Genomic DNA, 138,337 nt, shown 5'->3' with positions numbered 1-138,337 from the left:
TTTTTCCCAAGGCATTCCTGCCCCCATAGTAGCATATATAGTGATTACTTGAATTCAATCCACCCATTTGCATCCCCTTAAGCTCACAGACACCCAACAAGTCCGTTGAATCTTTCCCTCTCCTGTTGAACCACAGTTTACCTTGGCCCATATCCATTCCAGATCCCTGTGCAATTTTTGATCTTTGCGCATCAAACCTTTTTTTCATCACCAGACACATCCACAGCTGAGCTTCCTTTTGGCTTTGGCCCAGTTGCCAGTGGAGCCACTTGTAGTTTTCCTCTGTTCTTCCCCTGTACCATGTTGGACACCTTCTGATCTGAGGGGCTTGTTTTCTGGTGTCATTTCTTTTGTCATTTCAATACCGCCCATAGGGTTTTCTTGGCAAAGATACTGGAGTGGTTTGTCATTTCCTCCTCCAATGGATCCTCTTGTCAGAACCCTCCATCGCGACCTGTCCATTTTGGGTAACCCTGTGATGGGTTACCCAGGGCACAACTCGTCGGTTTATTAAGCTACCGAGTCCCTCCACCACAACAAGGCAGTGCTCTAGGAGAAGTAACTGTCTCTTACTTTCTGTGTTTGAAAATCTATTCATAAGCTGGGGGAGAAAGGAAATCATCCCTGCCCCTATACTAAGGTAACATGAAAAGACTAGATTGAATGACCTCTAAGATCTAAATCTAGGATCCTGTGAAACAGAGAAGTCATTCAATAATCTGGATGAAAAGTTAGACTGACATCTCACTGAATAGGAAGGGAAAGAGGGCTTGCTGGAGGCAACCAGTTGTGAAAGATTTGGATGATCATTTAACAATACTGGTCACAGGTGAGATTGGGATTTTTTTTAAATGATCCAGCAAGAAGATAAGAGCCTGAAGAGTATCTCCTAAAAAAAAAACAAGCAAAACCAACAAGGGTGGTTTTGATGGGAAAACAGGAGGAAGATCCATAAATTAGGCAAAGGGATGATCTGCGTGCCCTCAGGAAGATGGAGGGTGGGAAAGTGTGGCAAAAAACTGGAGGAAGAGAAGGAGGAGCATACACTTGGAGCCGAGAAAAAGATTTGAGGCTCTTCCTGAAGAGCAGGGTATCATTATTATTATTATTATTATTATTATTATTATTATTATTATTATTATTGATATTGAGCTTGGATAATGCATTGCAAATTTGTTTCACTTAAGCCTGTGAGGAAGGTAGAGCAGACATTGTTATCTCTATTTCACAGATAATGGAACTGAGCCTCAGACAATCAAAATCTAAATTAAAATTTGAACTCAGCTCTTCTTGACCCAGTGTGCAACAAGGCTCTACTACCTTCGAGAAACTATTTCTCGAGAGTCACTGGTCTTTAGGTGTTGTCAGATAAGGGAGAAGCCAGGAACTATAAGCTAAAGATGAAATGAACACTGTTGAGTGAATAAACCAAGGCAGCTCCTTGTTAATGAGAGAAATGCTAGAGAGGTTCTCACAGGGTGAAGAGTAAGGGCTCAAACCAGAACACTTCAAGACTTATCAGACCAGCTCGCTGTGCCCACAGCTGTTGATTTATGTGGGGCCATGATGACACCAGAATTCAAGAAATCATTGCTAAAGAATATCCCTGAAGTCTTGGGCAAGACGGTGAAGACCTTAGAGCACACATTGCTGGGTGTGATCCCCACTGCTTCTGGTGGAAGTGAAAGGCTTCGGCAGAAAGGCGGGGGCAAGCGCAGCGAGGATACAGGAAGCATCTAGTGTTGGAAGCAGGGTTTGGGTTTCTGAATCATGGCTTAAAATGTAGGAATCGTGGACTCCTGGACAGAGATGGAGGGCATCGAGTGGGGGCTAGTGAGGATGTCTTTGCTTCAAATCTTGCAGAGCTGACCAGAGATTTTAAACTGAAAAGGATGGGAGAGAGAGAGAGAAAAAAAAAAACTGGCCACATGGACTCCCCAGGGTAGGATGCATATAGACTAATGGTGGCAAGGAAAAGGAACAGACAAAATCTAACAAAATAGAGGAAAAATTCATGGCCTCAGATGTCTATACACAAATATCACGAAACATAGTTAACAAGCAGAGAGAGCAAAGAATGCTCAACTTGACCTCCGCTGCGAGACAAGCTGGGTGAGATCCATGACGAGAATATGACTGGGAGAGTGTACCTTATTCATGTGGAAAACCACAGTGGGGGGACAGGAAGAGCCACATTCTATAATAAAGAGATATTCGGCAAAGGTACCACAATGGAGAGCAGTTGGGTGGTGATCAGCAGAGGTTGAAACAAATCAGCGTTGTCCCTGGATAAACTGCAGACCACCTGGACAGAAAGTAGCAATAGATGATGAGTAGCTTCAACTATGTCTAAGGAAGCGCTCTCTCTCTCTCTCTCTCTCTCTCTCTCTCTCTCTCTCTCTCTCTCTCTCTCCTCTCTAAGAGGTAATTGAAAGGAGCTGTAGGATGATGTAGTGCTAGCATTCAAATAGAGGAAGAAGAAACCTTGTTCTGAATTGAGTACACATCTAAAGTTAGTGAGAATTTCAACTGTGTTCAACACAGCAATGATGCTGAGAGCAAAATTAGAGAAATAATTTCCCCAGGATTTTGTACAAACACAAATTATTTTACTTCATTGTTGGAAAAGGAAGTTAGCTTTAAGCCCTCTAGCACATTGCTCCACATATACAGTTCACAATAAGGAAGCAGGAGGAAACATGACCCACCAAATATCCAAGGCTGCTATGACATGTACAGACTTGAAAAAAGTCAGATCTTTTTGACATGGTTTATTAAAACTGCTAGCTTTATTGATGTGGATGATGAAAGATGGAACTACTTTCTAGTATTGAGAAGTACAATAAGAATGGAACTATGTTCTTTGCGACTGTCAGCTACATGGCAAACTATAATTACTATATCTACCCAGATAAAACCCAGCCATGTATAAGCCAGATGTTGATATTGCCTCTATTTTAAGACGAAAACCATGGTGCCCAACTTTTTAAAAAATTAATTAATTAATTTTTTATTCACATTGTTTTCTGAAACATGTGGACATAGAAAAAATCAAAACAAAAGGGGGAAACCATGGGAGAGAAAAAAATAGAAAAAAGAAGTGAACGTAGCATATGTTGATTTATATTCAATCTCCATAATTCTTTTTCTGGATACAAATGGCATTTTCTATCCAAATGATTGCTTTGGATCATTGACCCACTGAGAAGAACCAAGTCTTTCTTAGTTGATCATCACACAATCTTGCTGTTACTGTGTACAATGTATTCCTCGTTCTGCTTGTTTCTCTCAGCATCAGTTCATGTAAATCTTTCCAGACCTTTCTACAATCAGCTTGTTCATCATTGAACAATAATATTCCATTACCTTCACGTACACAGTTTATTCAGCCATTCCCCAACTGAGGGGTGCCCAACTTTTTATTTATTTTTTTTTAATTTAATAGCTTTTTATTTACAGGTTATATGTATGGGTAACTTTACAGCATTAACAATTGCCAAACCTCTTGTTCCAATTTTTCACCTCTTACCCCCCACCCCCTCCCCCAGATGGCAGGATGACCAGTAGATGTTAACTATATTAAAATATAAATTAGATACACAATAAGTATACATGACCAAACTATTGTTTTGCTGTACAAAAAGAATCAGACTCTGAAATATTGTACAATTAGCTTGTGAAGGAAATCAAAAATGCAGGTGGGCAAGAATATAGGGATTGGGAATTCAATGTAATGGTTTTTAGTCATCTCCCAGAGTCCTTTCTCTGGGTGCCCAACTTTTTAAAACAATTCATAGATACTACATTTCTTCTCTGAGAGTTCTTGATATTATAGCTGAAGATCAATCCAAAAACTATATGAAATCGAGAGACCTTGTACCTGTGAAGCTTTGCCAAGATCTGCCTTGCTTTTCACCAGACAAGTTATTACAAGGATTCAGTCAAGATATGGAGACTGAAGCATGGTAGAAATACAAAGTAAATAAGCAACATGTTTAGATGAGTTTTTGAAATACTCTGATTACTTGTGACTGAACATGGGTGATACTGAACAATCCAGAGGCTATAGATGGAATATAAAGAGAAGATTAATTAGCCCATATAAGAAAAAGCAGAGACCTCATCAAGATGAAATATCTCAGGCCTGAAAAACTGAGAAACCAGATAAGCTCTGCATGCAACCTGAACGGCTAGAGGAAAGCTTCCAGTAACTTGTTTCAGATTATAGGAGGATACAAGGATCAAGATTTCTGTACAAAATATCTGAAGGTTTCTATACATTGTGCTGTGTAATGTTGTAATAGCTTCTTAATTGAGAAATCTTATGTGATGCTTGTATTTATATTAAAAACTATATTTTTCCCTTAAAAAAAACTGGAAAGGGTAGAGGGAATAGTTATTCGATGAATCTCCTGTTTATCTGAAATAGACAATAGAGATCTAAAAACTCTCTCTCTCTCACACACACACACACACACACACACACAAGGATGGGGGCAGTGGGGTGAGGTGGGAGGGAATAATAGCTGTTTTTATTTGTGCTTCTTTTGTAAGAGGACCAAGAGAACAGTAGTCCAGGGTATTAGCAGGGAAGAAATGGTTACAGGGAAAATCACCTAAAGGAGAGTGAAGGATGCTGAATTTGCAATCTCCATGCAAGACAAGCAAAATTGTGCCTTACCTAATGCAGATCACAAGAGGTAAGAATAGATATCTCTAGAATTTGACCCATTCCTGTCCAAAGGAGACCATGATTTTCCACCTTGCAGGGAACTAGGAGTTGGGCAACTTCTCCTTCTCTCACTTATCTCCAAGCTCCAAGAAAATTCTTATTTGAGTAGGAGCTTGGATCCTGTGACCCCTGAGTTACCTCCCAACTCTCGGCAAATGCATTTCTAGGATGTCAAGATAGGCATTTCCAAAGAGGTATCATCCCTGAATTCTGGATTTCAATTTGTTTCGAGGAAATGGGAAAGGACAAAAGCCAAGTGGTCAATTCCATTCTCTTCCTTCATTCTCTTCTTGAGAACAGGAACTGTCTTTTACCTTTCTTTGTTTGAGTGTAGCTCAACCAAGCTAGGATACCTACAAAAGTATCCTTAACTGGACGTTCTGAGTCTTCTGCCATTTCTCTGGCTCCCAGTGTTCTATAGTGTTTATTGGCACATAGCAGGTGTTTAATAAATGTTCATTGACTGATTGTCTCCCTATGTACATAGTAATTCAGTTCAACAACCATTTATTGTGTCTACTAAGTTCCAGACACTATGTGTGGGTTTATGGAGAATAAAGCAAACAGATCCTGTTTTCAGGGAATTTATATTTGAATGAGGGAAACGATATGTGCATATAGAAACAAATATGAAACAAATAAAATCCATACAAAATGATTGTACGGAAAGTAGGAGACAAACAACTGGAAGAACCAGGAAATAGGCCCCTATAAGGGATATAAGGCTTGGCCCAATTCCTGAAGGAAGGTAGAGAGTCTAATCAATTAAGTCAAACAGTGAGTGTGGGTGTGTATATATGGGATGATATATGTATGAATACACATCACGGTAGCCAAGCTAGACGCAGAGCCAAAAAGTGCACCTGGAGATAACTACAACAGCTCTAGACTCAGCTCTTTATTATTTTTAATTAAATCAAGTTTTTCTTTTCCCCAGGAGTATCACCTTAAGTTCAAACACTTTAAAACAGAGAATTTAGTAATTCACTATTAATGGCTACATGCTTTATTAACACAATCTGATAATATGAAACATGCATAAAAAACAGGAAACAGAAGAACCATGCTTAACAGTTGCAGATTTGGGAATATTACAACTGGGCTTAAATTTTCCCATCTTCCTCAATTCTCTCTCTCCCAGGAAGTCGGGGAAGTAGAAGAAAAAGGGACTGAAATCTAAGTCATGAATGGAAATTTTCCTAGCAATGACTTCTGGAAAAGATGAGAAGGAAAAAAGCTATAAACTGAATTTAGTTTGTTTTCAAGAGCTACGGCTACAACCATTGTGGATGCTGCTTGTTTAGCCTAACCCAGTTTGAACAGGATCCTGGGCACAGGAACTTTATTCCTCCTCCAGGAATCTCACCAGGCCAGCACCTTGGGCTGGCTCCCTTTTCTCTTGCTCATACCTACTTTTATTCTGCTTCTTATCACATGACAGGGCAAGTATAGAATCCTCCTTTATCTTTTGCTACCACCACATACACCTTCCCATTTCCATGCCTGGGAGGAGGAAATTCCCTCAAGTCACAGGAATTAGAGACATGGGGACCCTGGAATACACTGCAGTCCACCAAGTCTCTATGATCCCTGATTCTCCAAAGTCTATAATCCTGGGAAGATCTACCTGGGTCTCATTAAGCCTTGGATACCTAAGCATTTATTAAGCACTTACCAATGCCAGGCACTGTGTCAGGAGCTGGTGGTATAAATAGGCCCTTACATCCTGTTGGGGGTAGGGGGGATAGAGCATACATATATTGAATCATTCATTTCAAAGAAGAGAACAAGGAGAGAATGAATTCCTGGCACAGGGGACAGGCAGTGCAAAGGTCAGTTGACAGTAACACAGAGTGGGGAGAGAGCAATGTATAATCAGCCTGAAAAGGTAAATTGGAATTTAATCATTTAAGGGCTTTACAAGCTAAAGAGATAAGTATATTTTATCCTCTAGGCAACAGGGAGACACAGCGGTCTCCAGAATAGAAGAGGGGGATGGTCAGAGCTTTGCCTTAAGAAAATCACTGTAGCAAATGTGTGCAGGACGGTTGGGAGAAGGAAGAGATGTGAATTTAGGCAACTAAAAAGAGAGGAAGCCTAGGCAGATGCAGGAGCTGGCTACCCACCTAATAAATTAGAATTATCAAGATCCCAGCAGGCAGTGGTGCTGCTTTAGGGATCCATGCCCCTCTTTCCATGAGGTTTGTCACTTCCTTGATGACATGGGGACGTGTATCCCACCCTCCCCCCTTGAATATCCAAGTGGTCAACCAATTCCTGCAGGGAGGGCCTGTGCTAGCTCAGGCCCTACAAAGAGGCTGCCCTAATTAGAAGCAATTCACTAGGGCACCCCGTGAGGAAAAATCCATTTCTGTTTAAGGCATTCCAGGCCAAGTCAAACCAAGCCAGAGAGTTCCAGTAACAGAGCATCCCAGACACAAAGGAAGAGCTAAAGCCCCCAAGGCTATTGGAGTCATCTGGCCATGAGGTTAAAAGTGACAGCCATGCTCCTCTCTACTAGGGGATGAATGTTAAGTCTTGCTTGCATGGGAGCTGGCTTACTGAGACCACATCCAAGGATGGATGAAGTCCTGGAAGGCAGACCCCTAAGCCAATCACTCAGCAAGCATTTGTTAATCACCCACTATGTGTCAGGTATGGTGCTAAGTGCTGGAGATAGAAAAGCAAGAGACATTCTGCTTTCAAACAGTCCCCAGCCTAATGGGAAAGACAGCATGCAAATAATAGTATATATTTACAATATATAGTATATATATAATATAGTATGTATTTATAACCTATAGTAACGAGAGATATGCAATGTAAATGAAAGGTAATCACCCAGGGAAGGTGCTCACTATGGGTTGGGAGTAGGGAAGGGGTTCAAGAAGGGCCTGTTAAAGATGAGATTTAAGATGAATCTGAAAGCCAGGAGGTGAAGGTGAGGAGGCTCAGCATTTGAGCCCTAAAGAACACCGCAAAACCCCTAACTCTGAGATGGACTGCCATGTGTAAGAAACAATAAGGAGATCTATATCATAGGGTTGTAGAGTAAAGGGAAGGGAGTGAAGGATAAGAAACCTAGAAAGATAGGAAAAAGCCACACCGTGAAGGACTCTAAAAGTCAAATGGTGAATTGTGGTTTTGATCCTAGAATTGATATGGAATCCCTGGAATATATAGGTGATTTGTGCCTTGAGAAGGTCACTTTGGCAAATGAGTGGAGAATGGACTGGAGAGGGGAAAGACTGGAAGCAGGCAGACCCTGCACTAATTGAATAGTTCAGGCATTAGGTGATGGGGGTCTGCATCCAGGATGGGAACCAAGGAAACATTCAGGAGACTACCAAAGGAGAAATCAACAAGAGATGTTGAAGAGGTAAAACAGATAATAGATACTGGAGAAATGAAATCAACAATAAATATTGCAGAGGTGAAATCAACAAGATATGATGCAGAGTTGGAATCCACCAGAGATGTTGCAGAGGTGAAATAGACAAGCGATGATGCAGAGGTAAAAATAGACATGTTGTAGAGATGAAATTGACAGGCCTTGAACACAGTTTGGATATAGGGTTTGGGAGATGTGAGAAATACACAAGAGATGATGCGGGGGTGGAATCTACCACAGATGTTGCAGAGGTGAAATAGACATGTTGCAGAGGTGAAATTGATAGACCTTGGCCACAGTTTAGATGTGGGGGCTGAGAGATAGTGAGGAATAGACAAGAGATGATGCAGAGGTGGAATCCACCCGAGAGATGTTGCAGAGGTGAAATAGACATGTTGCAGAGGTGAAATTGATAGACCTTGGCCACAGTTTAAATGAAGAGGCTGATAGTGAGAAATAGACAAGAGATGATGCAGAGGTGAAATAGACATGTTGCAGAGGTGAAATTGATGAACCTTGGCCACGTTTGGGTATAGGGACTGAGAGATAGTGGGAAGTTGAGGATGATGCCTGTTTAAAGCCAGAAAGATTTGAAGGATATTAGCGCCCTCTATAATAATGGGAAAGATAAGAGTTGGGGAGGGGAGTTTAGGGAGAAACATAACGAGTGTATTTGGGAAACATGGAGAGCCCACAAAATGTCCAGTTTAAAATGTCTCATGGGCAATTGCGCATGCAGGCTGAAGGACATGAGAAGTTAGAGCTAGTTAAATAGATCTGAGGATCATTTGCATAGAATATAATTAAACCCATGGAGGCTGATATGATCACCAAATGAAATAGTATAAAGGAAAAAGATGGCCCAGGGAAGAATTTCATGAGATGTCCATGGTTAACAGTGTGAACTGAGTAAAGATCCAGCAAAGGAGATTCAAAAAGAGTAATTGGGAACAGAATAAGAGACAACAGTATCACAAAAACTTAAAGAGGAGAAAGTATCCAGCAATCAATGGTGTCAAAAGCTGCAGATGAAGAAAAAGCCCTTAAAATTTGGCTATTAAAAGATCTCTGACTTAGACATGTTAATTATATTCACCCAGGTAGCTGGAAGTTCTCTGATGCCTATAGACATATCTTTCAACACAATAATAATTGCAGAAGTTGTCCTTAAAGCAAAGTGAAAATCAACCCTCTGTTGCCTAAACAAAAGAAAATGATAATTAAATTGACATCAGACTCACAAGTCAATCTATAAACATCACCTCTCGGAATCCTCACAATAACCTGTGAGCTCCAGGCATCCCACCCCACCTCTGGGTGCCAACACTCACATTAATTTCTTCATTAACAAGGTGGGTAGAGATTAAAATTGTCCAACCGACAATAAAAGACTAAGGCAAAGCTCCAAGTCAGTGACACTTTATTAAAGGGTTCATGATCTCCTCTAATGAAGTGGATCTCAGATCTCCCTCGTAAGCTAAGATGTCCAGGACCTTGCTTTTAATACCCAAATATGAAAAAGAGGCCTGTAAAATACAGAATCTGATTGGGTGAAGCATGAGGCATCTCCATGGACTAAGCGGTCACAAGATGGTCATCTGCTCATTTTGGACGTGAGAGAATGGTCTGGAGGCACAAAAATAAGTTGGGGAACTTTCCAAAGCATCAAGGCATCGCACCCGTGCTGGGTTTGGACATGGAACCTGATGGCTGGAGATGTCTGTGTCAGCATTCTCAGGGTGCACGAGTGAGTCTCGTAACTTAGTAAACAAGTCATGAACATTACATTCAAGGTTGAGGCTCACTATAAGAACCTATCTATCCCTATAGGATTTATGTAGAATATCAAGCCAATGGGAATAAAGAAGGCATCTAAATGAATTATTTTTCACAGCGGGCCGGATCGTGTGCTTATGGAGTCTCTTTCAGCTTTAGTTTTCTGAGACTGATTGAATCCTAATGTATAAAAGTACCAAAGTTAAGCCCCAAGCTGTACCCTTTCTCCATGGATATTTTACATTTTGGGTCAGTGTCACAGGACAGAAGAAATGGGCCACAGGTAATCTTAAGGACAAGAACAAGAGCAGTGGGTGGCATTTATATAGCACTTCCATGCTTACAAAGTGATTTACAAATATTATCTCACTTTATCTTCACAAAACCTTTGGAAATAGATGCTATAGTTATGCCCGTTTTATGGATGAAAAAACTAAGTCATCCTTATAGTGTTTGTGGCTAGATTTGAACTTAGACCTTCTTGACTCTGAGTCTAGAGCTTTATCACTGTGATATCATGTAGCTGACTGCAATAATTGTGATTTTTTAAATACATTGTTTGATGTTGTAATTATAAATGACAGGACTCAATATGGAGTCCCTTGGGCTAAGGACTGAAGATATGTAAGTTGTAATGACAGAGAGCCTGTACTATCTAGCCATTCTGACTCATGAAGTGTCTGATTTCTGCCTATCTATATTACTATATAATTATTGTACTTATTTTTGATTTATTAATTCACTTTTATTTTTATTAATTTCATATATATTTATTATAATAATATTGCCTATTATATCTAATAATAATGAAATAAATTTATTTACTTATAAATTATTATATTAAAATATAATATAACATTACTATATAATGTGAAAGTTTCTTTTTTTTTTTCACCTGCTTACTACACTGCATGGTGAGAAAACATACTCATACTGGCTCCCAAGAACCAATATTCTGGAAATCCTCATATCCAGTTCTTTGCTGTAATCCGATAACTGTGAGACCAAATGAAGCCCTGGCTGGGACATGTCAGGAGGGCTGGGGATAGGCAGTTCTCACTGTGTAGAGGGCTGGAACTCTGAAAAGGCGTATTTGAATCTAAGACAGCAGAGCACTTGAAGCTAATTACCTACTCAAGGTGTGATAATGGTTCTATAAACATATGGTGATGGGATGGCTCTCCTCCTGACTGGAGCTAGCTGAATGTGTTGTGATGAGGTAATTATAGGCAAGGATTGGAGAGCTGAGGGAAAGAGTCAGAGCCTCTCTACTGCAGGATATGGAGAGAGGACTTCAGGCTCCAGCCTCCACAGTCCCTAGACAAGCTGCGGGGCAGCTTGTCTGCCTCCTTCACTTCTCCTCCTAAAGACCAAGGACTTTGATCTTGACTCTGACTGACCTGAGGCCCTCCAGGGAGCCAGCCTGGATATTATATTGCTCAGGCTATGTAGTCTTATTATATTGTCCAATAAAAGACAAATAAAGAAAGCCTATGTCCATCATTGTCACTGTCATGGAGAATGAGGAGAACAGCCCTCCAGGGGAGCACAGATTTCAGAGATGGGCACACTCATGTTGATGGAACCTAGCATAAGCTCTCCGGTAACCCAACACAGCACTCACCCGCCCAGTGTTTGGGGAATTGATTTGTGAGCATTGTTATCCTCATTATAATTCTTCCCCTGAGATGCTGAGCACATCTGGAGGAGTGCATTGGGCCCACTGATAAACCAAGCTAGTGTAATTCATCTCTGCATAATGATCTTTTGACTCCCCACTAGTTATAAAGTGAAAGATTTGGATTGGGGGACCTCCAAGGTTCCTTATAAGTCTAAATCCATGAGCCTGGGAGTTGTTCCAAGCTTTCTCTTCTCTCCTCCAGGTCCAAGATCCATGCTTTCAAAACCTTTCTCCTCACCTTAAATGTATCTTCCTTTAAAAAAAAATTTCTGGTTATACATGTACATTAACTTTTATAAATACTTAATTTATGAATCAAGTTTGGAGAAAAAAATCAGAGCAAAAAGGAAAATCAGAAAAGAAAAGAAAAATAACAGAAGGAAAAAAATGAACATAGCATGTGTTGATTTACATTCCGTCCCCATCATTATATCATCCTTAAAAACAAAAAAAGAAGAAAGAAGGGAAGGAAGGAAGGGAAAGAAGAAAGAAAGAAAGAAAGAAAGAAAGAAAGAAAGAAAGAAAGAAAAGAAAGAAAGAAAGAAAGAAAGGAAGGAAGGAAGGAAGAAAAAGAAAGAGGGAGGGAGGGAAGGAAGGAAGCAAAGATTGAAGGAAAAAAGAAAGAAGAGAAGGAAGAAAGAGGAGGAATGAGGGAGAGAAGGAGGGAGGGAGGAAGATAGGAAGGAGGGATAGGGGAGGGAGGGAGGGAAGGAAGAAAGAAAAGAAAAGAATGAAGGAAAAAAGAAAGAAGAGAAGGAAGAAAGGGGAGAAAGGGGAGGAGGAATGAAGGAAAGAAAGAAGGGAGGAAGGAAGAAAAAAAGAAGGAGGGGAGGGAGGGAGGGAAGGAGGAAGAAAAGAAAGAAAGAAACCCTACAAAACTAGTTATGTACAATTCAAATGTCCAGCTGAGTTACACCACAACCTCCCCAACTAAATCACAAACTCCATTTCCCATCCCCATGCCTTTGCATTGGCTGACCACCATGCTGGCCATGCTCTTCCTCCTAGACTCTGCCTCCTAGAATCCCAGGCTTCCTTCTCAGCTCAGCTTTCCCCTTCAAGTCTTTTCTGAGCCCCCAGGTACCAGCTCCACTCCATACCCATTATCTCCCCACACCAAAATTTGAGGAAATGGTCCGGATGGCAGCTTTTGAGTCCCACACAAATTGGATTTAGGGGAGGCGGAATTGCCCGAAGCTGTTGGCCAGGGGCCGACAGTGGCCATGAGTGACCATGGCCCAGGATACATGGATGGCCTTGGCGCCTCTCAGCGCCCCTCGGCACCTGCTTTAGCTGCCTTAGTGGCAATTGTGTGTCCGTTCCACGGGGAGAGACTTCACACGCTTGGGACAGACGCCCCTGACTCACTGATGGGCCTGAGAGCCTTTGGTTACCCTCAGGCTGCTTCAGCCCTTCTGCCAAGATGGTTTTATTGGCATGTGGTCACTTGGAGCCACAGGTGAGATCCGGGTGGCAGCCGGACATCAAAGGGCCCCTCACACCAGAGGAACTCGTCTCCTTGAGCACTTGCCTTGGCAGTGCCCATGGCAGGGTGTCCACGTAGGTGGTGAGGATCGCATGCTTTGCCAGCCTTAGCTCGGTGTTTGGGAGGCTCCTCGGGGAAGTGCGGAGGGGAGAGCTCCTAGACTGATCACCAAGCTGGAGGGCCACAGAGCCGTCGAGCTGACCATGGTTGTGCGTCTGTGAAACACGGACACGCCAGGAGCCGGGATCACTTCCTTTGAGTTGACTTAGGAAGAGACTGGAGATGCCCTGGAGGATAAGTCACCAGACACTGAGGCCCTCAGTGCCCAGCCTTCCGACTCCACGGCAGGGAGCCTGGCCAGCCACAGTGCTCGAATGCCAGCTCTGTGCTTGCCAAAAAGACTATTTTATGGGAATTCTCCCGGGCAAGCGCTCACAGGTGGCCAGAAGCAGCAGCACAAGGACACTCTCAAGGTCTCCCTAAAGAAATGGAACCGATTGTGAGACATGGGAAACAGGAGCACAGCATGGCGGGCCCACAAGGGGCTGGGCTCCAGGACTGAAGAAGCCCAAAAGGAACCTGTGACACACAAATTTAAAGACAAATAGAGTCTGAACAATTATAAAAAAAATAAGCCGGGGGAGGTGGGAAAGAGTGAGCTGAGATTACAACCCAAGACACAGGGAGGGAAGTGGTACCTTTGAAACAAGGAAGTCTAAAGGTGGGTGGGGTAGGAGGAGAGGGAAATAAGGAGTTTGGTGAGTTTAAGAAGTCTGCAGCATCCAGTTTGCAGCAGGAGATCGGTGATGGGGGGTCTCTGGAGGATTTCATACCCATCCACCGCCTTCCCCGGAGATCTCCTCAGGATCCCCACCTGGGAGAGTGGTGTCCGGGTGTGGGTGGGACCCCACTGTACCCTCCTCTCTGTTTAAAAACCCTGATCCCCTACAAACAGGCAGAAGAGCATTATGGGCAACTGTCCAGGTTTCCAGTCTCGTCTCTGAGGAGTTATAAGCATTGATCTTTTACTTCTTTCCCAACGTTTCAAAACATTGCGTGTGACACAGTCTTGTCTAATCACATACAAATACAAATACATACACATACATACAAATACAAATCCCAATTTGTCCCAATGGAAAGTTAGGGAGATTCAATAAAGAACATGTCATAATTCAGCAAGGATTGACGTATTCTCGGTACACAAATACCCGTCTTTGCACTCAAATGGCCTTCCTTAACCTAACATCCAAATTTTAAAAGAAAGAAAACTGGCTGCTACGCTAGGAAAGAACCGGATCCCTTCAGGATGAAACACTTCCTGAAGAGATTGGGACCCTGGGCCTCTGTCCCTCCCTCATTATAGCTCAGGAACCAGATTGACTGGACCTCGTGCCTGCAATTAGGCTCTGATTCCTGAGGAAGCTGATTCTCTACCTTCTTCCTCCTTCACTAGACCTTGTACCCGTCTCCTGTACCCTCACTCACAGAGCAGGTTCAATCATTAATTCCAAAGGAAAAAGATAAAGAAGCTTTTTTATCTCCGAAAGCTGAGTCTCTATCATAATTCCAGAGTCTGCAAGACTCCCTACAAGAGATTAGGGACCAAGGGTTGTCTGGAAGTCACTCCATCGACCAAATGTCCCAGACAAAGACACTTCCATGATTCTCTCCCATAAAGCCATCCAACTGGAGTAGTCTATACTCCAAAATGTCCTAAGGGGTTCAGGCAGATTTCCTCCAGTTCCTTATTCCAAATGGCAACCCCAAATTCCTCAATGAATCCTTGGAAGGACATTCTAATTGGAATTTCACACTTCGCCTAGAACAGACTTTTCCCTACAGAAAATAGCAAGTAAGGTCAAATGAACCTTAAAATAAGCAAGACCCAAGAAAAATATTCCATGAACTATAGATTAATCACTTAAAGCTTCCAGACACATAAAAATTCTTTACCCTATGAACTGATAAGACATAAGGATATTCAACAAAGCGAGCATTCTGGGTCCTTTTAAATGCAACAAGATGAAGAGGATATGGGAAAACTGGGACACTAATGCATTGTTGGTGGAGTTGACAATTGATCCAGACAAATTGATTCAGACATTCTGGAGAGCCATTTGGAACTGTGCCCAAAGGGCTCTCAAACTGGGCACCCTTTGATCCAGCAGTGTCTTTACTGGGTCTGTGTCCCAAAGAGATCATAAAAAAGGGGAAAGGGGCCCACCTGTGCAAAAATGTTTGTCGCAGCCCTTTTGTGGTAGCAAAGAACTGGAAATTGAGTAAATGCCCATTAGTTGGGGAGTGGCTGAATGAGTTATGGTATATGAATGTAATGGAATATTATTATTCTATGGAATTATTATTATATTATTAATTATTATTGTTGTTATTTATTATATATTTAAATGCCAATTAATTAATTATTAAAATTATATTAATGATATTGTTATTATATTATTATTATTCTATAAGAAATGATGAGCAGGATGAGAGAGTCCTGGAGAGACTTACAGGAACTGATGTTAAGTGAAACGAGCAGAACCAGGAGAACACTGTACATGACAACAACAACCCTGTAACAATGATCTGCTAGATAGATTCGGCTCTTCTCCTCAATACAGTGATCCAAGACAATTCCAATAAACTTGGGATGGAAAACGCCAATCACCTCTAGAAAGAGCTCTACGGAAACTGAATGTGAGTCAAAGCCTAGTGTTTTTTCACTTTGTTGTTTACTTTTTCTTTCTCATGTTTTTTTTTTTCCTTTTGGTCTGATTACTCTTGCACAACATGACAAGTATGGAACTGTGTTTAAAGAAATTACACATGCTGTGTAATCTAGATCTAGATCAGATTGCTGGCTGTCTTAGGGAGGGAGGAGGTAAGGAAGGGAGAGAGAAAAAATTTGGAATATAAAATCTTACAAAGATGAATGAAATTATCTTTACCTGTATTTGGAAAAATAAAATAAAAATGAATGCAACAAAAAAATGTGAGCATTGAAAAATTAAAATTGAAGTGACTCCTAACCACTTCCTCATTAAAATGTCTGCTGGGGGAGATCCAAATGATGTACTATCAGACAAATTAGAAGGAAGACATACACAGGGTTATAAGATCCTGTCAACTCTTACTCAAGGTCTTTCCTCATGGAGGTTCCTGACTCAACTTATTGGTTACTGCTAGCCTAAGTGATAAATTGATCAAGCTCAGAACTTTGTCTTTCAGTTTACCATAATTCTCAAAAGCAACATCTCTCAACCACCAGCTGTAACCAGTCAGCCCACAAGAGTTTAATGAAGATACAAAGAAATGTAAAGAACTCCTTTTCTCAAAGAACTCTCATTCTAACAGGGAGAAAACATTCAGATCATTGTGTACAAACAAAATATAAAGAGGATAAATGGGTGTAATCTCCTGAGGGGAAGGATAAAGATTAAGGAGCAATGGGAAAGGTGCCAAACTTCTCACAGCAGCCTCAATATAATCTTGCATTCTCTTTTCTTTCCCCTTTTGATCTGATTTTTCTTGTGCAGCATTATAATTGCGGAAATATATATAGAAGAATGGCACGTGTTTAAGATATATTGGATTACTTGCCAGGGAGTAGGGGAAAGGATGGGAGAAAAACTGGAAAACAAGGTTTTGTAAAGGTGAATGTAGAAAACCATCTATGCATGTTTTGAAAATAAAAAGCTGTATATCCCAAAGAGATACTAAAGAAGGGAAAGGGACCTGTATGTGCCAAAATGTTTGTAGCAACCCTGTTTGTAGTGGCCAATAACTGGAAAATGAAGGGATACCCATCCATTGGAGAATGGGTGAATAAACTGTAGTATATGAATGTCATGGAATATTATTGTTCTGTAAGAAATGACCAGCAGAAGGAATACAGAGAGGCTTGGAAAGACTTACATGAAATGATGCTGAGTGAGATGAGCAGAACCAGATCATCATACACTTCAAAAACAATACTGTATGAGGATGGATTCTGATGGAAGTGGCTCTCTTTGGCAATTAGAGGATCCATATCAGTTCCAATTGGTCAATGATGGACCAAATCAGCTACACCCAGAGAAGGAACACTGGGAAATGAATGTGGACTACTTGCATTTTTGTTTTTCTTCCCAGGTTATTTTTACCTTCTGAATCTAATTCTTCCCGTGCAACAAGAGAACTGTTCAGTTCTGCACACATACATTGTATCTAGGATATACTATAACATATTTAACATGTATAGGACTGCTTGCCATCTAGGGGAGGAGGTGGAGAGAAGAAGGGGAAAAGTCGAAACAGAAGTGAGTGCAAGGGATAATGTTGTAAAAATTTACCCAGGCATGGGTTCTGTCAATAAAAAGTTGTAATTTAAAAAAAGAAAATAAAAAGCTGTATAAAAATAAAATAAGGAAAACAAAAATAATAATACAGCAAGTCATAATTATTAAACATGTACCAAATGCAAAAGTTTGAAAAAATCATTTCAGATGGAATCATCTTATTGAATTGTAAGTAAAAACAATATTTTAAAAACTGTACAGTTATAAGCTAAGACTAAGGGAGAAAAATTGGTTTTTTACCCATTTCTCAGTGCTTCTGCAAGATTCCTGAAAATTTAAAGGGCTCAAGTTTATCTCAGATGAGGCCCCACATGCAGCAAACATACTCTGACTCACTGTCCTAGTTACATCTTCCCTTCAGGATTCTGGGGTACTCTCAGAGGTTTGGAGCTGGGTGGTGCAGAATCCTGGATCTGGACTCAGGAAGGCTCCTCTTCCTGAGTTAAATCTGACCTCAAACATTTACTAGCTGTGTGTGACCCTGGCCAAGTCACTTCACCCTGTCTGCCTCAGTTTCCTCACCTATAAAATGAGCTGGAGAGGAAAATGACAGACTCCTCAGGGAAGAATCAGACTGAACAACAACTGTTAATGAGCCATGGGCTCAAGCTCCCACTGGCTGTGCCTTCCTGCTTCCTTCCCTCCACCTTAGTGAGGAGTGACTAGATCTCTGTTACATTTTGGCTCTTCACATCAATTAACTTTTCCAAAGAACCATTTACTTCTAAGCTAAAATGAGAGCAAATGTGCAAACACCCTCCCTGACTCAGCACCTCAGGGACATCCTCTTACCTCAGTTCCTACATAACACTGGTCCCTGGGGTCTAATTAACTTTTTGGGATACCCATGTTGACTCATTGAGTTTACGTCAACTAAATACTCCAAATTATTTCCGTCTAAGCCTCTTATTCTTGCTCTGATTCTTCACTTTTTCAGTTTGTTTGTTTGTTTTTTAAACTAAAATTTAGGACTTTACATCGATTGCAGAGTTCCAAAATAACGAGCTCTCCCTTTTCGCCAGATTGAATGTTTGCAAATGTGGATTGAGACCATCACCGATAGGCTGGGCAGGAACCAAAAAATCAAAGAACAAAATGCGTCATTAAATCATTCTAGGTTCCCCAGAATTTAAGGCACTGTGCTTAGAGAGGTGTTTTACATGCAGTAGGCACTTAATAAATGTCTGTTACGTTGAAGCCAATGAAATCTCCCAGAGCTCCTCATACCAGTAGAGAAAGGAGCATTTCCTGCATATTCAAGCCCCCCAAAAGAAAGGTGGCTTCCCATTCTGGCCACTCTTCCTGAGTTTTTGCCTCCACCTCTTGTAATTTTGCTTGGATGGACCTAGAGGTCCCCTTTCCACAGCCTTGCCATCCCATCTGTGATGCGCGTGGTAAGCTGCTGCCATCTGCTGGAATGGTCCACTCATGCTCCAGCTTTTTATTTTTCCTCAAGAAGGCGGAAGGAGGATATTGTTCCTCTCTAGAGGGTCAATCTGCCTGGGAGAGATAGTCAAAGCAGACAAAAGAGAGCTAACAAGACCATTTCTTTGTTTTATTTTATTGATATCTTTCTTATGGCATTTTAATTTCCAAATCTACCTAACCCCACGCCACATCCACCTCTGCCTAATGTCATCCAGAAAATAAAATAAAATAAGTCATCTCTGAAACAGTGTCCCCTTCCCCAGCCCTCACTCTCAGTTGAGTTTGGGAGAGCAAATTTCTTTCAACTCCCATCATGCCTCTGAGAGCTAAGACCTTGGCCAAGCAAATTACCTAAAAGCTTCTGGAAGTCTCAAGGAGGTAAGTATCAATACTAAAGGGAAGCAGATCCCCTGGATCTGACCAGTTGGTCATTTCCCCCTGTTTTCTTGAAGGTGGGGGAAAGGTCCTTGTTTCACTTGCCCATTTATTTCTGCTAAAAGTAATCTAATTAGCATTGGTCTAGTCAACAGGGAAAAACTAATGCTGAAATAAAAAATGACAGAAACTGCATCTTAGAACAAAAACAGATCCTGTGGGGTCAGGGAGATTGGAGCCTCCACGTTTTCCCATTAAGGACCCCTTATTTCTGGGTTCTCATGTAAAATAGGTTCAGCCCTGCAGAAGTTGAGACTTTTTCACACTCCTGGTTCTTTATGCTCTCACCCCAAAGCCCAGAGGAAAATGACTTAAAGTTTAAGTTTTGTTCAGTTGTTTTCAGTCAGGTCTTTCTCTTTGTGACCCCATTTGGGGTTTTCTTGACTAAGATACTGCAGCAGTTGAACATTTCCTTTTCCAGCTCATATTAAAGCTGTGGAAACTGAGGCAAACAGGGTAAAGTGACTTGGTCAGGGGTACACAGCTAATAGGTATCTGAGGCTAAATTTGAACTCAGGATGATGAATCTTCCCCACTCCAGGTTCAGCATCTTGTGCATTATGGTGCCCCCTGGTGTCCCTAAACATAAGTTTGACTGCTGTCTAAGGTACCTCCAAAGGGCATCAGAAAAAGTACTAATTGTACAAAATGAAAAGGATATAGAACAGCTATTTATAGAAAGAAAGAAAGAAAGAAAGAAAGAAAGAAAGAAAGAAAGAAAGAAAGAAAGAAAGAAAGAAAGAAAGAAAGAAAGAAAGAAAGAAAGAAAGAAAGAAAAAGGAAGGAAGGAAGGAAGGAAGAAAAAGAAAAGAAAGAAAGAAAAAAGAAAGAGGGAGGGAGGAAAGAAAGAAAGAAAAAAGAAGGAGGGAGGGAGGAAAGAAAGAAAAAGAAAGGAAGAAAGGAGAGAGGGAGGGAGGGAGGGAGGAAGGGAAGAAGGAAGGAAGGAAGGGAAGAAAGAAAAAAGAAAAGAAAAGCTTAAAATTCAAAGAACTCTTATGTGCACATTGATAGAATTCAAATATGAAACAATAATTCCTGTTGTATTCTCGTTGGAGATTGAAACTAAAACACGACTTTTTTACAAGAATGGCTATTTCACCTTGACTTCAGCTCTGCCCTGGTGGGATAGCTCCCCCGAGGCCCTTGTATTCTGGCAGCCTGGCATAGGGCCTGGACTTCTCTTGATGCCCTAAGAAGCCCTGTAGTCCCTTCAGGGAGCACTTTACTAAGCTCCTGACCTCCCAGGCGTGAGATTACTTCCCAGGTCGGAAACCCCCATCCATTTGGGTTGCTTAGCCAGCTGTGCTCATGAAGGAAACAAAGTAGAAAGAACAACCAAAGTTTAAGTACCCGAGATCATACTTGCCTAAGTAGCCCATGTACCCATTGTTCCCTCAGTCCCCTTGTAGGGAGATCCAGAGAAAGCTCCTTATCATGTTCCAAAGAGAAGAAAGAAAAGAGTAAGAGAATCACTTCCTTTTAAAGCCAAGTAAATGAGTGAGTGATCTGTGACCAATGCTCTGACACAGGCACTTCCTGCTACTGTTGTGGAACCGTGGTACCCATAGGAAGACCACCTCATGAACTCAGCTCCACACATGCCCATTGGGTGGCTCCTGCTAAATTAGAACTCATGACAGAAGAGGAGAAAGACTAACAAGCGCCCTAGATTTTTTTTTCCTGAGACAATTGGGGTTAAGTGACTTGCCCAGGATCACCCAGCCAGGAAGTGTTAAGTGTCTGAGACCAGATTTGAACTCAGGTCCTTCTGACTTTAGGGCTGGTGCTCCATCGACTGTACCTCCTAGCTGCCCCCATACTTCAAGAAATTATAAAGGAAAACTGCCCCAGTATTCTAGAACCAGAGAGTTCTAATCTTTATAAAAGGGGAGGGGTTGGGAGAATTTAGATTCTCCCTATGCCATAGAGCTTCATGCTGAATCCTAGCAAAATTCTCTAATGTAAAAAAAAAAAAAAAAAAAAAAAAAAAAAAAAAATAGGGGATGGTTTGTCCAAAATTAGAAATGGAGCTAATTAGCTCAGCTTCACCAAGACTTGGCCATCCCATCCTCTTCGGTTGATAGTCTGCTTGAACATTTTGCCAAGGATAAACTACAAGCTTACCAGCTTGTAGCCTTTGGAAAACTAAGCCATAACGCCATCACCCTATGGCACCTCTCCCAATCCTTCATAACTCATCAAAGAGTCCAATTTCACACCTTTCAGTTCCCTGATACATAGTTCATGGGAGCCATTTAGAGAAGCTCTGTGTCCTCTATCTCCCCAACCATCCTGGACTTTAATTGAAAATTTTCTCTCTTAAAAAAAGAAATTTAAATGATCAAAACCACAATCATTTCAATATACAAAGAATACAAAAGAGGATTATATATGAAATTGTCAAAGTCGGGTTTTTAAGTTAATTAAAAAATCTTTCAAGAAAGAAACATTTCTTTACTTTGAAATTTAAAATAATCAAAACCACAATCATTTCAATATACAAAGAACATAAAAGAGGATTATATATGAAATTGTCAAAGTCGGGTTTTTAAGTTAATTAAAAAATCTCTCTTTTAAAAAAGAAACATTTTATTTTGAAATGTAAAATGCTCAAAACCACAATGATTTCAATATACAAAGAACACAAAAGAGGATTATATATGAAATTGTCAATGTCGAGTTTTTAAGTGCATCTTAAATTGAACAAGATTGTAACAAAATTGCCCCATGTTTGCACCCTTCCTAACTTTGTTTTCTTCTGTGTGTTTTAAGTGGTCTTATTCATGTTTTTTTTTTAAGTGAACTCGGTCATCTTCCCTGATTTCCCCCAATAGAAGGCAGCCCTCACTTGCAATCAGTAAGTAGAGCGAAAGCAAACCAAGCTGGGTCAGGGCTGACAAGGCCCGCCACCCGTCCCTCTCGTCCAGCCGAGTTCTGGAGCTTGGGGCGGGGCTGGATTCCGGTTCAGACCTCTGACACGAGGCGCCACCCCCGCTCGGGTTCCAGCGTGGTCATCATGGCCCTGCTCCCCCACAAGTACTGCCTTTCCCATTGGACGGGGACCTCTTCTATTTGTAGCCCCCCGGCTTTGGCACATAGTGAGTGCTTAATAAATGCTTCTTTTCCTTCCTTCATTCCGTTGACTGGCGTTATTAAGGGAACTTACTATTTTCCTTCAAACCCTGTGAAAGTCGCAATGAGGAATTGAAACTAGACTTTGTCCGATTGGCCCCGGATCAGCAGGAGGGCTGGGGGAGGGGGCATTTCCAGCTGCGGTATATTTGCCTTGGCCAGCAGTCCAGCCCGGAGAACACCCCTCAGCTCAGCCTCAGAGCGGACCACACCATCCTCCTCTTATCTATTTACATAATGTTTTCTCTCAGAGACTGCAAGCTCCCTGAGGGCAGGTTGGGGAGGGTTTTACGTTGGGTTCCCCATCCCTTGGCTGCTGAAGTGCCTGGGCTTCCTGAGGAGGTAGACCTGGGGTTCAGAGGCCGGATGGCCCCCGCGGTGGGGAGGAGGGGGCGCCGCAGAAATAGCTGGGCCCCTCCCGGCTCGGAAGGGCTGCTCACGGTGGCTCGTGGACCCCTCCCACTGAGAGTTGAGCAGGTCGGAGGGGCGTCCGACGTTCCTCTGGGAGTCCGCCCATTTCAGAGATGAACCAACTAAGACCTGGGAGAGGGCTTACTTTTGGTGTGCCAAGGACTAAAGCGGTGAAATCCGGCTGGAACCGTGCAACCTGGGGCGGCTCTGGGTGCCTGAGGTGGGGAGGGGGAGGGACACAAAGGGCGCAGGACGGAGGGAGCCCAGGCCGCCGCCCTACTCCTGCCCCGGCCCATCCTCCCCATCCAGGGCCTGCTCATAAGGGCAGCGCCTCCGGGCGGGGCCCGGTGCCCCCGCTCCCGCGGGCTCCCCGTCGCCGTCCTCGTCGGCCGAGCCCTCCTGGCTCCCCGCGGAGTCCTGCTCGTTCTCCGAGCCCGTCTCGTCCGAGTTGTCGTCTTCCAGGTACCGGTAGCCACACACCTTGTGCTGCGGCCGGGGGATGCGGGGCAGGCGGTAGACCACGCGCTGCTTAAGCTTGGCTTCCATCCACAGATAGGAGAACACGGCCACCATGATGGTCAGCAGCAGGATGGCCAGCTTGGCCTGGGGGAGAAGCAGGGGCTGCTGGGACCGGCAGAGCCCACATGCCCTGACCCAGCCTGACAGGGGCTGCCCTTGCCCCCCACGTGCCCCTGTCCCCACCTGGCCCCTTCCCCCCCACATGCCTCTGACCCCAGTGGGACAAGTGCTGCCCTTCCCCCACCGGGTGCTGCTGACCCAGCTCTGTTGGGGTGACCCTTCCCCTCCAGATACATACACTGGACGTGCCCCTGACCCCCACCCTGTTGGACTCAGTGTCTCCTCTCCCCACCACGCGCATATGTACCAACGAGCACCAGTCCTGCTAGGAAGGCCCTGGCTCTGGCCCTTAAGCCATCCCCTCCCAGGAGCCAGGCCCGCTGATTCCTCCGCACAGGCACCTGGGGGCCTTCCCAGCCCAGGCCTCCCTTTCCCTTCCTCCACAGCCCTCACCACGGGTGCGGCTGCCCTAGAAGGCTCTTCTGCAAATGCCTTTGCCTTCCTGGGGCCCATGCCCGGGGGCGACGGCACCTGGAGAAGCCTGGGAGGACGCCCAGGGCGACAGGATGCCCAGAGAATCAAGGGCAGGTGCCCAGGGGTGACAGGATGCCCAGAGAATCAAGGGCAGGTGCCCAGGGGAAACAGGATACCCAGGAATTCCCGGCAGACGCCCAGGGGCGACAGTCAGGAGAATCCCGGCTCCTTTTGCTAAACTCGTTTTCTCTGTTTAATGTTAGCAGGAATGGGGGAGAGAGGATATGCTCTCTTTGGAAATGACCGTGGGGGAGAAAGGAGGTTTCTGTAAACCGCACAAAGACGAGCTGCCTGAACGGCAAAACGAGTTGTTGTTCTATTGGTCCTTCCCAGGGGTCCTCTCTGACCCCCCACTCGGCACACACACACCACCTGTCTTACCTTCATGGGCAGGTTGAAGCCTAGGTAGACCGCAAAGATGGCGAGGGCCTGACACCAGTGATAGATGGTGAAGATGAAATCCTGACGCTCTTTATCTTCGTACAGAATCCCAAGGAGGGCTGTGGGGGACAGAGGGCACGGCCTATTTCTCTGCCCAGGATCCCCGGCTTGGGCCTGCCTCTCGGGTCCCCCATACCTCCCCCCTCTTCAAACCCCAGCTCTTGAGCTCTATGTCACACCCCTGTGCAGTCCCTCGTTGGCCTGGTCACCCACAATCCATCTGCAGGGCCCCTCTCTGCCCCAAGCCCCACCCCATCTGTAAGTCTGGCCCCATAATTCTGTTCCTCTTATCTCCAAACAGTCGGGGCCCCAGGGGGCATAATAAGTAAAGCCCTCCACCTGGAGGCAAGTAGAGGACAGACCCGGCTCCAGTCCGTCTTAGCCATGTAACCTGAGGGACCTGCTGGATCTCTCTGAGCCTCAGTTTCCCCATCTGTAAGCTAGGGGAGCTCCCGGTAGCCACTGCCTCTCAGAGAGGCTTTCACACCTTATGGAGCTCTACAAGGGGAGCTATTCTCAGGAGGGGCGGCTAGCTGCCTCAGCAGACAGAACACCCAGCCCGAAGTTAGGAAGACCCAGCTTCCCAAATCCAAATCTATCCTCGGAGCCTTACTAGCTGTGTGACCTCGGGCAAGTCCCTTACCTGCCTCAGTTTCCTCATCTGTAAAATGAGAAGGCAATGACAAAGACAAGGGTCTTTGCCAAGAAGCCCCCAAAGGGGGACACGACTAAAATGGCCCGACGGGGAGACCGGATGACGATGTGCCCCTCCACCTCCCACCACGGGTACTCACTACTTAGTGAAATCTTGTTGAGGGCGCTGCCCACGCCCCAGAGCACGGCCACCATGTAGAAGACCCAGCTGTGGCTGACCACCTGCGGGTGGGGGGCCCAGAAGAAGAAAACCAAGATGAGCAGCAGGTGCACGGCCGCCCCGGCCACCAGGGGCACCTGGCGGGGCAGCCACAGCTGGAGGAGCCCCAGGCTCGAGAAGACGGCGGCTCCAAAGCCATAGGCCATGAGGATGTAGGCCAGGTATTCCAGCCCCAAGGAGCACACGCCGTAGCCCTGCGGAGAGAGAAGGATGGAGGCCTCTGAGCCACTGGACCCCGGGGAGCCCCCCCCCCTGCAGTGAGTTACAAGGAGCCCCCCCCCCAGGAGCCAAGGCCGAGCCCTCAGACTCCTTCTGCGCCTGCCTCGTGCCTGCAGACTGCTGGGAGCTGTTAGGGATCGGGGCCCACAGAACCCAAGGACACCCTGAGCCCACGGGGAGAGAGGTCCCAGAGCCGGGGAGCCCACAGCGTACCAGAGTGAAGCCGGTGCAGACGAAGAGCACCTCAAAACCGCTGTAGACGAAGAAGGGGAAAAGGTGGCGCAGCCTGTAGTCACGCATGTGCTTGAAGGGGAGCTGGAAGATGTTCCCCCAGCCCACGCTGCGAAGGTCGATCTCCTCCGTGGGCCGGTAGGCAGAGCCACACAGGGCCAGGACCTAGGGGTGCAAGCACAGCTCCTGGGTCCCTCGCTCTGGGAAACCCCCCAAGGGTGGAATAACCCAGAGACACACAGAGAAAAACAGCCACGCATAGAGGAAAAGAAACAGAGACACAGAAAAACAGACACACACACAGAGACAGAGAGAAACAGACATGAATAGTGAGAGAGAAACATGGAGAGAGACAGAGAAACAGAGACAGAGAAAGAGACACACAGAGAGAGAAAAAAAACAGACACACACAGAGACACAGACACAAAAAGAGAGATAGGCAGAGGTAGAGAGAAACAGTAACAGAGAGACAGAAAGTGAAGGAAATAGAGAAACAGAGACACAGAGAAAGAAATAGACAGGCAGAGACAGAAAGAGAAAAAAAGAAATGAAGAGATCCACAAAACAAAGAGAGAAACAGATAGACACACAGAAACAGGGACACACAAAAAGAGAGGCAGAGAGGCAGAGACAGAAACAGTGACACATAAAGAAATAAAAAGAGAGAAACAGATGCAGAGAGAGACAGAGACAAAGAGAAACAGACAGAAAGTGAAGGAAATAGAGACAAAGAGAAACAGAGACTCACACAGAGAAAGAGAGACAGAGACAGAAAGAGAAATAGAGAGAAATGAAAGAGTGAGAACAGAATAAGAACACAAGAGAAGAAATCCGTGCTCTCAATGCAGAATTTAACAACAACAACAAAAATAATATAATAGCAAAAATTGAATGTTCCATGGAGGAATTCTACAAAGTAAAAGTTTTGTGAAAGAAAATAATATATTTGAAACACAAAATTAAGAGAAGAAAGAAAGGAGAATTAAGAAAAGAAAACTTGGCAAAAGAGAAGTAAAAGTAAAAGAATATATGGATTCTCTACAACAAGAATGTGCAAAGTTAACTTAAGGACCAGGAGTCTTCCTTAAAGGCAAGATAACCTAAGGATCTGGATACCATCCTGCAGGAAACAGCTCAAGAAAACTGTCCAGAACTTCTCTACATAGGATATAAAATACAGATCAAGAGAATCTATAAATCAGTGCCAGGAAAAAAAAATGCACTTCAAATGTCATTGCAAGGAATGGTGAAATGGGACTTTTTAATAACAAGCAATAAAGTCCATAAATAGTTAAGAAAAAGACAAAAAAAACCCCAACAACTCAGGATTATTCCACAGTCATGAAAAAGCACAGAAGAGAATGAAACAGCATATTCCAAAAATCAAAGACACTCAAGCTACAGCTCAGATAACAGTTTATCTTGTAAACCCAAGTCCAATCAATCAAGGGGGGAAAAATGGGACATTATTAAACCCAGATCTTCCTGACACCCCATCGCTAGTCTCTGTAATGTTTATTCTATATACCATACTGCCTTCCGATTAAGGAGTATACACTACAAACTTAGAACTAGAATAGACCTTAGAGGTTTTCTCTAAGCTTGTAGTGGAAACAGGCTCCAAATGGCAGAGTGGATAGCATACCCAACTGGCTCGGGAAGTCCTGGTCTCTAATCTCATCTCAGACACTTAGCGTCTACGTGAGCATCAGAAAGTGACTTTAACTATTTTTATTCCATATGTAAAATGGTGATCATAACAGCGGCTGCCGGGTTCGAGCTGGATCATGTGCTTAAGACATTACAAAATTATCAATGAGCTATAACACAACTAGATGTGAAAGAAATCAAAGAGGAAGAGGACCAGATCTAAAAATTATTCATGGTCAAAAACTGGCCACTGAGAGACTGTGTTCTGTTGGCGAGTGGTTGAACAAATTATGTCTCTGAATGGATGCAATCTTTTTGTGGCCTAAGAAATGATGAAATGGCTCATTTCGGAAGGAACTGGGAGGAGGTCTATGAAAGGATGCAGCAGGAAGAGAGCTTTGCTTTATGTGAAAGAAAGAATGACTCTGAAGGGCTCTGGATCTCTATTCAAGACCATGATAACTCGGGATTCTGGAGGACTGAAAATGAAATGTGTCATCAAATTGGCGCCCGCCAACTGAGCCCGTCCCACATGGTGCGAGAAATTTCAGTGTCTACTTTGGGCGCAGGAGTTGGCCAGCTTGTGCTATCCACAAGGATACCTTTTCTGGAAGATATCCCATAGTTCTCCCTGCCTTCCCTTCCTGCCCCAAATCTTGTCAGATTGCCCTTTTCTGCTCCGGCTTTCCCGGGGAGGGCCCAGGCCGAGGGAGTCCCTACCAGCAACATGGCCAGGAAGGCCACCGACATGAGCACGCTCTCGACCACGATGAGGTTCTGGCTGTGGGGCAGTCTCTGCAGCACGGTCTTGTTGAAGCCGATGAGGATCCCGGAGCTGTTGGTGCCTGGGGGACACGAGAGGCCACAAAGTCACAGTGGGACGGGACAGGACATCCAAAGCCACCCCAGCCAGAGCTGTCCGGTCCGGGCCTGCCGCTGACGCTTGGACCAGAGACCGGGATCAAGGCTGCAGGCTCTGTCTCCTGGAGCACCGCTCCTGGAGCACCACTGAGCTTTAATTCCCGTCCAAGGCCAGAAGCTGAGCTTCTCAGCCCAAGCCCAGTCCCTGCTGGGCCCAAAGGCCTGACCCCGGGGCTCTGTGAGCCATCTTACAAACCCGGGATGTTGTTTTTAAGGAGAACTGGGCAGGAAGGTGTGGATGATCCAAAGCAACCTTCCTGTCCCGAGATCACAAACCAAAGTACACATCCAGCTGGGGCTGCACAGGCTTCCCCTCCCAGATAAAGGGCTGCTGAGACACCTGGAGCCCCAGCTTTGATTGCACTGGGGCACCCGCCTTTCACAGACCAGGACCAACAGGGGCTTTGGGGAGGGTCCAGAATCTCTCTAAAGAGAGCAACATTCCCTCTTCTCCAAACCCAAGCTGCCCTTCCAGGCCTCCTTTGCCAGGAACTCTTCCCTGACCACCTCAGTCCACCTTGACAGGTTCCTTCGGAGCCCAATTATCAACAGAAGAGACCTCAAAGTCCATTAAATCTTCCTTTTACAGATGGGAAAAGTGAGGCCCCTGTATCGCATAACTAGCAAGCCAGGGATTTGAACTCGGGTACCGTGACCCTCAGTCAATCAGCTTTCCCACCATGCTTTCTTCTTGACCTTTGAGGACACCTCTGGCAAAACTGGCCCTGTTTGCCAGTCAGTGCCTTTTGTTCGATCATCTCCTACCCTTGGAGGTCTCCCAAAGACATCCTAGACCCTCTTCTCTTCTCCCTGGGTGTCCCCTGTCCTGCCTGGGGAGCTCATCAGCGGCCATCTCCCTGCCAGAGCTATACATCCAGCCCAAACTCTCTCCTGAGTTCCATCCCACATCACCAGCTGTCTGCCGGACCCCAGCCACAAGACTTCATCTCCACGAGTGTGCCGAGAATCCAAAGCGATCCCGATAGAATTTGGGCAGAAAAAGAACCATGGAGACTGAATGTAAATCAGCACATGCTCTGTTCCTGTATTTTTCCTGTGGGTTTTTCTTTTTTTTTTATTTCTTTTCCCATTTGTTCTGATTTTTCTCTCCCAACATTATTCATAAAGCAATGTGTGTTTTAAATAAATAAAATTGAAAAGGAAAAAAAAAAGGAATGTGCCAACCAGACCTGTCTACTTTACTGTTCTCAGAAGGCCTTTCATCTTTCCTTTCTGAAATTACTAGTCTCCTTTAAGGGGCAGCTCGGGGACCACCTCTCACACGAGACTTTTTCGGGTTCTCCCAGCCCTCTGCGTTATGCCCCTAAATGTGCACACGCTACATATTTGGCCAATGTGTCAACTTGTTTTAGCTGACTAGATTTATGTGTTATAAAGAACAGCTTCTTGGGGGGAAGGGGTCAATTACTAGGAAGTGATAGATTAAAAAAAAAAACAAAAAAAAAACAACCTAGCAAGAAAAGAGCATCAATACCACTTTGAACAATACAGCATGAAACAAAAAAACAAGCTCCGAAGGGGCCATGACCGTTTGGGGCAATTTTGTTACTAGTGTGTTAAAATTGACATTCATTTCAAAAAGAAATGAGTTGTCTCACATACAATCCACTTTTCATCTTCGCCCACTGGGATACTTGTGGGAGCTGATAATCACATCCAGGATTTCCCCCCCTGATTGCTACAATCTGTCCACGTGCGTTCTGTCCAGGGGAGGGGAGGCACTTTGGGGGCAGGGATCTGTGGTCCCTCATCTTCATAGCTGACGCTCCCATAGTACCTACTGTGTGCTGAGCTCTTTTCAAACATGATCTTATTGAATCCTCACAACAACTGTAAGAGAGGGGCTGTTATTATCCCCATTTTACAGCCGAGGAACTCGACTTTGGCTGCAGACAGCACATGCTTCACAGATTCTTGTCGAATGGAATCGGGGCTGGGCCCCCTCCCTCCCGGCCAGGTCTCAGACTCACCACAGTTACGCACGTGATAGAGGGTGTGATTCCGATCATACAAGTACTTGTTGAGGAAGAAGACCATGGGCCCCTGGGCACAGACAAAACTGAGCTGCAGGAAGAGAGAGGAGGGGCTGGAGGGGGCGGCCGCGGGATCCCCAGCCCTGTCCCCCATCCTTGTGGGACATTTCTAGGTCATGGACCTCAAAGGAACCCTGAAGCCAGAAAGTACAACTCCCCATTTCATAAAGGGGAAAACTGAGGCCAAAGAGAGTGAGCCATCGTCCAAAGGCATCCAGGTGGGGCTGAGAGACTAGGCCAGGTTCTGCCATTCTAGCTCCATGCTGGCCCTCACAGTAGGTCCACCCTGAAGCTGAGGGGCCAGGGGGAGGAGATGCTTTCCTCACAGTCTAGGGGGGGAGGGGCTTCCAGATAGAGGAAGAAAGGAGACTTCCATGACGGTGCCCCATCAGAGGCAGGCTCGGAACCCCAGTGTCTCCCACCTCCAACCCCCAGTGCTCCTTCATTTGCCGTCCCCCAAGGTCCGGGTGCCCCAGTAGAGCTGGGGCTGGAGGATTTGGGGGGTTCTTCTCAGGGCACTGCCCCGGGGCCCAAGGCTTCCCAGTCCCTGCCCCCATCCGGCCCATGCTCACATGGAAGAAGCTGTAGAAGACGGTGTGGAAGATGACAAGAAAAGGGATGTGGGTGCCCCGCGGGGGCCGCCTCTGCTCCTGCACGTGCTCCTCCTTGTAGTTCACGTACTCGTAGTATTTCTGAGACATCCTGCCAGGAACAGAGAGCATGGCACTGAGAGAACCCCGGCCTCACCCCTGGGTCCCCGCAGTCGTCCCCGCTTTTCCACCCCGAGCTCTTGCTGCAGCTCCCACCACTTCCTGCTCCAAGTCCCCACCCAATTGGCCATCATCCCACTTCTTTGGCCACTTCCCATCACCATGGTGACGTGTTTCTGTGTACCCACATTATCTGTGACCTCCCTTCTGGCTGCAAACTCTGCCCCTTTGAGGGCCCAGCGGGCCCCCCTCCCCTGGCGAGGTAAAGGGATCATGGGGCCACCCCCCGCCCCCCACCGGCCCCACTCACCGGGTGATGTAGTTGCCCATGGAGGCCCAGAGGGGCACGATGGCCACGCCCAGGGCAACCGCGGCAGGCACCAGCGTATAGTATCGCTCCCAGTAGTTGGTGGAGACAAAGAGGGCATAGATGCCCACGGCCAGGAACATCACCCACTTGGTGCCAAAGAACCTGCCAAGGGCAGAAGCTTTAGCCTTTGGCCCTGGTAGAACCCTGACCCTTGGGCCGGCACCAAATCCAGCCCAGTCCCAGCGGCGCCCTCCATTCTGTGCCTTCGGGCATCCAGTGCCAAGGCTGCCGCTCGAGCCCAGCAGGTCCCCGGGAGCAGCAGCCACCTGCACCCCGAGTCTCTGAATCCCATCGGGTCTCAGGCTTGGATTCAAATCCCCCCTCCGATTCTTGGGCCCCGTGTGCCCTTGGGCCAGGCTCACTTAACCTCCCCTGGCCACAGGGCGTGGCTGGGAAATGGGAGAGGGGCCCCTTCCAGCTTTAATCCGGGTCCTTCCACCTCAGGACCAGCTCCCGGAGGGACAGGAGGAGAAGGGAGGGCAGGCTCAACATTAACACCCGGTCTGGATCCCAATCCCGACCGCTTCTACCACAAGTAACCTGGGCCAGGTCCGTCCCTCTGTCTGGGTCTCAGTTTCCCAAATGGTAAAGCAAGGAACCTGATCCCTGAAGGTTTGTCCAGCCCTGAAATGTCTCCCTTAAGGTGACAAGGAGACCTATATGCAGTTCAACCTAATAAGCATTTATTAAGCACCTACAGTATGCTAGGATAAGCTGGGGAGACCAAAATGAACCAGTGCCGGCCCTCCAGTGCAGTGTGTGTGTGTGTGGGGGGACCCCAGGGTCCCCGGGGAAATACAAATTGCATATGATGTCGAGGCAGAAGGAACCTGGTAACTGGAGGGGGTAGGAAGGAGGAGCCCCTTGAGCCGAGCCTCCTCTGAGGTGACACTGAAGGCAGCAGGAAAAGGCAGAGGCAGCTTTGGGATTCAAGAAGGACTCCCTCAGGACTGAGGGGAAACTGAGGCTGGTCAGGGCCTCCCAGTGAGCAGCCGGCCTGAGGCTCTACTCCCCACCCCCCCACGGGCAGGAGCAGGGGTCAGAGGGTGCCCCTTCCCCCACCTGATGAGCACAGGGGTGTAGAGCAGGGCCACCACCGGGGTCACGTTGATGCCCATCAGCATCTTGCTGTCGATGTCGGGGAGCCCCATGCTGCCGTATTTCACCTCTCGGTAGGTCTCGTCATAGTGCAGGATCATCTGCATCTGGAGGAGCCCTGGGGGGGATTTATGGGGAGGGGTTAGACCCAAACTCAGCCTCCCCAGGAGCGGGCCCGGCTTCGCTGGGGGAGGAAGTGTCTGGGGCCCCGAGTCCAGGAGCCGCTCGGTGAGCCCGGGGCAGCAGGCGGCGGCTGGGGGGGGCGCTGCCTCCTGGGGGGCAGGAAGGGCGCCCACAAAGCATTAAGGACACTCAGCATAACGTGCACACAAACCACGGTGGGCGCAGAAAGGGGGAGTCAGGGGAGCGCACAGAGGACCTGGCCGGGAGGGGCAATGCCCGGCGCCTCTAGGACTGGGCTGGAGCCCGAGCTCTGACACTCTCTGTTCCCTGCTCCAGGTCCCCCCAGCTCTGGCATTCTGGGTTCGGAGGTTCCTCCCAGCTCTGAACATCCGGGAATCTGAGCTGCTTCTCCTGACCCGGGCTCCCGGCCAAGGGTGCTGCACGGTCCAGGCAGCCCCGGAGCCACGTGGCCCCAATGGGGGAGGGGACGGGGGAGGGGGAGAGGAGCCCCCGCTGCTCTGCCCGCAGTCCCAGCTCCCGCAGCCCTGGGGGAGAGGAAGTGGAAGAGGAACCGGCCCGAGCTGCGGTCCGGCCCGCCGGGGTCAAGGTCTCTCACAGGCTGCCCAGGGCCCGCTTCCTCATCAGCTTGGGAGGAGTCGGGGGAAGGACCTGCTCAGATCTTGAGAACCCCCCTTTTCCCCCTTTCCCCATCTCTAAGGTCTGCCCAGAAGCGAGCTAATAATATCTCCTGCGGATCCTCAAGTCTGCTCTCATTGGGCTGGCGGCCTGGGAGACGAGGGTGAGTGGGCGTGGCCTTCTCGGCTGGCGGGGAAAGTGAAACTTAGAAAGGAGAAGTGACTGGCCCAAGATCACCCGGGGCTAGGACTTGGGCTGGGCCGAGGTTCAGACCTTCCAGCCCGGGGCCCCTTCCCTGCAGGCAGCCCTGCTCCAGAAGGGAGGCGGCTGGGACAGGCAGGGAGCCCCGAACCTCTAGAACGGAGGCAGCTGGGACAAGTCACCAGCCAAACCCTACTCTGCGCTCCCAGAGCTTTGCAGAGCCGCTGCCTTGGCTGCCAGTGGGATCCATGCTTGTGATCTGAGGACACAGGTCCTGGCTCTCACTGACTAACCCCTGCCCCTCCCCCCAGGCCGGGAGCGTCCAGGAGCAAGTCCGTTAGACAAGTCACTGAATCGAGCTCCCAGCAGCTCCAGTGCCCCGAGTAAATAAATCCCCGCTGGTCTCTGGCTGCAGCCAGTGGGGCTGGGCCTCTGGCAGACACTGAACCTGGACCCCAGTGAGGAAGGAAGAGGAAAGGAGTAAGGGCGGCTGGACCCCGCTTTCCATCAGGGGCCACCTCTGGGGCTCTCTTAAGGGCCCCGTGAGAGCTGGAAGGAAGCTCGGGGAGCTTTAGTCCAACGAGATCATTTTTACAAATAAGGAAACTGAGGCCCCAAGGCTGGCCTCTGGGCCTTGGCTGGGGAGAGGGGCCGGGGAAGGGGGAGCCAGGGCCGCCTCTTACCCAAGTACACGCTGTAGGTGAGCATCCCCCCGATGCTGGCGGACACCACGTTTTTGATCACGCCCAGCCTCTTTCTGCGATAGTATCTGCCTTCTTCCTCCTCCTCGTTGTAGTCGGGATAAGCTCCCACGAACTCGTCCAGCTGTGGGCGCCAGCACAAGGGCCGGGGTCAGGGAGGAAGCTCCCCCGGGCTGGCGGCGGCCACAGAGAGGAGGGGCAGCGGGAGCTCCGGTCCCCAAAGCCGACCTCCCCCCCCCCCAGCCCAGGATAGACCCCAGGACTTTGGGGCCTCCTCCCGCCCGGGGCCCCTCCCCATCAGGAGCCCGGCTCCCTGGGGCACAGGCTAAGAGGAAGAGAGCACAAGACCACATCTCCATGCACACATGGGGAAACTGAGGCCCAGAGCAGGATCCCCGGGCTTGGCCCGAGCGACCCAAACTGTCAGCAGGACAGGTAGGAGTCCAAGCCCCCCGGGACGGCGCCCTTCTCCAGCCCTACCTCGGGCCCGTCCGGGAGGACCCCGTCGGGAACTCCAGCTCCCGGCTCCTCTGCCAAGAGGCCGGCCGCTCCGGCCACAGGGTACAGCGGAGGCTCGGCCTCCATGGCTGTACAGCTGCTGTCCTTCACCCTCCGGGGCCTCCCCAGAGGGTGGATCTCCCACGGCCCGCCCCGGCTCTCCAGCCGCCGCGCCAGACCCTAGAGGCGCCCGCCCCGAGCGCACGCAGTTCTCCCGGTCCTCCTGCCTCGCAGCCAGACTGTCGGGCCGGGAGGCGGGGGCAGGGCCGGGGGCGGGTCCGGGAACCAGGAACCAGGAACCAGAACTTGTCCCCGCCTCCACCCCGGCACCTGAGCTCCCGGCCGGATCCCAAACCCGGGAGAAGGGGCGTCCGCCGGGTCCCGGGGGATCCCCGACGGCTGCGGTCACCCCTCCCGCCCCCGCCGAAGGCGGTCCCCAGAGGAGAAGATTCTAGTCCAGCCCCCTCGATAGCCGGGGAAACTGAGGCCCGAAAAGTTCAGGCGCTACTCCCCAGGCCACAAAGCACCCAATCCACCATCCCCCAAGAATTATAGGGCTGGAGGCGGAGAAGCGCGCGGCGCGGGGAGCCTCCGGTGCAGTCTTTGATCCCGGGCGGCCGCGCGGGCCCCGCCCCTGAGCGCCCCGCCCTGCAGCCCGCTCGGATCCGTGTTTGCGTTGGCCGGACCTCGGGTACCTCAGGAAAATGGTGACCGTGACACAAGCTCCTTTCCGGGAGACACTCGGAGGAGACGATACCCGGGACGCGCTCTGCGGCCCGGAAGGCGCTTGGAGAGATGCTAATTACTGTGCGAATAAAGCTTGGGAGCCAACTCTGATCCCACTTGTCTTTTTGTACGTTTTAAAGGCATTTTCCCAATTACACATAAAGCTACTTTTCAGCATCGATTTTTGTAAGCTTTGAGTTCCAAATTTTTCTCTCTTTTGCCCTTCCTACCCCTCCTCCCCCCCCCCCCCCCCCCCCCCCCCCCCCCCCCCCCCCCCCCCCCCCCCCCAGGACAGCAAGCACTCTGATACAGTCGGAAGGCATTTAGGGTTAGGGAGTCGGGAGTCGGGAGGCTCCCGACTCTAAATTCGCGCATTCTGATACAGGTTCTACATGTACAAGCATTTTAAATACATTGCCACGCTCGTTTTTGTGAAAGAAAAATCAGAGCAAAGAGGGAAGAACACGAAAAAGAAAGAAGAAAACAGGAGAAAGAAAAGGTGAGAATAGTGTGCTTTGATCCACATTCAGTCTCCATGGTTCTTTCTCTGGATGTTCCCTCCCGAGTCTATTGGAACTGTCTGGAATCACTGCACTGCTGAGAACCCAGCCCATCACGGTTGATCATCCCCTTATCTTACTGTTACTGGGTACAATGATCTCCTGGTTCTGCTCCTTTCACTCAGCAGCAGTTCCTGTAAGTCTTTCAAGGCTTTTCGAAAATCAGCCCGCTCACCCTTTCCTGTAGAACAACAGTGTGCCATCACACTACAGGCCGCTCATCCTTTCCTATAGAACAGTGTTCCCTCACACTACATCACGCTTACCCTTTCCTATAAACAACAGTATTCTATTACACTACAGCCCGCTCACCCTTTCCTATAGGACAACAGTGTTCCATCACACTACAGCCCGCTCATCCTTTCCTACAGCACAACAGTGTTCCATCACACTACAGGCCGCTCATCCTTTCCTATAGAACAGTGTTCCATCACACTACATCACGCTTACCCTTTCCTATAAACAACAGTATTCTATTACACTACAGCCCGCTCACCCTTTCCTATAGGACAACAGTATTCCATCACACTACAGCCCGCTACTTTCCTAAGAACAGTGTTCCATCACACTACAGCCGCTCATCCTTTCCTATAGACAACAGTGTTCCATCACACTACAGCGCTCATCCTTTCCTATAGAACAGTGTTCCATCACACTACATCACGCTTACCCTTTCCTATAAACAACAGTATTCTATTACACTACAGCCCGCTCACCCTTTCCTATAGGACAGTTACCATTTCCTATAGAACAGTGTTCCATCACACTACAGCCCGCTCATCCTTTCCTACAGAACAACAGTGTTCCATCACACTACAGGCCGCTCATCCTTTCCTATAGGACAACAGTGTTCCATCACACTACAGCCTGCTCATCCTTTCCTATAGAACAGTGTTCCATCACACTACATCACGCTTACCCTTTCCTATAAACAACAGTATTCTATTACACTACAGCCCGCTCACCCTTTCCTATAGGACAACAGTATTCCATCACACTACAGCCCGCTTACCATTTCCTATAGAACAGTGTTCCATCACACTACAGCCCGCTCATCCTTTCCTACAGAACAACAGTGTTCCATCACACTACAGGCCGCTCATCCTTTCCTATAGGACAACAGTGTTCCATCACACTACAGGCCGCTCATCCTTTCCTATAGGACAACAGTGTTCCATCACACTCCATCCCGCTCATCCTTTCCTGTAGAACAATAACGTTCCATTACATTACATCCCGCTCATCATTTCCGATAGAACAACACAGTTCCATTACATTACATCCTGCTCCTCATTTTTTGTAGAACAACAGTGTCCCATTACATTCACATCTCAGAAATTATTCAGCCATTCCCCCGCTGATGGGCATCCACTCTGTCGTCAGTTCTTTGCCTCTACAAAAAAAAGCTCCCGCAAAGATTTTTTTTGTAACATGGCAGTCCTTTCTCCTCCTTTATGCTCTCTCTAGATAGACCCGGTAGTGGTGCTGCCGGGACTTCTTATTTTTCTTAAATCTGTTTCCTTTGTGTCAGGTGAAGGAGGTGGGCAGATGCCTCCTAATTCTCAATCCGAGACCTTCTGGGCCAGGACTAGGGAGGAAAAAGAACAAGAAAGTTCCTATAGGACAGCTAGTCTGATTCCTTCATCTGTCAGATGGGAAACTGAGGCCCAGAGAGGAGATGTGATGGGCTAAGATACCAAGATCCTAAGGCAGCAGACTCGGGATCCCAACTCTCGGCTTCTGCCTCCCCCTGAAATGCTCAGATCTTAAGCTCCAGGGGAGCCCTGAGAAATTCAGGGTTCCAAACTACCCCCCTCCCCAATGAGTACTTTATTTTTAAAAATATTAAGCATCAATACAACCAATAATACTTTTAAATGAATCTTAATGCATATAGTAGGGTAGTAATATTCCATCCTGCTCTCTAAGTCTTTAAACCTGAGTTTAAAATCTGATCTCGGACAGTATTAGCTGTGTGGTCCTGGGCAAATCACTTAACTCTGTTTATCTCAGTGTCCTGTGCTGCAAAATGAGGACAATAATCCTACCTTTTGAGGTTGTTCTGAGAATCAAATGACATATCTGTATGGTACTTACTATAGAAATGTTTCTTCCTTTTATTTTCTCCTATCTGGCTATAATTATGTATATAATTAATGTATGTTCCATCTGAGGAAAGTAAAGAATTATTTCATAAAAGTCTTTCCAGATTTATTTCTATTCCTCAGATTAGCTGCTCTTAATTGCACGATAGTATTTCCTTACAATAATATACCACAATCTATTCAACCACTGACTTATTGTTGGACTTTTAAGTCGATTCCAGGTTTGGGGTTTTTGCTTTGGTTTGGTTTTTGCAATTATATACGGGGCTACTATTACAATCTTTGGGTCAGGAGTTGGGGTTTTGTGTTGTTTTGTAACACCATCGGGGTCTATTCAACAATGGAACCATTTAGGCAAAGGATGTAATTATTCTAATAATCTTCCCTGTGTGAGGCACAGTGAAAGAATAAGGAAGGCGTGTAATAATGAAACCAAGGACGGTAGTGCATTTCCCAGAATAGTGGGTCTCAGAGAAATGGGAGAAGTTTCTAAGACTCCATTTCCCATGAGACTGTGGGCCTGGGAGGTTGTGTTACAGGAAGATGAGACGAGTAACAGCCTGGGAAAAATAGAAACCATTCAGTGGATTAGCATTATCTAAGGCTGCAGTGACAGCATCCATCACTTAGGGGCCCCGTGTGTTTGTTCCTGAGGCAGAAACCAAAACTCCTCCTTTTTTGGTGAGAAATGGTAGAAATGGAAAAGTTGTTCTCTCAGGCTTTCTTTGTAGGAAAGAAGTTGGATAAATTTTGAGATATGTTTTTCTTTTGCTTTGTTTTCTGTCCAATTAAATATTGATTTTTTCCCCCTGAGGCAATTGGGGTTAAGTGACTTGCCCAGGGTCCCACAGCCAGGAATTGTTAAGTGTCTGAGGTCAGATTTGAACTCAGGTCCTCCTGACTTCAGGGTTGGTGCTCTACCCACTGCCCCACCTAGCTGCCCCCTACATTTTGATTTCTTAATGTGCATTTCCTTCTTGGTCTATTAATGAGTTTCAAGGAGACTTCAGATGACCTCAGGAAGTGCTTAAGTATGCGCGTGAAAAACCTTTCACAGTCATTTCCACTTTTCATGCAGCCACATCCGTATTTTTTAAACAACAAAAATCATGTGCCATCTTCCTCTTCTTTTCATAAAATACAGACTGATGGGGAGGATGGCATGCTGTGCCCCTGTTGAGATGCCCCCATTCACAGCTCAAATTTGACCTCATTGGTGCCCACTGTAGTCAGTAATGGGAGAGAATTTTCACTGATTTAATTGAGATTTTGTTGGCTTTGAGTGGATATGTTTATGCAAGAGATGAACCCAAAAAAAAAAAAATCCAGTAATTTGGTCATTACTCTGAGCCTCAATCACCCAGAAAATCTGATCTTTCCTGGATGATGTGGTCTCATAATATATGAATACTAACTTTTTGTTCTCCTTAACTTGGCAAATCTCAATAAACACTAGAACAGAAAAAGAGAAGCATACGGAGCCCGCACTTCCATCTCATACAGCTTGCTTTGTTTTTCCAAATTCTAGGACCATTTCCACATGGCTTTTCCAAATGTCCTGCTCCTCTGCCTCTCTTCTGTACCATATTTGTATTGCCACAATGGATCTCTTTTCTTCTTTTTTAATTGTTTTCTTTTTCTTTACCACCCTCGCTCCTCCCCTTTTTCTCCTACACCCTTCCCCCACATGGAGAAAACAAACAAATCTTTGTCCTGGTAAGCAAATTCAGATAAAACAAATACGCACATTGTGTGCCCTTGTCCCGAGTGGGAGCTTCCACATGAGGTGCTTTATAATAAGGCAGAATATCTACCCAAGGCTTAGCCCGGTGCCTAACACACAGTAGGCGCTTAATAAATGCTAGGTGAGTGATTGACTGCCCTTCCCCACGTTGAACTTAAGCCCTAAATCGACGTTTGGGGGGAAGATGGGTTCCGTTCAAGAGGATTTATCTTGAATCTTAACGGATTTCGGGGAGTCGAGTTGTTGAGACTAATTGTACTAATGGATCTCATTAGTTGGCCCCATTTGATTGCAGTTCATTTGAGGTTTGTTTGTTTCTGGATAAATACAGTTAACAAATTGGAAAGTGACTGGAAGAACCGCTGTGTGGATATTGTTCTGTAACTGTTTTGTGGCAACATTGTGTAATTGTGAGCTCGAGACATTGTGTAAGTGTACGAGTGTTGAAATGTCATTGTATAATTGTGTTGAAGTAGTCATTAGATGAAGGCTACCCCCTGCCTGGGATGAGGAGATAATAGCTCACATTTATAAAGCGCCTACTATGTGCCGGGCCTCGCGCTAAGAGCTGTACAGTTATTAGCTCCTCGGCCCTCACACCCTGGGAGGTGGTGCTATTATGATTCCCACTTTACAGGTAAGGACACTGAGGCATCCGGAAGCTCAATGATTTTTCCCAGGTCCCACAGCTGGTGAGTGAGTTCAGGTGACTCGGCGGTATCTCCCGGCTGCCTGGAGGCTACTGCTGACCGACTTCCAGCCCCACGGTGAGCTGTCGGCGGATGGATCTCGAGGAAGGGGGGGGGGGAGTCACGGCTTCTTGAGCGGGTGGCCTGGAAACAGGGCTTTCCCAGCTGCCCAGAGAGACCTTGGGGAAGTGATGCTCGCGCGAGAACCGCTGGACCCCGCTTCCAGCCCCGTGTGCTGCTGACAAGCAAAGGCCGGCCTGCGGGGGGGGGGGGGGGGGGGGGGGGGGGGGAGGGAAGAACGAGCTGCCCAGCTCTGGGGGTGGTTGGGGAGTGAGGCGCCCGTCCCCCTGGATGCTACCGACGCCGCAGCGGCTCAGGCTACGGGACAGCCCGGCTGGCCAGTTAAAGAGAGGCCGTGCTGATGACCCGGGGGGGCTACCAAGCGTCGGAAGGGGCAGCCAGAGACTAGAACCTCCGGCAGAAAGAGAACCCGCGGTGCAAGGGGGGGTCGCGGCGTCCGGGGACGAGGGGGCAAGCGGGTCCCGGGGCCTGGAAGAAGGGGGGCTAACCCAGACAAAAGGGCAAGATCCTGAACCCAGGGGCGCCAGGTCAGCCCCCAGAGGGCCCTCTGCTGTTGGGGGGCAGGGAAACCCCCAAGAAGCAGCCCGGCCGTCAACGAGCATTGATCCTCAGACCCCGAACGGGACTGAAAAGTGCTTCATAGAGAGACCGCTAGGTGGCGCCATGGCGCACCGGGCTCTTCTTCCCCTGGCCGAGTGATGCTGGACGAGTCACTGAAGCAGTCGCTAAAATGGCCATATCCCTGAGCCAGAGAGCCCACTACCGGACGCCCGCCCAAGAGAATCACCCCCATGCGCACGCGCTGCAGAGACACCATTGTATCTGTGTATATATATTTATATATACATACATGTGTGTATATTTATAATACATACATGTGCATCTATATACATACATGTACATGTAGATTGCGCACATACATATTGTAAATTTATATACATGTATGTACATGTATATATTTATGTTGCGTGTATGTTTATATATACATACATGTGTACATGCGTGTATATGTGCATGCGTATTTATATATACATGTATGTGAGTATATTTATATGCTTGTGTGTGTATGTTTACATATACATATATGCACGCACATTTATATACATGTATGTGCATGTATGTTTATGTGCATGCACTGCTGTATTATTGTATATTTACATGTGAATCTATGTTTGTATATACATATATGTACATGTGTGTTTATAACAGGGCTTTTTCTGCGAAGCCCATTGATGGGGGAACGGCTGAACGAATTGCCCACCGATGGAATAGAATAGGACTGTGCCAACTATGAGAAACAGATGGGAAAAACTAGAGAAGCAGAGAAAGACTTACAGAAACTGATGCAAAATGAAGTTGCGGAGCCGAGAAACCATTTAGGACGACTAGAGGGTGTTAGCCCAAAGGACAACAGCGTCTGAATCACAAAAACAGCGCCAGAAGCGCCCTGGCCTCCGTCCCACCCCTTTGCAGAGCTGGGGCCCAGGAGGCCAGATCATTGCCTGGCAGTTTTAAGTGTATTGATCAGTTTTGCCGGGTTGTTTCTTTTCTGCTTTTTCTTATTAAAACAGTTCTGGGGGTGGCCAAGGGGGAGGGCGGGACAAAAAAACCCGGCTAATTTACCTAGAGAGACTGCCCGAGGCAGGTGAATAAGCAGTAAGTCCAGAAAGGTGAAAGGAAAAGGAATTTAAAGTCTAGGAAGGTGAAAGGAAAAGGATTTCTAGAGATGGCAGCCAAAAACCTGTTTTTAAAGGCTGGAGACAATGATGCTGACAGATCATGTCAGAAAGGAGGACCCATGGAGAGGAATAAAAGTGGAGAGAGACTTGAGGGAGAGGGGAGACCCAAAGCAGGGTAATGCAATAGTCTAAGCCAATTAATCGACCAATAAACACTTATTAAGCACCTATTTGGTAATGAGATACACAAGAGACAAAAAACAAACAATACCTGCCCTCAAGGAGCTTACAGTCTAATGGGGAGACACCAGGCAAACAAATATACAAAGCCAGCTATTACAGGATGAAAAGGAAGTGATCAACAGAGGAAAGTCACTGGAATTAAGAAGGCTTAAGGAAGGCTTCCGGTAGAAAGTAGGATTTCAGTTGGCACTTAAAGGAAGTCCGGGAGGTTCATAGTCTGAATAGAGGAAGGAGATAAGGGCTTGTACAGGATGGTGACAGTCTGGAGAAAAGGAGAGAAGGAAAGAGACAGAGATGAAAAGACAGAGAGAGAAACAGACACAGAGAAAGAGAGAGAAAGAAAAAGACAGTGGGACAGAGACAGAGAAACAGAGACAGAGAGAGAGGGAGAGAGAGAAAGAGAGAGAGAGAGAAAGAGAGAGAGAGAGAGAGAGAGAGAGAGAGAGAGAGAGAGAGAGAGAGAGAGAGAGAAAGAGACGGAGAAACAGAGAGTTGGCAACTTGTAAGGAGTCACGGCTGACCCCTAAGGTGTGAGCCGGGACACTGGGAAGATGGTGGCACCCTCCACGAGGCTGGAAGAAGCGAGCTTTGAGGGGACTTCACTTCAGGCATCTCAGGGACACCTACTTTGAAATGCTGCCATCCGATCTTGTGGGAAGAGACCCGAGAAATTAAGGCTGGCCGATCGCTGACTCCGGGGAGCCCGGAGGGAGAGGCGAGGGCCTTGGGGGGACGCAGCCTGTAAGAAGTTCCAGAAAGAGTCTGGGGAGCAGCGTTGGGAGAGGTGGGCGGAGACCAGGAGAGTCCAGCGGAGGAGCTGAAGGAGCTCAGAGGCTCCAGGACCAACAGAAAGCCTTCCGTTTGGCTTTGAAGTCCCCCACAAACTGTTCCCTTCCAAAATCTTAGACTTTCCTCCCTCCACACACTCTACATTGAAGTCTACTTCCCTCCCTGGAGACTTTCCGACTCCTCCTTTCCAATCCAAAGTGTATTAATTAAGCGCCTGCTGTGTTCCAAGCAGTGCTAAAAGCTGGTTTTCACAGCTGTGAAAATTCAGAGATAAGAGACTATCCTGGGGAGAGGGAAAACAGCAGTGGGGGCTGTGGAGAGATTAAGGATGAGGATGAGAAGCAGCCATTGCATTCAGTTCCTCAGGGATCACCAGTCACTTTAAGAGTTTATGTGAACCGGGAGGTGTGAAGCCTGATTGTCCAGAATTCGGAAGAGAAAGAAAAGGGAGGAGAGACACCTGTCGGGAACACAGCCACGAGACGGGGCACAGACTCAGAGCCAGAGGGAGGGAAGGATCACGAGAAGCTTTTTGAAAGATGGAGAAAATGTGGGTGTCATTCCCCCCCTTTTATTTTATTACATAGCCTGTGCATCTTAGCCACACAAATGAATGATGTCTATCTACTTTCAATCCTTCTCTCTCTCTCTCTCTCTCTCTCTCTCTCTCTCTCTCTCTCTCTCTCTCTCTCTCTCTCTCCCTCCCTCCCTTCCTCCCTCTCTCCCTCCCTCTCTCTCTCCCTCTCTCTCTCTCTCTCTACTGAGGCAACTGGGGTTAAGTGACTTGCCCAGAGTCACACAGGAGGAAGCATTAAGTGTCTGAGATCATATTTGAACTCAGGTCCTCCTGACTTCAGGGCTGGCGCTGTCTCGCTACACCTAGGTGGCGCAGTGGATAAAGCACCAGCTCTCTAGCTGCCCTCTTTCTTGTCCTTTTCCCCTGATCACCTTGGGAGACAGACCTAATAGTGGGATGGTTCAGAGGGTATACACAGTTTTACAACTCTCTGGGCATAATTGCAGGTCTCTCCCCAAAACAGTTGGACCAGTTCCACCAACAATGTATCATGAAAGAGAGCAGCTAATAGAATGTGGACTATTTCTACCCTTCTCCAGGGTAAATTACCTGGTTAAAACTTTGCCTTAAGATACTTTTACAGTTGCAGTCTCATAAAGGTGGACACATTGAAATTATAGAAGGCACAGAGATGCTCACGGAGGGACCGAGTACCGCACCGGACACCAGCCAGGAGCTCCTACCCTCAGATAACCACAAAAACTGCGCCTGGGGCAGGAACCAGTGATCTCCTTTCCCCTCTTTCCCCTACCATGGCTAATATAGAGTCGGGGGGGGGGGGTGTGAGTGAGTGTGTGAATGAGTGTGTGAGTGAGTGTGTGTGTGTGTGTGTGTGTGAGTGTGAGTGGTGTGAATGTGTGTGTTTATATATAACCATGGAAACTCTTGACATTGTGAAATCACTATGTACTAGAACTATTGAGCCAAACATGGTGTATAAATAGTCCACATCTCCATATTCACCCCTTCAGATGAAAACCAAAAACTCTGGGTTAACTAGCTTTTGTCCTCTGATATTAAACATAAAAGCACACGAAATCCAAATATAAATCCAAATTTATGTTTGGGGAATGGGGGAAATCCAAAATAAAAGTCCTGGGAACCTATCTTGGGAAAGCACAGATGACAGCCCCCGTTTCCAAAAACAAAGGGGAAACGCTAGCGAAGGGCTCCCCTCCTTCTCCCCTATCTCTCAGAGCATCCAATGGTCGGATTGTCTCTCGATGAGCGTGTCCTTAGCGTGCTGGCTTTCCAGGACTTCTCGCTGTATGACTGGCTCCATGATGGCTTCCTCCCTGCCTTTGTGGGCTTTCTCTGGGGAGTCCAGGATCTCCTACGGAACCCCGACATTCGGGGTCGGACCCGGCTCACAGGGAGCACAGGTGGGAGATTCTTCTGGCCTATTTCAAACGCTTCTTGATTTGCTCGTTGGGATTGACCCATCACCCGCAGTGAATCTCAGCCAAAGAATGCGAATGGTCTCCTTTCATTTCAAACATTTCTGCTTGAGACACTTTGGGGATCAAGAGCTTTCTCCTGAGATGTTCGGTTTCCATTTTGTCTCTATGGCTTCAGACCATTCACTCAAGACCTTCTTCTGTCTTTTGCTCAGTACGTGAAATGATCCTTGAACAGAAGGCTTTGCAAGGGCCAACGTTGAAAAATTACCCGTGCATATGTTTTGTAAATAAAAAGCTTTAATTAAAAAAAAAATGAAAGAAAGGAAAGAAAGAAAAGAAAAGAAAGGGAAGGGAAGAAAGAAAGAAAGAAAGAAAGAAAGAAAGAAAGAAAGAAAGAAAGAAAGAAAGAAAGAAAGAAAGAAAGAAAGAAAGAAAGAAAGAAAGAAAGAAAGGAAGGAAGGAAGGAAGAAAGAAAGAAAGAAAGAAAGAAAGAATTTTTACAGCAACAGAGAGAGGAGTCCTGGCTTCCTTGGATAATTCCCTCGGTTCCGGATTCCCCACAGGCTGCCATGTCTCCCTGGCTCAGCTGCTCTACGGCTCACTCCCATCTATGACTGCGTCTTCCAGAGCCAGACTGAGCGACTGGGGGACAAACAGGGGTTTGCTGCTTTCTGGGCTCTGGCCCGGCCTCTGCTCCCCGTGGGACTGGGGAAGTCATTACAATGGTCCGGCCGTGGGGATGACATCCTGAGTCAGGCCGGTGCTACCTGAGTGAATGAAGGGCCTTGATGTGAGACATGTTGGAAAGTAGAAATGACAAGACTCGGCAACTGAAGGAATGGGGGGTGAGTGGAGGATAAAATTTGGGAGCCTGCGTTGTCGGGAGGACGGCAGAAATGGGGGAGGTTTAGAAGAGAGGAAGGTTTGGGGGGAAGATCCCAGGGCCTGTTTTGACCGAACCGTCTCCGGGACGCCCCGCTGGAGAGGTCCAGCCGCCCCCCGGCCGCCTCGCTCTGGCTGATGGATTTCCTGGCACGGTTGGGAGAGTGCCAGCCTTGGTGCCCGGGCCTGAGATAGTGCGACCCCAGGATGTTCAGCCATTCTCTCTGGGTCTCAACCAGTCAAGGATCACTTGGTAAGCAAGCACCTACTGTGTGCCAGACTGAGCACTAAAAACTAAAAAAAAAAGGCAAAACCCAGGCCCTATCCTCCAGGTCGCCTCATGGGGGAGGGGGAGCATGGGAACAACAGCCAACAAACAAGACTGGGCCGGCCCGAGGCATCCACAAGGGAAGGCCCGAGATCAGAGAGAACTGGGGGAGGCTGCTCACCAAGCGGGCTGGGGCTGAGATTTCAGTCGCTGTGTCTACACAATGAATGGCCATCAAAACACCCGACCTACTGGAGCTGTGGGAGGCTCGCAGGAAAGAGTGTTTGTGTGTAAGGGGCCGGGCTGGGCTGACTGGGGAAGGGAGGGCCCTGACGGCAGAGGAGCTGGGCAGGGCCCCCGGCCTGTGGATTAGCAGAGGGGCCCCCGACTCAAATGTCTCTGGGGAGGAGCCAGGTGGCAGGGGCCCAGCCAGCCAGGGTGTGAGGAGGAGAACAACAGGCAGCACTCTCTGGAGGCCGTCCAGGTCCTGGAAGGCGCTTGGGGCACAAGGAGGCCGCCTCCCACTGTGGCCGCGGAGCCCTTGGGCCCAGGGCTTGGGATCCCACCTATGAGGGGCCCTGGGGCCCTCGCTCTGGGTCTGTGGCTAAGTCTTTCGTGGGGCCGGTCACATGGCTAATAGACGACTGAGTCAATAAGCATTTATTAAGTGACTTCTGCATGCCGAGTCCCAAGCTAAGCTCAGAGGATACAAAATAACTTGCAACCCACAGAGGGAAGAAGGAAAGGGAAGGGGATCTGGAGGCAGGGCCACGCCAGGTGGGAGAGGAGAACCCTCCTTAAGTGGGGGAGGATGGAGGAGGCCTCAGAGGGAGGGGCGGGGGTGCCAGGGAGGGGGACGATAGCCCCCAGGAAGATGGGGCTCCTGAGACCCAAAAGCAGGCAGGCCTCGGCCCCCCTCCCCCACGTGGCCAGCCATGCTGGCAGCTGTCTAAAGCCTTTCTGTGGTGAGGAGGTTCAGAATCCGGGGGGAGGCTCGGCGCGGTCCCGGGGGGCCTCTGGCCAGCAGCCAGGGTGCCCAAGAATCGATGCCCCATGTGACCTCAGGCCAGTCACTTACCTGGAGTCTAAGAAACTTTACCTGCAAGTAAGGGGATGACACTCCCAGCCCAAGGATCCTGTCTCAGGCTGGACTTGAACCCAGACCCCTGCCTTCGACGTCCCCATCACCGCCAGGACCACGCTGGGCAGAGGGCGGACCAGAAACAGCTCCGGTCCTTCTCAGGACAAGGCCAGCCCCACCCCCACCCCCCCCCCCGGCCCTGGGCTGCGCAGGGAAACCGCCCCCTGGGGGAGGGGGAAGGAGCCAGTGGGCCAGGGCACCCACGGCGCCCTGCTCCCTGGCCCAGCCCTCTCTGTCTCTCTCTGGCTCTTCTCCAGGTGGCAAGGATGGAGTTCTGTCACATGCTGGCTCACGTGACGGGCTGGCAGCCTGAGAGTTGTGGGTCTCTCTGAGAAGACCAGGAGAGTCGCCCGCCTCCCCCTGTGCCCAAGGAGGGCCCAGACACCTCCAGCCCTCCCCAGGGACCCCTGCTGGGGGCGGGGATGGGGACCTTCCAGGAAATGAAGGAGCAGGCCAGGTGAGCAGAAGGAGGCTACGGGGGGGGGGGGGGGGGGGCCCCCCGAGGGGCCCCAGGCCAGGGCAGGCAGCGTGGGAGCAGCGGGCGGCTGGGGCACGGTGGGCGCCGGCTGGCGCAGAGGGCACGGGCTGGCTGCAGAGGGCGGAGGGCAGGGAGGATGCGCTCCTCTGCCCCACCCACTTGTAACCCAATCTCCCTCCTGTCTCCTCAGCAGCTGCACAGAGAAATCTTCCTCCTTTGTTTTGGCTTCCATGGGTGGGGACCAGTGCCAGGGATGAGGCGCAGCCTCTGGGGAGGCCCCAGAGCCCACCTCTCCCTTTCTGACCCCTGCAGCCCCAGGCTCCCGCCCAGAAGCGCCAGCCTCTGCCCATGAGCTGCCAGGGAGCGAGCGCCGGAGCCCGAGCGACAGCTCCCCCCTTCCCAGCTCCCAGCTGCACAAGCAGCTCTGCTCAGAGCGAGCCCCGGAAGCCATGCGCAGGGGTCTTTACCCCATCTGTCATAAGAGGAAACTGAGGCACAGAGAAGGTAAGACATGCTAGAACTCAAGCAGACTTAAGAGCAGACTGAGCTGGGCATCCCATGGGTGCCGGGAAGTCAGAAAACCGGCCCTCCCTGCCCTCAAGGACCTTCCAGGTCACCCCGGGGGGGGAGACTTGTCCACGGGTAGCTGGTGACTTCCGGGGGAGCAGGTGAGGACAGACAGGGGACCAGGAAAGGTCCATGGGCGGCCACGACTTAATCCTGCCGTCAAGCTGGACGTTTCTGGCCAAGGGAGCCACGCGTTCGGCGGCAGAGGTGGGGTGAGGGGCGCCAGGTGTAGGGGACAGTCGGCACGCCCGTCGGACCCAAGCTGGGAACGCGTCCAGGGGCCGGGAAAGCCAGGTCGGGGCCGCCCTGGGTCTGGGGCAGCCTTGGGCCCTCACCCAAGATTTGGGTGGAGGTGAGAGAGGCAGGAAAGCCTTTGCCACAATGCCCAGGAGCGGGCAGAGGTTCCCACATCTGGGTGGCAGAGGTGCCCATGTCCAGGTGGCAGAGGGGCCCGGGGAGAATCTGCAGGCTTGGGCCTGAGGTTAGGGGAAGGATAGCAGTCTGGGCCAGGGCCCGGAGGGGGAAGAGCAACAGAAAGAGGGAAGCTGAGGACGGAGCGGACTGGGGCGGAGGCAACTCCTCCTTGGCTGCCTTGACGGAGAGACCCAGGGGTGTCCACTGGGAGCGGGCTGATGGGTAGAAGACAAGGGCTCCGGGAGGAAGTCAGCAGGTACTTGCGTAGGGAGGATAAAGAGCCTCTCAGGAGGTCACAGAGAGAGGCGCGGGAGGAAGGAGGCCAGACGGAGCTGTGGGTGCCCACCCTGAGAAGGTCAGAGACGGCTGGGGGGCGGCACAGGGGCCTGGCAAGGGGGCGGGAGGCCGGAGAGAGCACCGGCTTATGGAAGCCGAGAGGAGAGTCTAGGCCGCCAGGTCTAGGATCCCTAGAATGGGATCCGGGCCAATGGATTGGGAGGTTTGGTTAGGATTTGACGCCTGAAGAAGGGGGATTGTAAGGGAGCCGGGGTTTTGGGGGGTGGTTTTGTTTGGCCCGGGGGAAAGGGAGGGAGGGGGGGGGGGGGATTTAGGGTTGGCCCCCTTTGGGGGTGGTTGCGGGTTTTGGGTGGGGTGGGGGGGGGGGGCGGTGGGGGGGGGCTTTTTGGGGAGAGGTTGGGGCGGGGGGTTTTGGGGGGGGGGGGGGGGGGGGAAAAAGGTTTGGAAAGGGAAAATTTTTTGGGGAAAAAATTTTTGAGTTTTGGGGGGTGGGGGGGTTTGGCTTTTTTTGGGGGTTTTTGGTGGTGGGCGGGGGGGGGGGGTGGAAGGGGTGGGGAAAGGCTGGGGGAAATGGGCGGCGGGGTTTTGGGAAAAAATTTTTGGCGTGGGGGAAAAGGCGTTTTTGGGCGGGGCCGGAAGGGCCCGGTGTTTAGGGAAAGGCCCGGGTTTTTTTGGGGGGTTTGCCGGTGGGGGAAAGTGGTGGTGTTGGGGGTTTTGTTTTTGGGGGGAAGGGGGGGAGGAGGGGGGAAGTGGGGGGTGGGGGGGAAAGGGTTGAGGGAGGTTTTTTGGGGGGGGGGGTTTGGGGGGTGGGGGGGAATTTTTGGGTTTTGGGGGGGCGGGGTAAAGGTTTTTTGGTTTGAATGGAAGTTGGGGATGGTTTGGGTTTTGCCGGGGGGTTTTGGGGTTTGGCGGGAGGGAAGTTTTGGGAGGGGATTTTAGGGTTTGGGGGTGGGGAGGGGGAAAGGGGGTTTTCCCCGGTTTGAAAAAAAGTGGGGGGTTTGGTTGGGTTTTGTGGGGTTAGTTTAATGTTGGGGCTTGGACGCGGCGGGGCGGGGTGGTTTGGGAAGGGGGTTTTTTGGAATGTTTTGTTGGCCCTTGGGGGCCGGGTTTCGGAAAGGTGCGGGGGGAGTTTTTGCGGGCGCGCTTTGGGGACGGGGTTTTGCGGGATGGGGGGTTTGGAGTTGTGGGGGGTTTTGGTGGGGTTTTGGGGGTTTTGGGGGTTTGGGAGAGGGGAGTTGGGGAAAACTTTTGTTTTTTTTTAAGGGGCTTGGGGGTGGGGGGACCCCGGTTTTGGGGCCTTGACGTTTTATTTTGCTTTTTTGATTTTTCCCTTTTTTTTTGAAGATTTGGTTTTATTTGTTTCCCGGGTTTTGGGACAACCTTTTGGGTTTGAATTTCGATTTTGCAGATTTTATCTTGTTTTTTTTTCTTGGGTTTTAGGTAATTTGGGTTTTCTTGTAGGAGATTTTTTTTAGATTTTTTTTGGTTTTTGATTTCGAAAAGATTTTTTGTTTTGCTTTTTATTGGTTTTTTTGTTTCGTTTTTGTTTTGATTTTGATTTTTGTTTTGAATTTTTTTTGTTTTGTATTGTATTTGGTTTTTGATTTTTGTTTTTGAGATTTTTTTATTGTATTTTGTTTTGATTTTAATTTTTGTTTTTATTTCCCTTGAGTTTTGGGTTTTGGATTTGTTTTGCGTATTTGTTTTTAGGGGTTTTTGGTTTTGAAAATTTTTTTACTTTTTTGGCCCGCCTTTTTTGAATTTTGGAAAATTTGGTTTTGAATTTTTTTGGTTTTTAGGGAGATTTGTTTTAAAGGGGATTTTTTTGGTTTTTGTAATTTTTGTTTTGGTTTTTGATTTTTTTTTTTGGTTTTTCGTTTTGAAGGGGCTTTTTGGTTTTGAATTTGGCCCTTTTTTTTCCCCGGCATTTTGGTTTTTGAATTTGTTTTGATTTTGATTTGGTTTTTAATTTTTTTGATTTTGTTTTGTTTTGACATTTTTGGTTTTTGAAATTTTGGTTTTGAGATTTGTTTTGGGAATTTTTTATTTTTTTGTTTGATTTTTGGGTTTAGGTTTTTTGGTTTTGGGGGGAAATTGGTTTAGGGGGGGATTTTTGGTTGGTGGGGATTTGGTTAGTGTTTTTTGGGTTTTTGGGGGGATGGGGTTTTGACCTGGGTTTGGGGGGGTGAGATGTTGGATTTGGGGGGGGGTTAGAAGTTGGGGGAGGGTTTTGAGGGGGGTTGTGGGGTTTTGGGGGTGAGGGACCCGGTTTGGGGGTGGGGAGGGGGGAATGTTTTGGATTGCAAGGAAGGAAATTTTCGTTTGGAGAATTGGGGGGTGTTACGGTGGGGTGTTTTTTAGGGGGCCCAGCCCGGCAGGATTTTCAGGGGAAGGTGAGGGAGCCCCGGAGGGGGGGAGGGAGGGAGGGGAGGAGAAAGATAGGGAGGGGCGAGCATGAGGGACCCTGGGATGGGCCCTGGGATATGGGATTTGGGAGGGATACGGATAGGATATTGGATACGGATACGGGATGGGAGGGATATGTGTGGCCGGGAAGGGGGGTGGCCCAGGGGGGGGGTGCGGGGAGGGGTGGTCCCGGGGGGGGGGGCGTCCCTTCCCCGGCCGCCTGGTTTCCCCGGGTCGGCCCCGCCAGACGCGGGGCCGGGGAAGGGAAGGGAGGAAAAGAACTGGGGTGTTTTCCCGGGTTTCTTTCCCCGGCCGGTTTAAAGAGAGAGTGGGAGGGGGGAGGAGGGGGGGGGGTGTTTTTTTAAGAAGGAGGGGGGGGTGGGGGGGCTTCCGGGCGGGGTTGGGGGTTTTTGGGGGGGGGCGGGTGGGATGTGGCGGTTTTTTTTAAAAATGGGGGCCGAGGGGGGGTGGGGACGGGGTTTTGGGAATGGGGAGGGCGGGAAGGATGGGGAAAGGGGGTTTGGGGGTCCCTGGGGGGGTGGGGGGGGGGGGGGGGGGGCTGGTTTTGGGCGGGGGCGGGGGGGGGGGAGTGGGGGGTGGGGGGCCCGGGGGGGATCCCTATAATGTGCTGTGGGGGGGCCCGGGAAAGGGGGCTGCGCGGGAGGGGGAAGGTTTTAAATGGAGATCCCCAATTTTGGTCCCGCGGTGGGGGGGGAATTGGTTTAGGGGGGCGGCCGGATGAGTTTGTGGTTTTTTTATTGCGTCTTTTTATTGTTCCGGGTTGGGGGGGTTTTTGTCCGGGGAGGGAAGGGAGGTTTTTGTTTTTTGGGGGTTTTTTGGCCCCGGGGTCCCCCCGGGGGGGGTTTTCTTGGGAGGGAGGTCCGGGCCGGGGGAAGTAGCCTTCCCCCCTTCCCGGGCCGGGAGGGTTTGGGGAAGCGGGGGAGGGGACCCCAGGGTATGGGGGGCCCGGGGGTTTCCCTTTTTTTTGTGCCCCCAGGGGGGGGGGAGCCCCTATTTGGGTCCCCGTGATTTGTTTTTGTTTGGAACTTTTAGGAATTTGGGTGGGGGGGGCCGTAGGGCCCCCCAAAGAAAAAGGGCCCAGGGGCCCGGGAACGCTTGGGGATCCAGTGGGTTAAAGGGGGGGCCAGATGGCCTGGGAGAAAAGGGTTTGGGAAATTGTTTCTTTGGTGGGTGGGGTTTGGGGCTTGTAAGGGGGGGCAGGGGGGGGTTTTTGCGTTTGTTATTGGGGTTGCGGGACCCTTGTAGAAAGGATTAGGAAAAGGGAGGAAAAGGGGGGTTTTTGGGCGGGGGGGGGGGAGGACCCCCCCCTTTATGCTGACGGTTTGGCCCTGTTTGGTATTTGGCGGTTAAAAAAGTTGGGACCCTGCATGGGGAGACCCCGAGGTCCCTTGCCTGATTTTTTCGCTAGGTTTTCTTTTTGTCCCGTTGGAAAGAAAAAAATTTGGAACAGTTTTGGGGCCTTTTTTATTCCGGGAATTTTTTGGCCCCTTTGGGTTTTACAATTTTGATTTGGGGGGAAGGGTTTTTTCCCCGGGAAAAGGGAGTTTTTGGAGGGAAAAATAATTTAGATGGGGGTTTTAGGAATGATTTTTTAAAAAAAAGGGGGGTGGGTGGATAAGAGGGTAAGCAGGAGGACCAAGTTAAAAGTGAATTTAGTGGTGTAAAGCAAAACCCTTCTGGGAAAATAAAGGGAAACTGGATAAGGAGGGTTGTGATTTCCCAAATCTAAAATGGAGGTTTAAAAAGAGTTAAAACAGTGAAAAAATTTCCCAGTTGGGAAAAAAAAGTTGGTAGTTTTGGAAGGTTATTAAATATTGGTAAAATGGGAAAAACTAAAGAGCTTTCTTTTTTTTTTTTTTTTTTTTTTTTTATTTTTTTTGGGGTTGGGGTTCTGTTCCCGGTACCCCTTTTTTCTGTTTCTAAATTTTTTCTAATTTTTCTTAGGGGTTTCTTTTTTCTTGGGGAGTTTTCAATGGGAAAAAGATTCGTGTTTAAATGGGTTTGAGAAAAAGTTAAAATAATAAAAAGGGGTGGGGGAAGACCTTTTTGAAAAACCAAGGGGAAAAAATTATTAAAAAAGAAAAACCGGTTAATTGGAGGGACCCTTTTAAAAAGAATGGGGGGGGAAATTTGGACATTAAGCGTTTCTGAGGAAAGGGGCCAGTGAATTCCCTTTTTAAGGGGAATCCCCCTAACCGGAAACCCGGGCACGTTCAGGGAAAATAGGGGAGGAGGGAGCTTGGGAACTTTACGGTAAAGGCAGTGGGATTACAGAGGGGTGGAATGGGGAGAATAACATCCAACCTGATTTTTTCCCATAAAACTACTGATTAATATCTTCTCTGAGGAGCTAATTGTTCCTCTCTCTCTCTCTCTCTCTCTCTCTCTCTCTCTCTCTCTCTCTCTCTCTCCTCTCCCTCCTCATTTCTTCTCTGTCTCTCTCTGTCTGTCTCTGTCTCTGTCTCTCTTTGTCTGTATCTGTCTCTCTTTCTCTCTCTGTTTCTATCTCTGTCTCTGTCTCTCTCTCTTTAATTTATTTTTTCTTGAGAGTTTCTATTTTCATTGTGTGGGAGATCTCTGTTTTCTATAGAAATGTATCACGTGGTTTCTTAATCGTGGAGGGGGATGAGAGAGAGAATTTACAACAAAAAATTTACAAAATATAAATTTGTTTGTTTTGAATGTACCTGGGGAAAATATCAAATACCTAAGTTAAAATTAATAATAATAATAATAATAGTAATATCTTCTCTGTTTTGGTACTTGGGAGGGTGATCCTCCTTCACCCAACCCAGACAGGGTGATCACTGGCAAACCCATCGATACTATAGCGTTGCATCGGGAGAGCATTGGTTCCGAGCCAAAGTGAGAACATTCGCTCGGGATTCTCTTTAAGCCAAACCTTCATTTCGCCAGAGCAGGAAGCCCCAAAGCACGGACACCTATCGATCGGACACTTAGGGTCAGGGAAAAGAAAGCTTTGAGACCATAACTGTGGCTCTAAGCCATGTTAGGGATACTAACAGAAGCACAGAAACAGAATCTTTTTCGGGCGACAGCTCAGTCACAGGATCTCTTAAAAACAATCAAAACCGCACCTTGGTCACCTGGGCTGGAGGAGCAGTTGATAGGCAAGCGTTCCTTCTGCGGGCCCAGCAAGTCTAACCATCCTTATTTTCACTTGGTTCCTGGTTCACAGAACAGCTTCGGGGGAGGGTTCCTTCCATGAGCCCGGCAAGTCTGAACGTACTTGTTTTAGTGATTTTAGAAAACATTTGTGTCGTTATTTTCCTAGACTAGTCCAGGGCCAGGGCTGGGGGCCAGCAGCCTTCCACCTGCTGGGACAACCGGAACTTAAGGTGTGGGACCGAGCTGGGTGTACGTTGGCAGGAGAGAAGGTCAGTAATCCAAGGTGGGATTTGATGGTGGGTTTTCTGGCAGAGTGATGGATTAGCATCGATATCAGGAAGGGGCTCCCCCCTGAGATGCAGGAGGGGTTGAGAAAGCTTCCCAGCAACCTTCCCCCCTCTGTAACCCTTCCTGGTAATAATTCAGTAGAATATCCCGGCAGGAGAGGGAACAGGGGAGAATCCCCAGTGTGGTGGGTTTGTGCTCAATTTCATTTGTCTCCGTCATTGATCTACTTCAGAAAGAATCCCCTGCTGGCTGCTGACTGTCCCTGCGCCCAGTGTCTACACCGCTAGCTGGATTCAGAGCCCATCTGCTGACTGTCCCTGCCCTCAGTGTCTACACTACTAGCTGGCTTCAGAATCCACCTGCTGATTGTCCCTGTGCCCGGTGTCTACACCGCTAGCCAGCCTCAGAGCCCACCTGCTGGCTGTCACTGCACCCGGTGTCTACACCGCTAGCTGGCTTCAGAACCCACCTGCTGACTGTCCCTGCGCCCGGTGTCTACACCGCTAGCTGGCTTCAGAATCCACTTGCTGACTGTCACTCACCCAGTGTCTACACTGCTAGCTGGCTTCAGAACCCACCTGTTGACTGTCCCTGCGCCCAGTGTCTACACCGCTAGCCGGCTTCAGAGCTAGTCCCAAGCCCACCTGCTTCTTCTGCCCTAGTCCTGGGCAGGCAGGTATGGGGGAGAAGGGGGGGAGGGAGGCGAGAGTGTGCCTTTGTGCCCCCGGGCTCTCTGGGCTGGCCCTGGCATTTTGGGGGTGTTTTATCTCCATGGTGAAGAGGCTTGGTCTGTTTGTCGAGGTTGCTTGTGACTCAGTAAGTCAATAAGAGGGAAGTCTGGACTACTTGGGACGTCACTCGGTGAATGGAGAGGGAGGGTCCTGTGAAGCCAGTTCTCCGGGAAATTGAAGGGTCAAGTCAGCAAACATTTGTTGCTATGGTGGCAGGAGGGAGTAGGTGTGAGGGACACAAATGACTCCCGGAGCTCCCGGTCTAAGGGATTGCAACATAAATACAACACGTGAAACCATGGAGAATAAAAAGAATCTCAAGAGGGAGATAATACTGTAGATTAAGAGGAAGTTTATAGAATAGATTTGCAGTTTCACGTGAAATCATCTTTTAAAAAATTATTCCAAATGCTTGTTTTAATCCATGAATTAAAAATGCTATAAATATATTTTTTTAGAGGGAGAGAACAATCAGGGGGTAGGAGGATCATTGAAGGCCTAAAGGAGATGCCAGCCCTTCAGCTGAGTCTCCAGGAAGCCAGAGATCCTTCTAGAGTGAGGGAGGAGAGAGAGCATTTAGACAAAGTTAGAGAGGCCGGAGGTGGAATGTTGTTGACGGGAATCAGTTGGCAGGCGGGTCTGGGACAGAGGCAGTGGGAGGGGAGATGGGACTGGGAAGCCAGGGGAGAGCCGGGCAGTGAGGATCGCTGGGGGGCAGACCGGGGATTCTGTCAGCCTGAAACCCAGCTGGTAGCTCTCCTAGAAATAGTTTACGTGTACCCAGCGTTCTCACCCATGGGGGTCTCCCCACCCCAGCTGTGAGTGGGAAATGATTTCTTCCCTTTCGCAAATCGAGGCTGGCTGGTGCTCCCTAGGAGGACACGGTTTCAGTCCTTCATGAAAACCTTTCTAAGATGCTTGAGTTTTCTTTCTCGCCTTCACCAAGAGGTGTCAGCGACCCTTGCGGCTGCACCCTGGGCTCTTGTTCCCAGCCACACTGTTTTTAAAATCAGCCCCCCAAATTCCCGGCAGAAGGCCTGGATCTGAGTTCTAGATCATCCGTTTGCCAAACCAGAGCCATCCCTGGGCCTTGGCGGGATCCTCTGTAAAAGGAAGAGGTCGGGCTCAGGGGTCTGCAGCCCTGTCCAGTTCTAGGCCTGAGGTTGTGCAGCCTGATTCTGAGGCTCCTTTAGTCCTAAAGGGATCAGAGGCTTTCGGCTCCTCAAAGAGCTGGTACTGAGCATTTGGGGGAGTCCACATTTAATGAAGGGGGCACAGGTTCCTGTCTCTGTGTGGCGGAGCATTGGGCCTGGGGCTCCAGGGCACAGGGAGCTCCCGCCCCCCAGCCAATTCCTCCTTCTTCCAGAATCAGGATGAATCCCTTCGCAGACACCGTGCAGAGCCTCCGGGAGGCCTTCCACTCTGGGAAAACCCGCCCAGCGGAGTTCCGAGCTGCCCAGCTAGAAGGGCTGAACCGCTTCCTGAAGGAAAACCGAGATTCCCTCCTGGCTGCCCTGGCCCAGGATCTACGCAAGGTAAGGCCTGAAAGGCTTCTCTGGAGACCCAGTCGGGGCAAATCAGCCCCCAGGCATGCAGAGGCTCTTCTAAGTGTCTTAACCAATCTCGCTCCCAAACACGAGCCCCTTTGGCAGGCTCCCTGCCAGGGGCCACGCTGCTCTGCTTGAACACTCCGGAGGTTGGGCAGTTCATCACCTCACAAGTCAAAAACTTTTCCCCACCTTCAATCAGGGTAGCTCTGCCCCATGGCACTTTCCACCCTCTTCACGTTAGCCAGGGACATCACTCGTCCTTCTGGCGTCCATGTCACATGCACGGTGAGGGGTCGGCCACCAAAGCTCCCAAGTCATTTGCACAGGGACAGCTTTCTACTTTGCCGTTGAGTTCTTGAATCCACATTCAGGATCTTCGATTCACTCTTGTTCATTTGAACTCATCATCCTGACCTTTAGTGTCTTTGGGGATCTGAAGTCTGCCCTCCATGTTAGCCAACTTCTGGCCTTTGTATGTTGGGTTGGCGCGCTAAGTTGGACTTTCTTCTAAGTTACTGATGGAAATCTGAAATGAGGACAGTGAGGTATTGAAGAAAGAAAAAGAAAGAAAGAAAGGAAGGGAGGGAGGGAGGAAGGAATTAAGGGAAAGAGGAAGGGAGGAAGGAAGCAAGGAAGGAAGGAGAGAGGGAAGGGAGCAAGGAAGGAGGGAAAGAAGGGAAGGAAGGAAGGAAGGAGGGAAAGAAGGGAGGGAGGGAGGGAGGAAGCAACAGGTCAGATCATAAGGTAGAGTCCTGTGGCCCAATACTGAAGACTTCATTCCAGACTGGCATGCATCCATCACTCAACACAGTTCTTCAGCTATAAATTACCCCCCCCCCCCCCCCCCCCCCCCCCCCCCCCCCCCCCCTCCCCCCCCCCCCCCCCCCCCCCCCCCGCCAACTACCCAGTCCATATTTCTCGGTCTGGTCCACAAGTAGCCTTTGCCTCAGTGAAATCCCAAGCTTCTGTGTCTAAGAACTTCCCTGACCTAGTAGTGTGATAACCTTAATAACCCTATAAAGTTAAAACAAGCAACACGTTGGGCAGAGAATGTTAGTAACGACACTCTGTGGGTGTCTGTGGGCACTTGGTGTAGAGCCCTGAGCTCCCAGTTATGATTTCAAAACTACCTGTTTCATAATCGAGTTCATCGTTGGCCAGGGCTCCAGCTCCCCGGCTTACCAGGCAGCCTGCCAATCCCTTTTCCACAAGGGATCCATCTCTGTCTGGGTCCCTTTCTCTCCCTCTTTCTCCCTCCCCCATCTCTCCCTCTTTCTGTTTGTTCCTCTCTCTTTCTCTCCCTCTCCCTCTCTCTGCTTTGGAGTCTCCAGGGACTTGGCAATAAGACTCGGGTAGGTCACCTAGCTCCTCAGACCTGGCAAACATGGTGGAGGTGAGAGAAGGGCCTTGTAAGCCTTGAAGTGGGCTCTAAATGAGAGGTATTTTTGTTTGTTGGTGAGGGTTTTTTTTATTATAGCTTTTTATTTACAAAATATCTGCATGGGTAATTTTTCAGCATTTGACAATTGCCAAACCTTTAGTTCCAACTTTCCCCCTCCTTCCTCCACACCCCCCCCCCCAAGATGTCAGGTTGACCAATACATGTTAAATATGTTAAAGTATAAGTCAAATACAATATAAGCATCCATGTCCAAACAGTTATTTTGCTGCACAAAAAGATCGGACTCTGAAATAGTGCACAATTAGCCTGTGAAGGAAAGCAAAAATGCAGGTGGACAAAAAGAGAGGGACTGGGAAATCTGTGTAGTGGTTCCTAGTCATCTCCCAGAGTTCTTTCGCTGGGCGTAGCTGGTTCAGTTCATTCCTGCTCTATTGGAACTGATTTGGTTCATCTCATTGCTGAGGATGGCCACGTCCATCAGAATTGATCATCACATAGTGTTGTTGAAGTAAATAATGATCTCCTGGCCCTGCTTGTTCACTCAGCATCAGTTCCTGTCAGTCTCTCCAGGCGTCTCCGAAATCGTCCTGCTGATCGTTTCTTACAGAACAATATTATTCTCTAACATTCATGTACCACAATTTACCCAACCATTCTCCAATTGATGGGCATTCACTCAGTTTCCAGTTTCTGGCCACTACAAAGGGGGCTGCCACAAACATTCGTGCACATACAGATACCTTTCCCTTCTTTAAGATTTCTTTCGGATACAAGCCCAGTTGTAGTGAGTTATTTTTAATCTGCAAATAGAATTACCTTCCTTTAACGTTCACAAAGTGCTCCGCAGGTCCTATCTTATTTGAATGTCCCAACCACCCTGTGACGGAGGTGCTATCATTATATCCATTTTGCAGATGAGAAAACTGAGGCAGACAGGGTGACGTGACTAGTAAGTGTCTGAGGCTACTTTAGAACTCAGGCCTTCCTGACTCCGGGCCAAGGGACCTGACCACCACACCGCCCAGCCCGGTGTGGGCCACAGTGCCCGGCCTATATCAGGCATTTCATCGATTTGTTCCCTGCCCTCCTGTCCCTTCCCGATCTTTCCCTCTCTGGGAGATCTCTGGTCTGCATTAGGAAGGTGTTATCCACGGTCTCCCCCTGGCTGGGGGGCTACAGAGGAGTCAGACTCTCCCCTTTGCTTTTCCGTTTTTCATCCCGGATGGACTCCTTCCACCAAGCCTCCGCAGTGAGCCCGGCCTCTCTCCAACTCTCTGTTCAGTCTGGTCTTTCAGCCCTGCCCCGCTGCTGTGTCTCTCCAGAAACGAGTCCCTCCCTCCCAGCTCTCTGGACTCGGGTCGTTCAGTCCTTTCTCATCTCCTCCAGGAGTTCGTCCCAACTGTCATTCACTCGCCTGCTCTCTCATCTCCCCCCGGCACCCGCAGTGCCCACAAATGTGCCCAAGACCCCCCACTCTCCCCCCTCCCATCATCACCTCTTTCAGGGCTAAGTGCCAGGAGCGTTGTCAACCATCACTGCCTCAACCTCCTCACCCCTGACCCACTTGGAATAAATCCTAGTGCCGATTAGGCTTTTAAGGACCTTTTCCTTCCCTCCCTCCCTCCCTTCCTTCCTTCTCTCCCCTCCCTCCCTTCTTCCTTTCCTTCCTCCTTCCATCCTTCTTCCCTTCTTCCTTCCATTCTTGCAAAAGTGGGAGACTGGAGGTATCTAACATCACACGTTTCTTTGATATGTTGCTTAGTTTTGCTGGATTTTGCTCATTTAGCCCCAGCCCTGAAGTCAGGAGGACCTGAGTTCAAATCTGGCCTCAGACACTTAACATTCCCGGCTGGGTGCCCCTGGGCCAATTGTCTCAGGGAAAAAAGAAAAAAGATTTGTTTCTTCTTTAATTTTACTCCTTGATATAAAGGAGAGCTCTCGGGGAGGAAAGTAGATGATAGAAAACCAACAGATATCGATAAACATTTATTTTAAATAAATTAGCCGCCCCACCCACTACTTAGTCCTGGAGAGGTCGGAGCCCAGGCCTCTGAGCCAGGCTGGGGGGGCCTGTGTTGGGACACGTGGGGAGGCGCCTGACCCACAGATCCCCTTCTCCTGCAGCCTCCCTTTGAGTCGGAGATCTCCGAGATCAGCATCTGCCAGAGTGAGATCAACCTGGCTTTGAACAGCCTGCACAGCTGGATGAAGGATGAACATGTGTCTAAAAACCTGGTGAGGCTGGGTGGGAGACAGGAGAGAGGGAGGCTGGGGGCCCGGTGAGAAGCAGGGCCTATGAGGGCCCTGTGGGAGGCAGGAGAGAGGGGGGCTGGGTAGGAAGCCAGAGGGAGGCTGGGGCCGGAGGGAGGCTCCCCTGTAGGTGCTCCCCTCCCAGGGACTCCTCTTCCCTTGGGTTCCCCGAGCTCTTTGAGGGCCCCAGGCCATGACCTGGCTCAGGGCCCAAGGGTGTCTCTGTGGCCAGGCCACCCAGCTGGACTCAGCCTTCATCCGGAAGGAGCCCTACGGCGTGGTCCTCATCATCGCCCCCTGGAACTACCCTCTGAACCTCATGCTGGTTCCTCTGGTGGGGGCCATCGCAGCAGGTGAGGATTGAGGGCCCGGACCCCCGGGGGCACTGCCCCCCCCACCCCCGAACCTCCCCTGTTGTTCCTGGGCCGAGTTGCAGGGAGGGAGATGGGGGTCCGAGGAGAGCAGCCAGTGTGAGTGAGGGGCCCAGAATTCTTGTCCAAGGGCACGCGACGCCCTGGGGACCTTGGGCAAGATGCCTCCATTTCCCTGCCTCTGCAGACTGGGGGTTGAGCGTGGGTCCTCTTAAGGTCTCTAAGAGTTCTAAAGCCCCTTCACGGGGAGTGGGAGGCAGCGCAGGAGGAGGGGTTGGGGGGGAGAAGCGTTAGCTCAGGAATCTGGGGGTTTGATCGGAAGAGCTTTATGGGAAAGCAAACTCCGGGTGTGACATCACTGGTTATTCCTGACCCCCTGAGGCCCAGGAATGGTGGTCAGTGAGCCTCCCCTGCCTGACCACATCATCCGCAGCTAGGAACGTTCCCTCCCTACAGCTCCCTTCTGGGTTCTCAGGCTCAGTTCTGACACTCTGGGTTCTAAGGTTCTAGGACACTAAGGTTCTTAAAGTTCCCCCCAGGCCTCAGAAAGTGGACCAGGTCCGCTCTGCCCGAGTCTGTCCCCCTTTCCTCCCCTCCCTCCCTCCCTCCCTCCCAGACCTGTCCTTGCCAGCCCCATGCTGCACCGCCCCCCCCTTCCTGGAGACCGGGACGGGGGCAGGGCTGGTCCAGCCTCGGGAAGCAGCCCGGGGGAACAGGCTGGGATGGCAACCCACTGCCGAGGGGGCTCCCCAGCTGAACCTGCCTCCCCCTCCCTCCCCTCAGGTAACTGTGTGGTGTTAAAGCCCTCTGAGATGAGCAGCAGCGTGGAGAAGGTCATAGGGGAGGTGCTGCCCCGCTACCTGGACAAGGTGAGGGCTTAGCCCAGAGCTGCCCAACCTCCCCTCCCCCACCCCCCCCCCCCCCCCCCCCCCCCCCCCCCCCCCCCCGCTCCCTCTCCCTGAGCTGTGATGGCACCTCTGGCCTTGGGACCCTCCTGGGGAAAGCGGGACTGTGGCTTTGGGGGAGGGGCCCCTGAGCTTCTCCCTAAGGACCCGAATAGTCAAGAGTGTAGCGGCAGCTCGGAGTTAGGTGGGGGCGGTGGGCGGGTGCTCTAGCTGGGGATCTAGGCAGTGGAGGGAAGGGGGGCATTCTGGGCCGGGCAGGGAGTCTGGGCTGCCCCAAGGAACCAGCTCCTCCCTGTGTCACAGAACTGCTTTGCTGTGGTGCTGGGGGGCCCCCAGGAGACCAGCGCCCTCCTGGAGAACAGATTCGACTACATCTTCTTCACAGGTGGGTCCGGGAGGGTCCAGGGGGACAAGAGGCCCGCGCTGTCGGGCCACCCCGAGGAAGTAGCTTGGGCCGTCTCGGGCCCTCTGCAGATCTCAGGCCTTTGAGAACCCGGCTCCTTGGTCTGCAGGAGACACTTAGAGGGTCTACGCTTCTTCCACTTTCCCAGGGAACACCACTGTGGGCCGGATCGTCATGGCCGCAGCCTCCCAGCACCTGACCCCCATCACCCTGGAGCTGGGGGGCAAGAACCCCTGCTATGTGGACGACAACTGCGACCTCCAGAATGTGGCCAACCGCGTGGCCTGGTTCCGCTTCTTTAATGCGGGCCAGACGTGCGTGGCCCCGGACTACGTGCTGTGCAGCCCGGAGATGCGCGAGAAGCTGCTGCCCGCCCTGCAGCACGCGGTGACCCAGTTCTATGGGAAGGACCCCCAGAGCTCCCCGGACCTGGCCCGCATCATCAGCCCCAAGCACTTCCTCAGGGTCCGGGGCCTGTTGGGCAGTGGCCGCGTGGCCTTCGGCGGCCAGTCGGACGAACAGGAACGCTACATCGGTGAGTGCTCCCCTCCCCCCTCGGGGGGCCCCGGACTGCTCGGGAGGAGTCTCCGGGTGACCAGGACCCCAGGACCCTCTGGCCCCTGGGGTCTCCATGGCTGGCAGCACGAGCTCTCCAATACCCCCCCGCCCCCGATCCCTGTGGGTCCCCGGCCTGAGGTCTCCTCTGTGGTCCGAGGCAGCCCCCACGGTGCTGGTGGATGTGAAGGAGACGGACCCCGTGATGCAGGAAGAGATCTTTGGGCCCATTTTGCCCATCCTGACCGTGAGTGGGGTGGAGGAGGCCATCGCCTTCATCAGGAAGAGGGAGAAGCCCCTGGCTCTGTACGCCTTCTCCAACGACTCGAAGGTAAGGGGAGGGAACTGCCAGGAGGAAATGGGTCCGAAGGGCAGGTCTAGGGCCAGAGGGCAGGCCTGGGCGGGGGAGTGAGGGGGAAGACCGAGTCCTGGGGAGCAAGGGAACCAGCTGGAGTCAGGGGTCCCCTGATTGTGGCCTGCGGCCTCACCTCCTGGATCCCATCCGGCCCCTCCTTGTGCAGCTCCCCGCCTCTGCCCCAGCTGCCATTCTCCTCGGGTGGCTAAGACGCTCTCAAGTGCTAAGCAAATTTCATCTCTTGCTGAGGTTCCGGGTGGAGAGGGGCCGGACTAGCTGGTCAGCTAGTGTCTGAGGCTGGATTTGAACTTGGGTTGTCTGGACTCCAGGGCCAGCACCCTGTCCTATATGCTCCTGGCTGCGTAGTGTTGTAGAGGGGATTCCCATCTTCTAATGAGTTGGATTCTAGTCTCAGAACCCTGCTCCCTCCTGTCTCCAAATCTAATTTATCCTAATGGTAAGAGGGAGACAAGAAGGTTCTTGAGCAGGGTAGCGGCACACTGAGAACCGTGCTTCAGGAGGCTCCTTTGGCAACCAATGGAGACCTGGAAGCGGAGAGCCTTTGTGAGCGTCCAGGCCAGAAGGGATGGGGTTGCTGGGGACCATCTGAGTGGAAAGAAGGAATGGCTAGAGTGGGTCCGACAGCTCAGGGAGTGCGAGGGGGAGGGGAGGAGGAGAACGTGGGGGACTTGGAGCCAGCCTCACCCTCCTGAAGCTGCCCTCTGGCTCCTTGCTTTGGCACTGATCTCTACATTTCTCAGTAATGAGACCTTCTGGTCCTCTTTCGTGGGTCGCTGGAGCCCCGCTGCTAATGCCTGCAGTGAGAGGCCCTTGCAGGGGTCCCGGGCGCCCCTGAGCCCTCCTGGCTTTCTCCTAGGTGGTGCACCAGATGTTGGACCAGACCAGCAGCGGGGGCTTCTGTGGGAACGATGGGTTCATGCACTTGACGCTGACCACGCTGCCCTTTGGAGGAGTAGGTAGGTCCAGTGCTCGGCCTCATCATCCTGCCCCAACCCCTCGGGCCCCCAGTTCTCCAGACCCCCCCATTTCCTGTCCCATCCGCCATGTCTGTAACGGGGCAGAAGTCATACTTGAACCTGTTTCCCTGATTCCGAGGTCTCCCCCACTGTCCCACTGCCCACACTGCTGACCCGACTTTAATGTTTACTGAATCAAACTGCCCTTCTGGGCCCTGGAAGACCCACCAAGGTTAGAAAAGACTCAATTCCCGCCCTCGTGGACTCACAATTCTGCAGGGAAAGGGACAAGACTTGTAAGATTTCTCAGCATTTTTTCTTTTCAAGTCTGAACTCCAAATTTTCTCCCTCCCTCCTTCCCCTCCCCCACTCACTAATGGGGCAAGCAAAAAACTATCCGTGTGAAGCAAAGCAAAACTCATTTCCCATCAGCCGCATCACACACACGAGAGAACATTCTAGCTGCCTCCCGTGCCGGTTCTCCGGCCTGTCCCAGCGCTGAGGGGTTTTGCCGAATCCCCCCCCCCCCCCCACTTCCGGAGGCCCGGCCCCTCACCGGCCGTTCTGTCCCGCAGGAAACAGCGGCATGGGCACGTACCACGGGAAGTTCAGCTTCGACACCTTCTCGCACCAGCGAGGCTGCCTGCTGCGCAGCGCGGGCCTGGAGAAGTTCAACTCCCTGCGCTACCCGCCCTACGCCCAGCGCAACCTGGGGCTGCTGCTCTCCTTGGTGGAGGTGGGCCGCAAGAGCCAGTGTGCACGCCCTTTCTGGATGGCCCCCCGGTGGGTCAGGTTTGAGACGACCCCAAGCTGGGAAGCCTTTGACCTCGCCTCTGGCTCCCCCGGGGCCGGCCTGCTTTGTTCCTTTGGGCTTCCCGGGAACCGTTTTCTTGCCCGAGGGTTCTTTTGCCTCTTTGGGACCGCTTCGTTTGTTTTTGCCTTCCTGGACCGGGCCTTCTGCTTTGTTCCCCTTCCCTGGCCGCTTCTGCTTGCCTTTTGTTTCCCGGGCCGCTTCTTCTTGGTTTTCCCCGGCCTTTGGGGGTTTTGGTTTCTGGCCGCTTCTTGCGTTTTTTTGACCGGGCTTCGTTTTTTTGACCGGGCCTTGCTTTCCGGTTTCCGCCTTGGACGCCTTGCCTTTGTTCCTTTGGCCCTGGGCCGCCTTCCGTCCCCGGGTTTCTGTGGCCTTCCGGGCCGCCCCGCCAAAAAAGACCTTTAAACCCAACCTCAGCCCTGTGATCCTTGAGCGGAGCCTCGGGGCCGGCTGGGAGCCGGCGGCGGGAGAAATGGGGGCGTTTGGCCTGGGGCGGGCGCCGAGGAGGCTGCGCTGGGGGAGCAGAAGCCGTCACGGGAGGGGAGGCCTTTGGCTCGGGGTCCGCTCAGGCCCCGCGGGCAGCCTGAATGCCTGCCCAGGGCCGGCACAATCCGGCCTTTGAGGTCCCTCTTCCCCAGGTCCAAGCGCATTTAGGACCCAGCTTCTCCCTTTCCCCAGGGCTCCTCCGGGAGCGGTCCCCCGCAGCCTCCGGGGCATCTCCCGGCACCGCCCCTGCCCCGCACAGAGGGCAGACGCCGGCCCGGGAACCCCGCCTGCCTCAGCTTCTTCCTCTGTAATGAGCCGGAGAAGGCCACGGCCGGGGGGGGGGGGGGGGGGGCACAGAGACGGACCCAACAGAAACCGCCCCAACACCCCGGAAGCCTCACACTGAGCGCTTCGTTGCAGGGGCCGGGCAGGGCCTGGGCGCCGGAGGGGGCGCGACAAGCACGGCCCACAGGCGCCCCCGAGGGGAGGGGCCGGGCCGCGGGGAGGGTCCCGGCGCGTGCAAGCTCTGCGAGCCTGGACCGCTGTAACCCCGACTCGCGCAGACTCCGATATCCCGCCACGACCCGGGCGCCGGAGCTAGGTCACTCAGAAAGGTGAGCCGCACTTTATAAACCAGGAAATTGGGGTCGCTCACGTGACCGCGCTCTCACGCTCCTCCCACGCGACGCTAAACACCCGAGGCCCTGAGTCCCCCGCACGTGACGACGACGTCTTTGCTCATTGGGCCTCCTGGACAAGCATGGCGACGCCCAGCTTGACTTCCTGAGGGACCCCGAGTTTAGCCAATCGTGCGCGGAATCAAAGTTATGATCCCGCCTCTTGCCTCTAGACCAATCAAAGTTTTTCATTTCCGCTCTGCGCCCCTGAAATGACAAGCCAGCGAGCCAATGGAAGCTGTGACGCGGTGACGGCGGCCCCCGCCCCCAGCTGACAGACCCGGCTCTGAGGCTCAGCAGCGGCGGCGGCGGCGCCGGCGCTTCTTCCAGGTGGGTTCGCAACTCATCTGGCAGAGATGAAAGGGAGAAAACGGCTTGGGGCGGGGCTGGGTCGGGCCAGACCAGGCCGGGCATTCTGGCTCCGACCGGACCGCGCGAGAGGCCGCTCCTGCCGTCCTTCGGGATGCAAGCATGAGGGTCACCCTGGCAGTGCGCATGCGCCTTGCGCGCGGTCGGGCTCGGGAGGCGGAGGCCCGACCTGAGGTCAGGGGTCAGGGAGTCAAGGAGAGGTTCCTCAGCTCCCTCCCCTCTTTACCTTCCCGCCCCTCCCCCCGTCCCTCAGCCCAGCAGACAAGGTTCGGTTCCGGGGAACTGGAAAAGGGACCCGTCCAAGGTCACGGCCCCCGACCCCGAATGGGGAGGTCCTCCCCCAGTTCTCGGGGCCCCTCCCCCTCCTCGCCCGGCTCTGCCGGACACGCCGGGGAAGCACTGGGGGGGGGGCGGGGGGGGCGTATCTGGAGGAGCTTCCAGAGATCGGGGAAGGGGTTTCTTGTCCCGGGCCGAGGGAAGGAGGGAGGGAGGGAGGCGTCCAGGAACGTAAGTGAATGAATGAACGGAACAAGTGGCCGAGTGAGGAACGATCTGAGGCGTGAACAAATGTGAAGCAACGAATGCGTGAGTGGAAGAAAGCGCCCGCCAGGGAAGGAACAGGAGCGGATGAACGGGAAGGAACGTGCAGAAACGAAGGAACGAGTGAATGGCTGAGTGAATGAGGGTCCCCCCTCCCCCCCAGGGCCGGCGGGGCCCCGCTGACCCCTCCCTCTCCTCTTCCCAGATGAGCTCCCCAAACATGGCGCTGCTGCGGGTCCTTTCCCGGGTGGCCGGCGCAGGTAGGTGAGCCCCGCTGGGCACAGGGGGCGGGGGGAGGCTTGGCCCCGGGCCGCCGTGACCCTCCGCCTCTTCCCCCAGGAGCAGCCTGCCGTCCAGGCCTGGCCAGAGCCCTGCACTGCAGCCCCCCCTCCTCCTCCTACAGTGAGTATTCCCCGGGTGGGTGGTGGTCTCCCCTTTGACCTCTGACCCAGCCCCCCCGGACCGGGTCCTCCAGCCTGGCGCGGGTGAGGGAGGCGGCCCCTTGGAGCGGGAGGGGCCAGGCGGGGGCGGGCAGGGCGAGCCCCCCACGTCCTGGGCGAGTCGAGTCGGGCTGCCCCGCGCCACAGAGGGAAGGGATGCTCAGAGACTAACTTCTGGGCCCACTCGGCCCTCGGCCTCGGACGGTCCCGGCCCCTGAGTGGGCAGAAAGCGCCCTAGCGCCGCCTGCCTCGCGCAGCAGGGGCCCCACGCTGGCCGGGGCGGCTCCGGGCAGAACCCCATTCGCTGACCAGTTCGTCCGCCTTCCTGGCGAGCCGAGGGTGGCTCCAACAACCACCTCACCGAATGTCCCCTTCGCTCGCCACCTCGCTGAGTAGCGGGTCTTGTGGGTGGCAGGGCCTGGTCCTCATTTGGGGCCCCCGAGCCCCCGCCGAGCTGACGCGCCTTCTTTCCAGAGTATGTGAACGTGAAGGAGCTCCCCATGGACATGAAGTCCGTGACCGACCGAGCAGCGCAGACCCTGCTGTGGACCGAGCTCATCCGAGGTGCGCTGGGGGCGGGGGAGGGAGGCCGGGAGGCTGGGGGGAGGGAGGCTGGGGGGAGGCAAGGCACATGCCCACGGGGGTCCCTCTCCCTGTCCTAGGTTTGGGGATGACGCTGAGTTACCTCTTCCGGGAGCCCGCCACCATCAACTACCCCTTTGAGAAGGGCCCTCTGAGCCCCCGCTTCCGGGGGGAGCACGCCTTGAGGCGCTACCCCTCGGGGGAGGAGCGGTGCATCGCCTGCAAGCTCTGCGAGGCCGTGTGCCCGGCCCAGGTGAGGCAGCGGCGTCTGGGGGCCCCGCTGGGATGGGCATGGGGGGGGCTCTGCCGGGATGGGGATGGGGGGGCTCAGCCGCTCCTTCCGCAGGCGATCACCATCGAGGCCGAGCCCAGGGCGGACGGCAGCCGGAGGACCACCCGCTACGACATCGACATGACCAAGTGCATTTACTGCGGCTTCTGCCAGGAGGCCTGTCCCGTGGACGCCATCGTGGAGGTCAGCGGGGGCAGGGGGGTGGAGGAGGGGCGACACGGGGGTTGGACACCAAGGAGGGGCCGTGTGGGAGTCCTCGCAGGGGAGGGCACCCCCAGGGTTTCACAGCTCCCTCCCCCCCCTCCCACCAGGGCCCCAACTTCGAATTCTCCACGGAGACCCACGAGGAGCTGCTTTACAACAAGGAGAAGCTTCTCAACAACGGGGACAAGTGGGAGGCTGAGATCGCCGCCAACATCCAGGCCGACTTCCTGTACCGGTGAGGCCGGAGCCCCGGCCTCCCCCGTCCCCCTCTGACCGAGGGCCCTTCCCCCGGCCCCTGAAATAAAGCCTAGAAATGTGTGCTGAGCGTCTCATTTGGCATCACTGGGGACACGTCGCAGCAGCCCCCACCTCCCTGTTGTGGGGGTCGCTGAGGGGTGCGGGCCAGACTGAGGTGGGGGAGGGGTCTGTTCCGTGGGTAGTTCCAAGCCCCACTGTCCCAGGAGGGCACCCTCCCCTAGAGGAGGCCCGGCAGGCCTGCCCCCACCCCACACCCAGGAAACCTCATTTAAGAAGAAGGTGGGAGAGTCCTGGGAAGGGGCAACAAGCCCCCAGCTCAGACGGGTCAGCCCGGGGTAGGGGCATGGCCCAAGGGGCAGGGGAGCCACTGGGGGTGAGGGAGTGAGGGGGTGGCCCTGAAGGGAGACGGCAGCGGGAGCGACGGCCACAGCGTACATCCCAAATCCGGGTTAGGTCTCTCCTCTGGTTCTGGGAACCAAGGCCGAGCCAGCGGGGCCTACCCTTGCAGAGCCTAGGGCGTGGAGGTCCTCACGGGCCGGGAAGGGGGTCTGGAGAGGATGGGGAGTGGGCCCACCTCGGCTTGGGCGCCGAAGGGATGGCGGAAGCAGACAAGCTGATGGAGGCCGGAGGGGCCTCTGATCCCGCTCTGCTGAAGGACAGGGCTGAGCCGTCGGGGCCCGTTTCCCTGTCGGGTCCCCACAGTTGGGTGGGATGGCAGCCCCAGAAATGGGCCCATGAGGAAAGAGGCTCAGAGACCCCCCTGACCTCAGGTTTGCCATTTGAGGGATGAGGAAGGGTGTCGGGGGAGCAAGGGGAGAGGCCTGCAGGCCCCGGGCAGAGCTGAAGCCCCTGTGTGTCACTGGGACCCCGCATGTGAAGAAGGCACAGGGGGGGGCAGGGGATCCTCAGATTATGGCCGACCACCCCCTCCCCCGAAGAGACCAGGGAAACGGGGAGGATGGGCTGCTTTTCTGACAGATTTGTCTTCAGGCTGGGTCTGGATCCAGGGAGACCCAAGTTCAAACAGGACCTCAGCCACTTCCTGCCTGTGTGAGAAATGATCTGCATTTGCCTCAGTTTCCTTAATTGGGAAATGGGAACTGAAGAGACAACAGCTAGAGCGTCATAGCCTGGCACATAGTAGGTGCTACATAAACGCAGCCTCGGTCAGAAAAGGGTTCCTGGGGCCCCTTTGAGGGGCCGTCTTGCCCCGAGCCGGGGCTGGAGAAGCTGGTGCGCTGGGCAGTCCTGCCTGGAGTCGGGGTGACCCTGGGGGCGTCCTCTGGGCTCCCCTTTCCCGAATTCTAAAAGGAGAGACTTGGGGACCGAGCGCACCCTAAGACGGCTCCGGCCAAATCACTCGAGCAAAGACTGTTGAGTGGCTGCTGGGAGCCTCCTAGAGAAGAAGAAACGTTGGGGGAGCTGCCCAGGGGCCCGCCCGGCCACCCCCTGCCTCCCGCAGGAGCTTTGGGGAGGGCTCAGGGCATCCTTGGGTGCCACGGGCCGGGGCAGGGGGAGGAGGATGAGGTCTCCTTGAAAGGGCTTTAAATTTCAGCCTGGGGGCTGAATAATTCTTGAGTCACTTCCCCGTTTCTGGGTCAAGAGGGACCCGGGGAAGGGCCCCACGGGACAGACACACTCATGCCCCAGCTGGGGTGAGTCACTTAGCCCCAGTTGCCTCAGGGGAAAAAAGGGCAGATACCAACACACTTAGGGCTTTATCTGTGATAGCCAAGAATTGGAAACTGAGGCAGTGCCTGAGAATCGGGGGATGGCTGAACATGGGGGTGATGCTGAAGGGGAGGGAAGGGAGCCGCTGTCACAGACCAACTGCAAAGGCCCAGGGAGATGAGGGGAGAGCGGGAGCCCGGCCTGGGCAGGGTGGGGTGACAGCCTGGGCGGGGCCCACGGGGGAGGCCATGGCAGGCCCACGGGAGCCGGAGCTGGGAAACCCCCGCTTGGGGGAAGGTCAGCTGACCTCCCCAGCCTGTAAACTCAGAAGGTGGCGGGCCTGGGAGCGCCCAGGCTGGGGCTGGAGCCCGTGCAAGGGGACGCTTCCTGGGCGGTCACTGAAAGTGGGTCATTCCCCCGTCCAGGCTCTCGGAGCGCCGACACCTTGGAGGCGCGGCCCAGAGGTCCAAGGGCCCTTCCCGACCAGAGCTCCCCGGTGTGGGGGAAGCGGTCCGGGGGCTCCTCCGGTTCTGGGGAGCGCTCCCTTCTCAGGCTCCAGCCTCAGTTTCCCAACAGCCCCCGGGGGGGGGTGGCCCCCCAGGGGCTGCCGCTCCCACGCCTTTGGGGCAGCAGCCTGGGGCCGCCCTCTGCAGGAAGCCCCCCCCCCTTATTTGCCTTCATTCTGAGTTTCCCAGTCGAGTGTTCTTCAGGCCTCTCGGTCTAGCCCCGCTCTGCGACCCCCTGGGGTTTCCTGGGATCCATTTTACAGGCGAGGAAACTGAGGCTAGCGGGGAGGTGACGGGCCCGGGCTCCCACAGCTGGAAGCTGGGGCTGGATTTGGATCCGGGTCCCCGAGTCCGGCCGGGCCCCGCCCCGCGCGTGGATCCCCCGGGTGGATGTTGGCGCCTCCGTCCCAAGGACGGCCCCCCCACCCCACCCCAGCACCTCGGGCCCGGCGCACTGGGGACGCCCCTCCCCCCGCTCCTCCCCCACTCGGCCAGCCGCTCCTCCCCGCCCCCATCCCCAGGACTCTTCCGGCCCGCCCGGCCCGGCTCAATGTCTCGGCTCCAGGCCGGGGACCGCAGCCTCGAGCCCCGCGGGCGCGACCCCAAACGCGGAGCGGGCCCAGGGGCGGGGCCGAGCTTCCCGGAGGCAGCGGGGGTTGGGGGCGGTCCCTCCCCAGGCCCCTCCCCCGGCCCCGCCCCGCCCTCGGCAGAAGTTAGAGCCTCCCTCGGGCCGCGGCGGATCTCCGGGAGCAGCGACCCGTGCGTGGGCAGCGCGCTGGGTAAGTGGGGTCCGGGCGCGAGCGGGATGCGCGTCCCACCTGCCCGCCCGCGGCCTCCCCGCCCCGCCGTCCCGCAGCCTGGCCCCGCAGCCGGGCCCGCTCCCTCCCCCTCCGCGTTCCCTCCCCGCCTCCCCCGCCGCTCCCGGCCCAGACCCGGGGCTGACAGAACCCGACATTCTGGGTCTAACCTCAGGCTTAGCGCCCCCCCCCGCGGGCCCCCGCCAAAGGCGCTTACTCTGCGGAAGCCTCAGTCTTGTCGTTGGAAAATGGGGAGCCCCAGGAGCGCGGGGGACACAGGCTGGTGTTGGGGCCGGCCCCGTCCGGGTGACAACTTAGATCTCGGAGGGGCGGGGCCGCCTTCTGCAGAAGTTGCTTCCAGGCAGAGAAAGGGAAGCGGGCGCTCCCAGCTCTCCGCGGTGGCCCGGGCGAGACCCCGGCTCCTGGCGGCGGAGCGCTAAGTCCCAGCCCTTTCTCGGCCGCCTTCCCAGAGACGCTCCCCAGCCAGAGGCGCCGTCTGCCCCACCCCCGCCCAGGGATGTCCCCTTCCCTCCCCGGGGGGGGGCCCCCCCTTGGGGCCCCTCCCCCAGGGCTGGGGGGAGGGGGAAGGCCCACCTGGGCGAGGGGGAACCCCCCCGCCCCCTTTCCCCTGGGTTCTGCCCTTATCCCCGGGCCCGCCCGGGGAAAGGGCAGGCCGTCCCCAGCGGGGCGGGGGGGGGGCCCGCTGGGCCCCCCCCGGCGGGGCCCCGGGCCTTCTGGCCCGACGCCCCGCGGGGCCCGGGCCCACGACCCAATAAGGGGGAGCTCTGGTCCCCCCCCTTGGGGGGGCGCGGGTCCCCAGCCCCCGGGGGCCCGGGGGGGCCCAGTCCCAGGCCCCTTGGGGAACCCCTAAAGCTCCGGGGCCCCCGGACCCGGGCAAAGCCCCCTGGGCCCCAAGGGAAAGGGGGTGCCAGTCGGCTGCCTCCCCCCCCGGGAAGGGGGGCCCCAAAAGGGGGCCGGGCAGGGGCCCGGAGGCCCAGGGGGAGGGCCCAGAAACCGGGGAGACAGAAAGGGCCCGGGGAATTCTGGGGACAGAGAAAAGGGCCCCGGGGAGTTCTGGGGACTGTGAAAGCCGCCAGTTGGGGAGGGATAACTAACGGGAAATAGAGCGGAGAAACGGAGCCCGGGACCGAGCTGGTCCGAACCGGGCTGGGCTCCTGGACGGCGGGAATTGTCCCAACCCAGAACTCGCCCAGGCTGGCGGCTTCGGGGCGTCCCGGGTCCCAGGAGACCCAGTTCCGAGCACAGGGATTATACACAAGGAGGCCCTCATGAAGTGAAAGTGAAAGGGAGAACGGGGAGCCCCAAATCACGGCGGGCGGGGGGGGGGGGGGGGGGGGGGGCAGACGGTGCCTCTGGCTGGGGAGAAGGGGGTGGGGCCGGTCAGGGCTGCCCCCCCCAGCCCCCCAGGAGTCTGGCCTTCTGCCCCTCCCTCGGAGCCAGGCGGGGGCTGGCTGAGGGATGCTCTGGGAGCAGGCGGACTTCATTTCTCTCACTTCCTCTTTCCCGGCCGGATGAACTTGCCCTGGGGCCCTGACTCACCCCCCCCCCCGGGGGTTTCCAGTCATGCTCCTCTCTCCCAAGGTCACAGGATGCTGTCTCTCCCCCCCCCCCCCCCATGACCGCTCTTTTCCCCATCAGGAGATGGTGACACCACCCGCAGTCACATGCCAACGGCCTCACCTGTTTTCCCAGTTCTGGACTGACCTGAGGGAGCCTGAGGGCAGGGGTTGGCCTACCCAGAGTCCCCTGGGGGCCGGGGAGGGTCCGAGCCAGGGAAGGAAGCTCGGCCTGTGGATCAGACCACCCCCTGTGGTCCCCTTCTCCTCTCCCCAGGAAGCCATTCCCGGGCTGGGCCAGCAGCTCCAGATGTCCCAGCCTGCCCTGGGCTGTGTGGTTGGGGACGAGGGGGGCTCGAGGGCACCCGGCCGTGGTTTGGGGGGGCGACCCCCTGCCAGAGCATGGCCACCAGGTCGCATCCCAGCATCCCTGGGCTCAGGGCTCCCGCCTAAGCACGTGGAAAACCAGAGCACTCCTGGGGACGCACACCCTGCGCGTGGGGGGGGGGGGGGCTCAGGTGGGGAGCAGAAAACCTCCTCTGAATGTCCGCTGTTTGTCTTTCAGAGGAGACCAAAGCCTAAAGCTGGTGAGTGGGGGGGAGGGGAGAAAGGAAGCAGAGCTTCCCTCCTGTGCGCTTCCCCTGAGTAGCCTCCCTGGGGTCTCCTTACCTCCATTCCCTCTGCTCGCTGAAGGCTGAGGAGCCTCCACTGGGTTTCGGTGGATCCTGGGGGAGCCCAGGCTTGGGTCGCGCTTTGCCTGAGCGATCCTTCCCCTTCCCCGGGACAGTCGGGGTGTCTTTCACTGGCAGCCTTTATCTGAGAAAAGGCACGATGGGAAAAGGTTCCCGGATACTTGGGAAAACTTCGAGACCCATGTGTAGTTTTCATCCCGCTCATGTCTCCTCGCGTCTGCGAGCGATGATCCCTGACAGGAGGGGGCTTCGTGCATCTCGCTTTTGCTAGAACTGCCCCCCCTCATCCACACCTGGAGGCACAAAGCCCCCTGGGCACGTGGGGTCCCAGAGCATAGAGGGGGATGTCGGAGCTGGGAGAGAGAACAGAACATGCAGAACGTCGGAGCAGGGAGAGACGCTGGAGCATGGAAGGAAGAATTCTGAGCTGGGGGAGACAGAACCTCAGAGCAGGGAGAGCCAGAGGGGCCCAGAACGTGGAATGTCAGAGCTGGGAGACTCACAGGAGCAGAGAACATAGATCGTAGGACAGAGAGGCAGCAGGGAGAGATGCTGGAGCCTGGAAGGAGGATGTCGGAGCTGGGAGAGACTTTGCAACAGCCCATGCAGACTGTCAGAATCGGGAGGGACCCTAGAACAGGGACCGTGCTATGCCAGAGCTGGGACGGATCTCAGATATGGGCCTTCACCTTTGGCTCCTATGGGAGGCTGGGGACAGGTGGCTTTGGGGGCCTCTCGGCGAGGCCCCCCCCATATGGAGCTCGGCCTTCGCCTTCGGCTCCCATGGGAGGCTGGGGACGGGCGCCCTCTCGCGAGGCCCCCCCCCCCAACTCCGCGACCCTCTGTGCCTGCAGAACCATGGGCTCCATGTTCCGCAGCGAGGAGGTGGCCTTGGCCCAGCTGTTCCTGCCCACGGCCGCCGCCTACACCTGTGTGAGCGACCTGGGAGAGCGGGGCCTGGTGGAGTTCCGAGACGTGAGTGGGGCCGCAGGAAGGGGGGGCCGTGGTGGGCAGCTGGGACCGCCCCCCCAGGCTGTAACAACCGGCCGAGGTCTGCGGGGACCGAGGAGCCCAGCCCGGGACTCTCCGCCCACATCCAACCTGGGACCCCGGGCCCGTCCGAGACTCGATTTCCCCCCCTGCAAAGCCCTGGGGCTAGGTCCTCCCAAAGGCCTTGCAGCTCCCCGGTCCCGATGCCAGGACATAATGTCCATTTTATTTTGCTCCCCCCTTTTCTGGGGAGCTTTGCAAGCTAGGGAGTCTGGGAGGAGCCAGCCCCTTAGATGGACTCCGATGGCAGCGGGCGCGGGGACTGGCGGGTGGGCGCGGGGTGCCCCCTCACGGCCGCCTTCCCTGCAGCTCAACGCCTCCATGAGCCCCTTCCAGCGGCGCTACGTGGGGGAGGTGCGGCGCTGCGAGGAGCTGGAGAAGACCTTCTGTGAGTGGCGGGGCAGGCCGGGTCTGGAGGCAGAGGCCGAGGAGGGGGCGCCCAGAGCCGAGGCCCCAGAGCCTCCTGGGAAGCCCCCGGGCTGCTCTGGTCCCTTTGGGCCATTTTGGGGGGTGATGGGGGGCCTTCGCTAGCTAGGGCACGGACATGGTGGCTGGTACCCAGAATGGGGGAGGGGGAGGGAGAGGAGGCCCGCTCCAGAACCGGCGCACAGTAGGTGCTTGTGGGGTGGGGTGGGACTCAGAGCGCCCAGGAGTGGAGCCAGGGGGTGGGAACGAGCTCGGCTCTCAGGGCCCCTCTGTCCGCAGCCTTCCTGCAGGAGGAGCTGAGAAGAGCCGGGCAGACACTCCCGGAGCCCCAGGGGAACCCGGGAGGGCCTAGAGGCTGCGCATCCAGGGGACCCAAGGTGGCGAGGGAGGGGGAGGTCCGGGAACCAAGGCCTGGGCACGGGATGCACCCTACCCAGGCCCACGCCGTCCTGCGCCAGGGGCCCCACACGCGCGGCCAGCACGTGAGCGACCCGGGCCCGCTTTGGGGCCGGGACCGGGCCGGGGGGCCCTGGGCCGAGGGCGCCCCCAACCTGGCACATGCTTGGGCTCCAAGCCCCTGGGCCCGCCAGCGCCCTTTTAAGGACCCCTTTACACCCCCCCCCCGGCAGACCGATTAGGATCAGAGACGGTCCAAAGGGAACCCAGAACGGGATTAAGGACGCCGGAGGGGAGGGGAGTCAGAGTGGGGGGGGGAGCCGGGAGGGGGCCAAGGGTGAGGGAGTCCCACCTGGGTCGAGGTCCCCGAGTCTGAGCCTCAGCTGCTCTCCCCGCCTCCAGGGCTGAGCAGGGACTCCGGAGTCCCTCTCACGGGGCCCTCTGTCAGTTTTGTGGCAGGGACGATCCCGCCATGGCGAGCGGGGGCCCTCGAGCGCCTCCTGTGGCGGGCGTGCCGTGGCTACCTCATCGCCAGCTTTGTGGACATGGAAGAGTCCCTTGAGGACCCCCTGACGGTAAGGGGCTGCCCCGGCCGGAGGCGAGGTCCTGGGCCAGGCCCTGGAGCCCAAAGTGGAGCAGGAGGCCCCTTGTCCCTAGTCATTTGCCTCGGTGCTAATGGGGCCGAGCGCCAGGACCCCGACCCTAACCCCCGAACCCCCTCCCCCTGCCGGCCTCTGCCCTGGGCCTTGGGTCGCTGATCCCCCTGGTCACTGAGTGACCCCTGACCCCAGACCTCTCTGACCCTAACTAGACCCAAAAGTCAATCGGTCCCCAAGCGTTTTTGCTGCATTTCTGGTGCCCAAAGAGGCCAAAGCCCAGAAATGTTCCCGGCCCTTGGGGAAGTGGGAGCCAGACTCGGGCCCTCCCCCCCGGGGCAGGCCCGCCCCCCTCTCTGTGTCCGAAGGAGGGGCAGTGCGGGCCGGGGCGGGGGCCGGGGAGGGGCGGGGGGGCTGTGGCTGAAAGTCCCTTCCGACGGTGACCCCTGCAGGGGGAGAGCACGCCCTGGGTCATCTTCCTCATCTCTTACTGGGGAGAGCAGATCGGGCAGAAAATCCGCAAGATCACAGACTGGTGGGTGTCCCCTGCCCCCGCCCCCGGACCCTGCCCCACCCCCCAGCCCTCAATCCCCTCAGGAGCCCCCAGCCCCCGGCCCCCTGCCCGGCCCCATCTCCAGCCCGCTGTCCCTCCAGCTTTCACTGCAACGTGTTCCCGTATCCGGACCGGGAGGAGGAGCGTGTGGCCAGCCTGCAGCACCTGCAGCAGCAGAAGCAGGACCTGAGCGTGGTGAGAGCCCGACCCCATCCTCCGGGGCTCCCTCTCCAGCGCCCCTGACCAGCCTCCGGCTGCCAGGAGGGGGCTTGTTCCACCAGGGACCTGCCTGCCCTGTCCCCGAGCCTGGTGCCCCCTTTGGGCCTAGTCCCCCGTGCCCCTCAGCCAGCGATCATTGATTAAGCACCTACAGCGTCTGGGGGCTACAGAGACAGGAGCGGTTCCTGCCTCAGGGCGCTCACATCCCCCTGCGGGAGGTTCTGGGGCCTCCGAGGAGCCCGATGGGCAGGGACTGGCGACGTGGGGAGGGGGACCCGGACTCAGGAAGCCGCCTGGCCTCGGCCCTCCCCAGGTGCTCCAGGAGACCGAGCACTTCCTGGGCCAGGTGCTCGGGCGGGTGCGGGGCCTGCTGCCCCCCTGGCAGGTGCAGATCCGCAAGATGAAGGCCGTCTACCTGACGCTCAACCAGTGCAGCCTCAGCGTCACCGACAAGTGCCTCGTGGCCGAGGTCTGGTGCCCGGCCCGCGACCTCCTGGCCCTGCAGCAGACCCTCAACGAGAGCTCGGTGAGTCGGGGCGGCCCCTCCTGCCCGGGGGGGGCCCGAAGGCTGGTCCTTGCCTGGCCTGGGGGCCCCGCACCTCGTGTCCCCCACTGGCCGGAAGCTCCTCGAGGGCAGGATCTCGCTCAGAGCCAGGTCTCCGGCCCAGGCCACGTCCGGGGCCCAGCACCGGCGGCCACGTTCTCCCTCCCCTCCGGCAGCTCCGCAGCGGGGCCGGCGTGGGGACTGTCGTGCACCGGATCCCCTCCCGAGACCCGCCTCCGACCCTGGTCCGCACCAACCGCTTCACCGCCAGCTTCCAGGGCATCGTGGACGCCTACGGCGTGGGGCGCTACCAGGAGGTGAACCCGGGTGAGTGCGACAGGCGTGGGGCGGCCGGGCTCTCCTCAGGCCTTGGACAACGTCCTGCCCGTGAGGCGGGTGCGGGCAGCATGGCGATGGGCATCATGGCAACGGGCATCATGGGCAGCCAGGGAAGGGTCGTGGCCTCGGCTGACCCGTCTCGTGGTCCTCCTCCCGCAGCCCCCTACACCATCATCACGTTCCCCTTCCTCTTTGCCGTCATGTTTGGCGACGTGGGCCACGGGCTGCTCATGTTCCTATTTGCCCTGGCCATGGTGCTAGGAGAGAACCGGCCGGGCATGAAAGCCTCACAGAATGAGGTGAGGGCCACGGGCCAGGGCGGGAGGTCCTGGGGGGGCTGGGATGGAGGAGCGGCCAGCTCCGAGAAGCCCAAAGCTTAGCTCCGTCCCTTCCTGGCTCACGCCCCCAGATCTGGAGGACCTTCTTCGGGGGCCGCTACCTGCTCCTCCTCATGGGGGCCTTCTCGGTCTACACCGGCTTCATCTACAACGAGTGCTTCAGTCGAGCCTCCGCCATCTTCCCCTCGGGCTGGAGCGTCAGGGCCATGGCGAGCCAGTCCAACTGGAGGTGATGCAGCCCTTCCCTGCCCCCCCCCATCCCTCCCCTCCCCCCCAGAAGCCCCCTGACGTCCTCGGTCTTACAGCTCGGGATTTCTGGCCAGCCACCCGGTGCTCAGCTTGGACCCCAACGTCACCGACGTGTTCCGAGGACCCTATCCCTTCGGAATCGACCCGGTGAGTCCAGACCGCGAGAGCGGCCCTCGGAACCTAGCCCGGGGGGATCTCTGAGCAGAGGGGTTCAGAGCTGGGGGCGCCGTGAGAGCCGAGGGGTCACTTTGGAGCCAGAATGAGCCCTGGAACACAGAACAGAGAGGGCCGGAGCTGGAGGGCAGGGGCAGGAGGGCAGAAGCTTGTGGGGGGCAGAAGGGCCGGAGCTGGAGGGCCGGGGCAGGCCCGCTCCCCCAGAAGCCCCCGTGGCAGCCTCTGCAGGAGGGGTCACCTTGGCGAGGGAGAGGAAGAGGCTGAACAAGGCCACTGGAGGGAGGCAGGAGAGACCGGGGTGATCGGTCAGCTGGGGAGAAGGCTCCGGGTCGGGAGCCCCATTTTCTCCAGGGGCCTTTCCCTCCTCAGGCTTGCCCCTCCTTCATTGTCTCCTAGGGGTGACCTCCCTGAGAGCAGGGACTGCACTTCCTCCAGTGCCCAGGGTTTGGTATACAGTAGGGGGTTAATTGGTGCTTGTTGAAGGAAGGCAGAAGGGAAGCAGAGCGGAGTGAATTGGGAGGGTGAGGCAGGCCAGATGCTAAACCCAAGGGAGGAGCCCGCAGCACGGGGTCCCTGAGCCCCCCCTAGGGCCCTGGAGCCCCCAACTGTCCCTTCCTGCCCTGATCAGATATGGAGTTTGGCCATCAACCACCTGAGCTTCCTCAACTCCTTCAAGATGAAGATGTCAGTGATCCTGGGCATCCTGCACATGACCTTTGGGGTCATCCTGGGTGTTTTCAACCACATGTGAGGGCCGGGCAGGGAAGCCTGGGGGCAGCTGGGAGCTGGGCAGGAGTGGGGGCGGGGCCAGACCCCTGCAGCAGCCTCTGCCCCCCCCCCCAGACACTTCAGGCAGCCCCACCGGCTCGTGCTGGAGTTCCTCCCGGAGATGCTCTTCCTCCTGGGCCTCTTCGGCTACCTGGTGTTCATGATCGCCTACAAGTGGCTCTGCTTCTCGGCCACCAGCTCCCCGTGGGCGCCCAGCATCCTCATCCACTTCATCAACATGTTCCTCTTCTCCCGGAGCCCCACCAACAAGCCCCTGTACCCCCACCAGGTGAGCCTCCCCGGCTTCCCGCCGCCCCTGGCACTGCCCACAGCCCCCGGCACTGCCTGATGCCCCCTGGCACTGCCCGCCCTGTGGGCCCCGGGCACAAAAGCTGGGCAGCCCCCAGCTGGGGCCCCCCCGGCCTGGGACCCGGTCGGGAGGCCGGGAAGGGCTGAGGGGGCAGCGGGGAGCCGGGGGGAGCCGGGGCCGCTTCCTCTCCCCCGGGCAGCCCCCTCCGCCCATTCCATGAGCAGCCGCAGCATCTCCTCCCTTATGGCCCTTTTTACTGGAACAGCCCCCCCCGGGGGGGGGCGGGGCGTCTGCGCCCCGAGGGCCGGGGGCTGAGGGGGCAGGGCGGGGAGGGCCGGGGCTCCGCCACTAGCGGTCCCGCCTCTGGCCCGCAGGAGCCCGTGCAGATGTTCCTGGTGATCCTGGCTCTGGCCTCGGTGCCCGTCCTGCTCCTGGGACTTTACCTCTGGGCTCCCCGGGCAAAAGGCGGCGGGCCGGCCCCCCAGGACGGAGCGGGGGGGGGGGGGGGGGGGGGGGAGGGGCGGGGGCGGCCCCCTGGCGTGCCCGCTGACGCCCCTCCCCCTCCCCGCACCCAGGGCTCCTCGGAGAAGCGCCGCCTTCTGGACGAGCCGTCCCCGAACGGCCCGGGAGCGGAGGAAGATGAGGAGAAAGGCTGGTCCGCGGAGGAGGAGCCCGAGCCCGGAGTGAGTCCCGCTGCGGCCGCCCCCTCCCCCAGCCGTGCTTCCCGGAGGGTGGGGGGAGGGGGGAGGGGTCCTTGAGCGGGGCGCCCCGGGGCACGTCTAGGCCGCTACCCCTGGGCCAGGCCGCGCTTTGCCTTCGGGAGCACGTGGTGCTCGCGGCCCCGCCCCCGGGTTCGGGAGGGTGGGCGTGGCGGGCCTCGGCGGTGGGGGCTGCCCTCCAGCCTCTCGGCCCCCTCCCCCCGCAGTTCGACTTCTCGGAGGTCTTCATGCACCAGGCCATCCACACCATCGAGTACTGCCTGGGCTGCATCTCCAACACCGCCTCCTACCTGCGGCTCTGGGCCCTGAGCCTGGCCCACGCCCGTGAGTGTGGCCCGCCCCCCCCCGGTCCTGGCCCCGCCCCCCGGTCCTGGCCCCGCCTGCTGCAGACCTCGGGCCCCTCCCCGAGTCCTGACCCCGCCCCCAATCCTGGCCCCGCCCCCCGCCGGCTGCAGACTCCGGCCCAGGGACTCTCCTGCCCCCCGGGAGTTTGGGGGGCGCTCAGCTGGGCGGGGCGGGGGGGGTGTCCGCGTGCGCTAGGCCGGCGATGGGCCTTCGGGCAAAGTCCGGGCTCCCCGGGGCGGGGCGGGTCAGAGGAAGCTTAGAGACCTTAGAGATCTTGTGGGAAAGAGCGGGGGGCGGGAGGAGCCGCGAGAAGGGGCGGCTCAGGACGCTGGGGGCCGAGCCCAGGGGAGGGGGGGAGGGGGGAGCGCGCTCCCGGCGCGCGCACGCCTGCGTGGGCGTGCACGCGCGCTCCCGGGGCTGAGCGCGCGCCCTCCCCCCAGAGCTCTCCGAGGTGCTGTGGGCCATGGTGATGCGCATCGGGCTGGGCATGGGCCGCGAGGTGGGCGTGGCCAGCGTGGCGCTGGTGCCCGTGTTCGCCGCCTTCGCGGTGCTCACCGTGGCCATCCTGCTGGTGATGGAGGGGCTGTCGGCCTTCTTGCACGCCCTGCGTCCTGACGGTGAGGGGGCGGGGGGCTGCGGGGAGGGGGGGATCTGGGGGGGGCCAGACCTCTGACGCCCGCTTGGCCCACAGGGTGGAGTTCCAGAACAAGTTTTACGCTGGCACCGGCTACAAGCTGAGCCCTTTTACCTTTGTGGTGGAGGAGAGTGCTCTGTAGATCTGTGCCCAATGCCCCCCATGCCCACACCCCATGCCCCCCACCCTCACACCCACCATCCCCATGTCTGATGCCCACACCTGTGCCCACCACACCTGTGCCCGTTACCCACCATGCCCATGTCTGATACCCAATGCCCACCCCCAGGCCCAATGCCCACCACACCCCGGGGCACCCCCACAGGAATAAAAGACCCGAACGAGACTGAGGCTGCCTGGTTTGCTCCTTGGGTTGGGGAGGTGGGCCCCCTCTGCCCGCAGGTGTTTGGGGGTGCACGTCACATCTGGCACTCCCCAGCTGGGGGATGGTGGCAGCCTCTCCACTAACTTGCTTCTCTAAAAAAGGGAATAGCATTTGTCCTCTCCCCCCAGGGCTAAGGTGCAAAACATTGATTAGGCACCTGCTGTGTGCCAAGTGCCAAGCTCTGCCCACTCTAGTGGGGGAGCTCGAGCCAGCGGCCCGTGCCAGCAGTGAAGGCCCTTCCAAAGTGGCTCAGCCCCTTCCCTGCCTCTGCCAGTCACGGCAGGCCCTTGACCCTCCTCCACCATTTGCTCCTCGGAGGCTGTGGCTGGGCAGGGACCACAGAGGCGGGCAACACCATTAGAAGAAGCTGCCTCAGTTCTGGGCTCCTGAGCCTGGGGGCTTTCTGGGTGCTGTGGCCAAGGGGAAGGCACCCCAATCATGATTCCAACCCTGCCTCAGTTTCTTGCTTTGTAAAAACAGGTTAAATCCTCCTATCACATGTCTTGAAGATTTGGCAGGGAGTCCTTCACTAGGAAAAGCCCTGGAGAAATGGGGCTTAGGGGACACCCCAAGGAGGGGAGCATTGGAGGTGGTCAGGACAGCTGCTTGGGAGCCTTCCCAAGGGGGCCAGGAGGGACTGGGGGGAGGCAAAGGCCCTTTTAGGGCCCGGCCCCCAGGCTGTCATGCAGACTCTGGCCTGTTCCGGCCTGGGCCCCCTCCTGGTTCTGGCGGGCTCAGAGTTCCAGGCTTGGGGAAGGAGAGGCCCAAGGAGGAGCCGGCCGGCTGGGCCGCAGCCCCCTCAGAACCCATGTAAGACTCATTGTCGCTCCCCATCCCCGCCCAGGGAGGCCGAGATTAGCCCCGGGCAAACATCCAGGCCTGGACTGGGCAGGAATCAACAGCCTGGTGAGTTGGCTCTCCAACTTCTCCCTAGTCTGAAGCCAATTCGGCCAAACCTTAGATTGCCATCTTGTAGGCGGGCACAAAATCAGTGTGGATGAGCTGGGAATGGGGAGGTGGGCAGCAGGGAGCAGTCTGGAAGAAACCAGGGGTCTGCTGCTGAGATCTTGGGCCCCGGGAAGAGGGGGGGGGCTTCCAAGGAGAGGGTCCATGGGAGAGCCCCCAGCCTGGGGAGCGTCTTGGGAGGACCCCTTAAAGGAATTGTGCACAGTCAAGGCAGGGAGGAGACATGGGGGGACACCAGGAAGTCTTCAGAGCCATCACGTGACTAAGTGCTCCCCAAAACCATCAGTGGCCCCAACCCAGGACGCTGCTGTCCGATGTCCTGGCTTCTCCCTCACCAGGTCTGGGTGACAAAAACCAGTGGCGCCCTGAGGCCCCCAAAGAATCGTAGAGATGAGGGAGGGAGTGTGAAGGAGCGCCTGGGGGCAGAGCCGGGATTTGAACAGAGCTGTTGGGCAAACACTACTGAGAGCTCCCCCAGGGGCCATGTTTTCCCAGGGTTCACTTCTAGGTCTGGGCTGCATTAGCAGCCCACAAAGGACCCTTTAATGCGGTCCCAATACTGGGAAGCCTTTATTTTATGGATGGGAAACAGCACTTCCTGTGCACACAGAAGGAAGGAGGGAGCACTTCCTTATGTAGTGAGGATGCAGCAGAACCAAACTTTGCTGTCAGAGACTCTGAATTGCAAGTATTTTTCTCGGGTCAGCACAGGCTCGGGTGACCCAAACCTGGGTCTGCTGCCACTTGCCCCCCTTGGACAGCTCTGGCTCCCACCTCTTTCTGCAGGAGGGAGTTGATGAGTGTGGATAGGTATTTCTATTTTCCTCGTGCTCCTCTCAGCAGATTTCAGGGGTCTCCAAGACAACCCTTTGGAACTCTTCATCTTCCTTCCTTAAGAAGACCCCCATTCCATTCACTTGGCCATCCCCAATGGGCACATTTTTGGTCACCCCTGCCCCCCATTTCTGCTACATTGACCTCTGTAGAGGGTCACAGCCAGGGGGAACTCTGGGTGGGGTATAAAACCCTTCGGCCCAGAGGGAACCTGCTGAAAACGTCTGGTTCAGCTCCCATCTCACCTGGGGCTCTGGGCCTGAGAAGTCAGGGGGTGAGACCACCTGTGTTGTGACTGAAGCAGAGTGACAGCAGGTGGCAAACCACAGACAATAGCAAGTCAGGTGGGCCCACGTGCGTTTTTGTTACTATGTAAAGGGGAAAGCCCTTGAAATAAACGGACTCATTTTTCCACCCTTCTCAGGGGTCCCGCCTCCTCACTTCTCCATTAGGCAGATGTATTTTAATGACCCCGGCTTGGGGGGGGCTCTAGAAAGCAGGACACAACATCAATCTGCTCCCAGAACCGCTGTGTACAAAGCCCGGGGCCGGCCTTGTGTAATCCCAGATCACTTTCAGCCTGGCTGGACCACTTGAGAGCTCGAGGCGCCTCTGTGTGAGAGCCCACCCTCCCGGCCTTTACCCATGGCCGCTCGGAAGGGCCTCGTGGCCCGGCCCCTGGGCCGGAAGGCGTGCTTGGGGCAGCTTTTGGCGAGCGCCGACATCTCCCCGTCTTTTTGTTCCTGTTCCCGAGAGCCAGCGTGGGGAAAACCCAAGAACACAGCCCGGCCAGCTCAGATTTTCAATCTTTTATTTTCAGTATGGTACAGTCTGTGTGGTGGCAGAAATGTTTGCACAAACAACTCAAAAATTCAGAGTAAAAAAAGAGCTCCAGGTTTACCCCAAAGGGTCATTTAATACCTATGGACATTTCACAGCGATTCTTCTCCCCCATTTCTCAGCACAGTCCATCGGTCACCCCAATCACAGGACTCGGGGGAGGGGTGCCACGAGGGAAGAGCGGGGGCTGTGGAAGCAGCCGCCCAAGACAGTTTTCGGGGGGGCTCCTCGACTTTTAAAGGATTCCCTTCCTGCCCCACAAAAAGGAGGAGGAGGAAAAACCAAGTGCTGACTCCTTTGCCCCCAACTCTGGAGGGCCCAGGTGAGGGGGAGGCCTCGGGCAGAGGTATTGCAGGAGAGCTTCACGGGGCCCCAGCAGCTGGTGGGGTGAGTGCTGCCCCTCCCCACCGCCCCCGGGGCCCCCACCGGCCCTCTGGCAGCCCAGCGATGGGGAGAAGGTTTCCAGTTATAGTCGGGTAGCTCTGGATAACGAAGCGTGTGCACCGGTCACAAGGAAGCCACGGGGTGAGCTCTGCGTCCGTGTGCCTTCTTGAGCATCGGCAATTTGGACCCAAGGGTTGAGCAGTAGTGTCCTGGAGCTGCCCGCCAAGCGGGGACGCCGGGGGCAGTTCCCGTGTCCTTCTGCAAGCTAGTAGTGTCTACAATGCGCGGCCCCGGACGGCGGCCCGGCCCCGGCCTTGACCGGCACGTTTAAAAAAACACATAACCATGAAACAGTAAGAACCAGCCCCCCTCCCCCCGGAATGCTCTCGGCGGGGGTGGGGAGGAAAGGACGATGAGACGCTTGACTCACGCGATCCCGGTGGCTTCCCGGTCTCATGTCAAGGACTCCCAGTGAAATCGTCAACGAGATCCAAGAAGCCTCACAACTTTAATAGAGTCTCTGTGGACGCCCCCAGCGTGGGCGCCCCCAGCGTGGGCCCGAGGAGGCGTGCCGGGCCCCGGGCTGCAGGCGCAGGAGTCAAGCACAGAGGAGAAAGCCCGCCCAGCCGCTCTCTTCACACAAAAGTGCAGGGACCCCCTGCTCCAAGCGGCTCCCAGGCTCACACGCCCAGCTTCCTCTTCTGGTCGAAATAGGCGTCAAACCTGGCTTGTGCGTAGTCCTAGGGTAAAGAGAAGGGGGGGTCAGGGACCGTGCCAGGGGAAGAGGGAAAGGGGGCTGCCCCCAATAGCCAGAGCACGCCCCCGTTCTAATGCCCATCATGAGGGAGCATGGGGCGGAGACAGAGGTAAAGACCTCTGGGAGGGAATTGGCCCCCCCCCCCCCCCCCACTGGGGGCCAGGCTCAAGCCAAGGCAGCAGGGACGCCTCGGCCTGCACTGCCCGCCCGGCCCCCTCCCAGAGTATCCAGGGCCGGGGGAGAAAATTACACGACACCTACCATGTACCCAAACTCAATAGATGAAATTTTGGCTTGTATGATTGACCAAAGTCCCCAGAAGAAATGGGACGCCAAGGCAAACCTAGAGCGGCAAAGGAGAAGCAAAAACATGTCAGAGACTTGCTCGGCAACAGCAAGGCCAAGATCCTCCAAACGCGCCCTCCCCTCCCCGCCATGGCAAAGCCCTGCCTGAGCCCCAATCTCAGGCCTTTAAAGCCCCGCAGGCCACCTACAAGGCCAGGGGAAGGGGGGCTGAGCCTAGGGAGGCTCAGGGGCTCGGCGTGGTGGAGCCCGAATCCTTCCCCCGAGACAGATGGGGAGCTGGGTAGTGCCCGAGGGCAGGAGGAGCCCCAGCCAGGCCCAGGCTGGCCTCTGCCGTCTCACACCCACCCCAGGGAATCTGCTGGTCCCTCTCCCTGAAGGCTGAAGGGCATTTCTCCCCCTCCCACCAAGGGAAGGGCCCAAGCAGGAAGGACCCACACCCAAGGGGGAGTTCAGACTTTTCTCTTTCCGTACGATTATCAATAACAATCACTTTTGGCAAGGGTTGAGTTTGTACAAAAACAAGTGGGTGAGGATGTATTTCCAACCTATGTCTCCCAAGGATTCCTTCGGCCCCCAATGGAGCTTCCCCAGACCCAGCCATCCTTCCCTCTCACCCCAGGGCTTCTGCCCCTTCCCACCCCTCTGACACCCCCATCCCCATTCCTGATCCCCCGGGGCCTGCTGATCACTCCCTCAAGGCAGGCCCCCCTCCCAGAACAGACTCGTGGGCCAGGACATCCAGAGTGCAGGCTCAATGCCGACCAGCAGCACGGAGCTGGACGGCCAGCAACCTGTCCGGTGCCCGAGCGGTGATTCCCCTCCCCCCCGGGAGCTCCTCTCAAAGACACCCACAACATGCCAGACAAAGAAGAGCGCAGGAAAAGGAAGACCCACCTGTTGATCTCTACCAACATGTCCTCCTTCATCTTGGACTTCTCTTCGTTGCTGAGGTTTTCAAATCCACTTTGGAAGGCAGCCAAGTAGTTAGAAATAAAATGAAGCTAAAAAAAAGGGGGAGGGAGATTCATCACAAACAGGACAAGGGAACCTGCACACGTGACTTGGGCGAGACGGGGGTCACGTGACTATCCTCGCTTGTAGTGAGCCCGGGACCAGGCCTCCAACTTTCCGGATGAGACAGCAAAGGGACTCCTCGCGCCCCCAGAGCCCAGCTCAGCACTCGCACCTTTCCGTTTGCTTTCTTGTGGTTTTTGGTCTGATTTTTCTTGCACAACACGACAAATATGGAAATATGTTTAACCTACATCACATTACTTTCTGTCTTGGGGAGGAGGGAGGGAGAAAAATTGGGAACAGCCTTAGAAAAACAAAATGTGGGAAATTATCTTTACGTGTACTTGGGAAAATAAACATTACAAAATACAGCCAAAATTCTACTGGGATCATATAGGAGGCTCCAAGGGAGCGGGAGGCCCATCCCCACAACTTTTTCATGTTAAAAGCACTTGGATCATTAATATTTCTGAGAAATCCCGTCCTTTCCTAGCAAACAGAGCTCAAAGCGGGCCCAGGACCCCGCAGACAGAGGACGCGGCCGCTCGGATGGGAGCTCTGGCAAAGCCAGGCAGCCGGTGGAAGGGCAGACACGTCACCTTGTGACTAAGGGCTGTGTAGTTACAGTCGCCACATAGGCTGGGAGAGTTGGACCCTCAGGAAAATTAAATAATGTTGGGAACCAACACTTCTGACTGTGGTCCTGGGGAGGACGTTGGAGACTCCCTCGGACGGCAGGGAGATGGAATCAGTCAAGACCCAAAGAAATCACTTCACTGGCAGGAACATGAAGCCAAAGCTTAGTTTCTCTGGCCACAGGATGAGAAGAGGAGAGAGGCCCTGGTGTGGGGAAGAGACTGAAGGCAAGAGGAGAAAGGGAGGGCGGAGGGCGAGCGCAATAGTGCTCGGGAAGCCCCAAGCAGGAGCTTGGCCGGAAGGGCGCGGGGCGCCGTGGTCCCTAAGGTCGCAAGGACTCAGACACGAGCCACAGCCTTCAGTGTTGGGGTCAGCGTGTCTGGGCTCGGCACAGGCCACGGCCTACCTGTGCTCTACAGTCCACCCACCGAGGCCGACCCCTGGGCCCAGCACCCCCCTCTTCCCCGAGGGCTTGTCTGCACCTCCCCATTTATGCTCAATGTTGCCATTCTCCCACATTCCCAGGGCCGTGGGGGACCCCACCCTCTAGTCAGGAGGGTTTTATCACCAACTTTTTTCCTGGCTCCAAGGAAGAGAAACTGGCGGGACAGCCCACTAGGGGGCAGCACGGCCGACACCTGGCCACACAGAAGTCCCAGTGCGGCGCTGGGCCCGGAGGCGGGGACCCCACAGCGGGTCCTCATCCCGACATTGCCTGACTCTCTTGGGGTGGGTCTGACTGAGACACAAGCCGGGGACCCCTCCCCCACATTCCGGCCACACCTTCTGTTCTTCCCCCTCCCTATCCTCCCCCCACCTCTGAATGGGCTTCAGGCCCAACCAACCCAGCAACACGCACCCATTAAGGGGCCACAAGGGGGAAGGGGGGGGCAGCAGAGGGGCGCGGCCCAACCCCCCCAGACACATGCACACAAACCCATTCGGGCTCCCTGTGGTTCCTGCCTTAGTCCATCAGGGGATCAGGTCCACCCAGTGTGCGGGGGCGCCTCCCTGGCTTTCGGCATGGCCAGGTTTGTGAGGGAGGAAAGAGGAGGAGTCCTGCTTTGGGCAGCAGCCTCCGCACACAAGGCAGGACCAAGCCTGCAGGAGTGGAGGTCGCCTCCTGAAAGAAGGTCCAGGGCACCCCTGGGCAGGGACAGAAGGACGGACCCACAGGGGTGTGCGTGCACGTGCGCAGGGACCCCCCCCAAATGCTAGCAGGTCTTCCGGTTAGTCTGGTGCAGGGGAGGGAGGGAGGGAGGGGGGCAAAGGGAGGATACCAAGGCAGGAGTGGCACTCTGCACGTCTCTCTCTCCCCATGTTTTTCTCTCTCCTGTCTCTCCCCCATGTTTCCTTCTTCTGTCTTTCTCTCTCCATGTTTTTCTCTCTCCTGAATCTCTTTTTTTTTCTCCTCTTTTTCTCTGTGTCTCTATTTCTGTCTCTCTTTCCTCTTGGCGCAGGTCTCCAGCCTGCAGGTTCCCATCCAGCGCACAGTTCACCAAAAGGCCTCGTCTTCCCTCAGTCTAGTTTCTACAACCCAAACATTCAGGGCACAAAGGCCTCCTGTTCCTGCACCTCTGCCATGTCCAGTCCCCTCTTGCTCCATGATCAAGACCCCAGCCAAGAGCCCACCAGGTGATTTCTGCCCAGATGCCAGCAGGGCCTCATCGGAGTACGAGGAAGCCCCCTCCCTTTCTTCTCCACGACTGAGAATCCGAATCCCCCCTTACCATAGAAAAGCCAGGCCCCCGACAAACACGCACTCTCTCCGAAAGCCCCTGGCTGCACCCCACATGGGAATACCTCCCGTGCTCAGAGTCCCCTCGTGGGCATTCAGCAGGGAACCCTGCGTCTGCACAAAGCAGAGGGGGCTCACCCTGACCCAGCCAACAGAGTCACCAGAGATGGGGACGTACCTGCTGTTTCTTGGTAGGGTACTTCAGGATGTTAGCTCTGAAAAAGGGGAACTTTTCATACGTGTAGTCATACATCCACTCACAGAAGTGATTCCCAATGTCAAAGCCTCTGCAATAAGAAAAGAAGTTGCCAACCTCAGGACGTGGCCTATGACCATGTCATCTTGTTTGTCCACGGAGGCCTAGGGTGCCAGCCCTCTTATTTTACAGGCAGGAAACTGAGGCCCTAGGAGAGAAGCAACCAGGCCCCTGAGATCACCCTGGTGGTGAATACCGTGGTGAGACAGGACCTCGATCCTGACTCCCTGACGCGGACATCAGGGTAAGAGCTAAAGGGAACAGTCCCCCCAAATCCTAAAACCTTCCATCAGATACGAGTTCTGTCCTTGGTGTGGCTCACAGATAGAGCGCCCAGCCTGGAATTAGAAAACCTGAGGTCAAATGTGACCTTAGACACCTGGCTGTGTCACCCTGGGCAAGTCACTTCACCTGCTCGCTTCAGTTTCCTCATCTGTAAAATGTGTTGGAGAAGCAAAGGGTCAAAAAAGCTCCAAACGGGGCTGCCCAGGCCAGAACACGGCTCCATAGTAGTAGCAGCATCTGGGACCCCCAAGGAACCACCCTCTTTTTGGCAGAGCCGCCACCTTCAGGTTTATTGATTACCATTTAGTCCACTATTCTCACCCCAGACATACATCCGCTGTCTTTTCTTCTTGTTAATATGAACGTCCCTTCTGAGCTAGGAGTGGGATTGTCATTTTCCCCCTTGCTTTCATATAGTTACTGATGATTTGTTTTTCTTATGTTAAAAATGCTGTTTATACCCCTCTGACCACCTTTCCATTAGAAAATGACATAATATCAACAATTTTCAGATTTAAAAAAACAAAGTCATATAAAGTCACATGAAAAAAAAGCTCTAAAGCCCCTACTGACTAGAGAAATACATTTTGGAACAACTCTGAGGTACCACCTCCCACCTCCCAGATTGGCTAAGATGACAGTAAAAGATAATGCGGAATGTTGGAGGGGATGTGGGACAACGGGGACACTGATACATTGTTGGTGGAATTGTGAAATAATTGCAACTATTCTGGAGAGCAACTGGAAACCCATGCCCCAAGGACTACAAAACTGTGCATACCCCTTGATCCAGCAGTGCCATTACTGGGTCTGTATCCCGAAGAGATCTTAAAGGAGGGAAAGGGACCCATGTGTGCAAGAATGTTTGTGGCAGCCCTTTGTGTAGTGGCTAGAAACTGGAAACTGAGTGGCTGCCCATTAATTGGGGACTAGCTGAATGAATTATGGGATATGAATGTATTGTTCTATAAAAATGATGAACAAGCTGATTGTAGAAAGGCCTGGAAAGATTTACACCAACTGATGCCGAGAGAAACAAGCAGAACCAGGAATACGTTGGACACAGTGACAGCAAGAACGTGCGATGACTAACTATGAAAGGCTTAGTTCTTCTCAGCGGTTCAGTGATCCAAGGCAATCCCAATAGACTTTGGATGGACGACGCCATCTGCAGCCAGAGGCCAAACGACAGAGACTGAATATAAATCAACACATACTATGCTCACTTCTCCGTCTCCCCACAAGGCTTTTTCCTTTCTGTTCTGATTTTTCTCTCCCTACATGATTTATATGGAAATATATAAAAAATGAACGTGCACACATAAACAAAAAATAATGTTCTTTTATGTGTAACAGGGAAAAATAAAAAGAAATAAGAAAATGATACATAAATGTCCAATTTTGGGTATTTTTGGAAATTTTGGTTGGAAATATCTTCCCCTTCATTAGCTTTCCTTCTTATTGGGGTTCATTGCTTGTGCTAATTCCCTCCCCCCTTTTATAATAAGTTCACCAATTTTGTCTAATTTTCTTTGAAGTCATAACTGGTTAAAATTTCTACCTCTATTTGTGAAAGAGATTACCGGCTAATCTCACATCGGAAAAAACAACATGCCTTTTTAATATTGCATTTCTGACTCACCCGAAATAATAAATCTAGTTCTTTTCTCCCCCCCTAAGAAATTGTCAAATTTTCTTAGTACTGTAAGGAAATAGTCCCTTCCTTTTCCCTGAAATGGGCTCAATGTCACTTTTCTCCTCTGTCCCATTATCTTCAAAATCACTTTGAATGTCATACAAACGAGGGATGTTCACCAATAGCTGTTCCCTCTGCCTGTCCTCCCTCGCCAGGCTCCTGCATTGTGATTTCTCGGCTCTGCGTGCCCACCCCTGGAGAAGCAGCACCGGCTTCCCATTTCAGCCACAAGGGCAGCTATTCCCTAGGAGCAATTTCAAAACAGGCAGCCCCCCCCAGTAGCCCCAAAGCCCACTGGACCCGTTACCTGTAATTGTAACTGCTGTATTCAAAGTCGATGAGCATCAGCTTCTGTTTTTCCCAGTTCTCTCTGCCTTCCAGAAAGAGGATGTTCCCTGTAAGAGAGTTGGCCCTTTTATTGAGGACGTGGCCCTTTCAGGAGAGGGTGCCCCAGCAGGTGCACACGGGGTGGCGCAGCCTCTTCCTCTTCCCCGGGAATATGAGGAGGGAGCTTCATTAATGACCCAACTCTTCCTTCTACTCTAACCTTAAGGCAACATCTTGATAGCAGCCCGCCAATGTCATCACTCTAGGCTGCCTCTAGTGCCCCTGGACAGGAAGAGATGAGAGCCCGCGCCAAGCCTAGCCCGTCTGCCATCCCCCAGTCACCCAGGTGGGGTTCCCAACTGGGGCCCGATATAACTGAAGGCTTTGGGCCAAAGGCTGCCCTGAACCCGGACTGGCAAGTATGGCCCTAAGCCCTGGGACACTCAGGGGACCAAGAGCACCAAAAAACCAACGTATTCTGTAGCAAGGGATCAAATGTGTATTAAGCACCACTATGTACAAGGGCTGTGCTGCACACTCTACACATACATCCTCATTTGATCTTCAGGCCAGTCCTTCTAGCCAGGGGCTGATACTTCTATTTTACACTTGAGGAAACTGAGGCAAACAGGTGATGTGAGAGTGGAGGGTCTAGCTGCCCCCAGCTGCTTTTATCTCTCTATTTAAATAAATGAAGAGTGGTTCTCTGTCAGTTAAGGGTTGGGCAGTATCCTCAGGGCTCAGAGGGAGACACTTCTAAAAGGCTCCCTCCATCACTCACACCCAGGGTAGGTTTAAGCCCTGCCCGCCTCGGGCACCGAGCTGCATATGGGCCTCCTACCTTCCTGGCAGTCATTATGGCAAAACACCACTGGAGACGGAGTGGATTCCAGCAGAGACCTAGAAAAGGACGGATTTTTCATTGTCACACAAACATACTTGGGCACAGCAGGCACCTGCTTCAGAAGCTCGAGGCCGGGAAGGGCAGGGCCAGCCGAATGGCCCTCACCCCACCTGTGCAGACAAGAGACGAGTCTCCTCTTCCCCCACCACAAGCAGGGCCGAGTGGCCAGGTCCCGAGGGAGGCCCAGGCCTGGGGCTCCTCAGCTTCCCCTGCCCACAAGCCGCCCAGCCATTTCCATCATCTGGTTGGCTCCTAAATGTGACCTCCTCTGAAAAGCGTCCACGGCCTCTCAAGCAGCTTGGAGGAAAAAGCGTCTCGGGCACCACTGAGAGTGCCCAGGCCACATTCATCAGCCCTGTAAGCTTTTGGAGGATCCTTTTCAAGGTGCTCCCCTTTACTCCCTAAAATACTGGCAGTGCTCCATTAAGTGTATGTTGGATGTCCAATACAGTTACGATAGGTGTCTGTGTGCAAGTTCCATCCAATGAAAGCCCTCCCAACGGTTGGCCATGATGAGGGGAGGGGTGCCCTCCTCGTCTCTGTCGGGGTGATGGGGCTGTACCAAAGGAGCCCACTACGGCTCTCCTCCTGCCATCTTTCCCTCTTGGCAAGTGACCATGTCCTTGTTTTCCAGTCGTAGGATCGAGTCTACTTCATCTTCCTCGTTTAGCCCCGGGCCCAGCTCCCCGCCCACTGATCCCGCCTGCCCCAGGCGCTGCCACACAAGCTGCATGAGCATCCATCCAGGCTAAGGCGAGATCAGAGGTCCTGTTCCTGTCCTGGGTCTTTGGCCGAGGTCCGGGAGGCCAAACACTTCTCTCTTTGGGGAGACTCGACCAGGTCTCAGGGCCAGAGGACCGCATCTCAATGCTGTCCCTCTGCACTGGCTCTCCTTCCGGCCAGAGGGGTCTCGACCCTCAAGCAGGGACACCGAACTGAAAGAGGTTCTAAGGCGGCCTCGTGTTCTCCTGATGGAGCCCAGAGCCTTTTCCAAAGCAAACAATGGGATCTTACGGCTCTATATTGTTTAGTCAATTATGAGGCGGCTATGGTGACAGGGAGAAAACAATCTTTTAGAAAGACTTAATTCATAGGATCAAAAAATAAAAGGAAAACTCACCTGAGATTTTCCATTTCCAAAGGCAGATTATAACTGAGGAGTTTGTTTAGTTTTTTAACTCTGGATTCTCTGGTAAATTTAATTCTCAGAACTTGATTTAAATATCTTTGTGAAAAAAAGAAAAAGGAAGCTTAGACAATTGATTTCACCCCTTTGTGATTGTTCTACACACAGTCTGATGAACCAATTCTCATGCTAGAAGGTAGTACTCAGAGGGAAAGAACGAGGAGCACGATGGCAATGGCCTCTGGGGCTGCTGAGAAGATCTTTCAGCCCAGCAGTCCTGAAGGCTCTCTCCCAATGGCTGCCCAGCTCTAAACCCTCCAGCTCATCAAAGTGTCCTGGCCACTTCAGATAAGGGCAGACAAGGCATCTCCTGGTCCTGGAGGCTGCTCCCCTCTTGCCTCCCTTGCCCACAATCAGGGGGGGGGGCCTCCTGTTAGCCAGAAATCTGTTTAATGGCGTTTCTCGGAACTTAGAAGTGGCAGGGGCGGAACCCTTTCTGTACAGGAGAGCAGACAGAGCCCGAGAGAACAGGGGCAGCTGGCCGGCGTCTCCCATCGGAGGCGGCGGGATCTGCCAAGCTACACCACCACTGACACTGCGAGGAAGAAGCATCCCTTGTGGACGACGCAACAGCGGCCAGGCCGCTCCCATCACTTACTTCTCCATGGTTCCAAAAAGCCACTTGGGTTCTTTATTGAACGGCATCTTCATACCATGAAATGTGGCCATTTTCTCAGCTATTTCTGCAGAGATATCTGGCAAACTTAACTCCTCAGTGTCTAAACGGCGACTCTAGGAGGAGGAAGAATAAACAAAAATACGAGTCACATCTCCTTCCTGTCTTCTCTGGGCACAGTCGGCCTGCCTCCCTCACCCAGGCGCAGGTCGGGCCTCTGGACCTCCCCTATCCCTACACCAAGTCACAATCTGACAACCTGCCCATCTCTGATCACCCTCCATTTGAAGACAATTCTCTTATCTCCTCATCCTCAAAACTGCTCCTCCGGGGCCTCTACGCCGTGCTCACCACCTTTGCTTGGTCAAGCTGACCATGATGCTCCAGGGCTGATCTGGCCAGGAAAGTCTGGCCAAGTCTCTTGCTCCAGCTAAGATATTAATGAAGCCTAAGAGTCCAAGTACTTGTCCCGGCTACTATTTCCCATTGTAGGTTTAATCACCATCAAAGAAAATGGTTCATTTGTCCCATTAAAGCATCCGGTCTGGCTCTCCCCTCAAGGAGGAACGAAGTAAGCACGAAACACCCTACACTGTGTGCCAAAACAGTTTCTCAGGAGATCCTCACAACCACCTTGGGAGGTGGGCACTACCTATGACTCCCATTTTACAGATGAGGAAACTGAGACACAGCATCTAAGACCAAGGCGAACTTGTAGACGGATCCCAGGAATTCCTGGCCCTATGAAAGCAGCTTCCATTCTTGGGGGTCATGGCAAGATTCACATGACCTTGGAAAAGGCAGAAAGCAAGAGCCCCAACTCCATCCCAGTTAAGGGCCTCTTGATCACATTCACCCACTCAAAGTCATCTGGTCATTTCAGCACCCCTGAATGGGACATGCAGGCAGCGGCCTGTGGCCCTTGCAGATCTTGATTTATCTTCCACCTAAGCCTAACCATCGTTGCTCTTCAGGACTGGATGCTGACCGATCGGAAGAAGCTAGGTGCGATGGAAAGAAACGATGGGAAACCTGGGAGACACTTGTAAGGAATAGTCCTCTCCCCACCCCCAGCCCAGGCAGCTCAGACTTGAAAGAGAAAGGCTTTGGGGACGGGGGGCACACAGAGTCTGTCCCCTTAGAACAGTGGTTCTCAAACCCTTTTTCTCAGTATCTTTACAGTATTAACAACTACGTTAACTATGTCCAAAGAGTTTTTGTTTATATGGGTTACATAACAGATATTTATCATAAATAGAAAAAAAACTAATTTTGAATTTGTAGACTCTCGGAAAGGATTTCAGAGACCCTCCAGGATTCACTGCACCACATTTTGAGAATCACTGCCTTAGAAGATGTCACCAAGAAGCATCTTATGAAATAAAAGTCTAGCAGTGGATGATAATAGCCGCGCTCCTCCCCAGAGACTTCTGGACGCTCTGGGACGCTGACCACGTCAGAGGGAGGTCTCTGGCTACACCAAACCAGAATGGAGGCCACGAGGAAGCAGCCTGCCACCCAGGGAGCTTGTGAGGTCCCTTCCAATAGAGACCCGCAATTCTCAAATCCAAGAGCACGTGAGCGTCTCCGCTCAGAGAGGCTCCAGGAGCCAAGGGTGTGAAAGGCTCACCCCCAGGGGGCCGGTCCCAGAGTGGGTGGAGAACAAAGGGGCCAACAGCTGGGAGAGTATGCCAGAGAGGGAGCTGCCTTTCTTACAAGGGCACAAACGTCCTTTCTGTTCTGGTGGTTTTTGCAGGACAGTCAGGTTCACAGAGATACTTGCAAAAGAAAATGCCCCCCTGGCTGCTGCTACTCCTTCAGTCTGCCTGACCTTCAAAACTTTCTTTTAAACACTCAATTAAGTCGGAGAATCCTCTCTGGACTTAGCAACAACCATCTTCCCCAAAGGGCCCGATCCGGGGGCCTTTCTGAATCGAGCAAAGCTTAAAATCAGACCCGCTTTGGGCAGAAAAGGCAGGAGTCTTACAGGGATGAACTGCTCCAGACGGCCTTGTGGGAAGATTCCATACAGCTTCGGGCCGAGGGACCTCTCGGCAAGGATGGCAAACATAACACTTTCCAACACCATGGCCTCGGCACCCTGCAAAGACACAAAGTCACGAGCAGTCACCTCTCCCTGTTCTAGAAATGACCCCAAGCGCCCTTCCTCTGGACCTGGCCCCTGTGACAGGCTGTTTTACCTGTACCTCTGACCCCAAACTGCTCCTTTGGATGGAGTGGGGCCGAGGTCTGGTGAGCTTCCCCTGCCCATCTCATCAGAAGATCTTGCAGCGAGCCGGACTAGAAAGCTGCCTCTTAAGTTCCCTCCTAACTCCCGCCCCCTCCCGATGTGTTTTTCTTCCAGATGGCAATTCTCATGCTAGAAGGTAGTACTCAGAGGGAAAGAACGAGGAGCACGATGGCAATGGCCTCTGGGGCTGCTGAGAAGATCTTTCAGCCCAGCAGTCCTGAAGGCTCTCTCCCAATGGCTGCCCAGCTCTAAACCCTCCAGCTCATCAAAGTGTCCTGGCCACTTCAGATAAGGGCAGACAAGGCATCTCCTGGTCCTGGAGGCTGCTCCCCTCTTGCCTCCCTTGCCCACAATCACCGAGCTCTCTCAACTGCTATCTCAGATGGTCATGCAAAATGATTTCCAACCTGTTACCCTACATTTTGAACTGGTCCCCAATTCTAGGTTTTAAAATGCATCTTCTCATCCAGTGGCTGAGCTGCAGCCTCGTTCCATCCATCAGTCGGCTCAAACACTGCCTGCCCTCTTCCTCCCACCCCAAAGCCTAAGCCTGGCACCTTCCACACTTGGATCTAATTCCAGGTGAGAAGGGCAGGGCTCTATGCCCAGGACAGAGGGGCCCTTCTCCAAGGACAGCTTGATTTCTGCCCCCCCCCCCCCCCATGATCACTCACTTGGCACGGGTTCTCGGTCAGTGCTTGTCCGGCGCCTTCTTTGTTACAGGACCTCTATGAATGAGAAAAAGCAAACACTTCCAGTGAGACGGTGAAAGCGAACGCAGATTCTTAACTTGCAGCCATCACAAATTAAGAACAAAACCAAATCACAGAACTATTAGAGCTAGCCTCTTAACAGGTCAGATGTGACCAGCATCAGACTACCCTACGCCACCAAAATCCACCATAAATAAGCACCAACACCTTACAAATGGCTCCAAATTATCTTTTAAAAAAAGAAGACTGAGCCATGAGTCCAAATAGCATCTTCACCTTGTGCCTAGGAACAATTTCATTGCTCGAGGAAAGTAACTGAAATGCTTCCATCTTCCAGGCAGAATCTCTAAGGGCTGGAGGGGTGAGCGTCCAAATCAACTGTCAAGTCTAGCCTTCAACAACCTACTGTGGGGCGGGCTTCCCTCGTCCAAGGCCAGCTAAGGTGGACACGGGCTTCGGGGGGCCCTAAGCCTGGCCGCGCCGGAGCTGAAAGGCACCCCAGGCACGGGCAGGAACGCTCTGGCTCCGCTAGCTGGTCACTGACTTTTCAAAGCAGTCACTCCAGTAGTCACCTCCTTTGTCCTCCGTCACAGACGGGGCAGTGAGAACTGAAGTGCAATCTCCCAGCTAGTTAGGTCCCCCCTAATTAGGTCATCTTCTATCCCTTCCCTCCATGAAACTGCAAACAACTGGTGAAGAGGAATAAATTCTATGCCTGTCAATAGGCTACTGAACAAAGACTGCATTAAAAGCCCGGGAGAAGCTTTTTAAAATGCACCACCATGGTCCCTGCCCAATCCATCCCCTGGGCTCTGCCAACTTTAAGAAGGGGATGGGGAAGAAGGAAGTCCACAAGGTCATTGTCACGGCAGCAGCCTTGACCTTCAGAGAGCGCGTCCCCAAGGACAGTTTGTTCTAGACTGCTAGAGAACAAACACAAAGAAGTCCATAAGGGAAGCCTCTTTGTTCTAAATTTCAAAAAAGGCAGCAGGATTGGGGGAGTCTCAGGAGCAGCACACCTTCCGGTCTCCCAGCTTTATCAAAAACCCCTGTGCCCGAGGTGGATGTGTGGCTGGGAAAAGCGAAGGCCAGGTAAGCCTCACCAGCACCTCTGGCAACATCAAGGGACTGATTCTTAGGGAATAGTTAGAGCTAAGGGCTCCCAAGATGCAAGGAAACAAACTGGAAGCTCCCACTGCTTCCCCCTCATGAAGAAGGGATCCTCAAGGTCCGACTGCACAGACTCACTCCTCCCTTCCTAAGTTTACACTGAGTGAAACCCAGCTGAGCTGCTGGATTAAGGGACAAATGGGACCATTTCATGAAATCCGTTCTCCTTTTGAGCCAAGGGGCTATAGGTCAAATCCCGTTACAAGGAAAGCCTTACAACTCAAGGTTGGGGAAAACCTATTTCTTGTCCTCGAGCTCATCCTCAAACGATCCCGCTCCATGAAGTCAGTGGGATCAGCCCTCTAGCTCTCTCACTCCTCTGGTGGGAGGCAGCGTGGTGCGCTGGAGAGTGCTGGACTTGGGGGTCAGGAAGTCCTGAGTTCAAATCCCTCTTGGCACTTACTAATATTACCCTGAGCAAGCCAATCAACCTCTCTTGGACTCAGTTCTCACCTGTAAAAGGAGGATTAAAAAGAGCACCTACCTCACAGAGTTGTTGTGAGGGTCAAGTTAGAATGTGTGTAAAGCATTTTGCAAACCTTAAAGAAACATTATAAATGTTAGCTAGCATCTACTGTCTTAGAACTCGACTCCAAACGTCCCACAAGGAAACCTCTCCCCTCCAGCTAGATTCTGCTTTTAGAGGGCAAGGCCCAGGCAGCTTCCACGCCGCCAGGCTCTGGCATCGGGCACCCCTGTAGGGGATGGGAGGCAGGGGAAGATGCTAGGGGAGCTAGGGCAATGCTTCCAAGTCAGGCCGAGCAGCTGGGCGAGCGCTCGGGACGCTCGAGTCGAGTGACCCCGAGCCTCTGCCCAAGAGCACCAGGGGGTGCACCCTGCTCCATGCCCCTCCCTCCAGGGCCACCCCCCCACCCCTCCAGAAAAGCTAAGCCAAGAGCTCTCGGCCTCTCTGCCTCCAAGGTGTTGTAACGGGATTTGACCTGTGTACAAATTCTAAAGAGAGCTACGGTCATTACCTCACTGTTATAACAAGAGCTGTATCTTCTCGGGGGTGACACAGTTAAAGGGTTACTCTGCCAATGGAAGAAGCCCCTTTGCCTTACCTAATGGTGCTCCTGCAAGAAAGTTATTCCATCCAAAGTTACAAATTGCTTCGTTTTCTCCAGGCCTGAAGGCCCACAAAGGCCCCACCACTGCTCTGTGAAGGCCACATCCCTTTGACGGTCGGCTCCTTTCCAAGGAATCTGCCGTCCTCCCTTCTCTCCCTCCTCCTCCCCCCGCCACCGAATGGGAGATGGTCTGAAAGAGCAGCACCACCAGGAAGGCAGCCCGGGTCTGGTCTGTTTCCTCAGTACAGAAGACGAGGCTTCTCTATATCACGTAGGGGGAAGTGGGCCAGGTCCTGAGCCAAGGACAGAAGGGGAAATCTGCTCTGGCAAGGACGGAGAGACGCCCCCACGGAGAGGGAGCTCCACCAGCTCTCTTCTCTTTTTTTTTTTAAAACAAGAGCTGAAGAACCGGGAGCTCCTTGAAATTCTACTCATGGGACACAACTGACTTTCCAAGATGTATAAGTGTTTGCCCGACAAGCCTTGGCTTTGTTGTTAAAACTACCTTACATGGCAGTGCCCAGTCCAGAAAAAATGGCAAGCTTATTTATTCCCAAAGGAATCCATCTGAGCATTTGTGGGGAAGTAGCTGTAGTGTCAAAAAAAGCTCATCGATAAATGCGAATGGTTATGGAAATAAAAGTTAAGAAGCATAATGGGGGCTGGAACTGGTTTATGTTGCTATTCTGTCCATGCAAAGCTAAACAGAAGGGGCGCACAGAAGCTGGGGCTGCCAGTCCACAGCCAGACTCCCAGGAGACAGGGCTACAGGGAACTCAGCAGGCAGCTAACTTCCTCATTTCCCAGAAGAGGAAACTGAGAGCTGGAAAGGCCAAGGTCATGTATGTCCAAGGGTCAGCCTGAGTTCCAGGACCAAATAAATGAGTCTCCTTGGCAGCGGCAGAAGCAGGAGAATGGTGCTTAGTAACTAAAGGGAACCAAGAAGAAAAGCCTCAAGGGTTCCAGACTTGGTAAGTCTCAGCCCTTATTTCTTAAGATGAAAATCTTCCAAATGTCTAATAATTGCCATGTTCGGTTATCACCGAATCCTGACCAGGGCACTCCATTGGACTTTTAGTAGCTGTGCCCCTGCTTCCCAAGACTCCTCTGACAAGGTTCCAGTGAATTTTAAAAGCACCAGAAGAAAACCAGAAGTTTTCTTTTGTGAAAGCACCAGAGGAATTGGTATGAGGAGCAGTGACAAAGGAAAAACCAGCCTACTGATTTCCAGCCCTTGTCTGGGATGCCCCAGAATATCTCCAATTAAGAAAACTAATTTCAAATTCATTTTTCTTCCTCCCAAACCCAATGACATTGAAAATGTCACATCCTAAGTAAGAGCCTGGGGGGAGAGAGAGGGGCCTTATGGGGTCTGGGCTGATGTTAAATCTTGGAAGTTGGAGCTCAGAGCGTCAAGTCTCTAAAACTTGGATTTATAGGGGCAGATGGGGTTGACTACATTTTGGAATTGATGTGGGAGGAGGGAAGCCTCCAAGCCTCCAATACTTCACCTGATCCTGAGAAGTGGAGGACCCCACTGGGAACTAGGAGATTAAACACCCTTCTTTACTGAGGAAACAGAAACCACGTGTCTGGTTCGCCTCGGCCCAAGGACCAGGCATCCCCCGTCTGGATTGGCAGCTGCTTTCGAGCTCTGCAAACCCAGCCCAGACTTATGTAGCTGGTGCTATTTAAACAAGCATTACAACTTTCTTTTTAAAAAAGCATTTCTTGAAACCAAGAACTAAAAGAAAGAAATTAGAGCTGTAGAGAATGCTCCCACTTCAGAGGTCTCATATACTATACCGTGAATCGTGTCTGTCACCTGGAAACCAGAGTGCTCTAGGCACGATCGCATGGGCAAGCCTGCAGCAGAGAACACATGCACATACAGCTCAAGTGGTACATTACCCCCCCAACCCCTTCGCGCCACCCAGCACAGCCACGTCCCCATCCGAGGTGCTCGGCCAGGCACCAGGCATCTGTGTTTGCATCATGCGACAAACCCCCCAACATTTAGGACCAGCAACACAAAGAGACTGACTGTCGAGATTAGACAATGGTCGGGAGCTCCTGGAGCCGCCCGAAGGAGGCACCAAAGCAGGTATGGGAGGACTCTGGGCAGCGACCTGGCCACCATCCAGGGGCACTGACACATGGTGGGCACATACAGCACTAGGAACTCTTGTTTTTAGAGGAGAGTTGGCTTGGGCTGAGATGATCAAAGCAGCTGCAGCCCGACTCTCATCCAAGTGGAGGGGCACTGGGCTGCCTGGTTGGTTTGTTTTTTTTTTTTTTTTTTTTTTTTTTGGGGGGGGGAGGGCAACTAAATAAAAGTAAATATAACTGAGGCAGTGATCCTATTAGCAATGAAAACAAATTGAATTCAGTTATTCCTAGTTAATGGTAACATATTGTTATAAAATGTTCATCACGCAAAGGAAACCAATTTTTGTGGACTCAAGGAAATGAACAAACCAAATTAACTTTCTGAGAAGGAGTATCTAGAACGACAATCTATTAACAGGAGGGCTCACAAAGTGGGATGAGACCAATAGTTTTTAAAAATTTGTGAGATCCCAAACTAAAGGGCTCCAGAAGGGCTCCAGTTTTACAAGGGAGGAAAATAATAGGAGTCACTTTGCTTCAGAGGACATACTGCTTTACCGTTAATGGTTCAAAGGCTACTACAAGCAAATATTTATCTTCAATTAGAAAGGAGGGAGGAAGGGAAGGAAATTGGTTTCCTGGGAAACCAGCTGGAAGGTAAAAAGAAAAAAAAATGTCGTCTCCCAAGTATCTTTTTTTGAATAATTAAAGCATATCTGCCTTGGGCCTTGAACCTTTAAACTTCATTACAGTTAGTACTCAAACAAGCACTAATATTAGCATTCTACTGTTAAAAAATAAAAAAACCCGACTCAAACCCACAATTCAGAGGCCCTTGATGTGTACGGATACAGACATTCATGCCAGGGGGATTGCCCATAATGGCGAGGCCAAATCTTTCCATTCATGCACAGGAATTCTGCCTGAGGAAGGTACAAAGTGTTCCTCTGAGGCAAACGTAATCAATCGACAGAGCTGCCGCCGAATGAGCGATACAGACGGTTTGTGTCTTCCAAAATTGGTGATGGACAGTTGGTCAACTTGCCAAATTGGCTGCTCCTCATCCTTTCCGAGAGCAGAAAGGAGAGATTCAAGCGTGCGAGCACAGGGAGTCAGAACTTTTACAGGCTCCTTCCAAATTCTCTTTGACCAACTAGGTGGTGCCCTTTCTGAATGGCAAATTGTTCTTGCCCTCAGCATTGCTGGTAGCCAGAACACAAACTGCCCTGCTTTACTTAAGGGAGATTTTGTCCCGCTCCCTCTTCCCAGTTGGTCTTGTTTGTTAAAATGGGGGCCTTCCTCCTGCATCAACTATATTAAAAATTATCAGGAGTAAGTTTGAAATCATTGCATTTCTAGGCAGTTTTGTGATAAGATTCTAGAACGTATTCAATAAATTTTCTAGGGATGTTCTAAATGTTTCCAAACAAAATAAAACGTAATGAACAGTGCATGAATGTCTTGTTGATCTTGTTTATGCTCTTTTTTTTTTTTAAGGAACGACTTTGGCTCTAGCCCACCCCCCTCCATGTGCACATGCCACCTAAACGTTCACACAGATCCAGCCCCAAAGAAGTCTCCAGAACAACAGTTAAGAAGGTTACTTAGGTTTTATCTTACGTAGAAATAGTTGCTGAAGAGACAGATGTTTGTGGCACAGAAAGTGCACCCGCCCCTCAGGGCAATCTCAAAGTTTTACCTTGACTCTGCTACTTAACCCTTAGTGTCATTTCATTGCCACTATGGAAATAAAGGAGATTAGACATCTCAAAACACCGAGGAGACATGGTGCTCGGCCCCCTCCCCCCACTTGCCAGCCAACCCTCAATCGTACACACAGTTAACCATCAACACTGGGGGAGTCTGGCCCGGGACTGAAGGTTCACCCGCTTAAATGACACAGGGGGGACAAAGGGACTGGCCCGGCACGGGGCAAGACCACCTGCCTCATGCCGCGGTATCAGCAGGCCTCTGAGGTGGGGACACGCCTTTAAGGGCTACATTGGGATGGAGTCTGTTCTTTTATGAAAAATTCCAGGGAGGTATTTATAAAAAATGCTGTAAAACGAGTTCTGTTTCCTACTGGTTCTATCATAGAACCAATCATCTGGACAGTGAGGCAGGGCTGAGGGGAAGCGAGGGGAGACCTCAAGAGTGTGGCAGCCCCTCGGATTCCCATCCTCAGCCTGGCCTGCCCCCTCTTCTTATCCGCGGCTTACCTACAGTGTTTAAGAGTCAGTGTGGATTCTTCACGGAGCAAATAGCCCACATGGGAAGATGTCAAATTTAAGGTTTCAGGCTCCATAAAATGGAGTCTTAAAAACCCAAATTTTATAGGTTCAGAATGTCAAACAAATCTGCTTTTAAAAAATACTATCTTCATAAACTGGAAACAAAAGTCTGTCTTTAATGCCTCACTCCCTCAAGAAGGGGCCCATGGTACCCGTCTCAATCACCAGTGGCCACCCAATGTGTGTGGTTCCAGCCACGCTGGCCTGTCTCACTGAGTCTGGGTCCTCTGGGAATGCTAAGGAAGTGACCATCAGGTATGTAGTGTGTAGCTAAACCATTTGGGGATATTTAATGGGCAGATTTGATAGTGGCTCTTTTTACGCAAGTAGCTCTGAAGCCCCTCTCATTTTCAGTAGGTCGTATCAATGAAAGTAGAAAGCCCCCCATTTTCTGTTACTTCTGCTGCCCTGGGAGGGGGGAGACCCTTACTCAGTCAAGAATGGATGAAGTGTGGGTTTTAGCAGAATTCAAATTAAGCTGCATTTCAGAAGAACCTGACTCTTGGTAACAAAGTCAGGCCTGCAAATGCTTGGTTTGGGCAGGAATGCTAGGCTACTGTTCGAGGCTCAGCTGCCAGTGAAATCATTCATGCTTTTTAAAAAGCACAAAAAATAACTGGGCTAAGACAGAACCCCAAAGTGCCGTAGAACGTTCTGTCTCTTGCTTCACATTTGCTTTGAGGCCCGAATGGTTCTAATTACAATTGCCTTAAGAGCTGAAATAGCCTGCTTCCACTCCTGCCGGCCCTCTAGGAGCCCGTAAACCTTGCCATGGGCCCAGGTGGGATGTCTTCAGGAGTTCAGTCGGTTAGTTTTATTTTGTTTCTAAAGGGGATTTTCAGGGGTCAGGAGTGAAGCCGAGAGACCAGAGCCCCAGCCGTGCTCAAAAGAGCTCATAGGAACCAAGGGCCCTGAGACAGGCTTTGTAAAATGACACTGTTGAAGGGAAAGGAGAAGCTAAAATGTCCCCAAACAGGACACCATTCCCAGCGTTTTCACACACTGACACAATAAAGGGAAAATTTGCATAATGAAAGGGCCTATTCACATAAGTTTCTCCCTCCACTGTAAGAATATCTGGATCACAGGGAGCATTTTTCATTCTCAGGCAGAGATGCCAGGGCAGCGGTGCCCAGTAAGGCTGCTTGGGAGCAGTGATCCTGGCCCTGGGACAATTCTGACTCTTTTCAGCCCCCAGATAGAACATGGGGCAAATGGAGAGCCTCCTAATAACCAGTTGAACCTAAGTCACACACCCCTCTTCTAAAAGAAGGGCTTTGTTTAGGGCTTCTAAAAGAAGGGCTCAGTTTAGAAACTGTGAGGAGAAAATTGCCAGGTATACAGGCTTCCTTCGGAATAAAATGCCAATTTTGGTAGTTCTGTGAATGGACCCTTCCAAAAGCAAGTTAATGGAATCATCAAGTATATTGATATACAAAGTTCATATTTACAAAACATTTCTTGTCATGGTCATTAAAATATTAATTACATAGCTTAAATATTCTGGCAAACAAATATTTAGGATTTCACATTTTCAGGTTAAAAACATAATAATGAAGGCAGTTCAGCAAATAGTGGGCTTTCAAACTACAAATTAAGACTAGATTTTAGGTAATCTAGATATGCTGGATTATAAATCTGTACCTAATTCAGAGCTCGACTTCAAACCTCTGTGGGGAGATGAAGCCTGTGTCCTTCCTCTTAACAGTTTTAATGATAAGTACGCTCTAAAACTTGCCAACCATGCCAGGCAAAAGTCCTCCCCTACAAGAGTCCCTTTCAGGCTGTGGAGGCTCTGAAGAGAACATTCTCCTGGGTTTTAGAAAACAGCTTTGATTTCTGCCCAGCCCACCCCTACAGCCCTGGTGGACAGTGGGGTCTGGCGGGACAGGAGGTCTGTGCCAGGGGAACACAAATCAGAACAGGAATAGAATTAACAAGGGGCAGAGCAATATAGGTACCTTCTCACCAGACTCCAAATGACTACATCTCAACAGTAACAGATTAGGCCAATGTCCTCCTCCCCCACTCCCAAAGAATTAACTCACCATCTGCAGAATGGCACCATACAGGCGCAGAAGCACTTTCCGGGGCTCATCTGAGACAGATTGGACACAGTCAGGTAAGGAGCAGAGGAAGAGCATGTTACTGAGGCCGCCTCTGTGGGGACGAGAGACAACAGGGTCATGCGGACGCCGATTTCCTCCCTCGAGAGGAAATTGTTCACGTTTTTGTTCACAAATTGTTTACAAGGAAAAGACAGTTCTTGGAACATCGATTCAAGACCCCAAGAAATGACCCAATGGTATCTATCGGCTATTTCCACACAATGCTAACTACCATTAAGTTCCCTCACATAGCAAGAGGATTCAGGCCAGTTCCAATAGTCTTGTGATGGAAGGAACCATCTGCACCCAGAGACAGACTGTGGAGGCTAAGTGCCTATGATCACAACATAGTATTTTCTTTATTTTATTTTATTTTTTAATTATAGCTTTTTATTTATAAGTTATATGCATGGGCAATTTTACAGCATCGACAACTGCCAAACCTTTTGTTCCAATTTTTCCCCTCCTTCCCGCCATTCCCTTCCCCAGATGGCAGGTTGACCAATACATGTTAAATACGACGCAACCTAGTATTTTCACCTTTTTTGTTGTTTGCTTGCTTTTTTCCTCTCATTCCCCACCCCCCTTTGAGTGGATTTTTCTTGCGAAGCAGGATAAATGTGGAAATAAGTCTTTAAACAAAGTTCCCTCACATTCCCATGTAATTCCCATGGTCCCATTCTCCATCAGCTTCGGAAACTTTTCTGTAACTTCTAACTGCTATGCATAGGACACTCTGAAACCTTTCTCTCCATAGCTTACTAAATGCAAAAAAAGAAAGCAAATGTTTCCCTTGAGGAATTTCCAAGAATCCACCCATTGCTGATTAAAAAACCTCCTTAATCCTGAGCTCATCTCCATCCTGACAGCACAGGCACGCTTTCTAACAACTGGCAGCATTAACTTCTAGAGAGTTCTGGAGGGAGAATCTAGCCCTTCCCATCACTGGCCAACATGCCAAGCTAACAAACAGAGGAAGGAATCAAGGGGGCCCAAGAAGGGAGAGAGTTTCCACAGAGGAGAGAACATCAGACATGGAGATAAGGAGGAGTTGGGTTCCAAGGCCAGCTCAGCTCATTCTCACAAACGGCTTCCTGAGACACCCTAAGCTTCCTCAAGCATACAGCAGTCACAGTGCCTGATGCCTGTATCCCCTACACAACATGGTTGTTAGTCCGTGATGCTGTTAATGCCATTACTGTTACATGTGGAGTAGTGTGGGGAAGGCTGGGAAAGCAGCTTCAAAGCCACCTTTGAGAGCCCTTTCACGCAGTAAAAAACAGGAAAGTGTTGTTTCTCTGAGCCAGGGGAGCCAGATGTCTGGGCAAAGCCACCAACATGGATCACACTCATTTCAGTACTGCCTAAGAACCACCTGGGCTCAGGAAAGGCTTTCTCCGTCAGTGTCCATGTGGCCCCTGCCGGGCCCTCCGGGGGGAGCTCCTTCTCCTATCACTTCTCTGACATTCACTACTCAACACCAGGGCTGCCCACTGGGGTGCTGCTTCTTCCCAGAAGCCATTCACTGATGAGAGCAAGGCCAACCCTGACACGTAGGAACTCTGTGCTTTAAACAAATGCTACAAAAAACTCAAAGATCCCTCGGGCTGAGGGGGAGTGAGTGAGAACATAAATCTGAACAGTCACTGACCTTGAGGGTTTTCAAGATGTGATTGTCTCCTAGGAGTCACAGAGTCAGAGTGGTCAGCCCAAGCCCCTGTACTTCCAGAGCAAGACCGCTCAGGACTAAGGAAATTGCTGACCTCCACTCATTCCAAGGGTTCAATACTCAAAACACACACTCCTTAGAGGGAGGACTGGTAAAAATAAAACCCTACCTAAATTCAAAGACACCAACATGATCAAAGAGCCCCCTCAGGATACCTGGGTAATTTAACACAAGGTGACTCCTAAGGAACAGGAGGCAGCATGTGTGGCAGGGTAACTGGAGCACTGGGTTTAGGGCCAGCCAGCCTGGACTAGAACCCCAATCACAGGACTTTGGGTAACAACACTGCCCTGTTCTGGCCTCATAAACTTTTCTTTACTTATAAAAGATTCCCGCTTGATATCCTTGAAGACCTAGACTTTGGGACTGCAAGAGGGTGTCCAGAGATGAAGGCGACGGAAGAAGACCGAGCTGGACAATGGAACAGCACCAGACCCCGAGCTCTCCTCACATTTGTACCTTCCAAAGTCAGCAACAGCTTCTTTTTCTCCTAAAATTTTTCCTCCGTTAAGCCCTGCCTTTGCTCTGCCTCCACAGAAGTCCAACTAACCTACAAAAAGTAAAATAATGAGAAACTTGTAAACAGAAAAACACAATTTAGTGTTCACTTCTTAAAGGGACCTTCTGTCCTGATTTCTCCTTAGGCTTGCAGCCTAGATGGGACAGGACCCCACCAGGACAATCAGTCCCGAGGGAGCAGGCAGGATTCTTGGTATGGGGGTCAGGTGGGCAGCCCCCTCATCCCCTGGCTCCTCTGTCCATCTCCTACCCAAACTATAGTTATTCTCATGCAAAAGAACTAAGCTAACAGGATGAACCTACAGCATTTAAGCTCCCTGTCCTCTTGGTAGTCTGGTGAAAACCACCTAAGAACAAAAGCAGCCCAGACTTTCCAAATTCAGCCTGGATGAAGCTAAATGTAAAATCACCCAACAGCCGCTTTAGAGAGTAGCATCATCAGTAAGTTATAGGTCACATTTTGACATAAAATTACTACTTAATTTTGTGAAGGCTCCAAAGCACAAACTTAGAAAGCAAGGGCTTAGCCCTAAGGGAAAATTCCACCAACTGTCTAGTTGACATTTTTTTAAGGGTAAAGCAAAATAACTGGCTTTGATTGGCCATTCTTGCTAAGCGGCCCTCTAGCCACGGTGACTGCAATGCTGATTACCCTGAGCCCAAGCTACAATTTTGAGGCAGTGTTTTCTAACAAAGCTGGGGGGATCATCCAACTCCCTCAGCTGCAAAGGGGCCCAAAGAAGCCATTTGTCTGAAGCTGCAAGAGCAGAATGGAAATCTCCGTTAAGTTTCTCATCAAGTGATAATAGTTTGCTTTTGGGCGTTTTTTTTTTGTTTGTTTGTTTGTTTTTGAGGACAGAGTAAAAAGAGAGAGAGATTGGAAGTAAAGCCTGAGTTCCCTTGCTGCCTTTTCACTACCTAATATTGGAAAGCTTTGGGGTGGAATTGAGGCACATCCACAGTCAGAGAATCAATCAGAGTCTTCTGGGGGAAGGAAGAAGTCAAACAAATAGGACAGAAGGGAAGGATCCATCGGGTGTGTCGGACTTCCTGGGACCAGGAAGGAAACAACTAAGCTGTTTGCCCAGTATCCATGCAGAGGAGGAATCAAGGTGGGTGAGTGGAGAACCACATGCCTGGGAAAGACCCAACTCTTGGGAAGGCAGGTAATGTTTTCACCCAAAAATTACAGGGGAAAAAAGCTCCACTTGAGACCTCTGAGATTTCTGTCCAAAGCCAGTCTGCTCTATTGGTACAACCTCATCCTAATTCTATTGTCGTGCCAGACATGATCCAAATGGGCTTCTGGTCGCTAAGCAACAAGACTGGCACCACCTCCAAGGGAAGCGGTTGTCCCCTTCCTGTCACACGGTGAAAAGTGCAACTAAAAGCTTGAGCAAACAGACAAGTTACTGTTCTCCAGGGGATTACTGAATGTGTTCCTAAATGGGCAGGCCAACCAGCTTGGCTTAAACCAAATGATTCCTGACAACCTGGGAACCAACCTCAGCTCTCATATTTTCTGTACGTGACTCCTTTGAAAGTGCTGCCCAAACGGCTTAAGTTACAGAAAGGTGACTGTCAATGGCTCTGTAGCTGTAGCACCCACCAGTAAGGAAGGGCCAGAGACATAGAGGTTAAAACAGCCAGCTCCAACAGACACTCAAAGACAGGAGGACATTGTGACCGAGATGGTGGCAGGAGCTCAGGTGCTCAGTCTGGCCTAAGATTTGACTGCTATAATTTGGAACTATGCCCAGAGGGCTCTCAAATTGTGTATCCCTTTGATCCAGCAGTGTAATATGTCTACTGGGTCCGTACCCCAAAGAGATCATGAAAAAAGGGAAAAGGGACCCACATGTCCAAAAAGTTTGTGGCGGTCCTTTTTGTAGTGGCAAGAAACTGGCAACTGAGTGGCTGCCCATCAGTTGGGGAATGGCTGAATAAGTTATGGCATGTGTATGTTATGGAATATTATTGTTCTATATGAAACAAACAGCAGGATGATTTCAGAGAGGCCTGGAGATTTGCATGAACTGAGGCTAAGTGAAGTGGGTAGAACCAGAACATTGTACATGGCAACAACGAGATTATGCGATTGATCAACTCTAAAGGACATGGCTCTTTTCAATAGTGAGATGATTCAGGACAATTCCAAGAGACTTGTGATGGAGAGAGAGCCATCTGCACTAGAGAGAGAGGTCTGTGGGAACTGAGTGTGGATCACAACAGAGTATTTTCACCTTTGTTGTTGTTGTTTGCTTATTTTTTTTTCCTCACTGTTTTCTTTTTTTGATCTGATTTTTCTTGTGCAGCATGATAGATATGGAAGTATTTAGAAGAATTTTGCCTATCTTTGCTTGCTATCTAGGGGAGGAAGGGAGAAAAATTTGGAACATAAGGTTTTGTGAAACTATCTTTGCATGTATTTTGAAAAATAAAAAGTGATTATAAAAAACAAAAAGCTATTATTATTATTTTTTAAATCTGAGCATTATACCATGAATCTGAGAACTAAGCCATGCAAGTCCTTAAGATATCATTCAATTGATAAATATATTCTATCAAATAAATTTCACAGATTTCAAGTTTCACAGAGTAAGCCTCACAGGAAGCAGGAAGTTAGAAGGGACAAGTAGTTGGTTACTTCAAGTTAGTAAAGTAACTTCTTCAAGCAGACTGCTCTTCTGCTGGGCCACAGGCATCCCATCATTTCCAAACCCAGCCCTTTGCTCACCCATGAGCTCCTGTCAGGCCATAACTGGCTCAACTTCTACAACACAAGAATATGGAAGTAGAAATACTTCTCTGGGAAATGAAAAGTCCTATTATAGCTAACGACGTTGCTGCAAGGCAAGTGGTTTAAGTGAATCTGGGAGGGTCTTTCAGGTTCTCCTTCAGAAAGTCTCTTGTGAATAAATCTACGTAAGCTAAGAATTCCTCTTTCTCTTAAAGGAACCAACAAGTGAAAAAAGTTAGCACAGTATGTATAGGCAAACTCGCCCAAACCATTTTGAGAAAAGTGATTTGGCTCTCCAAGTTACCACAGCTCTGCAGGTGTTGTCACGTGGGAATGTTGTGTGAAATCCTCCAATGTGTGTGGCACAAATCCCAAAACCAAAGAGAAAAATGGCACATGCTAGCCAGCAGGAGAAAGAAGACAGACACCTCAACCTGGGCTGCTTCACTCCACGTCTGCCCATCAGCGCCAACCAGTATCTGGGGGCGATGTGGTGCTTCCAGAGGCGCCAAGGACCGCTTCGGTTGCATCAGTATAATTAACACATGCCACAGAACAGAAGACAAATTAAATTAGCAACTCCACCTGCAGGAATCCCCTGCTTTACGTAATTCAAAGGGCAAGGCCATTGTGTTCTAGGCCACTATCATTTCTTTTCTCTCCTCCTCTCCATAATCTTTACTCTGACACCAGCAAGCATCAGCTTCTATAGGCATCTGCCAACCAATGAAAGGTCTCTTCTCTTTGTCAATTAACTGACCAATTACATGCGATCATATGCAATCAGCAGCTACGCTCTGGGATTCCTAAGCCCTTATCCTGCCCCAGCAACTTTTAGACATGAGCAGGTCGGACCAGCAGAGAAAAGGGCAGGAGGCAGCCCGGCAACACCCTCCAAGCACAGCCAGAGAGGGGTGTCTACTCCAGGGAGACATCAGCCAGAGCCACAGCGAGGAAGCCAAAGCCCAACTGCAGTCTCCAATACTTAGCAGCTGCATGACCCTGCTAAGTCCTTACAAATCACGTCACCTCTAGGGGTCCTCAGGAGCCCAAAGGTTGGATAACAAGGTCCCCTCTGACTTTATATCCTCCCTGGCAGGATTTGGGACTTGGTTTCCTCAGCTGATTTCCTCAATCCTTCTTCTGAGCCACTCCAAGTCCCTTCTCCTAAGGCCCCGGGAAGCCTGTGACTCACTGTGGGGTTTCTGCCATCAGTGCCTTCAAAAGATTCAATGATAAAGAGGAACTTGGGAGAACCCAACTTGGGAGAAATTAGAGAGGGTCATGTGTGACTGACCAGGGCCCGGGCTCGGCATTCAGCACCGAATCTGGAAGGCGGGCGGAAGGCCTGGGAGGCCTCCTGTTCACTTCTGTCTCCCAGAGAGGATCATGATTGCAGAAGAAATCTTTGCAAACATCTCAAAAGCTTCAGGATGCGAACATCGCCTCCTGCCACCTCCCCACATCGAGAGCCAACTCAGCAGCCCAGCTTTTGTTCTCAAACTTCTGAAGAACATTCTGCGTTTACATAGACACACTCTTGATTTCATTCTCTCTCTCCCTTAGAGTAGGTCAGTAACTTACCTGACTTTAAATGTCAACCAAGTGCTAGAAATAATGCCTGTTAGGTCCACCAGCAAAGGTAAGGGAATAAGGAGAGAAAATGAGAGCAGAAAAGAGGAAGGACTCAGAAAAAGGGGACACACCTTAGAAAGGGAGCACCCCCAGAAATGCCTGTGGCCAGTTCAAATTCCGGGCACTGATACACTGATGTCCCCAGTTAGTGAACAGCTTCTCTAGAGGGAAGAATCCAAGGCCACCTGGAACTCAGCGCCTCTTGCCTCCCTCGAAGGTCACCCAGCTTCTGGCCTAGTGTGACCCAGGGGTTGCAAGCATCACTGATGCAAGAAACCTCCCGAAGGTTCCCCTGGAGAAGATGCTTCCTTCTAAGTGGAGTTCTCCCCCTCTCCCCCTCACCGGAATGGCCCAAAATGCCAGAGACAATTCAGACTTCTTCCTTCCGTCTCCTGCCCCCCTTCTTGAGACCTCACCACTGAATGAGCATTAAATGCTGGTCATTGCTGATGCTGATTTTGCCAAGGATTCTTGCTGACTCACTTCTGGGCCAACAGACAGTTTTAACCCCAACTAGAAGAGCACCGACTGCTCTCGACCACACGCCCTCTGCGACATCGCTCCCATCTTGGGGACAGCTGTCCCTGACAGGCTAACCCAGCCTGTGGGTCACCTGAAAGAGGATAAAGCCAGGCAAGATCCTCTCAGACTTAAACGCTCCCCTCTTCCTGTGCAGGGCCCCACTACTCTCCCAGTTACCCGGGCCTCAAGCTGAAAGGTTGCCCTTGGGCCTTCTTTCAGGCCCCCAAATCAATCAATCAGTGGGTGAGTCCTGCCATTCCCACCTTATAGTATTTTTTCTCTCTTCCCAGTACAAGGCTCAGCACCTCCCATTTGTGTTATGGCCATAACTCCTGGGGAGGAGTCCCCCCCCACCCCCGCCCAAGTCTCTCTCCACTTCTGTCCTCCCTCCATTCAGCTAATCAAGTGATCTTCCTAAAACAGCCATTCAGCAAACCCCCGAGGGTTCCCTATTACAATCAGGATCAACCATCAGCCCCTCGGCCCCTGATCTCCAGGCCCCTGCCAACAACCCTCCCAGTCTTCTTACCCCACTCCCTCCATACTCAGGCCTCTTTTGCTGTTCCTTGATTAAAATACTCCACCCTAATCTGGCAGAACTCCCCATTTAGAACTTCCTTCTCTTTCCTTCTTGAGCAGGAAGTCCTCCCCAGTCCTCCCCTTGCCCTTGTGGCCTGCCTTGACACTGACCCCAATGGATCCTCTCTCCATAACTTGTTTGCCCCTAGACTTTGTAAGCCTTTTGCCTTTTTTTTCCTATGCCCAGTACTTGGCACAGCACTTGGCACACGGCTGGCACTTAAAAATGGGCGCTAGTGAGCTGAGGGACACTGCACAGACCAGACTCAGTTGAACTGCTTCTTTCTTTTTCCCTCCTTTTAGTCTTTGTTACCAGGCTGGCTTTGCTGGGAAAGACAAGGAAGGACCTCCATGTAAGTAACCAAGAGCACACACCACTGGACCTGCCCTTCTCCTCAAGGAACAAGCACATACCCAAGGTGATCCTGCCTGTGGTCTCTGCTGAAGATGCTAGGAGCACAAGTGACCATCCCTACAGTGAGGCTGCTCACCCAGAGGACCACCCTTTGTGGGAAGCCCTTTTACCAATCTTTTTTCTTTATTTGAGAACCATGAGATGGTACTTCCCCCTCACTCCACCTCAAAATCGAGAACTTAACAGAGCGAGAAAGAAAATTCTTCTTCAAAGATCTAGTTATCAACTGGCTCAGCTCCATCTGCCCTCTTCAAAGACCCTATTCCCCTTCTCCATTCACAACTGTTTAAAGCTTCTAGATCACTCACTGGGGGAGATTTAAGGGATTTTCCAGAGCCATTTTAATTAGAAATGCCTTTTTCCCATGCACTAGTCTTACAAGCCTCCTCCCGGGGAGGATACTGTTCCCATAATGTAATCTTCATTAGTGGTCAGTTGTCTTAGGAAATCTGACCAAAAGTCTGGGCTGTTCAATGTACCTAATTGATTCTTCCTGGGAAAACTAGAACTTAAGTTTCACCACAAGTGGGTTCCATAAAACAACCAACAACGGATGCCTAAGAAAATGGTCCGTGACACTGATGACACTGTCCCTGACAGAGTAAGCAGCTCTCCTTCACCATCCCTTCCTGTGTAACAGCCCGAAGCACACACTGTCACCTGAGCTAGGTAACTAAGGGGGCACTCAGCCCTAAAGTCTTCCAACTCCACATGGGTCTGTACTGTTTACTATATGGCCAGGCCACCTTTAGGCAAGGGAATTAGGCAACAGTGACTCAATCCACTGCAAGTACCTGCCCAGAGTCATTCCTGCTTCCACATGCTGATCAAAACCCGATAAGAGTATCTCCCTGGATGGCCTTCCACTTCAGGCAAGGGGGCTGCTCAGGAGTGCCTCAACATCCACGAAAAGTCAGCCTCCTAGGGTGAGCGTGTGAACAAATCCTCTGCCTTCAGAAAGGTTAAGAACCACTTAGTACACTTTACTTACTGTTTATAAGGGAACAGAATCCAGGCCCAACACTTAGCACATTGTCTAATGACAGGGCATGCAATGGGCACTGGCTAAAAGCTGGCAGATCAATTCGTCTGGGCCACTGATCGCTCCCTCTATGTACACAATATTCTGAAGTCGAGGGAGTCAGAAAGAAGCCAAAGACCACATAACTCCCTCCCTACTTCCTTTCCTCCCTCCCTCCAAGTGCTGTAGGGGTCACAACACAAGTCTAGACCTGGATTTAGAATCCTTCCTTAGATACCTATCAGCTGCCTAACCCATGCTTCTCCAAGGGAAGGGTCTCCACCTCCCTCCCAAGGATTGCAGTAACCAAGGAGAATGCAGATGTCAAGTATTTAAAGCATTAAAGGTCAACTGTCTGTAACTGATTCAAATCAGTGGCACACCTTAGGACATCACCTAATGGAAGGAAATTCTTTTCTCCATATCTGTGACCTCTTTTTCAGAAAGCAAATCATCCCAGTCCTATTTACTCTTAACAAATATGGGTACTACAGTAGCGCAAAGACCAAGTATAAATTCATAAATATTTCAATTTTTATTCTATTCCTATATTAAAAAATAGTATGCCATTTGTCCTTTAAAAATAACATTTGGGGCAGCTGGGTAGTGCAGTGGATAGAGCACCAGCCCTGAATTCAAGAGCACACGAGTTCAAATCTGCTCATAGGCACAATACTTCCTAGCTGTGTGATCCTGGGCAAGTCACTTAACCCCAATTGCCTCAGCAAAATAAATAAATAAATAAACAAACAAACAAATAAATAAATAACAGCATCATCATCCTAGGGAAAGGGACCCACATGTGCAAAAATGGCAGCCTTTTTTATAGTGGCAAGAAAACTGGAAATGGAATGGATGCCCTTGAGTTGGGGTTAGGGTTTGTGCAGCAAGGTAACTGTCTAACTATGTATAAATATATTGGATTTAACATATTTAACATGTATTGGACTACCTGCCATCTAGGGGAGAGGGTGGGAAAATTTGGAACAAAAGGTTTTGCAAGGGTCAGTGTTGAAAAATTACTCATGCATATGCTTTATAAATAAAAAGCTTTAATAAAAAATTTTTTCAAAAATAGCAATACAGTGAATCTTGGCAGATAGTAATAGACAACAAATACTTGGGAATCTAAAGTCATTTTAAAATTGAATTTTTCTTTCTATGTCTTCTTGCTGGATTTTCTTGGTTTTAGATAGATCTATCCATTTTTAAAAATCCTTATAAAATGGTTTTCATTCATTAAAAATTATATCAAGTAAAAATTTATCATTCAACAATTAAATGTCATTAAAAATCTATCTAGCCCAGAGCTAGGTGTGAGAACAAATGTCTTAAGTGTCTATTACATGAAGGTGGTGTTAAGCATTTCACGATTTCTTTTTTCATTTGATCCTCACAACAATCCTGAAAAGTAGGTGCGATTATAATTCCTATTTTACACTTGAGGAAACTGAGGCACAGAGGGATTAAAGGGTCATACAGCTAGTAAATGTCTGAGACTAGATTTTAACTCAGGTCCTTTGCTATTCATTTTGAGAAAAGGTCTATTTCTACGCTTCCTAATATTTTTAATAGGAATGGGTACTGCATTTTGTCAAAAAATTTTTGCAAATCTATTGAGATAATCATATGGTTATTGTTGTTTTTATTACTGAAATAGTCAATTATGCTTGTAGTTTTCCTAATATTGAATCAGTCCTATATTTCCGGTATAAATCCTGATTTACAATGATCATAAATATATGACTTTCATGATCTATTGCAGTAATCTCACTAGTATTTTATTTATCACTTTTGCCTCAATGTTCACTAGAAAATAAACAACACCTATTAGATTAAAAAAGAGGCAGTTAAGATGACTTCAAGGGTAGTTAAGCAAATCTCGCTTCATGCACTAGCTGGGTGGCCCTGCACAAGTTACTTTAGCTGTTTGCCTTAACCTAATCTTGGACAGTATGGTTCCTGTGGTCACAGAGTCAGACATGACTGAATAATAACAAAAAGCTCCAAAATCACCACTGGTCAATTTTTAATTTCCTGTAGTAAAGGATTTATCAGATCCTGCTCAGCTCAAACAATCCAGTTGGACAAAGTGCTCTGTTTTTTAGGAGGGGGACAGTTGATATTTCTGTTTCTCTCACTTGCCCATTGAAGGCAAGGGCTTCAGAAGAAAAGGAAGATTTGGGACATGTTAGTTTAAAAGCTGATGTCAGAGAAAAGACTTGTTCTTGGCCAGGGACATCTAACAAGCACCGGTAAACAAGCATGAATTCTGGCAAACTGAATCCAAATGGCTTTGCCCAACTCAAAAGAGAGGAAAGAGAGGAAGAAAATTGTCTTTGTGGGTCGACACAGTGGATAACAAAAAGCTTTGCTACAGTGGAGAGAACAATAGAAAATCCCAACAATTCAGTGGAGATAAAATTCAAGAGAGGAGCCAGCAATAAAATTCATGGTCCAGGCTGCTCACATAAAATGCACCAAGGAACATCTGACCTCACAGGTAGAACAAAGGCTTAGTGGAAAGGGACTAGAATGTGGCTTTGAATTTCATCTCTTGCTCCAAAGTAATAAGAGATGGTCAAAGTGATTGGATGTGGGTGAGGAAATTCAGGAAGGAGATTGGGGAAAGCATCAGAAGCTTAAGCCCTAAAGCCTCTGGAGTACATTAGAGACCACCTAGGCAGAAAGAAGAAATCTAAGAGCTCTTGGAAGCATGACATATAGGGGGACATTTTGCCTGAAGCCAAAGGCCTAATAATTGTTTTGGCTTCCCAGAAAGATGGAAGAATTGAGGAACTGCATCTGTATCTCAGGTTCTAGGGTGGAAAAGAAGGAAAAAAACCTGTGGGTAGATGAGAAAGAAAGGAATGTTGACGAGTCAGATCTAGGGCCCCCTGAGGAAGGCAGGAGAGGGTCTGAGGCTCCTAGGACTTAAATTAATTCAAGCCCACCAAATTCTGAGGCCATCCCATCCAATGAGGAAGAAAAGGAGCCAGCCCTGGAGAGTCTTGTAGATAAAATATGGCACTCTCCAAAACTTAAAGGCATGTCCAGAAAAATAATCATTATTTTCACATCTGGACTTTGCCATGCTGTTATTGAAGGACATGGTATACAAGTCAGGTGGGCTGGCCAATATGTGAGGTAACAGACTAAAATGTTGGGTCAGATATTGTACTTTTATACTTAACAGGAACGAACATCTTTTGGGTTATACAGGTCTGAAAACACAATGTGGCAAACCCAGGGTGGAGAAAACTTGGCTGGCCAGCTGGATGAGAGAAGCTGGGTGGGCCATGAGCTTCAGCATGTCCCTGTGGCAAACCCCAATGTGCTCCCGGCACTCCTATGGACAGTCTGGGGAAAAAAAGGGACAAAGTGCCAGGGACAGAACTGGGAATTGGAAAATCTGAGCTCATGTGGCAATTTGATTTTGGGGAAAGAGCCTCAGTGTCCTTAATCTGTAAAGTTAAAGAAATGAACATTTCCGAGGGCCCTTCTATGTGACCTGGAGACGTTTTTTTGGTGAACCAAGTAAAACAGAAGAGTGGGCAGCAAGCTCCAAGTCCCCATGAGATGCATCAAAGTATAATATATCCGACAGGCTGACTCTTTCAAAGCTGCCCCCTTTGTCTTATGCACAAAAGAGAACAGAAGACAAAAACCTTCCATAATCCTTTTTGAGGATGTAAAGCTTAGTTTGGCCCCAGAGAGCAGGAAATGGGAGAAAGGCAGATGGAGGCTGGCTTGCTGGAAGGTCTAACTTTCTAACAATAAGAGTCGTCCAAGTGAAAGGGGCTGCCTCAGGAAATAGATACCCCTCTCCCCAAGTTTTCCAGCCAGGGCTATATAACCATTTCCTCATGGGGATGGACAAGCCTGACCCTGAAGCTTCTTCTCCCACAGAATTTATAAGTAAATTTTTCTAAAAAGACTAAAATGAAAGTCCTCTTTTTTCCCCCTTTCTTTTGCTGAGGCAGTTGGCGTTCAGTGACTTTCCCAGGATCATTCATCTAGAAAGTGTTAAGTGTCTGAGACTATATTTGAACTCAGGCCCACCTGACTTCAGGCCAGTGCCATCTAGCCCTCTTTTCACTATCTCTCCATTAGAAGTAATTGGATGCCAAGTGTAATTGGGTTTTCTCATTCATTAATCTCTACGCCACTTTCTACATAGACCCAGCCAACCAAAGGTTTAGCCCCCTTCTTCCTTCAGGATGGCAGTGGGATCTCCAGCGTTCCTCAAGAGGCACAAGACGTTGGCCCGCATCTCCGCTGAGCAGCCGTCGGACGTTCCACCAAGGTTTTGTGAACCATTCTGCCTCCCTGGACAAACCAAAGCTCTGCGCAGAGCCCCGGCAGGGCCACCGTCTACACACTAGAAGGGCCTACTGTAACAATGATGTTCTATTCTCGACCAGAAGCAGTGGCCAGTATTACTGCTGACGAGGTGGCTCAGTGAGGACGGCAATGGGCCTGAAGACAGGAGACCCCGAGTTCAAATCTAGGTTCAGACATGAGCTGTAGGACCCTAGACCAGGTAAACCGAGCTGAAAGAAATGGCAAACCACTCCAGTATCTTTGCCAAGAAAGCCCGGGATGGGGTCATGAAAAGTTGGACACGATTGAAATGTCTCAAAACCAAGAAGAATGAGCACTTCTCATGATCAATACTGATTTAAAAAAAAAAAAAGGTCCTATAAGTAAAGCCTCAATCGGACAAGATTACTATGAAAAACTGAAACATAAACAGAAAGATCAGACCACATGGGAGTAGGAAACCAAGGGGATAAAGGCAATATTCTTAACTCAGGGAATACATTAGGTTGCCCCACCTTCCTATACACAAACAAGAAAAAGACATACACTGGATCTAAAGAGGAGCAGCTATGGATCTCTTCTCAAGCTCAGATTACCACAGTATCTGTCTCCAGCCCCATTATGTGAGAGGGATGAGGCCACCATGAGATGCAATCCAGGTGGGAACCATTAACTATGTCAGATGACTGACAAATTGTGAGCTCAGCAAGGAATTCTATCCACTACCAAATGGGCAAATTAAATCCACCCATAATAAAAGATCCATCCGTTCAGAGGGGTCATCTCAATAATCTTCGAAAAGAACTCTTTCCTGAGGGGGAAAGTCCTACCCAAAACCGGTCATTTCTTAACTGAATACAAATGTATTAAGCACTGACTATGAGCATTGGTGAGAGGTGACAGAAGGAAAAGTTTCTATCCACTAAATTAAATGCTCCACAGATAAAAGAAAGTCATTTCAGAGGAAGAGAGGCCAACACAACACAATGACCGCAGCCTAGCAGAACTTGCCAAAAAAACAAATTAAAATAAATAAACCCAACCCAAAGCCCCAACTTCCCCCCCCCCCCAATCTCATCCATCTCCACGAAAGGGGGCTCTCCCAGAAAGGTCTGACACTCAGATAAACCTTCCCCACCAGTACTTCCCTTGAGGACAAAGATTTTTAATCACCTCACTTCTGACAACTCCTCTTCTATCCAGGAACCCCAGACTCCAGGCAATTATGAGCAAGACAGCCCATCCCTCACCTCCCAGGCCCCTCCTTGACTCAGCCTCCCGGCTATAATCTCCCGGGGAAGGATTTCCTGTTCACCCTGCGGATCTGGACACACTCCTTTGCTTGTGGTTCCCTCCTGAGGGTGAAAGTTCCCGGGCCATCTTTGGTAGCCCTGACCTTTGCCTCACACAGTAAGCAGCACACAAAAGGCAGTTAATAAATGCACTCCACAATGGCAGACTCAGAATGCATCTGCTGCCGCCACTCTCTGAGATGTAAAAGCTCCAGCCCTCACCACCAAGTGGCCACCACAAGGCTCACAGGCAGCTGAAAACACCTGAAAGCACCCCCCAAGACTCTGACGTCATTTCTGGACTAACCCCGGTCCCGGCCCTTTGTGGCCCGCCGCCAGTTTCAGGCTATTTAGGCCACTCATTTTTGCCCCTTCTCTGAAAATGGCAGCCGGCTGCTGGGGGGATGTCACTCAGACAGGCCCCGCCTTGTGACTTGCCTGGCCCTTCTTGGGCACTTGCGTGTATTTGGGGAAATATTTTCCTGGGGAGGCCAGGACTTGTCAGGGGGTTTCTATGGGCCCAAGGCTGTAGAGGGATAAAGAGGAAGTGAAGGTCCACGGGCTCCATGTGCCACAAACTCGGCCTTCTGGGCAGAGAAATTGAAACGGATTCGCTGTGGGCCTGGGCATTAAGTGTGGGCCCGCCGCTCTGTACCCCACAGCCCAGCGAGTTCTCTGCGGTGCCCCGTGGGCAAATCCAAGGGAACCCAGCAGGCTCAGCCTGATGTACGAGAACCCACACGAACCACCCTGCAGGCCCGAGGCTAAAGCTGCGGCTTCTCCGCCACCTTCTCTCGGGGTGAGGTCCCAAGGGAACAGCTTTCTGCGTGTGTGAGGATGTACACTGACTGCGACTACGGAAGAAAACCCTTTTTCCTTTAAGGGATTTTTAAAAAATAAGTCTTGGGAGCCAGTGCCTAGCGACACTTCTCCAAATGGGACACGACAAACTCAATTCATCGACATTCCCCGTAGTCTGGATTGTAACCTGGGTGACCTTGGGCCTGATTCCTTCCCTAACCAGCCTCAATTTCCCTCTCTGTAAAATTAGGAGACCCATTCCTCCAACTCCTGGCCCTCAAATCCAGGGGGCCGGGGGCCGCCAGCTTCGGGAACCCCCGCTCTGGGGGAGTTGAGGCTGGGACTTCCCCAGCAGAGGGGAGGGAGGCCTTCCCAGAGGAGGTGGCCTTGGGAAGTGAATCAGGTCACCAGATAAGGACAGAATGCCTCGGGGCCTTTTTGTGGGCAGTTCCCGGGTTCCCAGACAAAAGGTTCCGCCACTAACCTACAAATTGCCCCCATTTCTGCCCCCCCTTTCCCAAAGCTGGGGGGGGGGGGGGAGTGAGGAGAGGAAGGGTCCCTCACATACCCGAGTTTCCCTCCCCGAAGCCTCTGCAAAATGTGGGGTGAGGGGCTGGCCCCAGTCTGGAGAGGGGTTGGGCCCCAGCCTGCTCTTTGGGATTCTCATCCCCGCCCCCATCTCTAGGCCCCCAATGGGCGGGGAGGAGGCGGAGTCCGAACTAACGGGCCAAAGGCTCTCTGCCCAGGGTCCCAAGCCCCCACCAGGCAACGGGCCGAGGACCGAGCCTCAGTTTCCCCTCCGGGTCAGGGACGCTTTCCATCTCTCTCCCTTCCCAGAGAGCTCTCTCCTTCCGCCCTCTCCCCAAGGTCGGAGCCCCCCCCCGGGGGGGGGCTCTCTTTCCCACACCACAGTCCATTTCCTCCTGGTTGGGAGAGAGGGACCTGGTCCTCCCCTTCCCCCCCTCCGTGGTAGCCTTAGTTCTTCTCCCCCCCTTCTCGGCGTTGGGGGCGGGGCCTGGGCCTCCCCCCCCCCCAGCTTCAGTCCCCCTTCTCGGCGTTGGGGGCGGGGCCTGGGCCTCCCCCCCCCCCCCAGCTTCAGTCCCCCTTCTCGGCGTTGGGGGCGGGGGTCGGAGCCCCAGTCTCTCCCCCGCTCCCGGATCGGGGGCGGGGCCTCTCTCTCCCCTCCTTTCCCCTCCCCCAGGGCCCGGCCCGGACCTGACGACGCTGATGTGGAACTGGTCCTCGGGCAGCGCCCTCCAGGCTCCGGGCAGGAACTCCTTGCACCAGAGGTAGGCCTTGCGGCGGGTGCGGGGCTCGGGGGCGTCGGCGTCGGCCGTGTTCTCCGGCTCGTCGGGCTCGTCGTCCCGCTCGGGCCGGCAGCAGCGGCCTCCGCCGCCCTCGCCGCCTCCGCGCTCCCCCGCCTCGAGCTCGGCGTCGGCGTCGCGCTGCTGCGCGGGCCCCCCCACGGGCGAGGGCGCGCCCCCCCCGCCGCCGCCCCCCCCGCAGCTCAGCAACAGCCCCAGGGTGGAAGGCTCCGCTTCGCCGCCGTTACAGAACTTGGTCTTCATGGCGCGCGGGCCGAGAGGGCCGGGGGCGGGCGGGGCCGGGGGCCGGGGGCCGGGGCGGAGGGGCCGGGAGCCGGGGGCCGGGAGCCGGGGACGCCGCACAAAGGGGCGGCGGCGCGGGGCGGCGGGAGGGGCGTGGGGGCGCCTCGGCCGCGGCTTCGGGCTCGGGCTCGGGCTCTGCTGCCGGCGAGGCGGCGGGGTCGGCGGGTAGCGGCCGGTGGCGGCGGCGGGAGCCGGAGCGGGAGCGAGGGCGGAGGCTGGAGCGCGGTCCGCGGCGGTCGGCGCGTCTGAGGCGGTCGCGGGCTCGGCGCTGCCTACACCTCCCGGCGCGCGGCACGAGGAGCCCCCGCCGCCCGCGGCGTCACAGCCCGCCGGCGCCCATTGGTGCCCGCGAGACAGGCCCCGCCCCGGGGCCCGCTTCGTAGCCAACCGGCGGCCGGCGCCGGCAAGAAGGCGGAGAAGGCGCGGGCGCCGCCCCCCGGCGCCTCGGGCTCCGCAGCCTTGCGGGGAAGGGGGGCGGGGCCACTGGGGCCGGAGGACCGGGTCGGGGGAGGAGAGGAAGGGGGAGGAGGGGGAGGGGGCCATGTAAGGGGGAGGGGGAAGAGACTGAGGAACAGGTGGAGGGGGAAAGGGCCTGGGGAGGAGCTGGGCCCGAAGAGGGGAACAGGTGGAGGAGGAGCCCGAGAGGAGGGGAAGGGTTAGCGGAAGAGAAGACAGGGACGGATCGGAGGAGGGGACTGGGCCGGGAAAGGGAGGAAGAAGAGAACGGGGTGTGAGAAAGGGCGGAGGAGGGGAGACAGGTGAAGAGGAAGGCAGGGGGAATGGGGGGGGGGGTGAGCGGACAAAGGAGGGAGGGGGAGGGGCTCCCCGCGCCGGTCCGCAGGGACCCCGCCGGCCGCCGGACTTTGCTTGGACGCCTTTTTAGGGCCACCCAAAATGCGGTGGCCTCAGCAAAGGGGAGCATGAGCCGGCGGGCGGGGGGCTTGCTGGCACAGGAGCTCGCGGTGACCTTGGGGAAGGGTGCGGGCCCTGGCAGACGGGTGCGGGCGCGGACCTTGCCTCTGCCGCCTCCCCGGCCCAGGAGGCATCGAGGACCGCGAGCTGGGCCCAGGGAGGCCCGGGAGGGCTGTGGGAGGGGCAGCTGCTCCCTCCTCCCAGGTGCTGACTGCCCCCCCCCCCACGGGCCCGACCCCCTCCCTCCCAGCCCTGAGACAGGCCCGGAGCCGGGGCCCCGCTTGTCAGGCCGGGACGCAGGACTGGGGCCCGCCGGGAGGCAGGACTGGGTGGGACGCAGGACTGGGGCCCGGGCCCTCCGGGAGGCAGGACTGGGGCCCGCCGGGACGCAGGACTGGGGCCCGGGCCCGCCGGGAGGCAGGACTGGGGCCCGCCGGGACGCAGGACTGGGGCCCGCGGTACTGGTGGCCGCATCTCCGGCCTCTCTCCCCCGCCGGCACAGAAGTCTGCCGGCCCGCCCCCTGCCCCTTCCAGGGATACCCCCGGGGTGTCATCTTACAGAGGGGCCCGAGCTCAGGCTCCTCTCCCCCGCCGGAGACGCCAGGCCCCGCCAGCGGTGGGGATAATGCCCCCCTTGCCCTGCTCCGGGGCCGTTTCTCGGGGAGGGAGAAGGCAGGGGCCCGAGGTTTGGGAGGCAACGGCGGGCTGCCAGGCCCTTCCAGGTGACAGTCCCCTTTGTCCCACTAACCAATGACAGGAGGCTGGGTAATCTGCGAGGAATGCTGGAAATCTCCCAAGAAGCAACGAGAAAGCTGGGAAAGGGAGCCGGACTCCCCGGGAAATAAGGCCTCTCTTTTCTGGTTCCTGCCGGGGAGCTGTGAAAAGCCAGGGTAGCTTTTGTGGGAGCGCAGCCCCTGGGGGCAGAGAAGTTGCCTCATTAAGGATATTAGAGACATTCCCAGGAGCTCAGACCCTGCAAAGCGCGCGCTGGCAGGGCTGGGGCTGTGGGAGCCCTCCCGTCCATGCTGCTGCCAGCAGCCCCCGCCTCTCCCCTGCTGCTGACTGATTTGCTCCCAAGTCACTGAGCGAGGCTTTGTGCTTCTGGTTCTTAATTGGGGGTTTTTGAGTTCATCCTCTTTAAGATTAAGGGAACTTGGTTTAGTTCCTTTGGGGGGGGGGGGAGAAAACACTCCAATCTGCAGCACAAAATCAGGCCTCAGATCGGGCCCCCTGCCGTCCGGGGCCAGGGCTTGGCTCGGCTCCAGCTGGGTGACCCCGGGTCGCCCACCACCTCTCTGAACTCAGTTTTCTCGTACTGGAAGCCTCCCTATAGCATGAAATACCAGCCTAATGGGATCCAGATGATTCTACAAGTGTATCACTCTGTCGGTCATCAGCCAACTTTTTATCTCGTCCCCATTCCCTCTCCTTGACCTCTTTGTCACTAACATTTCTCCATTCCTCCTTCCTCCTCGTCTCCCTTCAATAGGAAATGCACATGAGCCTCTGCAAGACAATGACCAGAATGATTTACAATGATTATTATGTGCATCGCACATAAACGCTATTTTTCCTTTAATGACCACAGCCCTAAGAGGGGGGAGTTCAGTAGGAAATGCACACTAGCCTCTCTAATGATTTGCAGTGACCTCGTGCTTCAGGCTCCACAAAACGCTGTACATATTATACACACAAACACTATGTGCTTTCCACCTAATGACCACAACCCTAAGCAAAAGGTGGTGCAAATATTCTTGTACTATTTCACTGGGAAGGAAAATGAGTCACGGGAAAGTTTCATGATACAATGAAGAGTTGGGTTGTGAGTCAGGACCCAGATGCAAATCATTTTACTAGTTGTGGGACCGCAGGCAAGCCCCTGCCCTCTGGGCCTCGAAGAGCTCCTTCATACAGGGAAGGGACATGGCTGGAAGGAAAAGGAAATCATTGATCCTGGAAGTGACAGGTTGCAGTTGCCCAGGTCCGAAGCGATGAGCGCCTGTACCCGGGTGGGGGAGGAGACGGACAGACCCTGGCACCCGTGTGGATGTGGGGGCCTGGGGGGGTGGGCAGATGCGGCCCCCTCTGGCCAACACTGCACGGTGCCAAGGACAAGTTGTCCTCGATGGAAAAGCTCATCCCTGGCCTTTAAAGGAGGTGGAGGAGCTAAAGGTGCTCCATTGGACCACCATTGGCCAGATTCGCCTGGTGCCATGCTTTTGTGGCCCTGTGGGCAATCATAGCGAAGCCTCCAGAGGCAGGTCTCGGCAGCTTTCCCAAAAGCTCTTAAAGCAGAGGTCCAGCTTCCTTCCAGGGTATAGCCTGATCCTCCCTCCCTGACCTCTTCCTTCGGGCCCAGGGCCTGGCGGCCGAGCCCACCCTGCTTCCAAAGCCTTGGGAAAGCTTCTTTGGCCAAACCCTGCTCTCGCGGCGGACGAGGCTTTGTCGCATCCCCGTGCCCGGGGCCTAGTTCAGTGTCCTGCACACGCCAGCTCACCGAAATGGAATGACAAGCTTACAGCCAACCCAAACCCTCCAGTCGTTTTCATGTGACTTGCTTTGCCACGTCCCCCTCCGTGCCAATCACATCTTCAAGTTAATGATTAAAAAAAGGTTGAACCTAAGGGGACCGACCCAAGGACACTGTCATGTGAGCATTTCTTCCTCTAGGGTGACATATGACCATTACTCAAATCCTCTGAGGTGCTTATTCAGCCAACCTTTATCCGGACTTGTCCATGAGGCTATCAGGGGGCGTTGCCCAGGTACTTGCAGAAATCCAGAGCAACTGTTTACAGCAACTCCCCAACTGATTGATAAAGCAATTCTAGCAGAGAAAGGGCAATGGGTTTGACTTATTCTTTGTGAATCCATACTGGTTCCAGGCGGTTAGCAGTTGTCTCTCCTTTAAAAAAAAAAAAAAAGTGCTATCTTTAATTTTTACATCACCTACGTTTCTTTGTCTCTTTCCTCCTCCTACCAGAGAGCCATCCTTATAAGGAAGAATTTTTTTTTAAAAAAAGAATCAATTAACCAACATATTGAAACAGTCTGACTCTATGTGTAGAGGCGCTGAGAGAGGCAGTTCCCACATCTCTTCCTTAGGAATAAATTTATAATGATGGTTTTCCAGTTTTGTTGCATTGTTTTTTGTTATTTCCTTTTTCATCATTGTTGTCATTGTGTATATCGTCATCCTGTGTCTTCCCAGGCTTCTCTAAATATTTTTTAATATTACAAGCCATATTCTGTCATCATGTTTGGCCATTCCCCAATGGATGGGCATCTAGTTTACTTCCAGGTCCTTGTTAGTATTAAAATGGGCTGGGGCAGCTAGATGGTCCAGTGGATAGAACACCAGCCCTGAAGTCAGGAGGACCCGAGTTCAAATGTGATCTGGTCTCAGACACTTAACACTTCCTAGCTGTGTGACCCTGGGCAAGTCACTTAACCCCAATTGCCTCAGCAAAAACAAAAACTGCTGTTATATTTTAATATTTATAGTTTCTTTTTATCCTGGATATTATTGGGGAATGAAATCTCTGGATAAAAGGAATGGACCTTTTAGCCAGTTGCTTTGCATATTCCAAATGGCTTTCCAGATGGATGGGCCAGTTCATGGCTTCATCAATGATGTTCTTCCCACAATATCTCCAAGGTCAACCATTCTCATCTTTTGTTATGATCAGTTTGCCTCAGTTTTCAATTTTCTCTTTTATTATTTGAGGCAGACTCAGTCTTAGCACAGTGTCGGACACATTAAGCATCTGATGAATTCTCCACACATCCATATCTACCTCAGGAAGAGCTAATTTTTCTTGTTGCTCAGGTTTTTCAGTGTATCTGACTCCCTGATCCTTGGCAAAGATAAGGAAGTGGTTTGCTACTTCCTTCTCCAGGTCATTTTACTGAGGCAAAAAGGGTTAAGTGACAACCCAAGTTGACACGGCTAGCAGTGTCTGAGGCCAGTTTTAAATTCAGGACCATGAGCTTTCCTGGCCCTAGCCCTGGCTCTCCATCCACTCAGAGACTCTGTCCCCACTCACACTAATGAGGTCCCCCAGCAAAGCTGGGGAGCTCCTTCTCTGAGCAACTGGCTGGAGTCTCGCCATATGGGCAACCTCTGAAATGGTCCTTCAGCCCTTAGAACTCCCAAGGTCACAATAGCCCTTACTCCTTTACCCGAGAGCAGAAAAGAACCCACAGAAAAAGAACAATGGAAAGGCCCGAGTCTGCCTGGGTGGGGAGAGCGGGGTCCTAGCATTGGCGATGGCCCTAGAGCTTGTGGTGAGCTGTCTCTTTTTAAAATTCAGGACCAGAGCCTTTCTCCACTTCCCACTGAGGGACTGTTTTCCTTACCCTGCCCGGGGCCTCAGGGTGGTTCACTCCCTCTCTGTTCTCCCAGTAAGTCCTGGCGTCCGTGCCCCGCCTGGATCCAAGTCACCCTGGATCACCTTATCATCCACACGTACCTGCCCAGCTCCCAGCCTGGTCCTGGCCATGTCATGCACTCCTCCTGCTCCACAACCCCACAGCCCCTTCTTCCCTAAAGTGCTACAGACTGGGCCCAGCCTGGGCCTGCTCCGGACTCGTGCCCGCTCCCGCTGCCCAGCCATCTCGGGACCCCTGACTTTGGCTCCCACCTTTCCCTGCTGTCGAGAGCAACATGATCTTGGCCAAGTCTCGGTGTCCCTGTCTGCAAGACTCATCTTCTCTGAGAGCTCCTCCAGTCCTAACAATGTGGGGGCTACGTCCGGGGCCCCTTCACTCACAACAGATGACTTGTCAGGGAAAATCTGGGCTGTGCAATGCGAGTCCATCCTGCTTATTGCCAGAGCCCTTCAGAACAGCCCCCTTAAGTTCCTCTGTGTGTTAGGAAACTCTCCTACCCTGAAGGAGCTTGGAAAAAAACACATAGTGTACATTTCACCGAAAACATATTTTTTAAAATGTTATTTTCTCTGAGTCTCTTTGTACATTTAAAATTGCTCCACCTGGGGTTTGAGTGTGAGTATGTGTTTGAAAGTATGCTGGTAATGGGTACACATGCCGTCGTTGTTCTGATAACCTCGTTTTTTTGCGTCACTTCTTGTCTTTCCACATTTTCTTGTCACGGAGGGCAGGAAGGACAAGTGTTTCTGGTGAGGGAGCCTGGAGGCCTTTCCGGGGCTGCTCGGCCACCTTTGGTGTCCACCTGTCACCTGATTCTCACCTGGGCTTCCTAGAAACTGCTGCTGCACACGGCCCCAGCCTGATAAAAAATTCCCGGAAGGAGGAGTTAGCCTGCGGAGACTCCCGGCAGGAGGGGCGGAGGAGAACAGTCTGTTCCAAAGGCCACTGAGAGGGCCTTAGCAGGCACGCGGGGAATGCTGGGTCCGCCATCTGGGACACCAAGGTCGTCCACTGCATCCCGGGCCGCCTCGGGAACAAGAGCGGAGCTTTGTCCCTCTGCCTCCTTTAAATCCTATTTGTACATGAGTCAGAGCAAACCCATGACTGGGCACCAAGGATGAACCACAGTAACAATATAGCCACAGACACAAAAAGATGATTGCAGATGAAACTGTGAATCTCTTTTGTACAATTCCTTTTGTAAAAGTACAACATAATGCAACACGCTTTCAAAGCTGTCCCACTCCTCTGGGCTCCCTTCTGACCTCCTTTCAGTTCTTTTCTGCGTGTTTTTTTAAAACTATCTTTCATTAAGCTTCTTTTTTTTTTATGTCATTTTGGAGGTGGGCCATTACCTCCCCTTTCTATCCCTTCTCCATTAAAAACCAAGAGGGAAAAAAAAAAAAAAGCCAAAGCCTTGTTATGAATAAACAAAGTCAAGCAAAAGAAATCTGAAGATTAGATACCCGAGATATGTCTCTTTCTGTATCTTGTGCTCGTCCCTTCTGTGTCAAGAGGTGGACAAAATGTTTCATCAGTCTTCTGGACACATGAAGGACTCGAGGGATTCTGAGTTGTTTTCATTGGTAATGTTGTATAAATTGTTTTCCCCGCTCTCATTACATCAGTTCATAGTCCCCAGGATTCTGAAATCTGCACTTTTAGTTATTTGTTACAACTCAACAATTCTACTGCACGCGTAGATCATAATTTTTTTAGCTGCTCCCCCATTAGTGGGCATCCTCCCTAAAAATCCTAGGTTTTTTCCCCTCTTTTAGTCTTCAGTTCATTTTCCTTTTAACTTGCCCTCCCTAATCCCCATGTGTTTTGATGTATTTCTACATAAAACTTTGTGTGTGTGTGTGTATCCAACCCTCCATTGTTCATTTCAGTTAGGAACGAAGTTCATCTGATGCCCACAGTTTCCCCTCTCCTTCTTCCACATTTCCGTAATTTTCTTCGATACCCTAAGAAATAGCAATCCTCCCATTACAGGAGGCTACTTGGCTATGGAAAGTAATGAGTTTCAGATGCTCCATTATTAAAACCCCAGAACTAAAAACCGTGCTGTGAGGAGACGACCCTGTATTTTTTGCTCTTTTCTTATTTATGTTAGTTTATTTCCTTGACTTTTTCTTCTCTTTTTCCTCTTAAATCCCACAGAACAGAACTAGTCCATCCTCGGGACCTCAGTTTTTCTTCTATAACTCCCTCAATATCCTCTAAAGGTATCAAGTTTCTCTTTCTTAGAATGGTAGCATGATATCATCGCACAACCCTTTCCAGTTCCTCAGAGAAATTTACCCTTCGAGGTTTTTTTGAACTCTTGTGTTTGTATTTCAGAATTCTTACTTAGTTCTCTTCTTTCCAGCAAATATGCTTGAAAGGCCTCTCTTCCATTAAAGAATCACCTTTCTCCCTGTCACGCTATGCTTAGTGGTTAGGATCTTTAAAAAAAAGCAGAGTTTTCAGGAAGTCAAATGATATTTTAACTTATTTTTACTTGTTGGTTGTTTTTGATATCTTCTAGTTTTCATTTTCAATTTTGTTCTACTATTATTTTCTTCCTCATGAAGTTATTGAGATGTTTGAATTATTATGGGCATAATTCTGGGAATCTGTTACTTAGGTAAGATTTATGTTTAAATATATTAAATATGTTTGTATATTATAAACATATCAATTACAAATAACATTAAATGACTAATATAAACAAAATTGTATGTATAGAAATATGTGTATCTTATACACTCTTTCCTCCAGAGATTTATTTTTTACTTCATTTCTTTTCAATGTTATTTTTCCCTGAGTCACTGCTTGCAGTTGTTATGGAGGTAACTTGATTCTTCTCATGGGGACTCTCTAGCTCTCCAATAATTGTGTGAACTGGACAGTGTATTCTTGTATTTTCTCATCTTTCCCACTTTGATTTTTGAACTGGGGCTTTGTGCTTCTCACTGTGCTTTTAGGGAGATGGGCGGTGGGGGTTGACCTTGTCCTGGGTTCCCGTTTTGACGCCACATCCCAGGGTTAACCCTCCCTGCTCCCCCTAGAGTTTTAAGGTTAAAAGTCCTGGACCCTCGAGGTCCTTTATGACATATTCAGAGCGTTGGGGAGATTAGTGCCCCTAGGCCTGGGCTGGCCTGATTTAAACACTGCTGTGTTGTCCTGATTGCTCCTCACGGAGGCTCCCTGTGTGATCCTGGTTATTTCAGAGCTCCTGAGGCTTTCCCAGGGTCCCTTTTCATCTTGCTCTTCCAGGCACAAAGCCTTACATACCCCCCATAGTTCCTAATCATCTCTGGGAAGCTGCCGGCTTGTTTGTCTGGGCTGGCTGGCTCTGGTTTTGTTTGCCTCCTTTCCTAGAGATTGGTTTTTAGGAGAACTTGTATGGAAGATGCCATTTAATGTAGTTTCTCATTGGATTTAAACAAAACCGTTGCTTGGTTTGATGCTAATTATAGTGTCTGGTACACAGTAGGGGTTTAATAAATGGTTATTGACCCTTTATTTTTGTCTGCCTGCATTTTTGATTTCCTTCACAGGCTAATTATACACTATTTCAGAGTCCAATCCTTTTTGTACAGCAAAATAATGGTTTGGACATTTATACATATTTTGTATTTAACTTATACTTTAATATATTTAACATGTATTGGTCAACCTGCCATCTGGGGGAGGGGGTGGGGGGAAGGAGGTGAAAAGTTCAAACAAAAGGATTGACAACTGTCCATGCTGAAAAATTACCTATGTATATATCTTGTAAATAAAAAGCTATAATAAAATAAAATAAAGAAAAAAATAAATAAATGGTTATTGGTTGAGTATTTTTACTCTCTTTTTCTCCCATAATGCCATTTATTCCATGATATTAATAAATGTATTTAGCTGTTCCCCATTCATTGGCCATATAGGTTGTTTCATTTTCATTTTCCATTGGTAAGCCAGTCCTTGTTTCCCCCTTTTAGTACCTTAAGGACGAAGCCCCAGTTAAAGAACGAGTGGGTCAAAAGGCACGATTAGTGAGCTCTGGTTTATAGATGAGAAAACTGAGATCCAAAGAGATAAATCACAGGGGAAGCAAGTAGCAGAGGCTGGATTTGAATCCTGATGTTCTGGCTTTAAAGCCAGTTTCTTTCCATGACATCATCACTTAAGGGTCTGTTTTTTCTTTTTAAATAGTATTTTATTTTTTTTCCAGTTACATGTAAATCAATTTGTAACATTCATTTGAGGGGGAAGGCAATTGGGGTTAAGTGACCTGCCTAGGATCACACAGCTAGAAAGGGTTAAGTGTCTGAGGCTGGTCTCGGACTCACAGTCGGTATACGATCGGCTGCGCCAGCTCGCTGTCTCGATATTCATTTTAAAAAAGAATTTTGAGTTCTAACTTTTCTCCCTCTCCCTAAGATGTTTAGCAGTTGGATATAGGTTGCATACGTACAACCAGGGAGGACATATTTCCATATTAGTTATGTTATAAAAAAAAAAATAAACCAAGAGAAAAAAAAAACCCACAAGAAAAATAGAGTGAAAATCGTCTCCTTTAATCTGCATCAGGACGCATGGGCTCCATCATGAGTTCTTTGGAATTGTCCTGGCTTGTTTAGCTAAGTCCCATGAAGCTGCAGAATCCTGGGAAGCCCCGGCTCCTCGTGCTAGAGACTAATGTGCTGGAGAGTCGCTTCTCGGACGTGAAAAGTGGCTTTTGGACTCGATTGGGCCTCATGGTCTCATCCGATCGCAATGTGACACAGTACGGGGAGAGGGACAGAGTCAGAGAAGGGAGACTGGGCCTGTGTGAGCAGGGGGGACTCCCAGACGGGGACCCCCCCTTCGGCCCTGGAGGTCGGCACCTTCTCTAATTTAGAGGTGAAGCTCGTGGTGGAAGCGTCATGGACCGGCAGAAAGGTCATGGGATCTGGAGGAAGAAGATCTGGATTCAAATCCCACCCAACATGGTGAGGACTGCCCACGTGGCATCCGGGATTGCTAAAGCAAGGGCCACGGCCTCTGAGAGTCCTTCTAGCTCTGACTCTGGGCCTGTGCCCATGTGTCCACTCAAACAGAATTCCATCAGTCCATAAGCATTCATTAAGCACCTACTGTGTGCCAGGTGCTGTGCTAAGCACTGGGGATACACAAAAAGCAAAAGCCCTCAGGGAGCTCCCAGGCTAAAGGGAGATAAGAGCCAGCAAGTACTTCCAAGGAAGCAGGAAGAGGTTCCATCAGGAGATTTTCTCTGAGATGTAAGGAGCCCGGAGGGGGACAAGAGGAGGGGCGGGAGAAGCAGAGCCTGAGACCGAAGGTCCCTGCTCCCAGACCACGTGGGGCTCTTTAGGACCTGCCGCCTCTCATTCAGGTTCCCAGAAAACCTGCTGGGAAACCCTTTCCTCCTCTGCTCAGCGGACACTTCTATCTACACAGCCACCAGTAGAGGGGAAAGCCTCTGAATTAGAAGCCAAAGGCCCCAAGTTCTGATCCCGGATCTGCTGTTATGTTGAGAGAAAAGGAAGCTTGGGGAAAGAGGGGAGATGGGTACCTGCCTCTGAGCCTCAGTTTCCTGACCTGTGAGATGGGCACAATAGTACCTACCTCTTCCCCCCATCCCCATCATCTCCCTTTTAAATATCCCTCTTGTAGGAACTTCCGTCTCCTCCCGCCCTGAATGCCTTTTACCCCCTGCCCAGGCTAAGCCGTTTCTGGGTCCAGGCAATACTCGTCCACATTTATTGATGGAGCTCCAGGCCTCCAACATCACCCTGGGAGTTCTTGGTTATTGGGGGGGTGGGGTTTCGGAGCGTCTGTTCCCTACTGTGGAGTTCAAGCCCCCACCAGCTGTGCATCTCTATTGTTAATGGACTAGGGACAAGGTCCTGCAGTTCTGTTTATCTATCTGTATCTGTATTTAGTAATAACAAACATTTATTTTTTGCACGGGGTCTATACTTCAAGGACACGGCCAGAACAAAGACAACGGCACGGAGCTTTGGTCTTCCCTACATCACTTCCTCTCTGACTGGGGCTCGGTTCCTATCCAGAGGCAGACGGCCTTGGGCCTCAGCCCCCCCCAGACCGGGCTCCCAGAGATCCCTGGCAAGGACACTCCTCATGCCTTTGCCTCAGTGCTGTAGGCTATGGGACCCAGACCGTGGAAGGGGGTTGCCGAGAAACCCCCTCGGAATTGCCCAAGCTCCCCTCCCTTCCAGAGCTCGGAGCCACAGAGCAGGAGGCCGCAGGTAACGGGCTCACCTGGACGCCTCCACAGAGGGAGTTGCCCGGAACCAGCCAAAGAATGTCTGCACACGCTCCTTAGTTATCATCATGAGACTCTTAGACTCAAACGAGATGATATCTCAATGATAGCTTTGTTTTTAGGCTTTTTTGTTGTAGTAACTGTTTCTTATTTTTAACACACGTTGCTTTATGAATCATGTTCGGAGAGAAAAATCAGAGCAAAAGGGAAAAACCATGAGAGAGGGAAAAAAAAAAACAAAGAAGGGACCCTCGCAGGGGTTGATTTCCATTCAGTCTCCGAGTTCTTATTCTGTTTTCTGTCCAGAGTCCATGGTGATGGACCTACAGACGAGGTGATGTCTGTAGAGCAGTTGGGACGACGCCTGGGGTAGCTTCTGCTTCTGAGCTCTCGCTTCTTTCCCAGAAGCCTGCCTCTCGCATCTTCCTCGTGGAGACGCCATCGGAGGCGCTCCATGGTCCCTGGTTGGCGCTTAGTGTTCCCTCAGGTGGATCGCCATGTTTCAGACTCCCGTTACCCACAGAATACCCAGCCAGCTTCTTATCTCTGGAGGATCGGGGGAGGCTGTAAGGATGGATGCCCAGAGACGAGGTTCACAAAGCAGCTTGAACCAGGGGGGCCAGGGGGAAAGATCCAGCTGGGAGCCCCTGGGCAGGGCCCCGTATCTCCTCTGTAAAATGATGGGCCAGCACACAACAGGGGCTTAATAAGTGCTTGTTGATGGGTTGCTTAGACTGTTGACTAAGACCTCTTCCAGACCCAACACTTTTTCACCAACTTCTTTTTCCCAGTGAAATTCTGGGCAAACACTTAGTCACTAGTATTTAATTAGCCTGATTCTGGGCTCCATCCCTAGTGGGAGGGTTGGGGGTGACCGAGGAGTCAGCAGGTGCCCCCCATGGGCAGCAGGTGTTTCAGGTAACAGACAGCGTCTCATGCTGAGGTTAATGAAGGTTATAGAAACCAAAGGCTTCCAGGAGCATGGCGGCCTCAGTACACAAGCCCTGGTATGGCTGGAGGCAGCACATGGGGAAGGGAAGCCTAGTGGTCAAGGGTGGGAGTCCCCATTCTGACGCTTCCTGGGGTAACACTGCGGTGGGGGGCTGAAGAGATTACTAGGTCAGACTGGGAGGGGGACCATGTGGCCCGGGCCCCCAGGCTCCCGTGGCCCGGGGTGAGCCCCTATTTTAACAAGGAGGAGACTTGAACCCCCAGAAAGGCGGGTCAGCGAATCCAGAGTCGTGCTGCAGTTGAGCGGGATGCTGGGGGAGAATACAGGGTCCCAAAAGGATCAATCTGGAGAGGGATACCAGGCCCAGGGGTTCAGGGAGACCAGAGTTCAAGCCTGCCCAGGCACGGGCAGCGAGCGCTGCTCGGGGGTTACCTGGCACCTGGGTGCAGTCCCTGCTCCAGGTTTTCTGTGTGAGAGAAATGCCGAGCCCATGGGCCAGCACCAGAGAGATCCCAGGACAGATTCTGGGCCTGTGGTCACTGGGCCTTGGACAACACGAATGCTGACCCACAGGCCCATCTGCAAGCTCCTGATGCCAGCGGGCATTGCCAAGGGGTTAGATCGTTTCAGATGTGGGAAAGAGGGTCCGGCTCCGGTCTGGCACAATCTGGGTGAGAAGGAGGCCTTGGCTAGAAAGCCCAACCCAACCAGGGACAAGGCGCTGACCCGGCAGCGGGCACCTCCCCGCTGGTCCATCTGTGTCCCCATTCCTAACTTGGAGGCACTTACAGATGGCCACCGTGGCTGGCCCTCGTGGATGACCAATATTCTTATTGGCTGTGTGACCCTGGGCATGCCATTTTAATTCTCAGTATCTCCATTTCCTCAACTGTAAAACAGGGACAATAATGGCACCTATCTCTCAGAGTTGTTAAATGAGATCATATTCACAAAGCGCTTAGCGTAGGACCTGGCATGCAGTAGGTGCTTATAAATGTCAGGAATTATTAGCCTGAAGATATGATAACTTTGGAGCAAACACTAGGTGGCTTTAACTTGTGTTATTAGAGCAACCTCTGCATTTCTAAGAAGGCTGAGGAAGTCGTCACTGAACCAATTAATCAATAAATACTTATTAAGTACCTACTATGTGCTGGGTCCTATGCTAGGCTCTGGGGACCTATTTAGAAAAAGGGAAGCAACCCCCACTAGCCAGGAACTGATGTCACCCTAATGGAGGGGGTGACAATGTATGCAAATATATGCAGCATAATTATTAAATGATTTACATACACTTACATATACACAGATGCTTTTATGTCTGTGTGTGTCACACACACCCAGCAATCAAAGCAAGATTATCGGGGAGGGAGGGCTCTAGGGCTTGGTGGGTGATCAGGAAAAGTTTCACGAGGAGATGGAGCCTGGAGAGCCTGAAGGGATGGGAAGGACTCGATGACATGGGGCAGCCTGGAGGTCAGGAAGGGAAGGTCAGTCAGACTGGCCGGCTCACAGATGGGCAGCGAGGTCCAAGAGGCTGGAAGATTGACTGGGAACACTAAGGAGACCCAGCCTCTGTTGATGCTGGAGGCTGTGAGGAACA

General features: G+C 52.2%; 5 protein-coding genes, 1 long non-coding RNA gene and 1 pseudogene across 7 annotated transcripts; 5 read left to right on the top strand and 2 right to left on the bottom strand.

Moving 5' to 3' along the window:
* Positions 1 to 1,566: 1,566 nt before the first annotated feature.
* Positions 1,567 to 13,569, top strand: LOC100933084 (annotated as a pseudogene).
* An 8,271-nt stretch (positions 13,570 to 21,840) lies between these two features.
* UNC93B1 (unc-93 homolog B1, TLR signaling regulator) lies at positions 21,841 to 35,186 on the bottom strand. Its single transcript, XM_023506599.2, has 11 exons — positions 34,635 to 35,186; positions 34,137 to 34,278; positions 32,458 to 32,611; positions 31,336 to 31,497; positions 30,888 to 31,017; positions 30,253 to 30,346; positions 28,061 to 28,185; positions 25,673 to 25,855; positions 25,161 to 25,434; positions 24,307 to 24,425; positions 21,841 to 23,415 (listed from the first exon to the last, which is right to left on the bottom strand). The coding sequence occupies exons 1-11, from the start codon at positions 34,737 to 34,739 to the stop codon at positions 23,089 to 23,091; spliced, it is 1,815 nt and encodes a 604-aa protein (XP_023362367.2). The 5' UTR covers positions 34,740 to 35,186; the 3' UTR covers positions 21,841 to 23,088.
* A 4,639-nt stretch (positions 35,187 to 39,825) lies between these two features.
* LOC116419791 lies at positions 39,826 to 42,495 on the top strand. The gene is made up of 3 exons (XR_004230093.1): positions 39,826 to 39,908; positions 40,425 to 40,554; positions 41,767 to 42,495. It is a non-coding gene; the product is annotated as an uncharacterized LOC116419791 (long non-coding RNA).
* A 5,774-nt stretch (positions 42,496 to 48,269) lies between these two features.
* On the top strand, positions 48,270 to 65,851 carry ALDH3B1 (aldehyde dehydrogenase 3 family member B1). Its single transcript, XM_031943615.1, has 11 exons — positions 48,270 to 48,518; positions 55,015 to 55,117; positions 57,234 to 57,402; positions 60,944 to 61,054; positions 61,302 to 61,422; positions 62,224 to 62,309; positions 62,649 to 62,730; positions 62,897 to 63,283; positions 63,468 to 63,634; positions 64,536 to 64,635; positions 65,211 to 65,851. The coding sequence occupies exons 3-11, from the start codon at positions 57,241 to 57,243 to the stop codon at positions 65,849 to 65,851; spliced, it is 1,857 nt and encodes a 618-aa protein (XP_031799475.1). The 5' UTR covers positions 48,270 to 48,518; positions 55,015 to 55,117; positions 57,234 to 57,240.
* A 986-nt stretch (positions 65,852 to 66,837) lies between these two features.
* On the top strand, positions 66,838 to 69,355 carry NDUFS8 (NADH:ubiquinone oxidoreductase core subunit S8). Of its 2 annotated transcripts, none has more exons than XM_012552829.3 (7): positions 66,838 to 66,939; positions 67,724 to 67,778; positions 67,858 to 67,920; positions 68,433 to 68,522; positions 68,621 to 68,793; positions 68,887 to 69,015; positions 69,144 to 69,355. In XM_012552829.3, the coding sequence occupies exons 2-7, from the start codon at positions 67,724 to 67,726 to the stop codon at positions 69,273 to 69,275; spliced, it is 642 nt and encodes a 213-aa protein (XP_012408283.1). In that variant the 5' UTR covers positions 66,838 to 66,939; the 3' UTR covers positions 69,276 to 69,355. The 2 variants fall into 2 exon arrangements, with proteins under 2 accessions (XP_012408283.1, XP_023362321.1); XM_023506553.2 differs by lacking the exon at positions 66,838 to 66,939 and adding an exon at positions 67,144 to 67,244.
* Positions 69,356 to 71,992: 2,637 nt separating this feature from the next.
* Positions 71,993 to 82,543, top strand: TCIRG1 (T cell immune regulator 1, ATPase H+ transporting V0 subunit a3). The gene is made up of 18 exons (XM_031943614.1): positions 71,993 to 72,250; positions 75,392 to 75,512; positions 75,897 to 75,975; positions 76,293 to 76,495; positions 76,772 to 76,984; positions 77,458 to 77,540; positions 77,660 to 77,753; positions 78,091 to 78,303; positions 78,498 to 78,648; positions 78,820 to 78,959; positions 79,070 to 79,227; positions 79,304 to 79,394; positions 80,050 to 80,168; positions 80,265 to 80,478; positions 80,874 to 81,182; positions 81,425 to 81,542; positions 82,004 to 82,177; positions 82,250 to 82,543. Exons 2-18 carry the CDS (start codon positions 75,396 to 75,398, stop codon positions 82,408 to 82,410), a joined length of 2,637 nt encoding a protein of 878 aa, XP_031799474.1. The 5' UTR covers positions 71,993 to 72,250; positions 75,392 to 75,395; the 3' UTR covers positions 82,411 to 82,543.
* Positions 82,544 to 85,176: 2,633 nt separating this feature from the next.
* CHKA (choline kinase alpha) lies at positions 85,177 to 124,363 on the bottom strand. The gene is made up of 12 exons (XM_031942328.1): positions 123,831 to 124,363; positions 106,980 to 107,091; positions 98,253 to 98,306; positions 97,315 to 97,428; positions 95,310 to 95,443; positions 94,646 to 94,750; positions 93,463 to 93,521; positions 92,602 to 92,689; positions 90,236 to 90,344; positions 87,564 to 87,670; positions 86,625 to 86,706; positions 85,177 to 86,346 (listed from the first exon to the last, which is right to left on the bottom strand). Exons 1-12 carry the CDS (start codon positions 124,181 to 124,183, stop codon positions 86,287 to 86,289), a joined length of 1,377 nt encoding a protein of 458 aa, XP_031798188.1. The 5' UTR covers positions 124,184 to 124,363; the 3' UTR covers positions 85,177 to 86,286.
* Between the last annotated feature and the right edge of the window lie 13,974 nt (positions 124,364 to 138,337).

The sequence above is a fragment of the Sarcophilus harrisii genome, chromosome 6 (genome assembly GCF_902635505.1).
Source record: "Sarcophilus harrisii chromosome 6, mSarHar1.11, whole genome shotgun sequence".
NCBI lineage: Eukaryota > Metazoa > Chordata > Mammalia > Dasyuromorphia > Dasyuridae > Sarcophilus > Sarcophilus harrisii.
Note: the sequence above shows the minus strand (reverse complement) of the source record. Positions and strands in the feature narration are given on the sequence as shown.

What these genes read in the sequence shown, in the direction of transcription:
- UNC93B1 (XM_023506599.2), bottom strand. Translation starts at nt 34,739, where the DNA reads ATGGAGGCCGAGCCTCCGCTGTACCCTGTGGCCGGAGCGGCCGGCCTC. An exon ending in CTATCACGTGCGTAACTGTG is followed by an intron (nt 28,186 to 30,252) that starts GTGAGTCTGAGA and finishes CGTGTCCCCCAG; the next exon opens with GCACCAACAGCTCCGGGATC. An exon ending in GCTTCAACCTGCCCATGAAG is followed by an intron (nt 23,416 to 24,306) that starts GTAAGACAGGTG and finishes CTTCTCCCCCAG; the next exon opens with GCCAAGCTGGCCATCCTGCT.
- ALDH3B1 (XM_031943615.1), top strand. Translation starts at nt 57,241, where the DNA reads ATGAATCCCTTCGCAGACACCGTGCAGAGCCTCCGGGAGGCCTTCCAC. An exon ending in AACATGTGTCTAAAAACCTG is followed by an intron (nt 61,055 to 61,301) that starts GTGAGGCTGGGT and finishes CTCTGTGGCCAG; the next exon opens with GCCACCCAGCTGGACTCAGC. An exon ending in CGACTACATCTTCTTCACAG is followed by an intron (nt 62,731 to 62,896) that starts GTGGGTCCGGGA and finishes CCACTTTCCCAG; the next exon opens with GGAACACCACTGTGGGCCGG.
- NDUFS8 (XM_012552829.3), top strand. Translation starts at nt 67,724, where the DNA reads ATGAGCTCCCCAAACATGGCGCTGCTGCGGGTCCTTTCCCGGGTGGCC. An exon ending in GTGGACCGAGCTCATCCGAG is followed by an intron (nt 68,523 to 68,620) that starts GTGCGCTGGGGG and finishes TCCCTGTCCTAG; the next exon opens with GTTTGGGGATGACGCTGAGT. An exon ending in AGGCCGTGTGCCCGGCCCAG is followed by an intron (nt 68,794 to 68,886) that starts GTGAGGCAGCGG and finishes CTCCTTCCGCAG; the next exon opens with GCGATCACCATCGAGGCCGA.
- TCIRG1 (XM_031943614.1), top strand. Translation starts at nt 75,396, where the DNA reads ATGGGCTCCATGTTCCGCAGCGAGGAGGTGGCCTTGGCCCAGCTGTTC. An exon ending in GCCTGGTGGAGTTCCGAGAC is followed by an intron (nt 75,513 to 75,896) that starts GTGAGTGGGGCC and finishes CCTTCCCTGCAG; the next exon opens with CTCAACGCCTCCATGAGCCC. An exon ending in TGAAAGCCTCACAGAATGAG is followed by an intron (nt 78,960 to 79,069) that starts GTGAGGGCCACG and finishes TCACGCCCCCAG; the next exon opens with ATCTGGAGGACCTTCTTCGG.
- CHKA (XM_031942328.1), bottom strand. Translation starts at nt 124,183, where the DNA reads ATGAAGACCAAGTTCTGTAACGGCGGCGAAGCGGAGCCTTCCACCCTG. An exon ending in TGACCGAGAACCCGTGCCAA is followed by an intron (nt 97,429 to 98,252) that starts GTGAGTGATCAT and finishes GTGTCTTTGCAG; the next exon opens with GGTGCCGAGGCCATGGTGTT. An exon ending in TACAGCAGTTACAATTACAG is followed by an intron (nt 90,345 to 92,601) that starts GTAACGGGTCCA and finishes TTCTTATTGCAG; the next exon opens with AGGCTTTGACATTGGGAATC.